General features: G+C 38.6%; 1 protein-coding gene across 1 annotated transcript; it reads left to right on the forward strand.

Annotated features, from left to right (window-relative positions):
- Positions 1-46,981: 46,981 nt before the first annotated feature.
- Positions 46,982-48,164, forward strand: LOC307053277 (protein BTG3-like; the record flags this gene model as incomplete). The annotated part of the gene is given in 2 exon segments (XM_079704649.1): positions 46,982-47,435; positions 47,438-48,164. Coding segments are annotated over 2 exon segments (753 nt in total). The 3' UTR covers positions 47,737-48,164.
- Between the last annotated feature and the right edge of the window lie 96,015 nt (positions 48,165-144,179).

Consider the following 144,179-nt stretch of genomic DNA (forward strand, 5'->3'; position numbering starts at 1 on the left):
ATTCAAGACATAATTGATTGCCTACTGTATTAGGCCTGAGGTGTCTGTGTTCTCTAGATATTCAGTCACTGCACACTCATTTGATTTGCTACATCTATGTCTTCAGATGGCTAAGTAGGAAAATACAAGGGGGGAAGTGACATAAGGAGGCAGCAGAGGGTCTTAGGAAGTCTTATAGGTACTTTTAGTGGTGGGTACCGTTGAAAGTACGAGATTAATCTGCATTTTAAATGCAACACAGGATCATGGAACCAGAGCTAGATGACCTTTGGTTGAAAGGAGTAGCTGTCTTCGGTCCAGGTGCTCTGAGTCAGCAACATGAAAATGACACTGGCCTGTTGATTTTATGTACAGATGTATGTGCCTTTCTCTCTGAGACATCAGGTAAACCCCTCACAGACTCAGTTTCCTCATCTATAAAAGGAAATGTTTAGATTAGTTTCTTCCAGGTCTGTACTGACATGAGGCTACCTGATTTTTAAATGCAAGCATGTTTATATTTTGCTTTCGTTCAATGCATGGTCTCTTTTTTCCTTCCCTGTCTCATTTCCTTCTCAGCCACTATAAGGCACACCGTTTAGTAACATATGTTATAAACTTACTTTTCTTAGATGTACCTAATTAATAGGAGACTATATAAACAAATATAATGTACCAAAAAGAAGCAGTATATCTGTGTTGCAGGAATAATATAATTATACACAGCAAAACAACAACGACAACAAAAAAAGCCAAATCAGAGTACAAAGAAGAGCATATTAGCATTTGTAAACATTGAGGAATGGGAATAAATGTCACTGATAGAGATCTGTTTATATACATCAGAATATAACCTGGCACTATGTATTTTAATTTTGCTTTTTGCCTTTCATACAGAAGTTTCCCAGAATGTTGTGGAAATTGGAAATAAATGAATGCCTATAAAAATAATATCTCCAGGCAATTGCAGTATCTGATGTAAAGAGTATCTACAGGTTGTGAATTTTAACCACAGTTGGCTTCTTCTGAAAATGCTTATAACAAAACCCAGAGGCACTTAAATTTGATATATGCAATGGTTTGGGGACCAAGTGGATAGATGCTCTCTACTTATATTTAATTAATACATAATAGATTAGTTGTAGTCAATTTTATTTTGGATAAGATGGAGCAAATCCAATTTTGCTATGTCTTCTTAACAGTTTGGAAAACAAGCTTCAGGGAAGGAGTCAAAGAAGCCAAAGAAGAGAATACTGAATGGAAATAGAAGAATTCCTATGATCTTAGTTTTCCCAGTATCAGACAGTATCAATGTGTTTCCTAGCTCTTCAAACTTATGTTCTTTAAAACATGTTTAAATGCCCAAAAATATGGATATCTGTATGTTGAAAACAAAATTGGGACGTGACTCTAAGAAACGACACAGGTAAACAAATAAAAAGGGACCCATAAAACAATATCATTAGTTTTTACAAAAGAATTGTGTTACATTTTGCTTTCACAGTCCTGGATATTGAATTCAGCCAAACTAATGGAACATGCAGACATGAGGAAATCTCTTAAATATTTATTTACTAAAAACATAACTTTTCAGAGGGCAGTCAGGGAAGACAAAGAAAGCTATGTGTTAAATATGAGCTCCCTGTCCAAAAGAGAATATACATTAGCTCTGTTTAGCAGGGCTCCCCCCGGGCTGCAGACAAGGAGCTGGGACCTCGCTCACATGCAGTTATTAACACTCCCAATAAATCCTCAGGATCCGGGTCCAGTTGATATATGTCATGGCAGAAATAGCTTAGTACACGAAGCGACAAGAAATGCTGTTCTTGTCAGTGGCAGAGATACTGCCATCCACATTAAATCAGGGGCAGATGGAGACACCGAGAGCTCTGAGTTCATAATGCCGGGACTTCACATCTACCACCATTTCAGCTCTGTCTTAGACACATGTTCCCCACCAAGGCTTTGACAGAGGGCGCTGCATCTGAGATCAGGGTTGCCAAGTGATCCCACGCCAGACTGGGCCTCTGGAAACTATCCGTTTTGTTTCGTTTATGTAAACTTTCAGCACACTTCCATGACCTTGAGCAAGCCAGGTCAACTTCCTTTTCTGCAGTTTTATCATTGGAAAGACAAAGAATACAGTATTTACTCTATTCTAGGGGAGCGCTAGGAAAATTATACAACCTCATTCCTGCCCAGTCACTAGAGACTGTAAGTTCATTTGTCAGAGTAAAAATCTTCACCTTCAATATTGCTATTCTTGTACCAGGCTTATTTTTAACCTAAACATGGACTCATTGAGCTCTTGAGAGAGGACTTTGGCCAAGACACTTCAGGATCTATTCTCCACTGGCTGTGTGGGATACCTCGTGTGTAGAAAGAAAATTTTAGGGGCTTGTGAACATGGAAAGGGGGCAAGGTGATCATCTCCAGCCACCAGTCGTGCTGACTTACCTACTTTTTCGCCAGCGACAAGGAGTGGTGCATTCAATTAGTAAGCAGTTAATTTTCTTTCTCTCATCCCTTTAAATGAGCAGTCAAGGTGAAAGCCACGACTCAGCTGGTAAGAACTCTCCCCAGGACAGAGTGCTGTGGCTGGACGGAAGAGGACGAGGGGAAGCTGTGGGAAAGCAGAGCACGATGCAGTTCAGTTAGCTTTCCCCAGCCAGAGATGCGGAAACCACGACTGGGAGATTATCAACCACGTGCTGAGTACTGAGCTGAACATATGATTTGCAATCAGAATCAGACCTATCAGGCAACATGCTGTTCTCAAATGTCCAAGGCAGGGTTTTAGTTATTTTATTGGAGTTAAATCTGGAAATGTCAGGGAAAAAGACAGGCTCCCTCTATGAAAACTGTGGGACTCTCCACTTGAGACTGTGCAGAAAACAGTATGAGAATGACCTTTCCATGCTAGCCTGACCCTGGCCCTTCTGGTCTTTTCCGGGGCTATGAACAGGCACAGACTTTTGCAGATAGAAAAAAATAAGGAAGTGGAGATTAGGATGAGTGTTTTCAAAAGCAAGTGACAGTGTATATGCGAAGGTGGACCTGATACAAAGGGATAAGACAGACAAAAGGGGAGACATAAAAGGCCATGGACTTGGAGGCACAACCAAGGGAGGTGCAGCATGGATACTGATGTGGGATGTGTTTGGGTGGCTTATGTAAGCAGACACTGAACACGATGGAGACCATGCTCCAGTCGTTTTTACAGCTCCGTTAGGGAGTATGCCTTTTTCTATTCCTCGTCACTACCCTTTTTATTTTTTATTTCAATATTTTGCCAGTCAAGTATGAAAGCCCAAGGTGCTTTGGAACTAACTTAAGTGCTTTTGATTTATTGTCTGAAGCCAGGTTTTCAAGTTCCAGAGGCACTTGGTCTCTCCCAGCCATTTACTATTTGGAATAGTAAGCTTGCTGTTTGGTGGAGGTTTTGTTTTTTGGTTTTTTTTCCCTCCTAGTTCCAGATGGATGACTTTGACCTCTTCTCTGCATTGCCAGAGCATTGGAAAATATAACCCAAAATGAAATGGAAAAAAAAGCACAGCATCTTTGGAATAAAAGCTGATGAGAGGGAAAGTACAGCCTGGCATTTTGCAGAGGGAAATCTGTACAAGGACAGGACACTACAACAGACTTGGGGGTGACCTGAAAGCAGCTGATATAAAGGGATGAGACAGTTTGTGGGCAGGGACACAGGATGGTGAGGCAGTCCAGTTTCAAGCCAGAGGGAAACCCATCCATTCAAACCATTCAAACCCATCCATTTATTTTTTTAAATTATTTTTTAAAATATTATTTTAGATTCTTGAAATGTAATTTTGTGATTTTAAAGCTACTGAGGTTTATTATTATAAGCATTGTAGGGTTTAGTTGGTCATGATGTGGCTTCCTTACAAAGTACCACCTGTATGAGGACCCTTGTGGATACATTCTCTCGGTCCTCAGAACTATGGAAAAAGAGGTTTATTTTTATCTTATGGGCACTGTGAACCTTCAACTAACTACATTACCCCATTGGCTTGGGCTTCTGAGGAGCTCAGAGCCAAATGAGCTGTGCAGTTCAAACAAAGTTAGAGAAATATATGCATATCACCCTTAGTTGTGTTTCACTACTCTTTTTTTTTTGTATTTGATCTATTTATGTGTATTTATCTATGTGTATTTTTGAAACCTGATTCAGATTTTTAGAATGAGGCTTAGATATAAACAAAATTATATCATGAAATACCAGAAGTGTTTGTCTAGAGTGAGAAGGATACAAAAAATTAGACCCAAGCACTGATCTGCGTGTGTAGTATTACTTTTAATATGTTAAATATTTTGGACACTCTGTTACATTAACAGATAACTTTTCTTGAGCTTACTCTGTGCAAGATACATCACACAAAGCACTTTGCATTGCTAAGTACTTCATTTTTATAATTCCATCCTAACACAACCCTATGTGTTAGGCATTTAGAGACAAAACTGATTTGGGGGATTAGTGTTTTATCCAAGGTCAAAAATGTTATTAAGTGGTGGAGCCAAGTTTCCGGCCAGGGCAAGTCTGACTCCAGAGCACATCATTTTAACTTTGGGAGTAATAGGTCTGAGTTCAAATCACTGGTCCATTATTAACTACTGATATGACCCAGAGCAAATGACTTAATCATTCTTACTTTCTGTTTCTCCAGTCCCTGAAATGGGAATAAATATAGTACTTAAATCATATTTAAAATGCTTAGAATAGTGTTTGTCACTTAGTGCTCAAGAAATCAATAAATATTAGCTATTATCATATTTAAAGAGTATGTCCATAGTATACATCATTAAAATTCTTTTCCCGCCAGTAGAGACATTTCTTCAATATTCAATTAATCACATCTTACAACTCCCTGAACATAATGCCCCAGCGGTGACTGTTCCCAGGAGAGCCCGTGTTGGAATGCATATGTTGACATTTCAGATGTCAGGTACTGCAAGGTCAGTGTGTCCCAGGAGGAGGCCAGCTGCCAGGAGACCTTGCAGGGTAGCATTTCAGGGTGAATTCATCACAGCTGGAGCCCAGACCTCAGCAATGCAGGTCTCTGCATTTGATCTGGTTAATGCCCAGAGCTGATTATTCAGAGGGTATGACTTGTACTGACTCACAAAAGACTGAAGCATATAAATGGGAAAGCCACTGTATTAATTTACAGTGAAAAATATTACGGTTAACTGGACCAGACATTTGCATCAGTCTGACCAGTGAATTCCTGCCCTGTAGGCAAGCTACAAAGGGAGCCACATTAATAGAAGGTTGCCTGGTGAGCAGGATGCTTGTTTCAAATGCTTAGTCTCATCAGGCTCCAATGGCAGCATGCATCCATCTCCATCTACCTGCCAGAAAGAACAGACAGTCCGAGCAGCTTGACAATGCCAGGATGTCCCTTTCCTGGACAGGAGCAGAATGTGCCTCTGAGACTTCCCTGTGTCTCTGGTTCCATAGCTGACCTGTCCTCTGCTTCAGATTGTCATTTTCTTTCTTTAGATATGTTAATTCTCACAGGAAGGTTGCTGTGATCCAGAAGCCATTTTGCCTCTTAATGGTAACCTTTGCTCATGTAATAGTTTAATTTTTAGAGGGCATCTTCATTGCTGGTCATCCCAAAGTTTCATGGGCACTTCAGGTACCAGGTACACAGTGCATACTCTGGCTAGTGTCACCACAGCCACTTCTGCCTGAAGCTATCTGTGCTTTTCTCATCATCCGTGTAAATTTCTACTGCATGAACCTCTTACTCTCTTTTAAAACCCACTCAGAGCCTGCATTTTAGCTGTTCTAACTGCCAGTGTTGCTAAAATGAAGCCCACAAAGTTGTTGCTAGCCTCCTTGAATATATTTAAAACAAAAGGATTGTAATTAATTAATATGTACTGTAAGGACTTGATATTTTAACGATAATGTAAAAAACTTTATGCAAGTATTCAAATTAATTCTGGTACCTCACTAATCCTCTCAAGGTTTATAAGATCCTACCACCGTTTTGACCTTCCTCCTGCTTTCTGCTATTTCTAGAATAGAACCAAATGTCCTAGAAGGGCCAAGAAGAACCTCCAAGCTCTTGGCCCTGGCTGACTTCCTGAATTAATCTTCTCCCACTCATCTCCCTGTCACACAGTTCTCCAGACTCCTTGATGGTTTTAGAATAAGCCAAGTGTACAGCCACATCAGATCCTTTGCCCTTGCTGTTCCTCTCTGGAATGATGTCCCGCTAAACATTTGCATCTGGTTCATTCTTACTTTTACTCACTTCTGTTCAAGATGAACTCTTCAGAGAAGTCTTCTGACTATCCTATCCAGGGTAGCACCCTCTTACATTCTTTTCCCTTATCCTGCTTCATTTTTTTCTTTGCAGTCATCACTTCCTCATATATTATTTGTATTATTTATCTTTCTGAACAGGGTGTATTGCATGAGGGAGAGATGTCTTTGTCTTGTTTACTACTGTATCATTAGAGCCTAAGTTAATAACTGGCACATGATAGGTGCTTAGATAATATTTTGTGAATAAACAAATGAACTTGGTACTAATATTTTGGTGATCATTAGATTTTGTTACCCTCCATGTGTGCCCACCATCCAAGCTTGCCTAGAATGAGGTATAGGTGCTAACTTTGCAGTTTCTAAGATGTTTTATTATGGCTGTATTGAATGAAGCCAGGATACTAGTCAGACTTGACCGGAAGCTCACCCAAGTGTGGGCATCCAGATCCTTCTCACTGTCCAGAGGCTTCAATGAGATCTTATTTAATTCCACTTATCCCATTTCTTTTGCAGCCTTGCTTATCTTTATACTTCTTCACCATTACACCGTCCTTCAGTTGTTTGTCAGTTGTCTGCATTTGTTCACGTGAATGGTAAGATGGTGAAGAGGCACTTCAAATAGTCAACAGGCAATGACTGGACTCATGTCTCTCCATCCTCCAGCAGCTGAAGCCCTACTCTTCCCTTCAGGTTGCCCTGCTACCACCTCTCTTATCAGCCCTTTTACCAACTTACACTGTGAGTGAGAAATGTGACATTTGCAATTATCTGGCTTTGGGAGGACTTGTTGTAACGTCCCATTAAGTGTCATCATGTACATGGGTAGGACCCTAAGATCATAGTGTCTTTTTAAAACCAATTCTTATTTTTGTACTATTTTCTGCTTTTCCCCCATCTTTCTCTCAGTAATATTGATGTGGAGATAGTTAATTAGAAAGCCAGAAGTTAATTAGAAAGCCAGAAACTTCCATTTTTCATTTTCCTTTCATTCCCAGGGCAAGTTAGGGATTTTGAAAATATCGACATATACAAGACATAGTTGTTAGTACGTTGGGAGAATCTAGTTCAGTGTGGTTCTTATGGGGAGAATTAATTCTGAGTCCCTCTGGGGAATTTGTTGGCCTGTTAAAACTCCAACAGATCAGTTCACAGGTCCTTAACTCAGGACAAATTCATTGTTCCGATCTGTCTGTGCTGAGTGGCGTGACATTTTGCTAGACAGCAGGCACTAAAAGATACACTTATCTTTCAGATTCATTCATCCCTGGAATACCCAAGGTATGCCCCTGGGATGTTTTTGAGCAGGTTCATGGATGTTGCTTAGGGTAGCTCACAGCATTATATGCAAAAAGGAGATGTTCAAAAGTCTTAAAAAGGCCATGAACTGAGAAAGAAATGTGAACTCTGTTTTTAAAGGATCATGTTTGTAAAGGTACTGGGACCTAAGAGGCAGAAACGTTTATTCTATAATTCTGTAGCCCTGTGTATTTAAAAATGTGCCTGTTATGCAAAAAAGAAAAAAAAAAGAATATTAGCCAACTAGAAATCCATGGGACCTTTCTCGGCTGGGACCTCGGAGACCTTTCTGCCCCACACCCCCCAGTGCTGTTCATCTTACAGGTGGGAACACTGAGGCACAAGGCAGAGTGGAGACAGCCCGGAGTTGCCCCAACTCTGCTGTTCAGGCAGAGAATGGGGGAGCTCCCTGGGGAGCTGGTCCACGTAATGACCCCTGCTGTCCCCTGAACATCCTTTCCTAAGAATTGTCAAGGACCAAAGTTGTTTTCACTGACACGTGTTGCTCTTCCCTTTGCCTTTTATTTTTTTTTAAGAGACAAATCAAGTTGATGGTGTCAAGTAAGACCCCCTCCACCTTCCCCCTGCCCCCCACCCAGCCATAGTGGCTCTCTCCAGGCACAGGTCACAGGCAGAGGGTCCGTATGCATCCCTGGCCACACAACCAGGGGGATTCAGACCCCATCCCTGGTCCTGGCCCCCTAAGACCTCACCCAAACCTGACCACACAGTCCAGGGAGATTCTTCCTCCACATAAATTCTCTTAGCATGTGATTGCAAATGTGAACTCAAGACGCTGTTTGTTTGTCTGTTTTAATTCCATCCCATTGGTCTGGCATCTGCACAGACGCCCCCATTTCTCTGTAAATATATGACTTGGAACAAATGTTTAAAATCAACGAGAAGTGGTCATGAATGCATGGTGTTAAGTTGTTTTGCACTATTCTGAATTTTTGGTCTCTGTAAAAATATTAACAGCAGACATTAAAAAAAGAGCAAAAGCAAAAAAAAAAAAGTGCCTGTTGGACATTCTGTGTGTGTGTGTGTGTGTGTGTGTGTGTTTGTTTGTGCTTCTTAGTATTTATAACTGAACAACCAAAAAACATGGGCCCGTGGCTTTATTATTATATAATACCTGAGTAAGCTACTTGACTCTCTTTGCTTTGTAACTGTAGCTCCTATCTGGACAGTCTTTACTGTTACTGTTTGGCCTCTTTGCTTGGGTTTCAGGCTCTACTTACAGGAAAAGACACATTCTCTCTGGGATTGATTTAAACCAACCCATTCTGTATGTTGCTGTTACAGCTTCCAACACTTCATGGAGGTGTGACATTATTGAAGTTGTGTTTTAATATGTCACTATACTGCTTCTTTCCCCTGACCCCTGTCTATACTCAGTCTGCCATAGAGCTGCCATCCATCCTCTGGGCTTATCCAGATGAATGGAGCTGTGCTGTAACGGGAATCACTTCCGTGCCGGTAGGCTTTCTAAGACTTCATTGCTGATGATCTTGTCTTGCCTTTCTACATGATGTCTGGGATGATCTAAGTTGGTCTTTCAGATGGTAGAAGGTGACTACATATATGGTATGATTTGAGATATGAAGGAAAAGCTTTTCTCTCCCTAAATCATTTCTATCTAAGGATCAACATGCCTGAGATTCTGTTTCTAGAGGCATTCCTTTTCATGTCCGCCTTGTCCACTCTCCCTCAGAAAGGGTTGAACACTAATGCACTAATATGTTAGAGTGAGTGATACAATTAGCATCCTTTGGAAGGATCTGCATCTCAGTTCTGGGATCTAGGGAGGACATTTAATTATGGGGAACAATTTTCCTTTTATAGATATTATGTGGCATAAATTTTTCTCATTGTGCTATAATTAGTAAATCAAGTAGGAATCCTTTGAAGGTGGCAGCAACACTTTCATAAGCTTCACCATATTTTTTTTCCATTTAAGCAAAAGAGTTCATATGAAGGACAGAACACTAGCTGTCATGAGACAATAACGTATGAATTTTGCACATATTGAGGAGGTCATGACTACTGTTCCAAGTTCTATCTGTTGATGTTTTCAGACAGGGTGGGGAAAGATAGAACAGGTTAAGTCTTTGTATGTGTCCTCAATATCTAGAATCCTGAGGAAATGACAGAATTTAGAACATGGTCCTATTTTCATCATCATCAAGAAGTAAAGCGTTGAAAATGTCTTGGCCAGAGTCTACTCTAGGTCCCCAGATAATCCAAATAAGAACTAATATTTATTGAGCAATCACTTTATGCCAACTAGTTCATTACATATAAGATTTCGTGATGTTCCCAATAGCCTTACAAGATCAATAATATTATTACCCAAATGTTATTCTGTTTAGTGAAATTAAGTAATTTGCCCAGAGTTTTACACTTAATGGTTGACAGACCAAGGACTTGAATTCAAGTCTGTCTAATTCCAAAACATGTGTTTTCAAAGATCACATGAAATTGCATCCTTCAGCCTATTTGGACTGAGAGCTAAAGACATATTGGTCATTAAAAGCAAACAAATAATGTGTATTCCCCCACAACTAGGTGTAGCCAAAAGGTTTAAAACAAAAGCAACAACAAAACATATGGGAATCCAAAAGCATTTATAGGCAAAATAAACACCCAGAATATTGATAAACAAACAAATAAATAAAATACATAAATAGCTGATACCAAATTTTCCTATTAGGGTAAGGTAGCTTCCAATAAAGAACTAAGAAGTAAAAATTTAAGTAGAGCATGGCACTCTGAACTGAATATGGATTATGGAATCAAGTAGATTAAAAAGATGACTGCAGAATTTTTGAAGCAAAAGCATTTCACCTCATTCATTATACTTATACTTGATGCTCTGGGCTTAACACATCTTTTTTTTTTTTTTTTTTGTGGTACGCATGCCTCTCACTGTTGTGGCCTCTCCCGTTGTGGAGCACAGGCTCCAGACGCGCAGGCTCAGCGGCCATGGCTCACGGGCTCAGCCACTCCGCGGCATGTGGGATCTTCCTGGACGGGGGCATGAACCCGTGTCCCCTGCATCGGCAGGCGGACTCTCAACCACTGCACCACCAGGGAAGCCCCAACACACCTCCTTTGATTTAAGTTATTATAGGGGCCAACGAAAGGTCATTTAACTCTTTTCAGTGTAACCTCTACCCAGCACGTAAAAATCTCATTCTCTCTTAGAGCCACATGTTATTATCAAGTTCAATAATGTCATTCAGAATACTTCCCCTCACCATACATACACACCACATGGTGTCTTATTTGTACCTTTCTTTTAAAATATTCTCTCTGAAATGGAATTAACACATGCTTATGGCAGGCAAATTGGAACTATAGAACTGTATGATAAGGAAAATGAAAGCCTTGTACAAAGTTAATCACTGCTAACATGTCAGTATATGACTTTCTAGTATTTAAATACCTAACAGAAATCATAGTGAAATACAATTCTGCTTTCTGCCTTTCTTCCTTGTTAACATGATAACGAAAGCATTTCCCATCTTTTTAAATCCCTTTACAAACAGCATTTTGATGGCTACATTGCAGTGTGTCTAGGAGTATTACAATCATTTTGTTAACACTTTCTTTATTGTTAATGTTGATGAAGAGACATCAGATATAAGTATTGTGTTCAGCTACCAACCATATTGGTTGTGTGTGTGTGTGTGTGTGTATGTGTGGTGCGAGTTGTTGGTAGGGGATTTGGGCTGAAGGCAAATATGCCTTATCTCCCCCTACCTCAATTTAGATAGGATTTAAATTAATCCTTGAATAATTCAAAGACTCTAACACTGATGCCAGGCTTGGGGGGGCGGGTTGGGTGGGGTGGGTATGGAACTGAGAAGGAGAGATTGAGGGCAAAAATGAGCCAGAAGTGGAGAAGGGAAGAGGGAGGCACTAGAGAAAGGGTGAAATAGAAGAGAGTAAAGAAAGGAAAGAGGGTATAGAGTCGGATGAAATAATCTGACAATTACATTCTTATGCCTACCCAACATGGCCAGGTTGGAATTAACCTTTCAGAATACCATGTGTTAACTAGCCATCTCATTTCCTTCTCATAAGTCCAACTCAACTTTTTTGTACCAGCATGTGCATTCACGTGACATGTTCCATCTCCTGATACAGGCAATTGTAGCACTTTAGAAGCCAGCCTTGTTTCCAGGAATCTGTATTACGTTACAGAACTCTGGAATTAGATTTCCTGCTGCCCTTTTACCTCCTAAACTGCTTGGTATTACCACAGTTGTCTTTGTGATGGAGGCCCTGAGTCCTTGGCCTCAAACCAGCCGTGGTCCCCTGGGGCTGCATACAGCAGTACTCTGAAATTCCTACTTACTGGCTCCTTCAACAAGACTGATGCCGAAAAGGCTTTGCTTCTGCTTTCAGCATTCATCAGCATTCCTTATGAATGAAACATGAATGTAATTCATATTTCTTCCAGGGAGAGAGGTTTTAGAGGCTTCATTTATTCATTCATTCAACAAATATTTATCGGATCCCTTCTGCACTTAAAATACCACGGCAGGCACTGTGAGGGATACAGAGGAACATAAGCACAGTTCCTAACCTTAGGAGTCTAGTCTACGAAGTTATGTTAATTTCACCTCTTCAATATCTCCTGCATCCATCCACTTCTGTCCATCTTAACTACAGTAGCCTTAATTCAAGCAATCATTATCCGCTTCCTGGATTACCATGATTTAAGAATTTGATCAGATTATTTCTGTGCTTCAAAACATTCAGGGGCTTCCCTGGTGGTGCAGTGGTTGAGAGTCTGCCTGCTGATGCAGGGGACACGGGTTCGTGCCCTGGTCTGGGAAGATCCCACATGCAGTGGAGCGGCTGAGCCCGTGAGCCGTGGCCACTGAGCCTGCACGTCCAGAGCCTGTGCTCTGCAACGGGAGAGGTCACAACAGTGAGAGGCCCGCGTGCTGCAAAAAAAACCCCCCAAAAACAAAAAACATTCATTGTCAGGCCAAATCTCTAAATGTTTACTATGACCTATAAGGCCCCAGAGGATCTGGACCCTGTTAACCCTCAGGTAATATCTCTTGATTCCCCCAAACTTTAACCATCTTGAATTCCTTTTAGTTCTTTAGGTGTGCAATGCTCTATTTACTATAGTGCTTTTGTGTATGCTGTTTCTTTGGTTTCCAAAATTCTTCTCACCTTACTTTACAAATCTCGCCTCCGATTTATCTACCAATTGATATTCATTATTTAGGTCTTAAACCAGATATAACTTCAACCAAGCGATTTGTCTGTCTGCTCACGTACCTGTCCCATCTCTAGACCAAATATTGTTCCCCTTCTTTATAGCCCATGACGCTTTTTTGTACTACCCTCTTCAAACCTCTTTATTGCTTACTTGCATGTGCCTCTACTAGGCTATAAATTCCATGAGTCGGGTACCATTGTTTTCTGTTGTGTTCCCAACATAATACAGTGCCTGGTACATCGTATTGTTAATTGAGAATATCTTAAATTGACTTGTGTTAAGAAACCTGAATTATCATTCAGGAGCTCTTACCTACACCAATAATGCTTCATACATTGCACATTCATATGTTACATATAGGGCAAGACTACACATGCTTGAGTGGTAGGTTCATAGGGAGCATTATTGGTTGGTGTCAGAGATACAAGTTACAACTATTAAGAAATTGGATCCTTAGAACTTGAATTTCTTTTCTTTACCATATATGATATGGAAAGGATGAGGTACAGTGGAGGCCATGTGATTGCAGGGTCTGAAACCTTAAGAACTCCACTGAATAAGAGGTAAAGGAGGTGAGAGAGGGGCAGGAGTGAAGGTAAAGGAAAATGTGAACTGGCAGGTATAAGAATCAGGAGAGAGTAAGCTAGGAAGATTTAGACAATGTAGGTGAGAGAGAACTGCATATGGTCATCAAGTCTCATATTCTCAAAACATGATCCCCACTTGCCAGATGCCATGAAAGTCAGCAGAGTTCACTCCTTGGAAACATTGCCTGGCAAATGGGCAGGAGGATTTTTCCAAGTTGGGAACCAGAAACCCACTGCTGACATGTGTCAGGTGTTCACAGGGGGCTTTTTAGGATGCCTCCAGGGACCAAGCAGCTGCTTACCTTCCCCTAATATAGGGGGAAGCAAAAATATGTAGAAAAAAAATGATACCTGTAAATCTGTGTAGTCATGTGTAAAAGGATATTACAGCAGAAATATTATCAGCAGCCTTTGCTGCAACCAGAGTGAGAGTACCTTAAAAGCACAGTTTATAATTTCTACAGCCTAAGTGTTTCCTTTAATCCACTGATGAAACTACGTACAAGTTCCTGCCACTGAGAAAACTAAGGAGGGATAGGAGAGCAACCTTCTTGGCCCCTGGTGACCTAATAACATGAAAAGTGAATCCAACTCATGGTCAGTAAATCTCCCTGGCTAAAAGGATGAGCACCAAATGAATTTCTTGCTTGACAGCAGTGCACAACAGAAACCTTTAATATGTGTGGAGCCAGTTCTGAGTAACCCTCACTGTCTTTGACATGCCACTACTGGATGCTGGTGATCCATGTTGCCATCACACTGCATAAAGCCTGGCCCAGACTGTTTTTTAATTAAATCCCCCTAAAGGATGGTCAGATCGACCTGTCTTCACTGAAAGAGTAGTTGTGATCCAGTGTCCTGAGAATACATACTACCCCCATGGCCTCCCTCTATCCCCAGAGGCTGTTGCATTGCCTCACCGATCAATGTCTCTTTCTCCCTGGCTTTTGAGCAGAAGCATGACGAAGTCAGAGAATGAAAACCCAGTGCAGTTTCCATAGCAACATTCTTAGAAAGAAAAGGAATGAAAGAGGAAAAAAAGTGGAACTCTACTATGATTTGGGTTCTGAGCACCAGTGAATGAGCTGCCTGTTCTAAACAGTCAGTGCTGGATGGTTATTTATTTATGTAAAAGCAATAGAGATAGAATCAGAATTCCTTCAATTCCAGATTCTTCCAGTAGGGGGTGGAAACACAAATATCATAAGGCCTAGGTGAAAGAAAACAATCACACATATACCTTCTTGCTCTAATATTACTCATATTAAAGAGTACAGTCTATGAAATATTCATTCTGGTATCCTGGTGCTTTCACTGTATTTGGAGTAGATAGCATATGAACTGTTTGTTATCTCACTTCAAAGAGTTTATTAAAACCTGAAGGACAAACAAATATTGAATAAATTTTCTGAAGCAAAGCTCTGAGCAACATGTGAATAAAATGAGAAGTGAAAGCAAATACTTTGAGTGCATATAGATTGAAGAACTCAGCACTGAGTGGCATTAATTCAGAAACCTTCAACTGAAATGGCATGTGGTCTTATAAAAATTGAGAAATATGAATTGTTAGTAACACAACAAAATTTTTTCCTGTGTGGGATAAAGCAGAATGAAAAGTTAATAAGCTTCCAGGTGAAATAGGTAAGGGTATACCTGGGGTAGTGGGTTTAGCTTGGCCCTCCTACAATAGTTTTTCTATGAAAGATAAGAAAAGTGTTTGGTAGGGTAGGCAGGATAAATGTGTTTGTGAAGAGCGGAGACATTTATATTGAATTTGAAAGGCCACAGGTAGTTCTGAGATGTTCTTCAGTCACTCAGGGGTCTTAAGTAGTAAGTGCTTGAGAAAAATGATATGTAGCAATATACAGAAGAAATCCCTTGGCCAGAGGATAAACCAGACTAGAGACAGAAGAACCTAAAGTGAATTGTATATGCATAAGCGTTTTGTTTGGAAGGTGAGTCTAGTTTTTCTAATAATGGCGAGATAAGAATTAATTGAATGTCTACCCTTTTCCCTTAGAGAAGACAGAAGACCCTTGAACATTTCTTTTAGGGTAGGTTTAATCTTGATGAACACTTTCAGTTTTTGTTTATCTGAGAAGTTCTTTATCTTTCTTTCAGATAATCTTCCTGGGAAAGTATCCTAGGTTGCAGGTTTTTCCCTTTCAGCACTTTAAGTATATTGTGCCACTCCCTTCTGGCCTGCAGAGTTGCTGCAGAAAGATCCGCTGATGGCCTTATGGGAGTTCCCTTGAATGTGACTCTTTGTTTTTCTCTTACCGGCTTTAGAATTCTCTATCTTTAACTTTTGCCATTTTAATTATGATAAGTCTTGGTGTGGGTCTGTTTGGCTTCAACTTGTTTGAGACCGTCTGTGCTTCCTGTATTTGGATATCTGTTTCCCTCTTGAATTTGGGGAAGTTCTTGGCCATAATTTCGCAAAATACATTTTCAACACCTTTCTCTCTCTTCTCCTTCTGGGACCCCTGTAATGTGAATGTTAGTACACTTGATGTTGTTCCAGATGTCCTTTGAACTGTTCTCATTTTTTGCTTGTTTGTTTTTCTTTTTGCTGTCCTCATTGGGTGATTTCCATTTTCTTTCTTCCAGATCGCTTATGCATTCTTCTGTATCACCTAGTCTGCTGTTCATTCCTTCTAGTGTGGTTTTCATTTCAGTTATTTTATTCTCCAGTTCTAACTGGTTCTTTCTTATATTTTCTAGTTCTTTGTTAAAACTCTCACTGTGTTCATCTATTCTTTTCCCTAATTCAGTTAGCATTCTTATTACTGAGGCTTTGAACTCTTTATCTGTTAAATTACTTATTTGTTTTATTAGCTGTTTTTTCGGAGGTTTTCTCTTATTCTTTGAATTGAAACAAATTCCTCTGTCTTCTCATTTTGCTTATTTCTTTTTTTCTTCTCATTTCTCTCTCTCTATGAAATTAGGTGAAATAGTTACCTATTGCGGTCTTAAAGGGATGTCCTTGTATAGGAGAGTTCCTGTATAGTCTGCGTGTGCCCAGTGCTTTTGGTGGGAGAGCTGGATTTGACGTGAGCATGAGTGTTGTCTTTCCCCAGGGTGTGCTTGAATCTCTATGATGGGCTTCATGTGATAATCTTGCCACCATTTGTTAAGAGCTGATGATATACCAGGCAATGCACTCAATAAATTTCATGTATTATCACATTTATAATTTTCAAAATCACCCAAAGAGGTTTATTACGATATCCATTTTATAACTGGGAAACTGAAAATGGGGAGGTTAAATACACACAGCTGATGAGCATGAGACTGGCATTTGAACCAGACTCCAAAGCTCCCGACCCTTCCATTGGAGCATACTGTGTGTGATTCGTATGTGCAGTAGGTTGTAAGAGAGGGATTGCCATGGCTTGACATTAAATGGAAGAGGGTGAAGGAGAAAGCTCCAAAGAAAGGGCAAGGGCAGTGTCTTCAGGAGTGATGGAGATATTTGGAGGACAGGACTTCACGTCATTTTCAGTCTGGGGAGAAACTGTCCCTGTAGTTTACATTGATTGCATTTTAATTGATAGCAGCAGGGGTAGCCCTGTGTACCTTTTGATAAGCTTTCTATAGTTTGGAAAATTTCAGGTATTGCAGGGGATGGGTGCACCCAAGTGAATGCACTTTCTGGACATGCTAATGTATGCCCTAGGATGCAGAAGAAGGTCAGCCTGAAAAGAGAACCACCAGCAGCTGAAGTTAGAATTGTTCTTTCTACCAGCCTTCAGCAAAATGTCCTGTTAACTTTCTCTAGCCCTTGTCTTACAAAGTTAAAGCTTTTGGTTTAAGTTTTAATAGAACTTGAGCTAAGTGTTCAATCCTAAAATCTTAATATACGTGTCTAAAAATTCATCCAAGTCCCTCCATAAAGGCATGTGAAGAAAGAAAACGTATCATCTTCTGTTGCATATTTTCCTCAATTCTTTTCCTGAATGATAACCCTAGGGTCTAATAGCATGCCTTCTGCTTCTTTACCTGATTTGCATGGCAAATACTTTATAGTACAAAATATCCATTGACGGACAAGGAAAGAAAAAAAGATAGTGACTATTTCATGTCAACAACAGGGGAATGTAGGTTTGGGTTTAGCTTAATTCTGAACATGATAAGGGAGATTAATAATAAGATGAAGCAATGCTGACGTTAGCAGCTTCTCTGCCCCTTGAGACAGGGCAGAAGTTCACTAGCACAGGGTTGAGAGTGTGGATTCTGCAGGCAGAGACTAAATTCAAGTCCTGGCTTCATTACTTCCTAGTTCTGGGACTTGGCTAGTTACTTAATATACTTCAGCCTTTGTTTTCTCATCTGAAAAATGGAAATAATAGTAGCACCAATTTATTTGGTAATTATGATAAGTAACATTACAGGTGAAGTGTATAAAATAGAGCCTGGATCATTATGTGGTTGGAGACTGCTGTTATTAAGAGCAAAGATGGCTGGATGGGCAGTGAGCTTAATGTAGCCAGAGAGGAAGAGGGCTCTGCACCGTTTCAGAGCCACAGTGATGACTTCAAAAGGAAGAGATAGGAGATGAGGCTAAAATAGCCTGGAGAATGGATTTTCTTGGATATACAGTACCACGCAGCATGCACATGCATATGTCTTGGGAGCTGTGAGGAGCACAGAGCCTAGCAGGCAGAGAATCACGTGTATAATACACCCATGTGTACAAATGTGAGTGTGTGTGTGGTGGTGCACACTCACATGCATGCACATCCTTCCACCCACCACTAGCTAATTTGCAGAGATAAGTTTATTCCCTTTCCTCCTTGCTCAGTCTCGAATACAAGTAAAAAACCAAATTATCACAGTTGGGCATAGAAAGCTTTAACACCTTCACATGCACATACACAGAACAAGATTTCCTGATCAAAACCAAAACTGACAAGAGCAACTGTTGTTAGAATAACACCTCATTTAGTTGTAAGGGATAATTGTCATCCTGACATAGATCCATTTCATCATTTTGTATGCCAATTACTCTGGCAGTTTTACAGAATACATCTCTGACAAATAATTTCTCTAATTACTCTGGTTGTTCCTGGGAAACCACAACCCAGGTTACACTTGTTTAAATACTACAATGTCTATATATAATGGAATTGCTCTTTTGTCCAGCAACAGAGATCTTGAAGGTCTGTTATTTTAGAGATAAACAGTGGGCCACCCTAGACTCTTCAGTTGTCTCAAAACCCAGTTGTCAATGACTGCAGGCTGTCCAGGTACCTAAAATTTTGTCCAAGTTACAATCTATAACCATTTCTCTCATGTACTTTTATCCCTATGTCTTTAAATTTGTAATTTGAGTGTCCCTATGGTATAGCATGCTTTAGATTTTCAAGCTAGTAATTTTCTATCGAGTTTCAGTTCATCCTTCATGTGGGCTATAGGGTTGATACTCTATACAATATGTTCCCTTCAATAGCTTCTAAGTAATTAATTAAATGGTAATATTGCCTTTTTTCTTAACAATTGTTCTTAAGTGTTAAATCGATCACAGATTAATTGAAACTTCCTCACTATTTTTCCTTTTCTCTCCATAAATTAGCTTTACTTTCATTTTCTTTCATGGACCTTTTTTCCCTTCTCTTCAGGCATCCTCAGGGGCATCTAAGATTCTTTGGCTCTGTAGTTTTGAAGTGTACATTTGGAAGAAATGTGGGTCTGGAGGGAATTAAATTAACTAGAAGCACTCGGATTTTTTATTAAATTGCTTTTTTCAAAGATATTAGAGAACATTCCAGGTATTCATTTTAAAATTTTTCTTCAAAAAAGGGAAAACGCATTACAGTTCAGACAATTTTGGTTCCTTTTTTGCTTTACTTTTAAGGTTTGAACTCAAAATACCTTTATAACGTTTTTAGTACCAAGTCCCAAACATTAAGAAAATACATTTATTGCATTTAATTTGGTGAAAATGAGAGACAGGAAATGGAGAGTGTGGCACAATCAGAAAATGAAGAGAAAGTAAGAAGCCAGAACAGTAAGGCACGGAGGAGCTATATCCTAAAGCAAAAGGGTGAAAATTCCCAAAGATGGAGAATTTAAACAGTGGTCAGAAACTATGAGAATGATGTGCAGAAAGAACAAAGAGCATAATTCTGCAGAGGAAATTCTGAGTATAAGACTGTAAGACAGAGAAAGACAGGTTTGTGCAGTGTGGGTAGAAAAATCTGTAGGGGGCCATCATGGATATCAATGAGGCCCTCAGTCAGCATATTCCGCCCTTTTGGATGGGTGAAAAGTAATTGTGTGATTGTGAGAAGTGAATGGGAACAGCCCTTTTGAAATAGTCAACAGGATTCAGGCCTTAGCTGGACCACTGTATCTAGTCCTGGGATTTTTTTACTGGAGGCTATGCCTCAGAAAACACCTCAAGAGAGGTGGAAAAACAGAATCAGCCCAAGAGTGGCCATTGAACATATGCACATTGGACTGTGTAAAAGCTTATGTGGATGACTAGTTTAGGTTTTCATTTATTCTCACCACTTAGTTTGCCTGCTTCATGTAGGCATTCAAGAATGTATGGCACATTCGGAGAACTAAAATGATGGTTACAATTTAGGAGATGCCAGATTGCTCCTGCTGGAATGAAATCCAACCTACCATTCTTTCCTGAAATATCAATACTTTAGTGGATTCCAGTTGCCTTAGTAGTAAACCTAAGTTTCTTAAGATGACTTAAAAAGTTTCTCTTTTTGGGCTAATTATTTTCATTGTTTCTTCACACCTTTTTCCTCTCATCATTACTGAGCAACTTGAACACAATGTGTCCTACCGTGATTGGAGGCCGTTTAGTTTAGCATGCTGCTCCCTCTGCTAGGTAGCTCCATTCCAACCATGGTCTCTGGCCCTTCCTATTTTTAGCTCAAGATTTGGCTCAAATAATAGGGCATCAGGAAAAACCTTGCCACATCTAACTGAAAAGCTCTTCCCTAGTCTTGGTACTTACCACACCCTAGCAGGAATGCTTCTTCTCCATCTCTCCCATTATACTGAAGTAGCTTTTTGGGAGATGCCATGTGGTCTGATCAGTTTTGCTCCCCATTGCCTGGCCAAGTGTCTGTCATCTAAATCTGTTCATGTTGGTTGAGTGAAATGTCAAATGAATTGGGGTAATTTTATTAGAAGAGAAGGCTGAAGAGATAATTAACAGTATTTAATAGAATGAGGGACATAGAGAGTGTTCATGAGAAGTTCCACATCTGATTAATTTGGTGGTGTTAAAAAATGAATAAAGGACACAATTTAGATGATACAAACTTTAGTTAACAGTTTATGAAGCAGAGAGTCTCCATTTGGAGAACTGAAAAATGGGGTGGAAGGTGGGAAGCTTTTATAGGATAAAGAACAAGGAAGAGAAAAAACAAAATATCTGATGGGAGGGATGACATAGTCAACCTTGTTTGGGGTGAGAAGGAACAAAGAAATAAGTGTAGAGCCCAGAGTTGGCTTGGCTTTTGGGGATTGGCTGACTCGACATACTGAGTTTCTGGTCAAGAATAGCATTTACAGTGACAGGAAAATTAATTAAGTTTTGGTTTGTTGATGTGTCATCCCAGGCAGTGGCAGCTCCATCTTGGGCCTAGAAATTTATTTCAACAGTGGAGAGGACCTCTATTTGATAAAATAAAAAACTCAGAACTTTTCTAAAACGATAAGTTACCTGCAACAGTTTTATCATGCCCCTGTTTTATGATTCCCGAAACTTCTTATGTAGTTAAAATTTTATCTTTCTCCTTATTATGTGCTGTGATGCTTCCATGAGTGTGTGTGTGTGTGTGTGAAATTTTTCTCAAAGTGAGAAACTTACATCTTCTTTTTTTTTTTTTCTTTTTAATCTCCCAAGGGACCTGACAAAGTACCATGCACACAGTTGGCATTTTACAGGTTTATGTTTAAGGAAGTATTTTTTGAATGAAATACCCTTGGAAAATAGGCTTTGCAAAACTTAAAATTAAAAACCAAATAATGTCAAATCTATAATCCATTCTTTTTACACACTGATCATAATATTTCCTTAACATATAAAGAAACTGACATTGTAAAGGATGAGGCTATACCCCCAATTTTCTTTTATCTGTCAGTGGAATTAAATGCTCTTCAACAAAAATCCGTAGCTGTAGAGTAGACCATATCCTGTTGTGGATATCATTACCAATGTATTTAAATAGTTTTATCCATGTGAATATTTAATATCAAGCAGAGAAAGTTAACTCATTAAATGTTTAATTTTCAATCCAAGATTGTGATGGTGTTTTTTTAATGTACAGATGGGATTTAATTATTATAGAACCCCTGACAAGATCATCTTGGAAATTTGCACATAATTTAATAGAACAGTGATTTGCAAAATGTAGTTCTTGAACCAGAAGCATGGATGTTACCTAGGAACTCCTTAGAAATGAAAATTCTCAGGCTCTCTAGACCTACCAGGTCAGAAAGTCTTGGGTGGGCCCCGGCAATCTGTACTTTAAAAAGCCCTCCAAGTAATTCTGATGCACAATATATTTTTAAACCTACTGGAATAAACTTTTCAGAGTACCAACTAGGAAGATCAGCGGTGACCTTGGCAGCACTTGAGGACCTCAGGATTTTCTAGCCTTGAACATCCCCTGGGAACTGCCAGTGTATTTCCATGCTACCTCTCAAGTGCTGACCTTTGATTTAGTCTACATCTTCACGACAGTAGAAAACACCAAGAACTGTTGATCATGTATGGCAGAAGGCCAAAATCTACCTGACCCTGTTGACTTAGCAAATATTAGACTAATTAAGAATAGAAAACTTGTGCAGTAAGTTTTTCATCAAGTCTAAAATGATGAAAAATGCATCTGCTCTTCTTCCATTGTATATGACTGCACATAAAATAATAAAACAACTGGATGGTTAGCAAAATTACATGTTTAAGCACAATATCAACCAGGCAATGAGACGAATTCTTCAATGCCTTTGGGACAATGGATACCTGTCTCTTTTTAAATGTAAGTATCAATTCAGTTGTGTTCCTTTTCTGTTTTGTCTTCATCCTGATAGTGTTGTTTTTGTTCTACTGTTTTCTTCCTGTCCTTATCTCTCCTAATAGTCTCCTGTATAGTAAGGGGAGTTTAGTAGTTTATTAAAGGTGTTTTGGGGAATCATATCAATGTGATATGTCCACTTGAATCTTTTGAATGCTCTCAGCAAGTTGATTGCCCATACTTAGGCTGATTTCAGTATTAGTTCTACAGTCTTGTAACATTGCTTGCTGTTACTTTTAGACTCCCCTATTTGGAATGGTCAGTGACAAAAGTCATTTAAGAAACAACACATTATTTGTGGATGGTTTTATTTTGGTGGATGATTTTTGTGGCTAATTTATTTCCTTTTTATTTTAATGTCTCTGGAAGGGATAATGGCTTTTTTGAATAAAATCAAATGGAAAATAATTTCAATTCTTCAGATCAAAGAGCTGAAGGAAAAGAAAGTTTTTATTGATACATATGAATATTCTTATACATGCCACATGTGATAGAGAGAAAATGAAAAGTTATAACTTCATTTTCTTGTATCTCTAGGAAGCTATAAAAGTGCATATGTCACTCAGGTCATCTCATAAAGAAAAAATAATATGCAACACATAAAATACAGAGATGTTTAATAGGATTATAAAATCTAGACTACCTACTTATTTTCTAGTAGGAAATTTATTCATTATTGTCACTATTAATAATAGTAATATCATCATGAATCTGTGCATATATTACAAAAAACACTATTTGCATTATCCGCAAAAGATAATTTTCCCTCTGGGATTTAATTGTGGCTTTTGAAGGAGAGAAGTGAAATCGTTATGAAATGCTGACAGATTGATACCTTTCTGCTCCTGGGCCTAATACTCATTAATATTTATGTGAGGATTTTACTTTCTGCGAGAGAGGAGTGGGTTAAATAGAAGACTGTGTGATGGGTTGAAGGTGTGAAAAGGTGGTATGCAGCCCAGTACTCTAACACTTGGATCAGTAGCCAGTTTGGGAAGAGGTAACAGTTTTCCTCTGAGTAAGAAAATATAGTACCTCCACGTTTTATTTTGTTTTTGTTTTGTGTTGTTTTCCCCCACAAGTGCAGTGGAGGGCTAGTGGAGGGCTGTCTCTTCATGCATCTCAGGAGGTCCCTGGTATACTAACTGGAGAGAGATCTAGAGACTCAGGATAACTGTGTCAGAACAGCAGGTTTATTCTCTCTCCATTATTTGTGACTCTGTTTATTTATTGGCACAGAGCTCATCTTGCCTTTATCTTGTGGCGTTCTCTTCTGCTTGGTTTCTCTCAGCTCAGCACAGCTGTTGTGGATATAGCAACAGACAGTCCCTTTTGAGGTGGGCCTCTTTAAGCTTTTTGATCTCTTTTGCTGGTGCACACATCCATAGGACATTGTAAGAATTTCATGCTATTAAGAAGTGATTTTGTCCACAGTTGTGAACTTCTTATTAACAGAGGTGGGTGAATTAAGGAGGCACAGACCTTAATTTCTACAGAGAACACAATCTGGATCAAGTTTTAAATCGTGTGTGTGTGTGTGTGTGTGTGTGTGTGTGTGTAATAATGAAAGAATTGCCATTAGGTCATTTAAGAGATCTCATGAACTAACTGGATGAAAAATCCACCAGGATTGGGACGAGCAGTGATAAGAAAGAATTCAGGTTAGAGCTGTGTCTTTTGTATGAGTCATAAACTGAGGGCCTGACGTAGAACCTTAGATACGTTTCTGAGTCAGTTCTGAACCACTGCCCCTTTCCAGTAATAACACGGGGATAAAGTAAAACATCCTCCAAGGAGGCATTTAGTGGTGAGCTAAGGCTGAGAGCCTTCAAGGACATTTATCTCCATAGTAGCAATGTTTGACTCTTTGTGGTTTCCACAAATCTCTGTAAAAGGCATTGATCGCCACTGTCAGTATGATTAGGGGAAGCACTGATGCATAGCGTGTTTATGATTTAAAAAACAAAAAAACAATTCATGCACTTGCATGTCACGAGGAGGATTTCACTCTCCTGGGAAAAGATAAATTTTACTTTTTAAAGAGGTGCTTTCTATTTTTGATGTTTTTCTTATATAGTTTTGGCTATTATCTAAAATATGTCCCAGTCTGAGGACCAAGCAAGTGGTACTTGCTGTGTGATCTTAACCAATTCACTTGACTTCTCTGGCCCTCATCATCCATGTCTTTAAAATGAGGTTGTTGTTTTTTTAATATGTTCTCCACTTCCAAAATTTATGGAATTCTATGATATAACCATTATTCTGCATAGCTCTTCCAATATGCATTTCAGGATTTACCCTGAAAAGTCAAGTATTAGTGGAATGATTATCAAACACTTAGCCCACTCCCAACATTTGTTGAACACCTAGTATGTACTTGAAACTGTTAATCACTCTTGAGCAAAGAGATGTAGAAAACAAAATTGTATAGCACATATTCTTTGACCTCTGGGAATATTCAAAATATTATGTAATGCAAGGAAGAAAATGTTAAACTCCATTAGGAAATTACAAAGAGTATTATCATATACAACAGGGTTTCTCAGCACCCACTATTGACATTCTGAGACAGATGAATGAGTCTCTGTTGTGAGAGATTTCCTGTGCATTGTACTATGTTTGGCACCACCCATAGTCCAGTTAGATGCCAGTAGCATCCCTCCAGTTGTGATAACAAAAAATGTCTCTAAAGGTTGCAAAATGTTCCCTGAGGATCAAAATTGCCCTGGTTGGTAACCATTGCACTAGAGGAGAGCAATAATATCTGTGGAATTTTCAGAGAAGACTCATTAGAGAGGATTCATTTGACCTGGGTCTTAAATTATGAGGGCTTAAGAAGGCTACAGATACAGGTTGTAGTCATAGTGATACTCTTGTCATTGGGGAACATGCAAAGTTTTGAGGTGATTATAAGAAGGGAGTTATTATAAGTAAAGACTGTGGTTGAGCATGATCTTTGGAGTAGGACACAACTGGATTCAAACCGTGGATCCAAAACTTTACTAGTCATGTGACCTTGGTCACATAATATAATAGTTTTTGCCTGTGATGATGATAAATGTAATATATAAAGTCCTTAAAATTACACACACACACACAGACACACACACACACACACAGAGTGAGAGTGTCAGTCCTTAGCACTGTGTCTGTCATAGAAGGCATGCGATAGGATTATCATGGTGACTCATACATCAGCCACCAGGGTGTTGACACCCTAAAGTTGGCCCATGAGTTGTGAATTTTGTTGCAAGTGTCTTGTTACTCATAGTGAAATACTAACATATGAGTGATTTAATTTTATATTCATTAGATTCAACACTATTTCTAATAAGGACACTAACTCATTGATATGCTTTCTGGAGTATTAGAGAAAAAGTGAAGTTAAAGCTAGCATATGAAAATTGTGTTTAACCCTGCATGTGTTCATGGAAGGGTATCAGGAACAAATGTCAATCTTAATGTGCAACAGGATTGGGGACCACTGCTTAAGCAGTTGCTCAGGCTGGGATTAACAGGCTTCACTTGCCTAGCTGACCAAGTCTAAGAGTTGTCTATTCTGTAATGAGCTTGAGAAATGGAAGTCAGCCCTCAGCAGTGTGGTCTTCATAATGCCGGACAGAGACACTTGGAATATTCAAGTGTCTGGCTCTAGGCCTTTACTTGGGAACCAGTCAGAGGAAGGGAATAGGACAAGGAATTGGAATCTTGGATATGGCATCTAAATATTAACTGATTATAGAGATCTAGCTTTTAATATTTTTCAATAAACTGTAGTTACCTGTTCTAATTATTTTGTTAGCACTGCCTTGACTCAGGTAATTGTAGAGATTAAAACCCAGTTTCCAGTTTTGAAACTTCTACTCCTGAAATTTCAGTGTATTCAATCTTGGGATAAATGGTCATAGTAGAGCTAAACTAAGGCAAATTCATATACTGCTTAAAACTAACAGCAGTCAATTTCCCAAGGCCAGCATCTCTTCCGAGCATTGAATGTTTTATTCCAGTAGGGAACGATTTTGCTGCATGACCTGTTAAGTTTGAGCCTTATTTCAAGACTCACTACTTTATGGTGCTGCTGCTTCAAGTAGGGTGTTGCACTGGTGCCAAACCCTGCAACACACACATGTGACTGTTGCTAATAAGTGGCAGCTCCAGCCGTGGCTACTTAACCATCCTTGGGAGAAGGTTGCCTGAGGAGAAAGGTGATAAATGTCACAATAGGAGATTAATTGCATATGTTCTGTGTGACATGACATCTCATGGGACTTAAGAATATGTTTGTGGTTTTATAAAGCATACTGTAAATATCAGGCTCGGCTTTGGCTGTGACCCTGCCAAACATGGGGCTAGTGTCATTTGTCATATTCAGACATTGCCTTTTAAAACATTCTCATTCAGGCTGCTACCAAGTTGTGATGTGTTTGATTGCTCTGATGAAATTTTTGTTTTTATAATAGGGTGATAGACAGAAAGACAACAAAATGGGCATGAGGAAGTGGGCTTGGGCATGGGATGGAGGAAAAACATGTCACTCAAGGGAATGAGGAAATGGTGGTCTCACTGTTTGATTAATGAAAGTTACTAGACAGATGTTCTTATGTCTTCCAAGACTCTCATTGGTTGACCTATGCTTAATGGAATATCTGTGAGAGAAGAGAATCCTTCTGAGAGAAGACAACCTCAGAACCTGCCAGGGAGGGGTTAGGTATCTCCAGTGTTTATCATATTTTGGAATTTTCATTGGGAGGGAAAATAGTGAATTGTAGTGACTGGGGGTATATAGTGAGAAGAGTAACTGTACCATTTCACTGTTGTCCAATTATTAGCATACTAGACAGTTTCACAACTTTCTACCATTTGGCTTCAGATTGGATCTAAGAGTCAGTATTTGAATTAAATCTGTATCTTATGTCTATTTCCTGGGTGAACTGTTTTTTCTAATCCTCTACACTCCTTGCTGCAAAACCTAAATGATTGGTTTGTCGTACTGAATTTCTAGCTCTGGTTAGAGCTGTGTATATCTCAGACTGAATAGAATCAGAACATATTCTAGCTTATAACAGATGTTCAAAACATGAAATCCCACCCAAAAGAGGGGACAGGATACATTTCCATCCATCTGGCCACTGCAGAGACCAACAGTGGCTATAGTCCATTAAATAATTAACTTTATTTTGGATAATACTCCTTCCACCTGAGACCCTGGAGGCTTAATTTAGTTAACGCCTTTGCCTATTTCTCTTTCTGTGCTTTAATACAACGTGCAGCTTCTCATGGCTGGTAGTTTAAATCCCTGTGGCAATAGGGAAGGTGTGATGTGATATGAAAGTACTTCCAAGGGGAAATGAGGTTTACTTTTCCATTGCTTGAGTTATTGTGATCATGTGTATCCTCAGCAAAAGCAGAGTATGAGGTTCCTATGTATGGGACTAAATTATGTTTTCTGTATAAGAAGCTGACTCCTTGGCTGTAGAAGGTGAAAACTGATGAGGGTGCAACTTGCAGTCTTCTCTCTGCCTCTCTATCTCTCTCTTCTCTGTTTGACTTGCCTTTGCACCAACTCCTCTATGTTTCCCCCTGTACTTCATTTCTAGCCTCGGTTTCTTCTTTTCTATCTTTTGTTTCCAAGTTTACTTTCAAGTTTTGAAGGTGGGAGTTGTGCTGTCACTAGAAAGGGCAAAAATGCTTCTAAGTCTAAGTCTCAGCCACATTGTGAGTGAAATTGTTTCTTTCTCTGTGACTGTCTTTGTCTTCATTAAAAACTAGTTATTCTTATCATTAATTTACTCATTCATTTATTTATTCATTCTCAACAATTCTTTATTGAACATTTACTGAGTATCAGATAGTGAGCTAAGATGAGAAAGAACAGCCCTTCAGGCACTTACAAATAATTACAAGGAAATGTGATGAGTATTTATGAAGGGAATATTTGCCAAGTGCTAAGAGAATCCAGTAGAAGGAATTGCTAACAAGTGCGGAGGGGAGGTATTGGAGAAAGTACCATAGAGCAGTGATGTTTGAGACAAAACTTGATGGAATAATAGGTGTGTAGACCCATGTAGTCAGTGGCACATACAAGAGCGTAGTAACATACAAGAGCCTTGCAGTATGGCATCAAATGAGGAAGGTAATTTAATTTGATCTGACTTGAACAGAAAATCAGAATGGAGTGATTAGAGATGGGGTTAGATAGCCACGTTGGCTGGGGCTTTCTATTAACTTTCCTTTAGAAGATGAACATTGGGAGAAATATGTCATTTGGATTCAAAAGAGGAAGAAATTCTAAGCCAAACCCACGTGTTTTATGAATTTCTCCAGTCCTGAGTCTTTGCATAAAGTTTCTGTAGCCAATCAAGCAGTCAGAGGTCATCTGACCAAGTCCAACCCTTAAACCTAACTAGTCATTGTTAAATCTAACTAGTCATGGTTACAAAGAGTCAAATCTTGTGACTCTGCCAAGAGAGACTAGGATAACAAGCTGTTCAAATCCAGAAATCGAATCTCTAAGCGTGATGCACTTGATAGCAGTGTTCTGAGTAGAACGAGTCTGTCCTTTAGGGAAGTGGATTTAGAGTCTGGAATTCCACCTAACTTTTTTTTTTTTTTTTTGCGGTGTGCGGGCCTCTCACTGTTGTGGCCTCTCCCGTTGCGGAGCACAGGCTCCGGACGCGCAGGCTCAGCGGCCATGGCTCATGGGCCCAGCCACTCCGCGGCATGTGGGATCCTCCCGGACCGGGGCACGAACCCGTGTCCCCTGCATCGGCAGGCGGACCCTCAACCACTGTGCCACCAGGGAAGCCCCCACCTAACTTTTAAAGAGACTTCTGTCCGCTTTCCTGGCAGAAAAGTCTTTCTATTCTGGCATTTCAGCAACTTCCTTGTTTAACGTTGGGAGATAGTGTACGTGTCGCTCTGCTCAGTGCTTGTCATTCCAACAAACCAGTCTGTGACCTTTTCTAAAACAGTAAATAGAGTCCATTGATGGGTTAATGGATGAACTAAATGTGGTCTATCCACATCGTTGAATATTATTCAGCCTTATAAAGGAAAGAAATCCTGACACATGCTATGGCATGGATAAACCATGAGGACGTTATACAAAGTGAAATAAGCCAGACACAAAAAGACAAATACTGGATGATTTCACTTATATGAGGTATAGAGAGAGTCAGATTCATAGACAGAAAGTAGAATGATGGTTTCCAGGGTTTGGGGGGAATGAGTAGTTGTTTAATGGGTACAGAGTTCTAGTTGTGCAAGATGAAAAGTTCTGGAGATTGGCTGCACAACAGCCAATCTGTGGATGTACTTAATGCTACTGAATTGTACTCTTTAAAAATGGTTAAGATGGTGTATTTTATGGTGTGTATATTGTATCACAATTAAAACCATAATTGCAAGCATAGTAAAAAAAAAAAAGAAATGCAAAGCATGGAGATCTATAAAGAGGCATTTGCAATAATCCTGGCATAAATAGCAAATTATAATCTGTCAAAGAAGTATATGTAGACAGTAATATGAGAACTGTAGACAGTAATATGAACCTTGTGCTGGAAGGTTAGAAAATATTTTTTTGGATGAGGATATGTTGAGCTGAGATGTAAAGGGTGGTAGTCTTCACATAGGTTAAGGAGGGGAAAAGAAGCTTTCTAAAAAGGGTAGGACAGAGGTGAGATCTAGTTATCTATATACATACATTAGGAGATGGGTGAGAGTACATTTCAACTGGTGTTACTGGAATGTAACATGAGAGGTAGGAAAAATGAGGCTAACAACTAGTGGAACCAAGTCATGATGGATCTTACATTCCATGCTCAGAAACTTGAGCTTTGCCTTGTCGATGATGGGAGAATCTGAAAGATTTCAGCTAAGGAGTTGACACAGGTAGATCTGCTTTTTAAAGACCTTACTCTTTGATCAGTGTAGAGGATGGATTTAAGGTAGGTGGGATTTAGAAACAAAGACATGAAGAAGGGGCCTTTGGAAAGGTCTAGGTAAGAGATGCAGAAAGTGTAAGCCAGGTTGGAAATAACGTGGATAGAGTCTAGACATAGTTACCAACTCAAATCAAGTCTTTGACTATGTGATCAAATAAGTGTTAGTGTCTTGGTTTGGGTATTTTTTTTAGAAGTGGACCACAAGATGAGAATGGAAGCAAAAGTAGTGTAGTTTGGAGATGGAGAAAATGCCAGCAGGGAAATGGGGAGGTAAAATAGGGAAGGAAATTTGGCCAATAAAGGTCACATTTTCAAGGAAATTACCACTATGGGTAACTGGTACTTAATCCTGCTGTGGAACTTTAGAAGGCAGTATAGAACATATGCTTTAACATTATCCCACCCCAGGGAGACTCTAGACCCAGATGATCACATAGAAGGCTCCTGAATTTCCCTCCTTCCATGGACACACTGAATATACAGCTTCAAATGGAGCATTTCCCTCTAAGAGAAAAACAGGTACTAATTGAGTTACTCCTATGTATTAGGCAATGGAGAATATCCACATCAGAATGGGTAGCTACATGCTCACCATAAACCCCATCTTTGGCATAACACCATATAATCAGGAGGAAACCACTGACTCCCAGCTACTACCTGAGGAGTGAAGAGTTTAGATCACATGTCTAGCACCCCAGCTTTTAAAGCTACCACCTGAGGGATGGGCCCCCAAATCATCTAGTTCTGAAAGTCAGAGAGGCTTACATTCACAAGTCTAACAGTATTATAGCAAACAAAGCAGGTTTTAAATGGTGCAGGAGCACTCCCCATGGCTATACACCCAGGCTCAGCCCAGAGGGAGTAGACAAAACACTGTCTCCATCTCCCAGTTTCTGCCTGGAAGGGGTCTGACTGCATAACTTCCCAGCTACTGCCTGAGGGTCCAGCTTCTAAGCAGCTTTCATCTAGATGCTGACTGCAGTCCTCCCAAGATCCTGAAAGAGCTGGTAGGAACTTTGCCCTCTTTCTCCCCCTGGCTCACTCCAACAATGAGACCAAGTTGCCAGCTTCCCCCTGGAAGGAGCTTGTTATCATATGTAGCACTCCAACTGTTACAGCTACTGCCCAAGGAATTGGCTCCCATATCACCTAGCTCTGGGGGCTGATGAGGCTTGGCATTCAATCCACAGGACCACACAAAACAAAGTCGTTGTTCTGTTTGGGCACACAAGCTCTCTCAGTGACTGTTCCCTTTGGCTTAGCACAGAGTGACTAAGCCAAAACTCCAGCTCATGGTTTTTCCCTGATAGGGGCTAGACTACCTGTCTAACATCCTGACTTTCTCAGCTGCTGCCAGAAAGTTGAGCTTCCAATTAGCCAGTATTGGGAAGCTGAAGGGGCAGGCAATTAGCAATCCTCATAAAGACTGGACAGGTATATGGACATTTTCCATTCTTTGGGACACTGATGGGTCTTGGCACATCCCCAACTACTGGAAGCCACTAATAACAAAGACAGTGGATTAGCCAATCAAAGGTTTGAGAGGCAACCAGGAGCTTGGGCTTGGCTGATTGAACAGGTTCATCTCCTACATGCCATCAGTCTTTCAAGACTGGGAGAGGTGACTGTTTTATCTAATGCACAGAAACCAACATATGGAATCAAGGAAAATGAAGAAATGGGAGAATATGTTCTAATGAAATAGCAAGATAAATCTCCAGAAACCAATCTTAGTGAATCAGAAATAAGTGATTTGCCCACTGGGGAGTTCAAAATAATGGTCATAAAGTTCACTGAGTTCAGGAGATCAATCAGAAACGAAGTGAGAATTTCAACAAAGTAATAGAAAATATTTTAAAAGTATCAAACAGAAATCATAGAGCTAAAGAATGCAATATCTGAATTGAAAATTTCAATAGAAGGATTCAACAACAGACTAGGTCATGTGGAAGAAAAGGTCAGTGAACTTCAAGACAGGGCAGTAGAACTCATCTAATCAGAGGAGTAAGAAAAAAAAATTAAAGAGTGAAGATAACCTAAGTGACTAATGGGGCATCATTAGATGGACCAATATACACATTATAGAGGGCTCAGAAGGAGAAGAGAGAGAGAAAAGAAGGCAGAAAACATATTCAAGAAACAATGGCTGAAAACTTCCCTAACATGGCTTCCAGATCTAGGAAGCCCAAAATGTACCAAAAAAGAGGAATCAAAAGAGAACCATATCTGGACAATTAAATTGTCAAAAGTTAGAGAGTAGATCTTAAAGCAGCAAGAGAAAAGCAACTTGTTACATACAAGGGGACCCCATAAGACTATCAGCAGATTTTTCAGCAGAAACTTTGCAGATCAGAAGGGAATGGGATGGATATAGTCAAAGTGCTGAAAGGAAAAAAACTGCCAACCAAGAACGTTCTACTCAGCAAAGTTATCCATCAGAACTGAAGGAGAGATTTGCAGTAGCAGATCAGGCTAACATGCACTGAAATGGTAAGGCCCTAAGAAGAAAATGCAGGGTAACATATATCCTGGCAAACTTGGTAAAAACTGGAATCTCTCTTGGATTTTTTTCTTGGGTCAATGGCTAGATGGTAATTCCATTAATTTAGAAAATAAGAGAAGAGGAATGGGTTTAGGAAGAAAACCTTATTTCAGGTTCAGACATACTATCTTTGAGGTCTCTACAGAATATTAGGTGGTTACGGATTTCAATCTCAAGGAAGAGATCCGGAACAAGAGATTTAGGTTTAGAAGTTATCAGCATACTGGAAATGTTGAAATCATGTGGACAAATGAAATCATTGGGGGTGACTGTGCAGAGTAAGAACAGTGGGCCAAGGAGGGAACTCTAGAGGTCATCAACATGTCAAGCTTGTCTGGAGGAAGAGCTATCTATGACAGAAAAGGAGAGTGAATGGACAGTGGTGCATGGAGAACAAGGATAATGAAGAGTCAGACACCAAGAGGCCAGAGAATTTCAATAAGAAAGAAGTCAGCAGTTTTAACTACAACCAAGAATAAGAGAGAGGTTTAATTATGTACATCTAATTGGCAGTCATTTGGTCTTTAGTGATTCTAGTGAGAATAGTTTGCAGTAGAATGGTAGATGTACAATTATAGTGGGTTTAGGAGTGAGCCTACTTCTTTTCTGTGAATGAGACGGAGATTAGATGAAAGCTAGAGGAAGATTTAATTTCAAGCCAGGGTTTATGACACACTCATAGACCAAAGTGGGAAGGAATCAGTTAAGAGTAACAAACTGAAAGTGATGGGAAGAGAAGGTCTATATAGTGGGGTAAAGTACCAGAAGAGGCAGTACTAAATGGTTTAGGTAAAGGGAGTGCTTAATCAGTAATAAGGAGACCTCATTCTAGAAGACTGAAAAAAGAGGATAAGGATGAGTATGGGTGAATTTAAGTTAGTAGAAGGGGGCAAGTGGAAAAATACAGAAGAATATATCTTACAGCCTTAGTGCTTGTGTTGATTCAGGAGACCAGATGCTCTGCTGAGACTGCATGGGATCTAGAGGAGAATGATTAAGGTTTGGAAAAGTTGTTGTGGAAATGGGAGAAGGAACTGTCTGAGTTCAGATAAAAGAATTGTTGAGACCCCACCGATTTTGCTGATTGAGGATTTGTAGCAGTGTGAGTACTGATTCTTCCTAGTAGTGCTCAGCCATCTGAATGTAGAAACAGAAAAGATTGTAGAATTGATCTCTGTTTGAGGTTTTATAGGGCAGGTGAGGTCCAAAAGACAGGGGTATAAGAATGCTTAGTTTTGGGGGCTTCCATGGTGGCGCAGTGGTTGAGAGTCCGCCTGCCGATGCGGGGGACGCAGGTTCGTGCCCCGGTCCGGGAGGATCCCACGTCCCGCGGAACGGCTGGGCCCGTGAACCATGGCCGCTGAGCCTGCGACTCGGGAGCCTGTGCTCCGCGACGGGAGAGGCCACAACAGTGAGAGGCCCGTGTATCACACACACAAAAAAAGAATGCTTAGTTTTCGTTGCACTCATGCTGCATGTCCAATATGAGCTAGAGATTGGAGCACTCTGCATATTATAATCAATCCAGAGCCCAGGCTGATGGAGGATCCATATCATGATCTTCATAATCTCCACTGTCACTATAGCAGGAGGAAAGGATTTTGGTAAGCCCTTACCGCTTATTAAAGCTTCTATCCATAAGTGACACACATTAAAGCCGTTCACATTTTACTGAACAAGTCAAATCACCTGGTCACTCCTAACTTCAAAGTGGGCAGGAAACGATGCTACCTTACGCTCAAAAGGAGAGACAGGATGTTTATGTACAGTTCTAATGACTGCTTTTACTCAGGCTTCTATGGTTACGTACTTTACCATTCATATCCTCTTACTGTCTTTCGGCCTCCTCCAGTCCTAGCCTTCTTTACCTACTACGTGTCTACATATTTCAAGTTTGGTTCTTAGCAGTTTTCAGTTGTTTCCTTGAGTATCTTTTCTCTCTTATCTTTTCTTCAGGTGATTTCCAGATTCAAGATCCATATCTTGACATCACTACTTTCTCTAGTCCCATTCTGTTAAATGTATCCCAAATGTTTCTACTGCATCTGTTGCTTGCACCTCAGTTGGCCAGTGTTCAATACAGTAGTCACAAATTAATGTCCACTTGTATTTCTCTATTTCTGTTAATCTTTTTTTCTTTGGTAGATTCTGTCTCAGCCTCAAAAGCCTGTCTAGATCCTCTCTTTCCCTTGAGATCAAGTGTCTGTTTTATACTTTATTATTCATGGATGTACACATAGTAGGTGTTCACAAAAAATACTGGCTTGTGATTCTAATATCTTTTCTTCCTCTTTTTCTTTAGGCTTCAAAGAATAATACTAGAACCACTTTCTAATGAAACATCGTTCCTCCTGTACATTTATTTTCACTAAGGCCAGAGTGAAATATGTATTTTATTATTATTTTTTTTAGTTTAAGTAACTTTTATTAATGTAAAATAGATACAAAGAAGTTCATAAATTACAACTGTAGACTTGTAGTCCTATCGTCCAGGTCAAAAAATAGAGCACTGTCATTCCCCAGAAGCTATGCCATGCCCTTGCCCACATGTTGCAGTGTCCTACCCCCAAGGATAAGCTCTAGGTAGCACCATAGATTTTTTTTTGCCTGCTTCTGAAATTTATATACATGGGATCATATGATATGCACACTTTTGTCTTTGAATTCTGTTGCTCAATGTTTTGTAAGACTCATCCATGTAGCTGTATATATTACTGCTCTATATTTTAGTATATAAATATATCATGTTATATTTGTTCTACTGCAGACATACATTTAGGTTGTTTCCACTTATGAATTATTATGAATAGAGTTGCTATGAACTTTCTTGTACATGTATTTTGTTATATATATGTATGCATTCCCACTGGAAAATGAGTAGCATTTCTGAGTCAGAGGGTATATATATGTTGAAATTTACTGCCAGTTTTTCAAAGAGAGTATACTATTATCCATTCCCATCAACATGTATAATAAGGTCAACTGCTCCATGTCCTTGTCAACATTTGAAGTATCTGTCTTTTATTTTAGACATTTTGGTGGATGTTTTATGGTCACCTTGTGACCATTTTACTTTCTCTGATAACTAGAGAATTTGAGCACTTTTTCGTGGGTTATCAATAGTTGGATATTCTCTTTTTAAAGTGTAAAAATTACATGCCCATCTTTCTATTGAATTATCTGCCATTTTTTACTAGTTTGTAGGAATCATATCATGTTTGGATATGAATTTTTTGCCAAATATATTTTCCATCATAATCAAAAATCTGTTCCAGATGGAGTGTAGATCTAAGTGAGAATGGCAAAACAATGGAATATCTTTAAGGCAAAGAATCCTTAAGTAGGATTCAAAAGGTGTTAATCATAAAAAAGAAATGTGAATAATTGAACTATATTAGAATAGAGGGCTTTGGTTCAATAATCTACATTTATTTTCATCTAGGAGGTTTGACCCAAGTGTTCCTCTTCCTAAGATACTTCAGTTGTCTGCTTATATCCATAGAGAGATGCCTCACTGTATCCAGAAAAAAAAAAAATCAATAATATGTCTTTTATTTTGTTTTTAGTTTTATTTAGGTTCATGCTTAGAAAGGTTCCAATCTTAAGAAAAGTAGTTGATGAGGTAAAAAAATAAATTAACATCCAGAGCATCACTAACTTATAACTAAACCATAATCAAAATGAAGTATGAAAATGATAATTTTGGAATGATTTCTTTTTCCCATGTGTATTTTTGTTTAAATATGGTTTCAGTAGTGGAGTTATAGAGACTCTGGAAGACAGGAATATGTTAGGTCTGCAGTAGGCTGTTCTTGGGCATGGTTTGATTCATAGACCAGTGGCCACTTTTTTTTTTTTTTTAGCATGTACATTGGTAGAAAGAACTAAAACCCTCTTTCTTCTAAATTTCCTAAATGGGACTCCATTTGATAATTCGGAAAGGAGAAAGCTTAAGGGCTGACATGAGGCTTAGGGTCAGTTTAACCTATCCAGGTAGTGGACTTCTAGAATGTAATTTAAAAGCCTTTGAAGTAGGATTCAAGAGAATGTGATTGAAGTCTTCACTATATCATTTCACTATTAGGTGACTTTAGACTGAGCTCATCACTTTTTTTGTCTCAGCTACTGTTTCTTATGAGATGACTGTACTCAGAGTCAATCTCTGAAATTTAGGGATAGTGACTTTTTAACTCAACAATAAAGAGACAGAGTAAAAAAGTGATATTTGAGTAGCTTTTTCTATCAGCTATAAGAGTTCTGAGAGCACCTGGGAAAAAAATGGGAGAGCAGGACCTGACTGTAATTCCTGTCCAGACTATTCTTGATGGTTGTGTGTTCAGGAGAGGTATTCTGTCTTCAGAGGCTGAGGCAGAGGCTAGCTGGAGGAGCCCTAGCCTGATGTAGGGGACAGCTAAACCAGCACCCTCAATTCATGGCTAGTCTAGCCGGAAGAAGGAGTTAAGATGAAGAGTGCCTTACAGACAGAATTAAAAGATGGGAAAGGTATTTTATTTTGTTGAAAGGGAGAACATTACCAAAAACAAGAAAACAAACAAACAAAAAAACCATGAAATGCAGGAAAACTTTTGCAAAGAACTGAGAAAGAAGAATTACAAATCTTCAAAGATTTTCACCTAGAAAGAATGAAAAATATTATCTATATAGGTGAACTAAAAGGAAGGGAAAAACAGAAAAATTACAAATATGTGAGCACGAGGAAATGGCAAAGAAAAGAAAAGAGCCCAAAGGTGAATAAAAACATAAGGGGGATAGTGATGGAACTGTGAATTAGAGATAGAAATTATAGTAGGGTGGGATGGAGAAAATGGGAACGGAGAAAAGAGACAGTGGATTTATGAGTCACTCACTACGAGCAGAGCAAGTTCCTATCTTTAGGTGATGGGTAATGGGGAACTGGCATTGCTTATATGTTAATTCACCTTAAAACTGTCAGGAGGAGCTCTTCTGGTTGTTGGGATCATTTCAAAAGCCCCAAGGCCACTGTAGGAAGGAAAAGGAGAAGGAGGCTTTATACAGTAGGAGTGAGGATTCGGGTGGAGAACAGCTAGGGGGAGGGGTGCTCTAAATAGAGTCTTATTAGCACAGTCAAGCTTGGTGCCTGATTAATTATGGAGCACTTGATAAATAACGCCCTGAAGTGATGGAAATCAGGAGAAAAGGTACAGATAATTGAATGGAATTGAAGAACTGGCAGTATTGAGAGCATCATTAACATATTTTTGCTGTTGTTGTTCTTGGCGTCTGCCCTTGTCACTATTGACTCTGGGCCTCAGCAGCTGCACATTTTGGTGGAAAAGAGGAAGCAGAGCTAGGGAAGGATGATGGCAAGTAGAAACTGTTGTCTCTTCTAGAAGCCCAGGGGTCCGGTGGGGTTTGCAACCAGTCTTGTCATCTGGAGCAGTAGGTGCCTTTATCTCTGTGCATTATGCAGAATTAACTTTTCCTCATTTCCTGTGGAAGTCAGCCTTGGGTGTGTGACAGCGGTTCTCAGCATGGGTTATTTTGGATTGTTTATTAGAAAGCTAATGCACATCACACATCTCCTCTGAAGATATCTCTGTTGGTGGTCATTTGGCTTCTACCCTGAATCAGACAAGTCAAGTTTCTGTTTTAGACAATGTAGTAAAACATCCACACACAAGGTCTGAATAAATATCTCTTTGCTTGGCACTGTGCACATGCCTCTGAAACTGGGAATTTTTTTAGTTGTTAAACTTTTCTGTTCTCCCTATGCATATCTGAGCTTATTAGGAATCTCTGTGGTTTTTTTTTTAATGAATATACTGGCAATAAAACTGAGAGAAGATCTGCACTACAGGCACTTTCAGATTAGTCTGGGGCAAATTTGATGAAACAAATTGAGAAGCAGTAGTAATTTCTCATCTCTCCCTGGAAGAGGAAAGTGGGTCTTCAACCAGGGACCGTGTTGCATTTGTGCATGGAGATGGAGCTGCCTTCTGAGACCTGGAGTATGTTCCAGGTCACCAGGATATTGCTTGACACGCCCAGTTCTGCCTATGGCCTGCAGCAGGATGGTGTGGAGATGGGAGCCAGATAGAAAATGCTAGGGTCTTAGGAGCAGCAGCTGCCTTTGCTGGCTTTTTAGTGCAGATAATAAAATAGGTTGGGGAGTGTCACATGAGATAGAACTGTACTATAGAAAATATTGCCACTTGGGATACTGCCAAGCTTTATCTATCCCAAGTGTTTTTCTCCTCAGTTAAAATTTTTCTCTCTCCTCTCATTTTTTATTTTTGTTAAGGAAATAGAAGAACCAGTCCAGAAAGAATAAAAATTGACCTGAATGCTCATTAGAACACATGCTTACTCAGTCTCTCTTATTTTATTTACATGGAAACCACAATAAAACCTTCCTTCTACAGTAGCCGCAGGACATGAATAAACTTAGGGGCTGGACTCTGGAGAGTGTTCCTAGGCAAATGGATAGAGGAACATGAGTAGCCATTAGGGGCAGTGTTTCTCTGTAGTTTTGAGGTCTTTTCTTAAAAAATCTTCATGCTACATCTGCTTTGCTTCAGCTCAAGAATTTTTGTTTGTATTTGCTTTCCCACCTTAGTAGAATGTCTATTCAAAGGTTACTTTCTAAAAGGCACTTTCATATTTCCCTTGGTGTTAGAAAGTGTTGTTTCATGAAGAAGTTTTCCCAGATGTATCACACATTTCTTCCTTAATATAATTAGACCAGCCAGAGGCTCTAGAATGGTTTGTGTATTAAAACTAGTTCGTCAGCTCATGTCAAACATCTACTAGGAACAGGGCAACATGTCTATCCCAAGATCTAATGTGATTAGATCTTGACAAGATGAGTGAGTAAAATTTCACAAGTATCCAATAACCTGGAAGACTGTAGACTAGCCATCTAATTAATCTGGGACATCCAGGCAGAAGTCTTGTGATTCATTCTAAATTCTTTAGCTAATAAGGCAACTTCCCTGTTTTGTTTTTTATCTGGATCTGAAATTCAGGCTTAGACAGCAGGAATAACTACTCCCCTTTTTATTGGGAGTTGTTCTTGTTTTGGTTTTTGTTGTTTCTGTTCTTGTTCTTCTATTTTATTCAGTTCTGGCATTTCATGGTTTATCAGCAGGAACAGCTCAATAAGAGGCTATGAAAAGAAACTTCTAGGTTAGTCAAATTCTTTCTTTGTTGAGCATTGTGCTTGCTCTACTGATTTGTTCTAGGGTCCCCATGGAAATTCCTAGGGCAATGCAAACTCAGCTCACGACCACCTTGAACCACTGGGGGAAAAAATACATGAAAAATGTACCTCAAGACCTGAGCAAAAGAGGTTATTTTTTCATAGATTCACTTTTCAGAAATTAGAAATGACACCAAAATTAGTAAATTGGAATTGCAATAGATGACGTGCTGAAGGGATGAGATTGAGGAGAAAAATTTCTTATTTTTTTCCTAGATTTTGTCAGGAATTTTGATGAAAAACACCATTACAATCTGGACAATGACTTTTTGAAAGTATGTATATTTTTCTCTTAGTGATCTTTTTCTTTGTTGAAATTCTTACATATTTAAATAAGTATTCTTTCAGGAAAACAGCTATCTACCAGTGATTTGTCTGATCATTATTGTTAGTGTTAAACCTACATCTCAGCATGCTCCTCTTAAAACCTGATCTCAACTCGTAGATTGACTTGGTTTCTTATAACTTGATGTGGGGAAGACCACAATGAGACACTGTTATAATTGAAATGTAACAGATACTGAAGGGAGTCAAATGATTTCTTCTTATTTTCCACTTATTGCCCATCACAGTATCATTTCATTTATAAACAATATCCTATTCTGTACATTAGGTCAAGTTGTGGTTACTTGTACATTTTTGAACTTCTCTTTGACTTTAACAAACTCATTTAGTACAATTTCCTTTTAAACTCTTGTGTTTAATTCTCTCCTATTCCAGGGAAGAAAGCAGTTTAGTAGTGTATAGATTTAATGAGCGTACTTTGTCATTTATGAATGTAGATGAAATTGTTGCTAGAATTGACATCTCTGAGCCACAACTCATGGCTATATTTTATTAAAGTAAACATCCAGAAGAGAAGAGGAACAATCGGACATTCAGATATTTTGTCAACATGCTGTGAAGTGTCCAGATGTTTTAGAAACATCTGGTGTTTGACAATTTTGTTTATTCCCACGGCTGTTTTGTGTTGCATAGGCACAGAGATGTCCCCTTAATTTGAAGACCCTAATAATCTCTTAGAGCAATGCATTTCATAACGCATACCAGAACCCATGTTTTATATCACAGCCCACTATATTTGTGCATATTCACACCTACATCCACACCCCCCCCATAAATGTTTAATTGAAACAACTGCTTCACAGAGTAATACATAGCCTTACTACATGTGATGGATTTTTCTGTTTTCTATTCCATTCCATTATTTTGAAAAATAAGTAGCTCTGCATTAATTCCATTGCTTATGGAATTAAAGGGTTGTAATTATCATTTCAAAAACTTCTATTAGAGTGTGCTTTCAAACTGGGGTGTCCCCCTTGAAGGATAGTGTGGACATAACATAATGGTATGTAACCTTGCAATAACATTCAGAAAACTAGTGCAGTTCAAGCTTTACTCTTCACAAGTACACTCTATGTGTTCATAGTGGACTTCTTGAGTAAGGTAAGTATCTTTTAACCCCTACAGGGGTCCCACCAAGGAAAGAAAGGAAGATGGGAATTAGGAGACAGGGTTTCCCATGTTTGATTGCTTTTCAACAATTTTAATTGCCAGCCTTAGTGAAGATTCCCTAGAGAAAAAATTAGCTGTCAGTAGCAGCAGGCAAGATGCCAGTTCACTCAGGAGCTGTCAGCTCCATGTAGCTAACATTTCCCGGTGCCATCCTTTATTTAATTAAGGTAGAGGAGCCTCAGTGTACCATATTTGGCTCTGCAGGTGGGGGATGACTTGGCACCCCATTGTCAGAAGGCTCTTGGATCTTGCCTGTTATAACCACTTAACACCTACAAATCACCTGCTTGCATTAAGCACATCACCTGATTTGTGTCTTGGTGGCCTAAAGGTAAAAATGTCACCGGACATCTTGTTTACCTGGTAGCCTCCTGTCTAAAGTATTTAGGCTTTTCATTCAGCTCTTGACCATTCCTCTGACCATATTACTTTTCTAGACCTAAAGCAAATCTCTCCATGGTCCTCATTATCTCCACAGATTCAGGAACACTGAAATCTTTAAACAAGGTTACTCTTATTCATCCCAGAGAAATGAAAATCTCTCCTACCTTTAATGGTATCTATGGGAAAAGAATAAACCTCAGGCTTTCATAATGTACACTGCTTTTTTTTCTGGAAAATATTATTTACAATGATCTTAAATCATTTCTGCTTAAATTTGGACATATTTTCTCATGTTCTCTCTTTATGATAGTGGAAAACAACTGCTCATCACCACTCTTGTAAAAACAAAAACAATTTTAAACTCCATATATTTATATATTTAATTGGAGGATGAATAATCCCAATCTCACGTTTTTCCTAAAATATTTTCAATAAATATTATCCTCATATCTCTGTTTTCCTAAATTATTTTAATGTCTTTGCCTTTATCCTTTATTGTGGAGGACAAATCTGGCCAGTATGCTAGTCTGGCTATGGCATGACTATGAGGGTCAGGTTTCTTAAACTTTAACCTACCGATCATGTATCCCAGCTTTTTCTGTATCAGTGATTTATATTGAGTAGATGTCAGGTATATATTTCTTTAATGGATACATTTAACTGCATTGCTATTTGGCTAATAAATTTTGACTTCTGCATTTGCACTTTTTGTGTTCCCATTATTTCTTTAGTTTATTTTCCATTATAAACAGTATTACTCATTTTTATTCCTAGAACTTGCTATTCATGCTTGGCTACTTCTCCAATTTCTCAAGGTAACTTTGAATTCTAGTCTATTTTTTAATGACTGCTAAGGTTTATGTAACCTAAAGAATTAATAATAAACTTTCTAATCCCTTTATCCAGAGAACCAGTGAAATTATCTTGTTTCCAGGACTGACTCATCTTGAACACTAATTATTAAGCATATCCAAGACAAAATTATCAAATGATGAATCCTTGATTTATTCCTACAGTCAGCTGTGTCTGTATAATACAGGAAACTAGTGGTTCTGTGATCCTGATGTTTATCAGAGTATGGACTTCTCATGGTAGCTGTACATCTACCAAAATTCATTGAAATATGTTAGGAATTACAAAAAAAGTAGGGCCATATGGAAAATGCATAGACTGCCAGTTTGTTTTCAGATGGTCTACTGTACTCAAAATTGAATTTAAGTTGTTTCTTGTTCCTTTTATAGAGTATCACATTTGGTCAGATTTAGCTCATTTAAATGTTATTGTGAAATGATCTAACACACTCTAGGTACTAACTGTACCTACTAACTGAACTCTTGGATAGAAATGTTGGTTGGGAGGAATACTTGATAGTGTTCCATGATTTTGTTGGAGTCCAGGTGATAGAGACATCTGGTGATGAAGACAGGGAAGAAAATATTCTCCAGGTTTGAGAATGTTATTTTAGACTTACACCTGCTTTCAAGATGAAAAGTACAAGATACAAATGAAAAGATGACTAGGAAATCAAATATAGTGCTCAACTGGAGAGGACTAATAGAGATCATTAATGGTGCCTGGGCTGGGGCTGGGGTTAACAATGGGGAGAGACATATTGGGAGAAAACAGTGCTTTTTGAGTGTGAAATATTGGAGGAATAGTGAACTCAGTAATGACACCGTGTACATAATTTCCACTTGTATTATGGAGAATTGCATTAATTACAGGTCAACCATTTCTCCACGTTTCTCAAGAATATTTTGGCTGTTATAGTTTTATTGATATATATTATGTTTCAATGTACATCCTGCACATAGGTAATTTTTTTTCCTTCTCTAAGAGTGATTCATTGTCAAATATGTTATTAGCAGGAATGCACAGATTCACTGACAAGAGAGAAATAACGTAGGGATTCATCTAAATGGAAACAAATGGAGCCATATTTAGAGTTTTGTTCATCCTGTTAATCCAATTCATTCTATCACTCACTAGATATCTGTTGACTTCATACTGTGTATAGCTGGGAATGGAGAGGAATAAAAAAGTAATGTAAAATACAGAGCCTTCTTTCCAGAAGTTCATAGATTATATAAGAATACAAGTCATATTCATATGAAACAGTGCATAATGATAAGAGGTGTTATGTACTTAAGGCCAAAATTAGCATTAAAGAGAGCCATATGGACTCTTGTGGGCTGGAAGGGATTAGATAATAAAGAAGTCCTCAGAATTACCCACCTCAAACTGTCAGCTTACTCTAAGCCAGATTTGGGGACAGTTCTCTTTCCAGGGAGGAGAAATTTATGAAACTTCAGTTCATTCATCTAGATGGCTCAGAATCACATCAGAATGGCTGCTGGTCCAGCTTTATCCTGTGCCCCAGTTCTAGGGCTTGGGCCCCTGTGTTGTATGTGGGACAAAGTCACGGCCATATACTGTGCTGCCAATTACTTAATCCTGTACTCCTATGCTTTTGTGCCTTTAATATTCAAACAAGGGATGTATAATAGAATTGCCAAGCCAAGAAATGAATTGTAGTATATATTAAGTCAGCATGTTTTTGCAGACTTTGCCAACAATACTTGGGATAGTACAGTTCTATGAGAACAACTCAGGGTGGTGTATTAGAAGATGAGTATGTTGGAAGGCCCAGGGCCTTTGTTTTTGGGTATTGTTTATTTCTGAAATGTTTGATCATATATAGAATTCAGTCAACTAAGGCAGAATGATGCCAATGGACTGGTAGAATAATGAGGGTGAATGGACTAGAGGATAAGGTGAGGATGAAGTATGCAGTCTATGGGAGTGGGAAAGAAGGTTAGAAGGAAGGATGGGACTGGAGCCCTGTAAGGCAGAGAGCATGATATATTTTTCATTGTGTCCTCAATGCTTAACATAGTATCTGGAACATAGTAGATATAAAACAAAATCTGCTGGGTGACTGATGGAGAGAGAATACCAGATTTGAGATTCTGATTTTAAATGATGATAAAAGATAAGGGATGGTGCCCCTAGTGTAGGCCAAGGTTGAAGAAATACGACGCCAGAGCATCTCTTGGACATTGAGGAACAGTGAGTCAGAGTATTGCCTGGAGGCAAGTGATTTTATTACAAACAAGAGGAGAAAGGAAATCTCAAAGAGAATGAAAGTAGAAAGTGGGTATGAAGCTCATTGGGAAGTGAAGAATAAGCAGATCTTTCATCCCAGCCCCTTGAGGTGGTAGAGGTGATGGGACCCAGGGAAAGGACAGGTGACAGTCTTAGAAGAGAATGTCACATGGTAAGTTTGGTTAAGCCATACTTATCAAGAGGAAGAAATGGTCTTAATTAAAAATGTAAAGGAATTTGTTCAAAACAGAAGAGAGGTTCTAAATCTCTGGCACACGTGAGCAGTTTTGGAAGAAGAGGACCTAAGAAGAATGAGCTGATGAATAGGGTTGAGAATACAGCGATGAAAAGTGAAAATAATCATAGGAATTAAGGTATGAATGGTGTAAGAGGGATTGGAAACATGAATTTTAAAATCTTAAACATATTTATTTTGCTGCAGTTACTGGGTCTCCAAGTGGAAATACCCAGTGAGCAGATGAAATGTTTGAATGCAGTTATTTATGTCTTTTGTTTTGATTATTTTCAATATTTAATATTTTGTAAAGGAAATAGGCACTATTACAAAGCATGGATAATCAATGCTGGAGAACAGTTTAAGATTGTTTAAGGTCATGAAGTTAACATGTAGTGAGCCCTTAACTATGTGTCAGGCCGTTTGGAGAGCTTTAAAGACATAAATTCATGTAATCTCCAAAAAGGCCCTGTAGAGTAAGTACCAGTATTATCCCAAAGCCATGGGGTAGAAAAAAAGGTAAATGAATTATAAACAAAAAACAGAAAATTATAATCAGAAAAAGGTAAATAAATAAACAGAAATTTAGTAATGGAGCTAGGATGGGACTCTAACCAAATTTTTCAAACAGAACCTTCTTTTACTTCCCAGTATTAACATGGTTTTTAACATTAAATCTCTCTGACAACCATCAACCTTTCTCCATTATTGTGGTACCTTCCTCTTGGCAGAGACCATTCATTTTTCTGCATTTAGCAAAAACAGGTAGAATGGGTTAAACAATTGAGGGAGTAAACACTGACAGAATAACGTGAGCCAACGTGCAAGCATTACAAAGAGATGAAGGATGACACATCATAATTCAATGGGATGATAAATGTGATGGATTTCCTAACCACCCAATCTTTCATTGGCAGGCTTGTCCTGTTTTTTCTGATGCAGCTTGATTATTCTGGCCTGCAAGATACTGAATGACCCTAGTGTTAGAAGCTACTGTGATACACTGTTGATCACTCACTCACAGGTGAGATGAGTTAGTTTACAGATAATCCCTAAACTTTTCCTAAAATTATCTGAGTTTATTTTCTATGCTATCCAAAATTCACTGAATATCTACAAAGTCGCCTTGATTATAAGCCCAGGAAATGAGAGGTATATCCAATGAGGATGGGAGATGTGAACTACATAAATTGTAAGTGACGTGAGAGCTGCTGGGAACAGTGATTAAATCATTTCTTCTAGTGCCATGCCTAACAGACTCTCCATAAGTGTTTATTGAATTGAATTAAATTTAATTAACATAGAGCCAATAAAATATTTTATATGATGTGTATAAAATTACAGACTATTGGCCGCTTCAGAGCCGCGTTCGCTCACTCACTCGCGCGCGCCCACCAGCCCGCCCTCTCAGCGCGCGCTCTACCGCCCGACGACGCGGGAGCCGCACGCGCCAGACTAGGCTCGCCGCGCTCGTTGCCGCCGAGCGCCGGCCCGCTGAGGCGGCGCCCTCGGTTCCCGGCCAGGAGGGAATCTGTGGCCCCAGAGCGGAGGCGGCGGCGGGAAAGATGAAGAACGAAATTGCTGCCGTAGTCTTCTTTTTCACAAGGCTAGTTCGAAAACATGATAAGTTGAAAAAAGAAGCAGTCGAGAGGTTTGCTGAGAAATTGACTCTAATACTTAAAGAAAAATATAAAAATCACTGGTATCCGGAAAAACCATCAAAAGGACAGGCCTACAGATGCATTCGTGTCAATAAGTTTCAGAGAGTTGATCCTGATGTCCTGAAAGCCTGTGAGAACAGCTGCATTTTGTACAGTGACCTGGGCTTGCCAAAGGAACTCACTCTATGGGTGGACCCATGTGAGGTGTGCTGTCGGTATGGAGAGAAAAACAACGCATTCATTGTTGCCAGCTTTGAAAATGAGGATGAGAACAAGGATGAGATTTCCAAGAAAGTGACCAGGGCCCTTGATAAGGTTACCTCTGATTATCATTCAGGGTCCTCTTCTTCAGATGAAGAAACAAGGAAGTAGAAGTGAAACCCAATTCAGTGGCTGTGACCCCCAGCCCCGTATACCAGATTTCAGAGCTGATATTCCCGCCTCTTCCAATGTGGCACCCTTTACCCAGAAAAAAACCAGGAATGTACCGAGGGAATGGTCATCAAAGTCACTACCCTCCTCCTGTTCCATTTGGTTATCCAAATCAGGGAAGGAAGAATAAACCATATCGCCCAATTCCAGTAACATGGGTACCTCCTCCTGGAATGCATTGTGACCGGAATCACTGGATTAATCCTCACATGTTAGCACCTCACTAGCTGCTTTGATTCTGTTGGTGTCATGTTGAGAGAAGGTAGAATAAGCCTGACTGCATATTAAAAGTTCATACTCAAAGTAGTAAAGTTAGATGGGCTAAACCATCAAACTTATTTTTATAGAGAAGTTATTGAGAATAATCTTTCTTAAAAAATATATATGCACTTTAGATATATTGATATAGTTTGAGAAACTTTATTAAAGTTAGTCAAGTGCCTGAGTTTTTAATATTGGACTTGAGTATTTATATATTGTGCATCAACTCTGTTGGATATGAGAACACTGTAGGAGTGGACGATCTGTTCTAGCACCTTTGAGCATTTACTTTATGGAGAGTATGTAAGTTATTTATACACAAGGAAATCTATTTTATGTCATTGTTTAGAAGAATTGCGTGAAATCATGTAGTTGCAAATAAAAAGTAGTTTGAGGCATGAAAAAAAAAATTACAGACTATTTCTAGCATAAATTTAAAATGTTGATTTAGATCTCTATTTATTGACCTGGAGAGAAGTTCACAATGTACTGTTGGGTAAAAGAAGTAAGGTTCCAAAATACAATGTATGCTAAGTTATGTTATCTAAGTAGAATATTACGTATGGATAGCTCTTTTTAATTGATATATCTGAGGCTATATAGCCTAATTGTTGAGTATGTGGTCTTTTAAAAATTATTTATTTATTTATTTAAATAAAATTTTTGGCCGTGCCACATGACATTTGGGATCTTAGCTCCCTGACCAGGGATCACACCCGCACCCCCTGCATTGGAAGGTGAAGTCTTTTTTTTAAAATTAATTAATTAATTTTTTATACAGCAGGTTCTTATTAGTTATCTGTTTTATACATATTAGTGTATATATGTCAGTCAAAGGCAAAGTCTTAACCACTGGACCATCAGGGAAGTCCCTGTGGTCTTTTATTTTTTTTAATTTTTATTGGAGTGTAGACGATTTACAATGTTGTATTAGTTTCAGGTGTACAGCAAAGTGACTCAGTAATATATATAATCCCCACTCTTTTTTAGATTCTTTTCCCATACCGGTCATTACAGGGTATTGAGTAGAGTCCCCTGTGCTATACAGTAGGTCCTTATTAGTAGAAAACAAACTTATGGTTACCAGGAAGGAAAAGGGGAGGGGATAAATTAGGAGATTGGGATTGAGCATGTGGTCTTTGGAGTCAGACGGCCAAAATTTTAACCCTGGATACCCCTCTTACCAGTCGTGTAATTGTGAGTAAATAGTTTTTCCAGGCTTCAATTTTCTGATTTATAACATGGGGAAATCATGAACATTAAAAGAGAGATCATAGGTATAAAAATTTTTTAATATAATGCCTGGTTTATAGTAAGCATTGCAAATAATGTAACTATTACCCTTCTTATGAGAGAAATATGGAATAAGGTTTACCAAAATGTTAACAAGTTTCTTTGTCCATTTTTAATATTACTACTTTAAGCAGGAATAATTTTAAAATTATTTTACAATTTTTTTTTAATTTTAAGGAATAAAATAACTTAGAATCTTTGTGTTAGAAGAGAATTTAGATGGTATTTGTCCCAATTTCCCAATAAGTGTCTTAGTACCTAACTAAATTATACCATCTCTGAGCACAGGCTCTATATCTTCTAGTCTTTTTGAGACTACCTTAATGTGGTATGCTTAGAGAAATCAAGAGTCTTTGTCATTTCCCTTCCAAGGTATAGCCACCCCATCATGGGATGTATGTACTTAGATTCTTAATACACTTCTCATTCTCCCTTTGCATCTGAGAGGGCTTTAGTAACATGGCCTCCTGGGGACCAAAGGAAAACATCATTCTTTATCACTCTTCTGGATCTTTTTCATAAGAAGAGCTTATACACAGAAGAGTTTAACTTTCCCTGGCATCATTAGCCTTAACAGCTGTCTCCCAAACAGCATCCTGAGTCTTTCTTTACAAAGCAGATTAGGAAGATTGCAGCACAAGTAGTACACCACTAAGGGTATCCATGAGGGAATATCTACTGGAGTCCCTACTCTCAGACCTCTTACAGGTTGCCCCTACACACATATTTCATGCAGTAGTTCCGAGAATCATCCAGGGATCTGGGGGGAAAATGAAAAGAAAACAAATCTGTTCCTGAGAATGCATATTCGAGGTTACTTTTTGGACCTGGGATTTTAACCTGGGATTGATAGTCTGTTGAACTGCAACTCCCCAGTTTTGTCTGCACTCCAATTACCTGTTGCCCTGGCCATGCCCAAGGCTCTTCTAGGGGTGAGCCTTTAGCCAAGAAGGCACTCTAATCCCTGGGAAGAACTGTCTGGTGGGAGCGTTGAGAAAGGGAGACCTAAAATATATGTGGAAAGAATAGAATTAAATTAGAGGCTACATACCATACAGCTGTCAAAGGAGCCACGTACAGGACTTAAAATACAGATACAGTATAAAAGATTAGATGCACACCACTTCCACCCTGACAGGCATTAAAGAGATTGCGCTTGCTTTTGCTCCCTCATAGGTTTTATCCCCTTTGCCCTTGTGAAATAAGCCCTGATTTTAATCAACGCACATTTATACAAAGCTGCCCACATAGAGGAAGAGATTAAGAGCAAACCATCTCGCCTCAGGCAGCTACTCAGTTCACTAAGAACATACTCATTAACTTTCCCTGATCCTTCCTTCCTTTTGGTGACCTCCAGAATTCTTGGCTCGGATTGCACTTAAGACAAACCTAAGCTCCTTCTTTAAGTTGACCTCTCTCAGCTTGCCTGGTAAAAAGGCACCACTGTATTGCTCTGCTGGGACGACAGTAAGTTAAAAACAAAATAACAATGTTGAAGGATGTGTCAAAAGCCCGGGATGATGGTATTAAAATATATTTCCAACATTCTGGAAAACTCTTCCTGTCAGAGAGATGAGAGATTTGTTTTTTGTTTTGCTTTTTGGACTCTGAGAAGTATTAATTTGCTATGTTTATTTTGAGGTTCTCAGAAGACATAAGCTTTATTGTGGCTTTCTTGGCATAGCCAATTTTAGGTATATACCTGCTTGTGGCATTAATCCTTATGTATAACCAGAGACTGCCATTAGCAATGGAAAACTGCTGAAATCCATGGATACATGCTTGGTCCTTTTCCAGCTACTTGCTGGATCTATACCTCAGTTTCTTCACCTAAAAAAAATGAGGATCATAATTGGTCTCTTCTGTTAGTGAGGATTAAATGAGTGAATCCTTAAGCAGGTTCATCTACTTTTGTTCTTTTCCTTCCTCTACCACCTAGCTTTTTGTGTTCCTCAGCCACATCCTTCCCTCCCACCCCTAATAAACTAATTCCATTTTTCTAGCTTTCATTTTTTATAAAGCCTTATGGTTTCACACCCCCCACCCCTTTACCAATTGTTCAGAAGTCAGTTGACCCCCTTCCTTCATTTCATATTATTCACTCATTATCAAAATATCTAAATCAGGAAAAAAATATATTTTCAATTAAGAAATAAACAGATCTCCTTTTCTCATTGGCAGGTATAGCACTCTTTGAACACTTTTGTTCTCTTTAGAAAAATACTTGCAGAGTGCCATCTCTAGTTCCATTATGGAAAAGATACATTTTAGTAACAATTGTAACATTTTTACTCTTAACACATGAGTAGCTATGACCCATATTAACTTAAATGCATTTTCACAAATGATAGTACAAGCCTTTCCACTGTTGTTGATTAATTTGATTAGCACTATTCTTAAAATCTTACAATGGACAGTTTTAGCATTAAGTTTATATGAGACCTCAGAAGCTGTTGCTAGAGATATTGCTAAAACATGACTGAACTCCTAGGGGTCAATGATTTAATATTGCTCTAGCTATCAGTAATTGTGTTTCTTGAAAGAACATGAATGATTATTTAAGGTTAGATTGTTTATTTGAAATTTTTCATGTTTCTTGAGGTAGGCTTGTATTGCTATAAACTTCCCTCTTAGAACTGCTTTTGCTGCATCCCATAGGTTTTGGATCATCGTGTTTTCATTGTCATTTGTCTCTAGGTATTTTTTGATTTCCTCATTGATTTCTTTAGTGCTCTCTTGGTTATTTAGTAACATATTGTTTAGCCTCCATATGTTTGTATTTTTTATGTTTTTTTCCCTGTAATTGATTTCTAATTGCATAGAGTTATGGTCAGAAAACATGCTTGGTATGATTTCAATTTTCTTAAATTACTGAGGCTTGATTGGTGTCCCAAGATGTGCTCTATCCTGGAGAATGTTCCGTGCGCGCTTGAGAAGAAAGTGTAATCTGCTGTTTTTGGGTGGAATGTCCTATAAATATCAATTAAATCTATCTGGTCTGTTGTGTCATTTAAAGCTTGTGTTTCCTGATTAATTTTCTATTTGGGTGATCTGTCCATTGGTGTAAGTGAGGTGTTAAAGTCCCCCCTATTACTGTGTTACTGTCTATTTCCCCTTTTATAGCTGTTAGCAGTTGCCTTATGTATTGAGGTGCTCCTATGTTGGGTGCATATATATTTATAATTGTTATTTCTTCTTCTTGGATTGATTCCTTGATCATTATGTAGAGTCTTTCCTTGTCTCTTGTAACATTCTTTATTTTAAAGTCTATTTTATCTGATATAAGCATTACTACTTCAGCTTTCTTTTGGTTTCCATTTGCATGGAATATCTTTTTCCATACCCTCACTTTCAGTCTGTATGTGTCCCTAGGTCTGAAGTGGGTCTCTTGTAGACAGCATATATATGGGTCTTGTATTTGTATCCATTTAGCGAGCCTGTGTCTTTTGGTTGGAGCATTTAATCCTTTCATGTTTAAGGTAATTATCGATATGCATGTTCCTATGACCATTTTCTTAATTGTTTTGCGTTTCTTTTTGTAGGTCCTTTTCTTCTCTTGTGTTTCCCACTTAGAGAAGTTCCTTTAGCATCTGTTGTAAAGCTGGTTTGGTGGTGATGAATTCTCTTAGCTTTTGCTTGTCTGTAAAGCTTTTGATTTCTCCATCGAATCTGAATGAGATCCTTGCAGGGTAGAGTAATCTTGGTTGTAGGTTCTTCCCTTTCATCACTTTAAATATGTCATGCCACTCCCTTCTGGCTTGTAGAGTTTCTGCTGAGAAATCATCTGTTAACCTTATGGGAGTTCGCTTGTATGTTATTTGTCATTTTTCCCTTGCTGCTTTCAGTAATTTTTCTTTGTCTTTAATTTTTGCCAATTTGATTACTGTGTGTCTCAGTGTGTTTCTCCTTGGGTTTATTCTGTATGGGATTCTCTGTGCTTCCTGGACTTGGGTGACTATTTCCTTTCCCATGTTAGGGAAGTTTTTGACTATAATCTCTTCAAATATTTTCTCAGGTCCTTTCTCTCTCTGTTCTCCTTCTGGGACCCCTATAATGCGAATGTTGTTGCATTTAATGTTGTCCCAGAGGTCTCTTAGGCTGTCTTCATTACTTTTCATTCTTTTGTCTTTATTCTGTTCCACAGCAGTGAATTCCACCATTCTGTCTTCCAGGTCACTTCTCCGTCCTTCTGCCTCAGTTATTCTGCTATTGATTCCTTCTAGTGTATTTTTCATTTCAGTTATTGTATTGTTCATCTCTGTTTGTTTGTTTTTTAATTATTCTAGGTCTTTGTTAAACATTTCTTGCATTTTCTCTAGCTTTGCTTCCATTCTTTTTCTGTGGTCCTGGATCATTTTCACTATCATTACTCTGAATTCTTTTTCTGGAAGGTGGCCTATCTCCACTTCATTTAGTTGTTTTTCTGAGGTTTTATCTTGTTCCTTCATCTGTTACATAGCTCTCTGCCTTTTCATCTTGTGTATCTTTCTGTGAATATGGTTTTTGTTCCACAGGTTGCAGGACTGTAGTTCTTCTTTCTCCTGCTGTCTGCCCTCTGGTGGATGAGGCTCTCTAAGAGGCTTGTGTAAGTTTCCTGATGGGAGGGACTCAGCAGTATTATTTAAAGGAGTGATTCTTCAATTTAGTTGTCAAAGTCAAGATGGCCTGAACAGCCAGGGGGACAGAGGAAAGGAGAAGGAAGTCATTTTAGCAGAAAAAAATTTTTAAAGCATGAAATAATATGGGACCTGGAAATCAGGTTTAGTAGATCATGGCAAGAGATAAGGTTACAAACAAGTGGGCTTAGACCATATGGGGCACCATTCAAGGGCCTGATTTTGGAGAATATTATCTCGTGGTTGTATTTGAAGAAGACAAAGGTTAAATTAGCGATGTTGTGGGAATAATTGGTCTCTTGATGTAATCCAGGAGGAAAATGTAGAAGGCAGGACTAGGCCAGAGTTATTGATAGAGGGATGGATTCAAGAAATTTATAACATATATATATATATATAAATTTATAATTTATAATGAGGAATAATGGAAGGGGTAGGGGATGGATTGGTGGCATCCTTGGCTATGTGGTTTGGATAATGTAATGGATAGTTTTTTCAGTAGCTGAAAAAACGAACACATAATGGGGGGGAATGTTAAGGAAGAGTTCTGTTTGCTGCATAACAAATTATACTCAATTTTAGCAGCTTAAAATAACAAGCTTATATTCCCTCACCTTTTCTTTGTGTCAGGAATTTGGAAGCAGCTTAGATGAGTGGTTATAACTCAGGATCTTCCATGATTGCTTCAAGATGTTGGATAGAGTTGCAGCCACCTGAGGCTTGACTGAGGCTAGAGGATCTTTTTCTAAGATGATTCACTCACATGACTTGGCAGGTGGCTAGTGTCAGACAGGCTTCTCCAAAGGTCTGCTCGAGTATCCTTGTGACATGTTAGTTGGCTCCTCTCAGAGCAGGTAATCCAAGGGACATCACAGAAGAAGACACGGTGTCTTTTATGATTCAGCCTCATAAGCCACACATGCTATTTCTGCAAAATCCCAGTGATTACACAGGTCAGCACAATTTAAGGTGGGAAAGAATGTTAAAACAGTGTGAATAGTAGGAGGAGTAGGAGGCATGGATCATTAGGACTGTCCTTGAGGCTGGCTACCAGAAGCCATATTGAGTTTAAGTGTCAGGAAGTAATAAACTCCATAAGTAGTAATCAGTCAGATATATGGGTCAGGAACGCAGGAGAGAGTTCAGTCTAATAAAAAGAATGTTTAGAGGGATGATAGGACAAAACCATAACATTCTGGAGAGTCTACATTCAAAAGTTTGTCACAGGGAAGCAGTGCATTAACAAGGCTGAGAAGGAGGGATCAGGGAGTGAGGAACATAGCCAGAAGATAATAGTTGCCCTGAAATTAATAGTGGTGAGTTTCACATGGTGGAAATAAAGATTAGGAAGAATGTATTGGATTTGGTAATTATGACATAATTCATGACCTTTACCAGTGAATTAGGAGAGAAGTAGAAAACTAATGACACAGAATATGAAAAAAAAGTGAAGAAGTGGAGATAGTAAGTAGCAATTATATTTTCAAGGACTTGGCTAAGAAAGGAAGTGAAAAAGGAGCTATGGCAGAAAGAGGAACTGCAGAGAGATCATGTATGTGATGGGAGGAAACTGAGGATGTTGGGAGAGGAAGACTGAACATTTAGGAAATAGAAAAGGTAACTAAAAGAACAGGGTTCCAGAAGAGAAAGGAGATTTTCACAGCAAGAATCCAGGTAGAAGGCTTACTTCAAATTTGCATTAAAGTTTCCTTTTCTGCAGAGGTGAATGTCTGCAGGAATATGAAATAGTTGAGATTGTTCATGTTGGAGATAGCAATTTTCTCTGAAAAGTATGAGTTCTTGTCAAAGTGGGGTTTAGGGCAGAAGTGGAGTGGAGGACCTAAGAAAATCGGTAGTTTAGAATAGCCTTGTGGAGAGAGAAAATGGGTGACCACACCAGGATGGTAAAGTGCTCAGGATCTCCACTGAGTTTGAAGATCATAAATTTATGGTGGCACCAATGGGTACTCTTGAACTTTAAAATATGGAGTTTAGAAAACTAGGTAAAAGAGAGGCCTTATTGTTTTGTGGTTAAAACAGACTGTGGAACTGGGTAACCTGAGTTTAAATGCAGTTCTGCTACTTAAATCTTTATAATCAAAGGCAAATTTACCTCTATGAGGCTGTAGTATTTAACTTACAGAGTTGTTGTAAGGATTAAATTAATCAGTATATGTAAAGTATTAAGAAAATCAAACAGTACATGCCAACACTCAATAAAAAGTAGTTATTTTTATGAAGGTTATTGAATTTTATTTTTCTCGCTTAAAAAATTTCCTTCCACATATTTGTTTCTCTTATTTTAATGAACAGTATAGTTTAGTTTCAAGCATTTTTAGAAACAAATTTGAACTACAACAAATGAATTCTCTTGGAAGCTTAGTAACCTGATTGTATAGATCAAGATGTTTTGTGTAAGGACTGAAGGGAAATTCAGTGACTAATCAGTAAGTCAAAAAACCAAAACCAGAATCACCCTTTCCACCACTCCTCATGCAAACTTCTCTTTGCTGCAAACTTCAGCATCTTAGCAACCAGGCGTGCTGTGCCTTGGACAACCATACCTGCTTGGTGACACTAGAAGTCCTTTCTTCCCTCTCATGGGGATTTGCAGCTTGGAAGAGTTGGTGTGAAACTTTCCAGGCCAAGCAGAGGTGGGATGGTATGACCCTGGGCCTTCTGCTAGACCTGTCTACACCTCCGGCCCCACTTGAAACCCCAAAGGATAAAGGAATTGCAGTCGAGAACATCCAGTCATGTGTCTCGAGCACAGTTATTACACAGAAGAACAAGGTCTCCTGAACAGAAGAAAAGGCTGGGCTTTTTCAGCACTTTACCCTATCTCTACCTTGTGGCCGACAGGATCTTGGTGCTCTGGCTGGGTGTCAGCCCTGAGCCTCAGAGGTGGGAGAGCCAAGTTCAGGACATTGGACCACCAGAGATGGCCTCACATAACATCAATCGGCGACAGCTCTCCCAGAGTTCTCCATCTCAATGCTAAGACCCAGCTCCACTGAATGACCAGCAACCTCCAGTGCTGGACACCCCATGCCAAACAACTAGCAAGATAGGAACACAAATGCAACTATGAGCAGAGACGCTGCCTAAAATCATAATAAGTTCACAGACACCCCAAAACACACCACCAGACGAGGGCCTGCCCACCAGAAAGACAAGATTCACCCTCGTCCACCAGAACACAGGCACCAGTCCCCTCCACCAGGAAGCCTACACAACCCACTGAACCAACCTTCCCCACTGGGGGCAGACACCAAAAACAACGGGAATTATGAACCTGCAGCCTGCGAAGAGGAGACCCCAAACACAGTAAGTTAAGCAAAATGAGAAGACAGAGAAATATGCAGCAGATGAAGGAGCAAGGTAAAAACCCACTAGAGCAAACAAATGAAGAGGAAATAGGCAGTCTACTTGAAAACAAAATCAGAGTAATGGTAGTAAAGATGATCCAAAGTCTTGGAAATAGAATGGAGAAAATATAAGAAACGTTTAACAAGGACCTAGAAGAACTAAAGAGAAAACAAACAGTGATGATCCACACAGTAAATGAAATTAAAAATTCTCTAGAAGGATTTAATAGCAGAATAACTGAGGCAGAAGAATGGATAAGTGACGTGGAAGATAAAATAGGGGAAATAACTACCGCAGAGCAGAACAAAGAAGAAAGAATGAAAAGAATTGAGGAAAGTCTGAGAGACCTCTGGGACAACATGAAATGCACCAACATTTGAATTATAGGGGTCCCAGAAGAGGAAGAGAAAAAGAAAGGGACTGAGAAAATATTTGAAGAGATAATAGTTGAAAAGTCCCCTAATATGGGAAAGGAAATAGTCAATCAAGTCCAGGAATCACAGAGAATCCCATACAGGATAAATCCAAGGAGAAACATGCCAAGACACATACTAATCAAACTATCAAAAATTAAATGTAGAGAAAAAAATTAAAAGCAGCAAAGAAGGGCTTCCCTGGTGGCGCAGTGGTTGAGAGTCCGCCTGCCAATGCAGGGGACACAGGTTCATGCCCCAGTCTGGGAAGATCCCAGATGACGTGGAGCGGCTGGGCCCGTGAGCCATGGCTGCTGAGCCTGCGCGTCCGGAGCCTGTGCTCCACAATGGGAGAGGCCACAACAGTGAGAGGCCCGCGTACCGCAAAAAAAAAAAAAAAAAAAAAAAAAAAAGCAGCAAAGGAAAAGCAAGAAATAACATACAAGGGAATCCCCATAAGGTTAACAGCTGATCTTTCAGCAGAAACTCTACAAGCCAGAAGGGAGTGGCAGGAGATATGAAAGGGAAAAACCTAAAACCAAGATTACTCTACCCAGCAAGGATCTCTTTCAGATTCGATGGAGAAATTAAAACCTTTACAGACAAGCAAAAGCTAAGAGAATTTAGCACCACCAAACCAGCTTTACAACAAATGCTAAAGGAACTTGTCTAGGCAGAAAACACAAGAGAAGGAAAAGACTTACAATAACAAACCCAAAACAATTAAGAAAATGGTAATAGGAACATACATATCGATAATTACCTTAAATGTGAATGGATTAAATGCTCCAACCTAAAGACATAGACTGGCTGAATGGATACAAAAACAAGACCCATGTATATGTTGTCTACAAAAGACCCACTTCAGACCTAGGGACACATACAGACTGAAAGTGAAAGGATGGAAAAAGATATACCATGCAAATGGAAATCAAGAGAAAGCTGGAGTGGCAATTCTCATATCAGACAAAATAGACTTTAAAATAAAGACTATTACATGAGACAAAGAAGAACACTACACAATGATCAAGGAATCAATCCAAGAAGAAGAAATAATAATTGTAAATATTTATGCACCCAACATAGGAGCACCTCAATACATGAGGCAAATTGTAACAACCATAAGAGGGGAAATCGACAGTAACAAAATGAGAGTAGGGTACTTTAGATTGGTTCAAGATGCTGGAGTAGAAGGGTGTGCTCTCATTCCCTCCGGTGAGAACACCGGAATCACAACTAACTGCTGAGCAATCATCGAGAGGAAGACACTGGAAACCACCGAAAAAGATACCCCACATCCAAAGACAAAGGAGAAGCCACAGTGAGATGGTAGGAGGGGCACAATCACCATAAAATCAAATCCCATAACTGCTGGGTGTGTGACTCACAAACTGGAGAACACTTATACCACAGAAGTCCACCCACTGGAGTGAAGGGTCTGAGCCCCATGTCAGGCTTCCCAACCTGGAGTTGCAGCAACGGGAGGAGGAATTCCAAGAGAATCAGACTTTGAATGCTAGTGGGATTTGATTGGAGGACTTCAACAGGACTGGGGGAAACAGAGACTCCACTCTTGGAGTGCACGCACAAAGTAGTGTGTGCATCGGGACCCAGGGGAAGGAGCAGTGACCTCATAGGAGACTGAACCAGACATACCTGCTGTTGTTGAAGAGTCTCCTGCAGAGGCGTGGGGTGGCTCTGTCTCACTCTGAGGACAGGGACGCTGGCAGCAGAGGTTCTGGGAAGTGCTCTTTAGTGTAAGCCCTACCAGAGTCAGCCATTGGCCCCATGAAAGAGCCTGGGTAAGCTCCAGTGTTGGGTCACCTCAGGCCAAACAACCAACAGGGAGGGAACACAACCCCAGCCATCAGCAGTCAAGTGGATTCAAGTTTTACTGAGCTCTGCCCACCAGAGCAGCAGCCAGCTCTACCCACCACCAGTCCCTCCCATCAGGAAACGTGCACAAGCCTCTTAGATAGCCTCATCCACCAGAGGGCAGACAGCAGAAGCAAGAAGAACTACAATCCTGCAGCCAGTGGGGAAAAAAAAAACACATTCACAGAAAGATACACAAGATGAAAAGGCAGAGGGCTATGCACCATATTAAGGAACAAGATAAAACCCCAGAAAAACAACTAAATGGAGTGGAGATAGGCAAACTTCCAGAAAAAGAATTCAGAATAATGATAGTGAATATGATCCAGGACCTCAGAAAAAGAATGGAGGCAAAGCTAGAGAAGATGCAAAAAATGTTTAACAAAGACCTAGAAGAATGAAAGAACAAACAGAGATGAACAGTAGAATCAATGAAATGAAGAATACACTAGAAAACCTACCTAAGGAGGCAAGAGACCTGTATGCACAAAATTATAAGACACTGATGAAAGAAATTAAAGATGGTACAAATAGATGGAGAGATATACAATGTTCTTGGATTGGAAGAATCAATATGAAAATGACTCTACTACCCAAAGCAATCTACAGATTCAATGCAATCCCTATCAAACTACCACTGGCATTTTTCACAGAACTAGAACAAAAAATTTCACAATTTGTTTGGAAACACAAAAGACCTCGAATAGCCAAAGCAATCTTGAGAAAGAAAAACGGAGATGGAGGAAGCAGGCTCTCTGACTTCAGACTACACTACAAAGCTACAGGAATCAAGACAGTATGATACTGGCACAAAAACAGAAATATAGATCAATGGAACAGAATAGAAAGCCCAGAGATAAACCCATGAACATATGGTCACCTTGTGTTTGATAAAGGAGGCAAGAATATATGATGGAGAAAAGACAGTCTCTTCAATAAGTGGTGCTGGGAAAACTGGACAGCTACATGTAAAAGAATGAAATTAGAACACTCCATAACACCATACAGAAAAATAAACTCCAAATGGATTAAAGACCTAAATGTAAGGCCAGACGCTCTAAAACTCTTAGAGGAAAACATAGGCAGAACACTCTATGACATAAATCACAGCAAGATCCTTTTTGACCCACCTCCTAGAGAAATGGAAATAAAAACAAAAATAGACAAACAGGACCTACTGAAACTTAAAAGCTTTTGCACAGCAAAGGAAACCATAAATAAGACCAAAAGACAACCCTCAGAATTGGAGAAAATATTTGCAAATGAAGCAACTGACAAAGGATTAATCTCCAAAATATACAAGCAGCTCATGCAGCTCAATATCAAAAAACAAACAACCCAATCCAAAAATGGGTAGAACACGTAAATAGACACTTCTACAAAGAAGATATACAGATTGCCAACAAACACATGAAAGAATGCTCAACATCACTAATCATTAGAGAAATGCAAATCAAAACTTCAATGAGGTATCATCTCACACCAGACAGAATGGCCATCATCAAAAAACCTACAAAAAATAAATGCTAGAGAGGGTGTGGAGAAAAGGGAACCCTCTTGCACTGTTGGTGGGAATATAAATTGATACAGCCACTATGGAGAACAGTATGGAGGTTCCTTAAAAAACTAAAAATAGAAGTACCATATGGCCCAGCAACCCCACTACTGGGCATATACCCTGAGAAAACCATAATTCAAAGTCATGTACCAAATTGTTCATTGCAGCTCTATTTACAATAGCCAGGACATGGAAGCAACCTAAGTGTCCATCAACAGATGAATGGATAAAGAAGATGTGGCACATATATACAATGGAATTGTACTCAGCCATAAAAAGAAACTAAGTTAAGTTATTTGTAGTGAGGTGTGTGGACCTAGAGTCTGTTATACAGAGTGAAATAAGTCAGAAAGAGAAAAACAAATACTGTATGCTAACACATATATATGGAATCTAAAAAAGAAAATGGTCATGAAGAACCTAGCAATAAGACGGGAATAAAGACGCAGACCTACTAGGGAGTGGGATTGATGATATGGGAGGGGGAAGGGTAAGCTGGGACAAAGTGAGAGAGTGGCATGGACATATATACACTACCAAACATAAAGTTGATAGCTAGCGGGAAGCAGTCGCATAGCACAGGGAGATCAGCTCAGTGCTTTGTGACCACCGAGAGGGGTGGGATAGGGAGTGTGTGGGAGGGAGGGAGACGCAAGAGGGAAGAGATATGGAGACATATATATATATATATGTATAATGGATTCACCTTGTTATAAAGCAGAAAGTAACACACGATTGTAATGCAATTATACTCTAATAAAGATGTTAAAATAAATAAATAAAAATAAATATATTGAAAAAAATACACTAGAAGGAATCAGTAGCAGAATAACTGAGGCAGAAGAATGGATAAGTGACCTGGGAGACAGATTGGTGGAATTCACTGCTACAGAACAGAATAAAGAAAAAAGAATGAAAAGAAGACAGCCTAAGAGACCACTGGGACAACTTTGAACACATCAACATTCAAATTATAGGGGTCCCAGAAGGAGAAGATAGAGAGAAGGGACCCAAGAAAATATTTGAAGAGATTATAGTCAGAAGCTTCCCTAACATGGGAAAGGAAATAGCCACCCAAGTCCAGGAAGTGCAGAGAGTCTCATACAGGATAAACCCAAGGGGAAACACGCCAAGACACGTAGCAATCAAATTGGCAAAAATTAAAGACAAAGAAAAATTATTGAAAGCAGCAAGGGAAAAATGACAAATAACATACAAGGGAACTCCCATAAAGTTAACAGCTGATTTCTCAGCAGAAACTCTACAAGCCAGAAGGGAGTGGCATGATATACTTAAAGTGATGAAAGGGAAGAACCTACAACCAAGATTACTCTACCCGGCAAGGATCTCATTCAGATTCGATGGAGAAATGAAAAGCTTTTCAGACAAGCAAAAGCTAAGAGAATTCATCACCACAAAACCAGCTTTACAACTAATTCTAAAAGAGCTTCTCTAAGTGCGGAATACAAGAAAAGAAAAGGACCTAAAAAAAAAACCCAAAACAATTAAGAAAATGGTCATAGGAACATGCATATCGATAATTACCTTAAACATGAATGGATTAAATCCTGCAAACAAAAGACACAGGCTTGCTGAATGGATAAAAAAACAAGACCTGTATATATGCTTTCTACAAGAGACCCACTTCAGACCTAGGGACACATACAGACTGAAAGTGAGGGGATAGAAAAAGATATTCTATGCAAATGGAAATCAAAAGAAAGCCTGAGTAGCAATACTCATATCAGATAAAATAGAGTTTAAAATAAAGAATGTTACAAGTGACAAGAAAGGACACTACATAATGATCAAGGGATCAATCCAAGAAGAAGAAATAACAATTATAAATATATATGCACCCAACATAGGAGCACCTCAATACATAAGGCAACTGCTAACAGCTATAAAGGAGGAAATAGACAGTAACACAATAATAGTGGGGGACTTCAACACCTCACTTACACCAATGGACAGATCATCCAAACAGAAAATTAATACGGAAGCACAAGCTTTAAACGACACAATAGACCAGGTAGATTTAATTGATATTTATAGGATATTCCATCCAAGAAAAGCAGATTACACTTTCTTCTCAAGTGTGCATGGAACATTCTCCAGGATAGATCACCTCTTAGGGCACAAACCAAGGCTCAGTAAATTTAAGAAAATTGAAATCATATCAAGCATCTTTTCTAACCAAAAATCTATGAGATTAGGAATGAATTAAAGGGAAAAACCCATAGATATGGAGGCTAAACAATACGTTACTAAATAACCAAGAGATCACTGAAGAAATCAAAGAGGAAATCAGAAAATACCTAGAGACAAATGGCAATGAAAGCACGACAATCCAAAACCTATGGGATGCAGCAAAAGCAGTTCTCAGAGGGAAGTTTATAGCTATACAAGCCTACCTCAAAAAACAAGAAAAATCTCAAATAAACAATCTAACCTTACACCTAAAGGAACTAGAGAAAGAAGAACAAACAAAACCCAAAGTTAGCAGAAGGAAGGAAATCATAAAGATCATAGCAGAAATAAATGAAATAGAAACAAAGAAAACAGTAGCAAAAATCAATAAAACTACAAGCTGGTTCTTTGAGAAGGAAAACAAAATTGATAAACTATTAGCCAGACTCAGCAAGAAAAAGAGGGAGAGGACTTAAATCAATAAAATTAGAAATGAAAAAGGAGAGGTTACAACAGACACCGCAGAAATACAAAGCATCCTAGGAGACTACTACAAGCAACTCTATACCAATAAAACGGACAACCTGGAAGAAATGGAGAAATTCTCAGAAAGGTATAACCTTCCAAAACTCAACCAGGAAGAAATAGGAAATTTGAACAGACCAATCACAAGTAATGAAATTGAAACTGTGATTAAAAATCTTCCAACAAACAAAAGTCCAGGACCAGATGGCTTCACAGGTGAACTCTATCATACATTCAGAGAAGAGCTAACACCCATCCTTCTCAAACTCTTTCAAAAATTTGCAGAGGAAGGAACAATCCCAAACTCATTCTCTGAGGCCACCATCACCCTGACACCAAAACCAGACAAAGATACTACAAAGAAAAGAAATTTACAGGCCAATAGCACTGATGGATATAGATGCAAAAATCCACAACAAAATACTAGCAAACAGAATCCATCAACATATTAAAAGGATCATACCCCATGATCAAGTGGGATTTATCCCAGGGATGCAAAGATTCTTCAATATATGCAAATCAGTCAGTGTGATACACCAGATTAACAAATTGAGGAATAAAAACCATATGATCATCTCAATAGATGCAAAAAAACCTTTTGAAAAAAATTCAACACCCATTTATTATAAAAACTCTCCAGAGAGTGGGCATAGAGGCAACCTACCTCAACATAATAAAGGCCATATACCACAGACCTACAGCACACATCATTCTCAATGGTGAAAAACTGAAAGCATTTCCTCTAAGATCAGGAACAAGGCAAGGATGTCCACTCTCATCACTATTATTCAACATAGTTTTGGAATTTTTAACCACAGCCATCAGAGAAGAAAAAGAAATAAAAGGAATCCAAATCGGAAAAGAAGAAGTAAAGCTGTCACTGTTTGCAAGTGACATGATACTATACATAGAGAATCCTAAAGATGCTACCAGAAAACTACTAGAGCTAATCAGTGAATTTGGTAATGTAGCAGGATACAAAAATAACACACAGATTTTCTTGCATTCCTATACACTAATGATGAAAAATCTGATAGAGAAATTAAGGAAACACTCCCATTTATCATTGCAACAAAAAGAATAAAATACTTGGAATAAACCTACCTAAGGAGACAAAAGACTGTATGCAGAAAACTATAAGACACTGATGAAAGAAATTAAAGATGATACAAACAGATGGAGAGATATACCATGTTCTTGGATTGGAAGAATCAACATTGTGAAAATGACTCTACTACCCAAAGCAATCTACAGATTCAGTGCAATCCCTATCAAACTACCACTGGCATTTTTCACAGAACTAAAACAAAAAGTTTCACAATTTGTATGGAAACACAAAAGACCCCGAATAGCCAAATCAACCTTGAGAAAGAAAAATGGAGCCTGAGTAATCAGGCTCCCTGACTTTAGACTATACTACAAAGCTACAGAAATCAAGACATTATGGTAATGATACAAAAACAGAAATATACATCAATCGAACGGGATAGAAAGCCCAGAGATAAACCCATGCACATATGGTCACCTTGTGTTTGATAAAGGAGGCAAGAATATATGATGGAGAAAAGACAGCCTCTTCAATAAGTGGTGCTGGGAAAACTGGACAGCTACATGTAAAAGAATGAAATTAGAACACTCCCTAACACCATACACAAAAATAAAGTCTAACTGGATTAAAGACCTAAATGTAAGGTCACATGCTAGAAAACTCTTAGAGGAAAACATTAGCAGAACACTCCATGACATAAATCACAGCAAGATCCTTTATGACCCACCTCCTAGAGAAATGGAAATAAAAACAAAAATAAACAAATGGGACCTAATGAAACTTAAAAGCTTTTGCACAGGAAAAGAAACCATAAACAAGGTGAAAAAACAACCCTCAGAATTGGAGAAAATATTTGTAAATGAAGCAAGTGACAAAGGATTAATCTCCAAAATATACAAGCAGCTCATGCAGCTCAGTATGAAAAACAGACAACCCAATACGAAAATGGCCGAAGACCTAAATAGACATTTCTCCAAAGAAGATATCCAGATTGCCAACAAACACATGAAAGGATGCTCAACATCATTAATCATTAGAGAAATGCAAATCAAAAGTACAATGAGGTATCACCTCACACCATTCAGACTGACCATCATCAAAAAATCTACAAGCAGTAAATGCTGTTGAGGGTGTGTAGAAAAGGGAACCCTCTTGCACTGGTGGTGGGAATGTAAATTGATAGAGCCACTATGGAGAACAGTATGGAGGTTCCTTAAAAAACTAAAAATAGAACTACCGTATGACCCAGCAATCCCCCTACTTGGTATATACCCTGAGAAAACCATAGTTCAGAAATAGTCTGTAGCGCAATGTTGATTGCAGCACTATTTACAATAGCCAGGACATGGAAGCACCCTAAGTGTTTGTCAACAGATGAATGGATAAAGAAGATGTGTCACCTATATACAATGGAATATTACTCAGCCATAAAAAGAAATGAAATTGAGTTATTTGCAGTGAGGTGGATGGACCTAGAGTCTGTCATACAGAGTGAAGTAAGCCAGAAAGAGAAGAACAAATAACATATGCTAACAAATATATATGGAATCTAAAAAAACAAAAATGGTTTTGAAGAACCTAGGCGTAGGACTGGAATAAAGATGCAGATGTAGAGAATGGACTTGAGGACATGGGGAGGGGGAAGTGTAAGCTGGGACGAAGTGAGAGAGTGTCATTGATATATATACACTACCAAATGTAAAATAAATAGCTAGTGGGAAGCAGCCGCATAGCACAGGGAGATCAGCTTGGTGCTTTGCGACCACCTGGAGCTGTGGGATAAGGAGGGTGGGAGGGAGATGTAAGAGGGAGGGGAATTGGGGATATATGTATACGTATAGCTGATTCACTTTGTTATACAGCAGAAACTAACCCAACAGTGTAAAGCAATTATACTCCAATTAAGATGTTAAAAAAAAAACCCACCACGTGACATAAGATAGTATAGGTAATCAATAAAAAACACCCCTCTCTGCCTCTTTACTTGCCCCTGCTTTTTGCAATGATTTGTCCAGGCAAACGGTCAGAATCCAAATCATTATGACTTTTATATTGTACCTCCTCATTTTTCCCCAAATCTGTTAAAATTATTTTTTAAAATATGTTTTCTTTATGGAGATCCTTCTATTAATTTCAAGGGGTTCTGCATCCTTAAATTAAACATCAATATATAAATCAATTTTATACTCAGAAAAAATTTCTTTTTGCCATTGTCTTTCAATCCACTATAAAGTTCTGGTAAAGCCAGATGACACATCGATGTATGTGTATTAAAGCTAAGCTTTAGCATTTCATGCCAGTGTTTTTTTTCATGGTTGTGGCCAGAAGGGAATTTGTTTACATTTATTTATTCTGACGGAAATGAGAGATTTTCTGAATTGATGTACTTTCAATTATGCTGCTGTGAAATGCAGCAGTTGGTACAAATTCAGTTTAGAACATTCTAGAACGATTAGTACATTCCAGAGTGAACCATGAGTGGTGTAGGAGATGGTGCAGCCCAGTATTTGCAAGAACGTGATGATACCTTCTGTGTGAAATAGATTATAGCACTATACTTCATTTACGACTTATCTGGACATTAGATTTTGCCTTGATGATGAATTTTCTTATCAACTTCTCAAGCAAAGAAAATGAGGAAATTAACAACTGATTTCAGGGAGTGATTTTGAAGGTCCACTAATCAAACCTACTTTTGCAAAATAAATCGGAAATATTGAAAAGAATCACTAGCATGTGAATGTACTTTTTATATGTGAAACTACTGGATTGTGTAGTTAATTTTACATGTATATCAGTTGAAACTAGAGAACTTTAGAGATCAGCTAAACCTTAAAAATGAAAGGGTAACTTCAGGGTGGGAAAGTACTTATAAAAGGTCTCAGGTAATTGTTTACTTAATCCAGGTTTATTATCATAGGATGTACATTTGTGTCAAATGACATGCAGGCAATAAAGTGTTGTAGTCAGTCTTTAAAAAATAAAATCTTAGTGTCATGGGCCCCTGCTCTTGAAGTTAACTGCTCAGCTTGTCACAGTGTCATCCTCAGGCTGGATGAGTGTACTGGTGCACATCTGCATTTTTGGGTGAACAGTGTGGATTTACCTGCTTTCCCACAATGTGCTGTACTTGGTGCAGCACTGCGCTTCTAATGACTTACATTGATCTCTTGATTCTGTGGTTAATTAAGATGTATTTTGCAGCACATCCCACAAGTTCCAAGGCTCAGAGGATTAGTCGATAGTTTTCTGCAGCTCTGCCATTAGCAGGGCTAACTGTCTTAAAGACATAGTCCGTTTTTTCTAGTGTGTGTGTTTTCTTACATTTCAGGAGATATGATGCACGGCCATAGCAGTCAGAGATGGAGAGAGATAGGCAGCTATGAGAAGGTAGAAATATAAGGGGACTAGGGTTCTAATTCCAGATCAGAGTGTTACAGACTGGGAAAACTTGGGCAGAATTAATCTGTCTGAACCTGTGTCTTCATCTTTATTTATATAAAGAAGACAACATCTGTTGTTGCAACGTCATAGTATTGTGTAAAGCATCAGCTTCATTAAAGTGAGAGAAAGTACTCTGAAGTCTATAGAGCATTACATATGAGCTTCGGAACAGGCATGAATTTAAAAAAATCAAAATACTACTTTAAAATACTTATAGGAAGAGAATAAGGCACAAGTTGATAAGGGAAAGGAAGAAGTGAGAGGTTAGCAATTAAAGTCAAAGGCTTGAGAGGGAGATGATACACAGGAGTGAGAGAAAAGCTGTGGTTTTCCAGGAAAATAAAAGAGGGCTGCATGTAGGGAAATGGAAATAAAGAGGCAGGATAGTGAAAGCATGAGGTGAAATAAGAGGGAGTGTTTACCTTTAACGAGTCCAATCCATTTGGACTATTGTGTTTCCTAAATTCTAGCTGTTTCTGTGCCAAGTAACTACTAATGTCTGTACTTGATAATGCAGGTTCACAAGGATCACACTGATGGCTTGGCAAAAGGAATACACCCTCACTTTTCCAAAAGCTCTTGTTGGCTTGAATACAAGGGACTCAAGGCTGTTATCTCAGTGGGCTATACAGGTCTCATGGCCATAACTCTCTTGCAGCAACGGAAGCTCAGCCAATAGTGTTATCACCATAAACCTCCAAAGAATCTGACAAACGGTGCTTACCATTACCACATTGTTCTACTACCGTATTTATATGTCCCTGGAAAGAGGCACCTCTGTGGTTGCCAATAGCTGAACTATTGCACATAGCTTGAAGAAAAAGGGCAATGTAGTTTGAATAATCGGCCAAGGAAATAGTTGGTTATTCAAGAGATGGCCTATGCAAGGAAAGAGAAGTATTGTTTGTTTTCACAATGTAGGTATGACAGAAAGGAAAGAATGACTGACTGCTGCCCTCATTCGAGAGAATATATTTCAGAGAGGTAAGAGAATTTCACACATAACTAACTGTGTAGGTGAGACCCAAGATGTATAGGAGGATGGATTTTCTATACTCTTTGACTAATATATCTATAACATTCCCTACTATCAAAGCTAAAGCACTTAGTGAAAGTGGGGTGAAGCTGGGGTCTAGGTTCAGATAACTATTGGGTAAGTTTGTCCAGAGTTTCTTAAAATTGCATAATGATTGAATGTCAGGTTAATTTTTTTTAATGAATATGGTCCATATTTGGGAAGCGTTTGTTTTTTCTTTTTCTGCCTTTAGCCCTCAAGTAAATGATCAAATCAGGTGACTTTATAAAGACTAATTTCTTCAGTATGATTTCACACCCATGGTAGATTCTGAGGGAATGTACGTTAATGAGAACATTATGATTCACTTATGGGTAAAACACATCTTGCTATGGGGTTTACCATATTTGCTGATATAATCTAAATTAACTCTTCAGAATCACATGTGCAAAATCCCAAATGTCTGTCAGCAAAATGACTGTTGAGTGGTTCACCCCTCTCTTAAGGACTTGTTTATCCCTTCCCCCAAATTATTTTTCGAAAGGGCATTATGTCTTTGTCACCTAAATCCCAACAAAATGCAATTCAGGGATGTATTCTAAATAGAGAGAGGAAACTAATTTATATTACTGAATATATCTTCTGAAGTACAGTAGGTACTTAGAATTTCAGGATTTAACAGTCCAAGTTTTAAAGATTTGTGAACAACCCAAAGGGCAAATTCAAGGAATAATTTATAACTTTACCAAGGATAGGATTTGAAGCACATGCTGAGAGCTAGGTTTATGGAAGTCAGTCACCAGCCCATTACCCAGGACCACACTTCCACATGAATTCATGGTCTCCCATTACTTCCATGGACTCTGGAATTCTCATTAAGGGTCTGAAAGAGTCACTTTACATTTTATGGGAGAAATAATATAATATTCGAGAGTCTGGAAATTAGAGAAGGTCTCAGAGGTAACTAGTGAGAATATCAATGGTGAATTTTTTTTTAAACACAATGATTCATTATCCTTATCTCAACTCTTCTACATCTCTTAGGAATTTCTGCATAAGACGTAAGCTAGAGTATCAAATGGATGTCGAATAATAGCTCCTTTAGTATATAAGTCGACAAGCTGTGATTTGAATCCCTGTCTGACTTCCAAACCCAATGATACTATTACACTGTGTGAATCAATTTTGCCACACCCTGTTTTGCAGACCACATTCATGAGTTTGGTTCTCTCCCAAGCTCAAGTTCTAAGACTCTGCTTCCCCTTCTAGAGCCAGAGCTCCACAGGCCTTAGTAAAAGAGTACTTAGCTATTCCAAGAATCAACTCTTCTTCCTCCCTGAAAACATGGTGCCCTCTTGGAATGAGACTTCCTGGTAAAAGATGAAAATCTGGGACTCTGGGGTGCTAGTGTACTTTTATTTCTCAAAGATTAAACAGTTTTCTAAACCTAAGACTTTGGTTCTTGGAGAGTCCACGTGGGCTTTCTGGAGTATTCTGAATCTTGCTTTTGTGGAAGCAGAGCCCTGGGCCACTATTAAAAACATACTTCCTAGAGAGCAGCCGGGTATCTCCCAAATCCCATAGGCTTCTCTACACTTAGGCTGAGAAAGAAGCTGCTAATGGAGTTTAAAAGGTTACCTTCATTAACTAAAAATAAATTTCAAGTGAATGGCCTTCCTTCAAAGCAGGAACATTCAGAATGGGCATATGTTAAAATGAAAGGCAGATGAGTCTTTGCAGTGTTTTCCTAGTGCGTTTTTCCCCTTTTCTATTCAAAAATGTCTGCTACCTCAGAATCCTCTCTGGAATCTGATTAGACTTCAGAGCCTTCATAATGTTTGAAGGTGAGCTCAGATCAATTTCCTGTAACTTTCCTGCTATGGTAAATCATTTATTGGGATGAATGTTTTACAAAGCCAGGCAAGAGAGAACTCATGAAAAATAAATATGGTAAAATACTTGATGCTGTCCTGCAGCAATCTTCAAGGCTTCATCACATTTAAACTCTCCATGGCATTGAAGCAGTTAGAACATTTCCCCTCATTTGGTCTCACTGTGGCCAGTTGAACTCAATATGTGGTGGCACTGAAGCCAAAAAGCATGCATTTTATTTCCTTACATATCCTTTAATTCACTCTTTCGTGGCCACAGATTTCTTGGTCTGACCAAGGGAACAACATGGAAAGTTAGTCATAACAATAGGGAGTGAGACAGACAAGGTGGATAGATCCATTTTTACTTATTTCTTCTGAAAATAAAACAAGCAAAGAAAGGAAAGCAAGGAAAGTACCTTACTTTGTAGGTCATTAAACCTTATTTCTAAGAAGTATGGACAGTATAAAATGCATGTACAGACTCAAAAGTTCTTTACAAATCATTTATTTTTCACAGGTAGGCAAAGTTACAAGAACCGTCTTTTGAATAATGAAAATTTGCACCTGAGTATTCTAGTGATCTCCCCTGGACTGATAAAGTGGCATAGTAACCATTACAAACAAAAACAAACAATAAACAATACTAATAGCCACAGGGACAACTCTGGTCCCCCATTGTATCAACTCTACCTGTATCTCCTCTCGCCTTTGTTAGGAACTCCCACATTCTGGTAGCAGAGGATGAAATGAGGGGTGAAGGAAATAATAAAAATAAATGCATCTAGTATGTTTCAGATACATCCCATAATCTCATTTAGTTTAGTACTCATAGCTACCCGTCAAAATTGGTAACATTATTTTCATTTTACTTATAAAGAAACTGAGACTAAATAATGTACTTGAGGTCGTTTAATTAGTGAAGAGTGAACCGAGCTTCAAATCACGTATGTCTGAAATCTGCAAACTAATTGAGATGAGGTCTTAGAGACATTCCAGTTCTAGAGAGCTGGAAGTAAAAAAACGGAAATACGTCTCAAGTAAGAGAGAAGCAAGTTCATCATATTGGGAGACAAACAGTCAGGATCAGGGACAATGGGAGTAAGATTCAGAATGGCGAAGAACTCTGATTCTCAGATATTACACCAAAAGAAGGTAAATTAGAGGAAAATCCTAAATCTTTCTTGTGGATGACACCCTTTCAACACCATCTTGATGTTCTTGAATAATCTCTCCAGAGCTCTCCTTTGGGAATTTGTGCAGATTCTCTGATGCTGCCTTTTGTCAAGAGGAGGAATACAGAATGTTTCTTAATTGTCATTTCATTCACAGAGGCATTTAGTAGTGAATTAATAACTCTTTCCTATATCTCCACTCCCTCACTCCACCTAGTCCACGTGCTGCATTGCTGTCTATGAATCCAAGCGGAACTTTGCATTCAGCAAATCACTATTTGATTCAAGAATGTCAGTGGTTAAAGCGAGAGAGAGGCATGGACATATATACAGTACCAAACGTAAGGTAGATAGATAGTGGGAAGCAGCCGCAGAGCACAGGGAGATCAGCTCGGTGCTTTGGGACCGCCTGGAGGGGTGGGATAGGGAGGGTGGGAGGGAGGGAGACACAAGAGGGAAGGGATGTGGGAACAGATGTATATGTATGACTGATTCACTTTGTTATAAAGCAGAAACTAAAAAAAAAAAAAAAAAAAAAAAAGTCAGTGGTTCATCTGGATTTTCTAGGCTTTCTGATATATGTGCACACTTTAGCTGTCTGGTTACATGTCTAACTCCCTGCAGCCTGTATACCCTTTGCCCCAGCCATGCTCTCATCACTTACATCGGGTACAACCCCACCTATCCACCTTTGCCTAAGCTCTTCTGTGGTTTTGAAATTTCTCCCCAGCTCTGACTGCATATTTGAGTCAAGTTATTTAAAAAATATATTAATATTTAGAAAACATAGGGAGGTAGGAAGAATTGTTAATAATGATCCCCATAATCTCAAAAAAACAGATAACTGCAAACCTTTTTATAAGCCTCTTTGTATATTTTCATCAATTATGCACATATATTCTTAAAAATATGGGCCATATTATATAAACAGTTGTCTTTTTATTGATGTGGCAGGCATTTTTTCCATGTCATTATTTAAAAAAACTCGACTCTTTGAATAATATTCCATTAGATGTAATTTATACAGATATTAACTTGTTATTTGATAGTTTTAACCCTAATACAATTTGCCTATGTTAATAATATTGTAATAAATATACTTTTGTATAAATATTACTCTGTATCTTCGATGATATACTTAAGATAAAATCTTAGGGGCTTCCCTGGTGGCGCAGTGGTTGAGGGTCCGCCTGCCGATGCAGGGGACACGGGTTCGTGCCCCAGTCCAGGAAGATCCCACATGCCGCGGAGCGGCTGGGCCCGTGAGCCATGGCCGCTGAGCCTGCACGTCCGGAGCCTGTGCTCCGCCACGGGAGAGGCCACAACAGTGAGAGGCCCGCGTACAGCAAAAAAAAAAAAAAAAAAAAAAAAAAACTTAGGTGTGAAAATACTACTGTTTCTAATAATATGAAAAATTTCAGGGCCCTTACTATAATATTATTGACAAACTTCTTTCCAGAAAATTGATTTCAATCTATATTTACATCAAGTGAATATAACAGTGTTATCTAAACTTATCCTAAAACTAGCTATCAGTTTTTAAATGTTCATCAATTTGATAAACTTATCTCATTATTTTAATTTTCATTTATTTGATATTTAGTAGAGTTACACTTTAAAAAACATTTATCAGTTATATTAACATTTCTTCTCTGATTTAATTTTATGGCCTCTGCCTATGCTCTTGTTTTTAAAAATATATATTTTAAAAGAGTAAAGAGAAAATAAAAATTACCAAATTTTTGTTTTTCCTAAATTTTCTAAAAGCTTTTTTTGAAATTTAAAAAAGAAAAAAGCATTAAATCTAATTAAAAAACACAATTTTAGTCAGCCAGTACTCTGTTTTAAAGAAAGAAAGAAAAGGAATTTGTGCCATACATAAGGGGATGGTTGCCTAGTTTTCTATTTGTCAAAGAGCTTGGATCTCCAAGCCAGGAAGTAGGAAATAAAGGAGTAATAAAGTAATTTTTTTTCCTCTTCTTTTCCTTTCAGTTAGGAAGATGGGTTTAATGCAGAACATGGGTAGGCTTCCATCTCTCTCTCTTAATATTGTTCCAGATCCTGGAAGAAAAAAAAAAAAAAGGTTTTCTTCCAATCTTAGGTGGCACTAAGGGTTTATTATTTTTCATTGGTAGTTCAGCCAGGTGCTAGTTTCTCATTTAAGTCACTCCTGACAGAACTGGGATTGTTTGTTCTTCATTTTAATGTTCAGTTACATCCAACTCAACAATAGCTATTTCTGTGGGTTTAAAAAAAACTTTTTTTTCTTTCACAAGAAATGAAATTACAAGTTCCCTAAGGGCTTATAACCTAAAAGATTCTTGGATGTTGGTGGGTGACATGCTCATGTCTGAGAACATGGAGTCTAAATGCCAACTCAACCAGTCCTTGGCTCTTGGAATTGGAGAGGATTATGTTTCAACCTTTCAGAGACTGTTTTCTCAACTGGAATCCTTGGTTATAGGATGATATCATGGTATTCAACTCCAAACTCAAGTTTACTTCAAATCTCTCTTTAGTAGGAAGCCTTATTCTTGAATTCTCATGTCTCTCCCTTCTGGCCTGCAAAGTTTCTGCAGAAAAATCGGCTGATAACCTTATGGGGATTCCCTTGTATTATACGATTCTTTGTTTCTCTCTAGCTGCCTTTAGAATTGTCTCTTTTTATTTTTTGCCATTTTAGGTATATGTCTTGGTGTGGGTCTGTTTGAGTTCACCTTGTTTGGAACTCTCTGTGCTTCCTGTATCTGGATATCTGTTTCCTTCTTCAGGTTTGCTAAGTTTTCAGCTATAATTTCATCAAATACATTTTTGGCTCCCTTCTCTGTCTCTTCTTTTTCTGGGACCCCTATAATGAGAATGTTGGTATACTTGATATTATTTCAGGGATCTCTTAGACTATTTTCATATTTTTAATTTGCTTTTCTTTTTGCTGTTCTGATTGTGTGATTACCATTACCATTATTCTGTCTTCCAGAGTAGTTATGTGTTTTTCTGTATCATTTATTCTGTTATTCATTTCTCCTAGTGTGTTTTTTATTTCAGCTATTGAATTCTTCATTTATGGATAGGTATTTTTTATATTTTCTAGTTTCTTATTAAAACTATCACTGTGTAATTTATTCTTTTCCCTAATTCAGTTAACATTTTTATAACCAATGCTTTGAATTCTTTATGTGGTAAATCATTTATTTCTGTTTCATTATCTTTTCAGGAGCAGTTCCTCTGCTTTTTGATTTTGCTTAACTTTCTCTGCCTTTGTGAATTTAGGTCGGTTACTTATTGCAGTCTGGCAGGGTTGTTCTTATGTGGGAGTGTCCCTGTGCAGACTGTATGTGCCCGATACCTTTGGTGGAACAGCTGGATTTGATATGGTTGCAAGTCATGTCCTTCCTGAGGGTATGCTGGCAGCTATCACCTGGTAGGGGTGAGGCTGGAGATAGAGGGGCTAGAGCTGGAGCTGGGTGTGAGGCCAGACTTTCCCTCTGATCAGTGACCAAACACTACCCTAATGGGAATGGGGGTCTGATACCAAGTTGCTGAAGCAGAAGCCCTGATGGTCAGTACTGACTCTGTTGTATTTAAGTGTTTGTTTTCCACTCTCTTGGAACCGGGACGCTTGCCCGCGAAGCAGGGAGTGCTGAAGCAAGTGGGGCTCATGCAGGCTCTTGGCTCATGTCAGCTGAAGACAGAAATCTGAACTATCTCCGACGTGCTGCTGCCTGAGCAAGTGCCCACAGTTGTTTTCCTCGCTCTACTCAGATGCAGCCTTGCGTGCAAGTCCCCTTTGTCCCTCACAGCCGATCAGTGCCCCTTGCCTCCGCGGCCTCAGCCCTGTCGTGGAGCCACACCACAAGGCAGGGGTGCCCACGCAGACTCTCAGCATGTGTTGAGAGGTGAGCTGTGGTGGAGCAGCCACCATCAGAGAGAGATCTGGGCTGCTTTTGATGTGCTGCTTGATTAAGTGCCAACAATGGCTGCCTCTGCCAACCCAGTCTCCACACAGGCTGGCTAACCTCTGTGTCCCACAGTCAGGTCTTCTGTCTGGTTGTGGCCACCCGAGATCCAGTGCTGCACTCTGATGTGGAGTGAATGGGGCCAGAGCATTTACTTGGCTCAGGCTAGGGCCCATGCTGAGGTGGTCATGGGAAAGCTGGCAAGCCAGCACGTGCAGTCTTCGTGAGTAGAATCCAGGCTTCCCACTTCTCTCTTGTTAGTCCCACCAGCACTCCAGCCAGCCCAGGGGTCTCGTCTCCCCTGCATAGGACCCCAGAACTGGGGGCACCCAATTTGTGGCTCTCACCACTCCCTCCCTCGTGTGAGTCTCCACCCATGTAATCTCCCAGTTCCACTGAGTCCCCTTCCAGTGGCACAGATCCCAACCTGATTGCTTTCTTCCCTTCCTCCCTGATTAAGTGTGTATCTTTCTTACAGCCTTAGTTGTACCAGAGTCCTTCTGCCATTTTCCAGTTAGTTCTCAGTGTGAATTATTCCACATGTAGATGTATCTTTGATGTATTCTTGGGGGAAGGTGAGTTCAGCATCCTCCTACTCTGCCATCTTGACCTATGTCCTATGATTTAATTTCTCTCCACTAACTGAGGTCTCTTGTGTGCAGCCAAGGCATATGACTTGTGTGAGATTTTTGCTCTACCCCTGCACTCTCATCTCTGTTGCTTTTAATCTTTGGAATCCTAGCTTGTTGTACAGGTGTATAACGCTAGTAGGCCAGTACCTGTAAGTGTCAAATTAAAAACAAACCATTTAGTGATCATTCACATAATGAATTAGCTGCTCTGTACTGTATCAATTTCATATTAGATATAAACCTTACTCACTTCCAAAATGGTTTCTTATGTTGTGTCAATGTTTTCATAGGATCATAATTAGAAATTCTGAAGAGATGGTATCTTTCCAGTCAATTACCATAGGATTTGCACAAAATTTACTGATGCCCGTGGCAGGTTCTCAGAGATGGTTTGTTCCAAGTAAGTTAATTTACAACTGATACTTGTACAGCTTCACAAACACTGAGTTCCTTTTACTTTCCTGTACTTTAAATACTGAAAGAGTGTTGAGAGCATTGACTGGGGTATAGAAGTTGAAAACTTGATTGGTGATACAAACTAATTATCCTCCCCTGCTGTATTCCTATTAATGAGATGTTTACAGCAAATTTCTAAGAGTTTGTCTCAGAACGGGAAACAAAAATCTATTAATGAGAGGTTTAATCAAATGTTTCCCTTATCAATTGTTAGTAAATCATAGCAACTAAAAGCACAGGCTTGCTCATCAGATTTTGAACATGTCAATGTGCACAGTGATGCCTGAAGGACTCTGAGAATCACTTTTGATTGAATCACTACATGGTAGTGTCATTAAAAAATCTTATTTCTTGGCTTACATTTGTCACATTATGTGTGAACAACATACACTGATATATATGATCCCAAATAAGAGGTTCCTATAAATTGTTCGGTGACTACTGAATAGGCAATGCTGTTATTAACCTTTAATAATGACACCTTAGAAAAAGCAAATATATTCTCATATAAAGATATTTCTTTCTTTACTGATGTTACCCCCAAGAATTTCATACACAGGTTCAAGAAAAAGCCAAAGTTTTGAACTGTTGATGAATTTATAGAAAACTCCATGATCGTATTAAAAGTAATTTTCTATCAAATATATGAAAGGAATAAAACTAAAATACTTAAATAACAAATTAACATTTCAAAGTATGTTTTCTCCTCAGGATGCTTTTTAAATCTTCACAATGATTAAAGTTGGATAGATGTTGGTTTCCCATCATAAAGATGAGAAAACCAAGGCAAAGATGGATTAATTTGCATAATAATATTCTTAACATTTTCTGGGTGATAGACTCTTTTTTTAAACTAAAAAAAATTCAGTTTATATTGGAGTATAGTTGACTAACAATGTTGTGTTAGTTTCAGCTGTACAGCAAAGTATAAGTATTTGATTATATCTATAACGCCTCTCCTGTAGAAATGTATATAAAAATATATAAATATTTTTGCATAGAATTTCAGGTTATGAACTTATAGCCTAGGTAGCATAGGGTATTAATATAGTCAGGACTAAAACCCAGTTAACCTGGATTTCAAATCTATGATTTTTTTGTTGTCGTCGTTTTGTGTTCTATCAACTATAGCAGAGATATGCCTTTTTTCTTTTCTCTCTCTTAATGCTGTGTTAAGATTAAGTAGCTTTCTTCAAAACAAAACAAAACAAAACTATTGCATATTTCCCTCTTATACAATATGCTACTGAGCTATATAAAACTTCTGTGAATTCTGCACAATTTCTACTGAGGTTTCTTTTTTTCATGTTGCTTTCCTAGTCCCCATGGGATGTGGAGATAGTATATGCTGATATTATGGTTTCAGACTGTACAACTTGTGCTTCACACATCAGAGAACAAGAACTTAGTAAGCTGTGCCTTATTATTCGGTTCTGCCACCAAAAAGCAACATATTAATTAGGTTTCTAAATATTGTTCTTATAATGGTGATGTTAATTTGTGGAATAGAGTCTATATGAATTATGGGATTTCATGTTGTGTTTCCCTCAAATGGTTTTGGATTTTGGATAAAGAGCAGAAAGTGGTAGGGATAAAATAAATGTGTTAAATAACACTTTCTAAAACAAGAACCTTACACAGAAACATATCTGTCCTTTGTTACATGTATGCTTTCTTTCTTGTTTTTGTATATCTTTTATTTTCTATTTGCAGTAGTAATCTCAAACATAGAATAGCATCTTTTACTACGTTTTTTTTCTCTAAAATAAAACTTCATTAAAAATTAATTCAACACTTTTATTTTTCATAGTTTACTCTTTATCATTTTTATCACTAGATTTAAATGAAGGTGATTCTATGAATTAGAAAAACTGCAAACCCTTTTATATTGAGTACATAAACAGAATCGTTATAATTAATTTTAATACGGAGATTGAGTTTTCTACCTTTCCTTTTAGCAGTTTTGGTTGAGAGGTGCATAATGCTATAGATTTGAGGGCATATTTGCTTTATTGGATGGATAGTTTTCTGTTCTACTTTTCTTTTGAGGTAGGAAGGCTAAGGAATATAGAAGCTCTCTGCTCCTACAGCTTGTACTTAAGACCCTGTTTCCTCACAGCTTAAGCCAAGGGAGCAGTTTCACATACTGCCTATCCAATATCAGGATTTGAAATGTGCTAAATCCCATGGTCCTTGTTTCATCCTCTCGGTGAGAAAGACATGGCTTGCCTCTTTTGATGCAGTTGACTTTTTCTTGTCACACTTAACTGTAACACTGCTTCTTCCTTTTGGCATCCTGAGGGAGTATCAGTCAATACAAGCAATCAGGAGTTGTGACTGGGTGTGGGGAGGAGGAAACTGGAAGGGAAGTGAGGAGTGAGGGCACATGGTGGGAGCTGCCCATCAGAAATGGTGAGGAGAAAAGATTAGCATAGTAATGGAGTCAAGGACAGTCCCCTTAACTAGTCTTTTTTACAGTACCTCCAGGTTGGAGTTTAAGAATTCAGTTTTCGAGTTCTGCTTTCCATTTATCTTTCTCATTAGCTTTTCATTTTGGCTCTTCTGTTTGTCTTGCTGTCTGTCTGACTGTCTCTCTTTTCCTTAACCCATTTCCCATTTGTCTTAGAATTTCCTTTCTTTTTTTTCCTACTTCCTGTCTACTGATACTTACATTTAAACAGATCACCCCTAATTAGTAATTTCATATAGTCTGTGGAACTCTTTCCTTATCAATAGTTCTTATGGCCTTCAAGAGAAGGCCCAGCAAAAGATAGCAAATGATCTTGTGTAGCAATGACCGGTCTAATATGCAAGAATTAACTCTTTTAGTGAAAATGTATTAAACACAGGAAACAAGGAAGAAGTCACTCAGAGTTATTGTGTATGAGTAGTAATGTACTTGCAATAGTAACCTAAAATCTGAGTTAAATGTCTTAAATAAAAGTTTATTTTTCTTACATAATGAGATTAGTAGCTGATACCTGTTGTTGGTTAGTAGCTCAATAATGTCATAGTGAGTAAATATTTCTGCCATTCTTTTGGACTTTCCATAATGATTATTGCCTCATAGTCCCAAGATGGCTGCCTCAGCTCTAGGCATGATCTTCACATTCAAGATAGAAAGGAGTAGGGAAGAGCAAAAGGAATCATGTCACCCTTCTGCCCCTTTCATTAGGAAAACCAAAAGCCTTCACAAAAGCCTTCAGGTGACTTCTGCTTGTATCTCACTGGCCATGTCATTCGTCAGTTCTATATCTCATGCATATCCTCCTGGCTACAAAAGATGATAAAAAATGACTGCTTTGCTCTCCCACCCTCTAGTGTAGAGGTGACATGGGAGAAGGAGCTTGAGAACATGAGAAAGTTAACTGATGAACAGTGTTTGCCACATTCTTTTACTGGAAAATAAGGACAAAACATTTGAACATGCATACACCCACATAGATAAGGTAGGAATATAAAATAAACAAATAAACAAATCAGAGGAAGAAACTATAATGGTACCTTACTCATGCTCAGTTTTGTGTTCATGGTAGCAATTGCCCTATACATTCTCTCTCCTCTAAAGTGTGCTTGGGAATTCTTTACTTCCCAGCGTCTGACTTTGGCTATAAGTAAAAGCTTAAAGGTAGAGAAGACCTAATAATGAATTTGAGGAGATCAACAAGATTCCCAACCTACCATAAATTATTCTTGAAATCTTGGCTCTTCTCTGATTTCTGTAGACAACCTCCCTAAAGATCACTCTTAAACGAGTCTGATTGTCTTGTTAGACTTTTTCTTTCTACCAATGAGGGCCACTTTTTGGCTTTCGTATCAGGGGAGAGAGTGAAGAATGGGTTCTTAGCCACATGCTGCCTTTCCCATTTTCTTACTCTAAGACCTTACATTCTGACATACTCAAGAACTGTGGTGAGGCAGTGACTCATACGATCGGTATGAAAGACCCACTCATGTGATGCCTTAAACACTTAACAGGAAATCTGGGTAAGTGTGAGGCAATTCCATGGACCCCCCAATCTATTTATTATTATTGAGCTAGAGAAGACAGGGAAGGTGTAGAAGACAGACACTGAGAGTAACTGCTAGATGTTGGGGAAGCATCTAAGGAGAGTTTACTGTGTGCTTATGCCCTCAGTTGCTTTAGTTTGTGTCTTGCTGATTCTGTAAGGAAAAAATTGATGAATTATAGGTCTGCGGTGAAGGGTAATCATTTGTTAGCTTAAGTGAGGTGTCTTGCCTTGATTGCAGCGTTCAGTACTGAATACATTCACTGCACTGCAGATCCAGTTGTTGAAATGTAGATTATGTGAAATGTTTGCGAATATATAAAAGTCAAACACACTATTGAAAGCCATGGATGGGTTGTCAAGTGGAGGCAGCGGATTTTAGCTTTAAATGAATAATTTATTAGACTTGACGGTAGAGAAGTGAACATGGCATTTTTGTGTGCCTACTATGTGCCAAGCAAAATAATCTTGTAAGGTAGTTATTTTCCATCTTCATTTTAAAAGATGAGGCCATTAAAGTTCAGAGGGACCAAAAAAATGATACAAATGAACTTATATACAAAACAGAAATAGACCCACAGACATAGAAAACAAAGTTATGGTTACCGAAGGGGAAAAGGTGAGGGGAGGGATAAAGTAGGAGTTTGGGGTTAACATATACACACGACTGTATAAGATAGACAACAAACAAGGACCTGTTGTATAGCACAGGGGACTATACTCAATAGTTTGTAATAACCTCTAAGGGAAAAGAATCTGAAAAAAAGTATATATATGTATGTGTAACTGAATTACTTTGCTGTACACCTGAAACTCACACAACATTGTAAGTCAACTGTACTTAAATTAAAAAAAAAGAAGTTCAGAGGGACCAAGTAATTTGCCTAAGTTTACACAAGTGAAAATATTCAATGTTTTATATTTGTTTTTTGTTATATTCCACAATTTAAATGTATTTAGAATTGTTCTCTTAGACATATCTGGATTATATAATTTAACAAAAGGAAATATCATGGAAATTTTATGTGTCTATAACAGAAATCCCCAAATATACACCAGAGTAGTTTCTTCCTTCCTTCCTTCCTCCCTCCCTCCCTTCCTTCCTGCTGAGATACTCATTTTTCCTCCTAGACAATTGTATACCTAACACTACTTCCCCTGAAGCCATCCCCCAGCCCATGATGACACTTAAGTGAAAAGCTGTACAAGATTCCTCTTGACCTCCTAACATGCAATCTGTAAACACACTTACCCTTCACTGATTATGAATTAACTGATGCTGCAGCTTTGCTGTCACAGCTGATGAAAACCTAAAATTAGTGCTCCCAGGTGTGTTGTGGTAGGCGCAGAGGGTAGGTACATTTTGGGAGCCCTTTGCATTTCCTGGTGGCACCTTCTTGAGATGAGAAGATTGGCAACCAGTGGATGATGCAGACATGCCAGGCAAGTCCCATGCAGGCTAGATAGACAGGAGGCCAATTAGCAACCTGTGCATGTGCTGTCCTTGGTTTAGAGGATTTGGGTCTAGTGTTTCATCAGGCCGGTCTTTCTGGGAATCCATTGCCCTGCCTCTAGGGCTGGCATTAGACTCATTCTGGATGGTGTGCACTGGACCACCTGTGAGATCTTGTACATGGAGGAAACACTCTCTGGCTTTGGAAGTTTCTCAGATGTGTGAAATATGAGATCCATTTTTACATGGTGCATCATCTTTATAAGCTCAGTGTAGGAGTCATGGGGTAACAAGCCTTTTTTTTATTCAGAGTTACTCTCATGTCTCAGTGAAATGAAGGCATTTGTCTTGTTCACCTCATTTGTCTCAGCCTTTACATAGATGATGAAGTAGATATCCCAAGATCTGGAAAACAAGCAGAAGGAAATGCTATTAAAAACAGATTGGATATGGTGCTTGACTTTACTGACAAAGATGTTCTTGCTTTGTTGGAGGAATAGGATTATTTTGGAATGCCTCCATGTCTATTTTTCTGTTCCTTGCAATGCCCAGGAAGACAAGTGAATATGTATTTACCCAAATTATATAAATTGTTATTATTTCATCAACACAGTTTTTCCTCTTGACATTTGTAGAGTGCCTGTTAATAGTTGTTATTAGATGCAATGCTTATAACCCCATAGTAAATAAGAGGAGAATTGTATACCCTCTTCACAGGTAAGATCTTTGAAGTATAGCGTGATTAAATATGCATAGGTGGAATAATGAGGTACCTGGCTAATATCATCTATGTGAAGCAGTTTAAAAGATTGAATTATTCTTTCCTTGAACATACATTTATTAAGCATCCAAGATATGCCAGATAGTGTTCAGGTGTTCTGGATAAAAAGATAAATAAGATAATAAGATACCCTGCCCTCATGGACCTCAAATATTAATAGTAAGAATCCTGTAAACAATTAAGAAAAGTACAGTGGTCCAAGTATTGTAACAAATGACTGTATAAGCTGGGTGATGACTTACTGTAATGAATGTGCTTAGGAGTTAAACTGTGAACTCCATTCTATGCAAAAGTTTGTGTGTAAGTGTATGTGCATGTGTAAGTGTATGTGTGTGTGTGTGTGTGTGTGTGTGTACTTTTTTCCTTAAGAAAAAGTCCATTATTTTAATTTAAATTGTATTTTAAAGAAATATGACACACATCAAGTTAAGAACCATTGACATAAGGCATTATTAGGAATTGGGTTGAGGTAAGAAGATCTTACAGGTAAAGGCCCAGAAATTTATAAATGTTGCCTTGTCCCAGTTGCTTCTCTCACATGAAGTTGCCAAGAGAGCTCTACATGAAAAGGACAAAATTAAACTATGGGCCCTAATATCTAATGCAAAACTTTCTGTTAAAGCTGCCTGGACACTTGACTTAGAACCAGATCCAAGCCAGGACTCTTTCCTTCTTAAGGCCCAATCTTACTACCATCCATCCCATGAATAAATTTGGCCAAACAATGACCTATTTTTTAAAATCAAATTAGCCAGTCCTATTCCCTTTTTGCTGGAGAGATTTACTGGGGTGGTGTTGAGGGATAGCAGCCCCTTTAATTTTGGTGATAGAGTATAGGCATGGGGTAATGCTCAGGAAACTTTTGAACAAGCTGAGATTTAAACCATAAATGAGTTTTCACTGAAGAAACAGTGGCAAAGGATGGGTTTGGAAAAAGCCTGGTGGTAAACATTTCCCTGCCTCAGAAGTATCTCTTCTTCAAGTGATGTCTAAAATATTTACGTCTATTTAGCTTGGGATCTAGAATGCAGTTTTGATGCCAGAACAAGATGTGATTGGTGGATGACTTCTTTTTCAGGCTGTTGTTCCTTCACTTTGAATCTGGCTATTGGGTTAGGAAGCCAATCATGAAACTGGTTTCTGAGGTAACATGAGGTAGATAAGATAGGTTTAGGTGTGGGGAGGGGACCAGCATCAGTGCTGGTGAGTCAGTGGATGACACTGAAGAATGGTTTGGAGGTCATGGATGAATCAGTCAGCACTTCAGGTGCAAACAAAAGAAAACTCTGGCTAATTTAAGCAGAATTAGGAGATAACTAGCCCAGCTAGGAATGAAGGATGGGTGTGCAGCAGAGGGCCCAGCTGTCAGGCCACAACAAGTCTGCCTAGAATGCTACCCCTGATACCACCTCACTGGAAAGTAGGCCCATCTGCCCCTTCCCTGTGTTATGTCCACCACCAGCACCGTGAATTTTTGCTCTGTGAGAATCCCATGTCCTTGTGTCCCTATGTTCAGATTCACAGTCCTGGGCAGGGACCTCCAGTTGATAGAGTAACCTGTCTGCCAGAGGAAAAGAGAAGGGGATGCTTGAACCTTTTTAGCTTTTGTAGCATGAAGAAGAGTCCTGTCTTAGCCAAAATGTGTGCATCCAAGCACATCCTTGAAAAAGAAAGAGAATTCAGGTACCGATCAGTCAGAAAAACATCATAGATATCTAGTACAGTTGGGAAGCCTTTGGTTCTTCCTGAAATCTCAGCTGTGTTCCTCCCTTGTATGTTGACCAAACTCAGATTCCTCAGTGGAGGAATCTTTTCAACAGACCCATGGAATCCCAAGGCACTTTTGACAGGCTTGAAAGTAAGGAGATGAGTGGTAATGACAGCAACGGAAACTGTTTGATTTGATCAAAGAGTGAGTAGACCGAGTCTGCTATTGATGGTGCCATGACCTCAGAAAATTCACTTTATTTAAATCTACCTCAGTATCTTCATCAGTAAAATGAAGGCGGAATTTCTAACCACCTTTGAGATATCCTCATATAAAAATTCATTTATTCATTGAATATTTATTTTGTACCCTCTCCATGCTAGTTCGTATTCTAAGCTTTAGGTAACAGTAGTAAACAAGGGTGAAGGTCTCTGCTTTCTAGAGCTTGCATTGGACTGCCTAGGCACTCACTTTGGGGAGGAACCAGACAGAGAGAGTGAGAATCAGTAATTCGGTTTTGGATATACTGAATTTGAAATGATTATTAAGCAATCACATAGAAATGCATGGATTTCAGGGGGAAAGAAAGGACTGAAAATATAATTTGGGGCTTTATAAGCATATTGTGTGGTATTTAAAGCCATCAAATAGAATGACATCTTGCAAGTTGTGAGCACAAATTGAGAAGGGAAGAGAGCTGAGGGCTTAATTCCAAAGTACTCTAATATTTAGAGAGCTCTCATAAGAGAAACCTTGAAGTAAGCAGAGAATGAGACTCCAGTGATATAGGAGGAAATCTGGAAATGTACAAAGAAAGTGATTCAAGAATTAAGGAGCAGCCAACCTTGCCAAATCTTGTTGATCTATCAAGTGAACCATTGTCTTTAGCAAGATGTGGGCCACTGAGGGGTTCAATAAATGCTCTTTCAATCAAGTGATAATGATGAGAACCCAATTGAAGGGGATGGAGGAGAGAATGGGAGCTGAGAATGTGGACACACAAAGTATACACAACTCTTCCAGGAAATATTGTTAAACCACTGATGCTAGATGATGTTGCCACCGTCTCAGATCTCTTCTCATTACCTGTCTTTGAATTATACGGTCCAGATTTAAAGTGCTCAGAGAAAACAATGTATTAGTTGGACCTAAGTGCCATGTCTTTGCCCTGAACCAGGGACAGGAAGGATGAAGTTCTAAAACAGGAGGTGGAGTCCCAGTTCCCAACAATACTCAAACAATGGGAGAACCTCCAAATTAGAAGAGGTTATTCAGATGTGGATCACAAAAAGTTAATAAGTGTCCTCTGTTCTCTCCATTGTATCTCTTGAAACCATTATGATCTCCCACTGTAGCTACAACTACCATCATTTTTTTTTAATTCTTAAATTTTATTTTATTTATTTTTTTATACAGCAGTTTCTTGTTAGTCATCAGTTTTATACACATCAGTGTATACATGTCAATCCCAATCGCCCAATTCATCCCACCACCATCCCCCCCTGCCCCCACAGCTTTCCCCCCTTGGTGTCCATACGTTTGCCATTTTGACCATCATTCTTTCTCACCCACTCTTTTTTTCTCCTCCAGCCACTGTCTGTTAGGCACCATTACTGTTAGATTAATTTTTATTTACAACTCTGACCATATCACCACCTTCTATAGAAGTTGTAATTTCTCTTCGTTGTCTGTAGAATAAAATCCAAACTCCATAGTTTAGAATCTAAGGCAATGCATGATTAAGTCACAACCATTTCTTTCTAGTCTTTTCTGATATCTTTTTAAGCATTTCTTGGTCAAGCAAGACTGAATTACTGTTTAATGTGCATTTTTGTCTTGCATAGTACTATTCATTGTCCTTCTTGAGATCGTCTCTGTATCACTAGTATTCTACTTAGCCTTCTAGAATTCTACACCAGGTGGAAATAATCCATCATTTTTCATAATGTATGTAGTATGTTAACTAACAATTTGTTATATGAATACACATGTGTGTGGTGGGGAAGAGGCATTGCTTTCTAAGCTGCATTTCAGTTTTTGTATTGCACAATTAGATAACATATTACTTATATTAGTAAACAAATAAGGTCTCCTGACTTGAAGTTTCTGTGTCCAGTAGCCCTGTAGAAAACAAAAATGCTTCTCAGACTCCCTAAGATTTCTGTGAATGTCCAGGGGGCTTATGTTTCTTGTTCACTTCTGCCTCTGGAGTACTGGAAGCTGTCTTTTCTAAGCAACATTTATTCAAATATGAAACTTAGACCTTCTCATTTCTCGTAAGATCAATCAATCAATTCATCAAACGTTCAAAGTAGAAATGAGCTATACATAAACAACCACCCGCCGAACATGTATGTGATAAGTCACGGTGCGGGGGGGGTCCTGATTTTCCCAGCACACAGACTCAGTTTAAGATTGTTGATTAGACATTTCTATCCTTAAATATTCTTGTGGCTGTCCTACAACTAAAGATTCTCAGCTAATTTCACCCCCTACTTAGCAACTTCCTTTCTGGTGCTTTCTGAATGAGTCCCTTCCTTTCATTATTCTACTATTCAAAGACATTTTAACTCTATACTCCATTACCAAGTATTTTAAAGCACCTATGGTTTGGGGCTCATCCGCTATAGTATGTGGCTTATCCAGGCACATTTTCAAAAATAGTTCTCTTCCCACAAGTGCCTATTAAGTGTTAGCTGTTAAGATTTTCTTTTTCACCTTGTTATGTTTTTGTAACACCCTTATCTCTTTTACTAGGCAGCACCTTGTCAAGCACATGCAGACAGAGCCTTATTTATATGTTCCCTGGGGTCAAGCACAGTGCCTGACACAGCAGGCATCAAACATGTGTTGAGTGAGTGTTTCTTCCAGGTCTAAAGTTCTATTTTCCTATTTTTCCAAATAGTTTATTCTAAACTCATAAAAATGCTTATAACTTTGCCTATTAATTGTTAATAAGTACTGACATAGAATAACTGGTTGAATAAATATTTATTTAAAAGGAATGAACAAAGACTCCCAATCCTAGTGGATAGGACATCAGATTGTGTTGAAGTCAGAGTCAGGGACCTTGATGTTTGGCACCAATATGGTGGTTGATCTTTGCATTAGTTTATATTTGCCATTACTATTGCTTGTAAGTAAAAGACCATCAGAAATCTTCAGGCTTTGAAATAAATAGATTTATAGGCCATTGATACCCCATAGCATTTATGCAGAAGCTGCTTTGATCATCTCTTGTTTGTTTCCCCAGGGCATAACAAGTCTCCCCCATAGGAGGGTATTACCTCCTTTGGGCAGGCACTGTCTTTGTTCCATATATAGCTCCACAGCACTTAGATGTTCAATAGATTCGGTTTTATATTTATTTTTAAAATAAATTTATTTATTTATTTTTGGCTGTGTTGGGTCTTCATTGCTGTGCGTGGGCTTTCTCTAGTTGCAGTGAGCGGAGGCTACTCTTCATTGTGGTGCATGGGCTTCTCATTGTGGTGGCTTCTCTTTGTTGCAGAGCACAGGCTTTAGGTGTGCGGGCTTCAGTAGTTGTGGCACATGGGCTCGGTAGTTGTGGCTTGCATGCTCTAGAGTGCACGCTCAGTAGTTGGCGCACGGGCTTAGTTGCTCTGCAGCATGTGGGATCTTCCCAGACTAGGGATCTAGCCCCTGTCCCCTGCATTGGCAGGCGGATTCTTAACCACAGCACCACCAGAGAAGTCCAAGATGTTCAATAGATTCTTATTAAAGTGAATTGATTAGAATTGGGAAGCTTCTCTGAACCTCTTGGTATTGACTCCTGTCTTTATTCCACTCTAAAAGTGGCTAAATCTTTCATGTTCTCCAGAGACCAAGCATATACCCAGTGCTTCAAAACAAAGACTTGCTTTTCTACCTTCAACATCGAAAAAATAGAAACAAACCTAAATGAAAATGAGCCAAACCTATAAAGATAAAATAGTGAAATATCCCTTTTTAGATGAATCAACAAAAACAATACTCTAAAGACCAAGATATTTAATCAAATAAATAAATCAAACGCTAAGTTAAATTGAGAGCCATCAAAGGGAAGCAGTTTTTCAGATCTTTAACAAGAATGAAAAATTGAACCATATGTCAAAAATAGGAATGCTTTATCTTTGTATAACATAGCAATGTTTCTCAAAATGTGGTCTGCATAAGGAGGAGTTCAGGGAGGGAGAGCTATTAGGCATGAAACAAAGGAGCTATTTAGGCAGAGCAGTGCCTATGATGGAGAGGCAGATACTCAGAATTGAATACAAATGCATTGTTTTGAAACGTGTTAATAAGATCCATGAAAATAGAAGACTAGGCAGTTTCTAAAGTAGAATTTACTTTGCTTACTCTAATAGATAACAGAGATATTTTAGAAATGTTTTAATTCCCTAAAGGAATAAATGAGCTTAGTACCATTATGTTGCCTGGAATATGGAAGAAAGCTCATGGAATTTATTGTCAACCATGTGGATTTGAATCCAGTTTTACTACTTACTACCTGAGTAACACAGGGCAAATGGCTCATGCTAGCTTGAAGTTTAACTTCCTAATTTATGAAATAAGGAGAGCAATAAATTCTCCAAAGGTTTGTTGCAAGTATTATATGACATAACATGAAAGTGATCTAGGACAGGAGTCAGTGAACTTTTTCTGTAAAGGGCCAGATAATAAATATTTTAGGCTTTGAAAACCACATGGTCTCTTTTGCAGTTGCTCAACTCTGCCTTTGTAGTGCAAAAGCAGTCATAGGTGATATGTAGCAAAGGCTGTCTGTGTTTCAATAAAACTTTGTTTACAAAAACAGGCAGTTGGGCTTCCCTGGTGGTGCAGTGGTTAAGAATCTGCCTGCCAATGCAGGGGACATGGGTTCAAGCCCTGGTCTGGGAAGATCCCACATGCCGTGGAGCAACTAAACCCATGCACCACACCTACTGAGCCTGCATGCCACAACTACTGAAGCCCACATGCCTAGAGCCCGAGCTCCGCAACAAGAGAAGCCACCGCAGTGAGAAGCCTGCACACCACAGTGAAGAATAGCCCCCACTCAACACAACTAGAGAAAGCCACACACAGTAACGAAGACCAAATGCAGCCCCAAATAAATAATTTTTAAAAAACACAAAACAACAACAACAACAAAAAGAGGCAATGGCCCAGGTTTGCCTTGTGGGCCACAATTAACCAACCATGACATCAGGCAATGATGGCTGGTGTATTGGCAATCCTCATAAATAAACTAAATATAAAAAGTGACCCAGCACAGTTGCTGCCACATAGAATATCTTGAATAAATTCATTGTGTCAATCAGTCAATGAAGAAATCAGAGAATGAATATGGCCTGGTAAGTGTAATTACCATCCCCAACCTCACCACTTAATATTTTGTTACTTCACGTTGTTATTTTTTGTTGTTTTTATGAGATCATTTGACAGTTTCTACTAATGTTTCAAATATAAGAAGGCAACAGTATTTCAGTTAGAAATTTTCTTAAGATGTTTTTTTAAACATTCTTAAAACAAATGGCTTAAGATGCGGTGTTTGGAAAGCTCAGTGCTTAAAATAGGAGGAAGTCTCCTATAACATTCTTTTCTAAACAGTGTTCCAAGAATGACGATGTACTAGGAAAAATTGATAGTGTTCTATAGTAAAATATTTTTTAAGAAACGCTGTGTTAAACAAGATTAAACAGATTTCTGTATTACAGAAATTCCCATAGGTTTTCATGTTAAAGAGCATGGAGGAATACATTCTGTACAGTTTTCCAGATATTATTTAACTTTTTTCACATACCTATTACCATCTTCCAGAATATAGTCTTCAGAGAATAGTATTTTGTAAACACTACTTTACAACATAAATCACATCTTGATACATTTGAAATAAATGGTATGAATAGACACCTCAGACAAGAAACTTAGCAAACCAGAGGGGAAAAAATCCTAACAGTTAACTGTTAAAATTTCTTCATTGTTTCATTCTGTCAATTTTTTAGTATTCATTTAGTGTTTATTCAGTTTAAAGTAGAGCTTTATTCCTATTCCTATTCAAAAGTCGGGGGTAGCTTTATGAATAGAAAGTTTAGATACTCTGAAATAAATGGCTGAAATCTTAGGCTCTTTGTTTCACATCTGTAAAATCTTTCTGAGTTTCATGGGAGGATAAACTTTTATTTCCAAAAGGAACTTCAAAGTTATATGAAGATAAAAGAAGAGCTCCGGTGAGTGAACTGGAGTAATATTTGGTAATAACCTGCAGGAGAGCTCATCTGAATTAGAAAGAACTGTGATAATAGATCTCTTATAGTTTAGGTCCATAGAGGTTTGAAATAGGGTTGAAGCAGCCTAGTTGAAACTAATACTCTTGCATTAGAATCATTTACAAAATTTGATAATGGATTTTATTTAACGAATGAAGAAGATGAATCATTTTCAGGCAACCCTCTGTGTATCTAAGGACACTATGCTTTTTTGACTGGTCTCAGAAGCACTAGAAAACACGAAAGAAGTATTTCAACTAAATGATTGCTATAAATTCAGCATCACCAATCACCAACATTTCTAGTGTAGGGTTTTCCTGTGGTGTTGGTAGCAGAAAGGAAAAGAAATTATTTTGTAAGTATTGTGAGGCAAAAAATAACTACATTCTACTTCCTTCTCACCCCCCAACATAGACACACACATATACACACACACAGTTATCAGAATTTCTTATAAGGGTTTTCTCTACAATAGTTTTGTTTCTTCTTGTTCAAGATCATCCTGAAACAACATTTTCTATAGAAAAGTGGGACAAGAATTTGGATCGTAATATCTTCTGATAAATTATATGTATTTAGTGATCACATTAAATTATTACATAAAATATATATTTAGTAATCTGTACTTCTAAAGTGCTTGGTACTAAGTACATACAAGGCATTCAATTAATATTTACTTTTTAATATAACAGATATTGACTGATATGACTCAACCCAAATTTAACAATGTTGAACCATTCTTTGAAAATGTGAATTACAGAAAAGCAATATGGAATAAAAAGTACATGCTCCAAAATACTTATGGGTGATCTGAGTTAATTAGATGGTTATAAGCCAGGCATGGTTAATATATATAATTGCCTAATGTTGCCTAGTGTATTGGGTTGGCCAAAAGGTTCATTCATTTTTTTCCATCAGATGGCTCTAGTAGGACTTACTTGTCTTTAACTTCATTCAAAACAATTTTGTTAGATTGTATGTGACAGCTGTCATATCAACATGCATTTAAAAAAAGACATCAAAATTGGTGAATTACTGTGTAGCCATTTTAATATTGAAGATGGAAGAAAAAAAGCAACATTTTCGGCATATTATGCTTTATTATTTCAAGAAAGGTAAAAATGCAACTGAAACACAAAAAAAGATTTGTGCAGTGTATGGAGAAGGTGCTGTGACTGACTGAATGTGTCAAAAGTGGTTTGTGAAGTTTCGTGCTGGACATTTCTTGCTGGACACTGCTCCACAGTCGGGTAGACCAGTTGAAGTTGATAGCAATCAAATCGAGACATTAATTGAGAACAATCAACGTCATACCACTCGGGAGATAGCCGACGTACTCAAAGTATCCAAATCAAGCGTTGAAAATCATTTGCACCAGTTTGGTTATGTTAATCACTTTGATGTTTGGGTTCCACATAAGTTAAGTGAACAAAACCTTCTTGACCGTATTTCTGCATGCAATTCTCTACTTAAACGTAATGAAAACGTTCCGTTTTTAAAACACTTTGTGACAGAAGATGAAAAGTGGATGCTGTACAATAATGTGGAATGCAAGAGATCACGGGGCAAGCGAAATGAACCACCACCAACCATACCAAAGGCTGGTCTTCATCCAAAGAAGGTGATGTTGTGTATATGGTGGGAATGGAAGGGAGTCCTCTGTTATGAGCTCCTTCTGGAAAACCAAACTATTAATTCCAACAAGTACTGCTCCCAATTAGACCAGCTGAAAGCAGCACTCGACAAAAAGCGTCCAGAATTAGTCAACAGAAAACGCATAATATTCCATTGGGATAGTGCAAGACCATGTTTCTTTGATGACCAGGCAAAAACTGTTACAGTTTGTCTGGGAAGTTCTGACTCATCCGCCGTATTCACCAGACATTGCACCTTCGGATTTCCATATCTTTAGGTCTTTACAAAATTCTCTTAATAGAAAAAGTTCCATTCCCTGGAAGACTGTAAAAGGCACCTGGAACAGTTCTTTGCTCAAAAAGATAAAAAGTTTTGGGAAGATGGAATTATGAAGTTGCCTGAAAAATGGCATAAGGTAGTGGAACAAAAGGGTGAACACGTTGTTCAATAAAGTTCTTGGCGAAAATGAAAAATGTGTTTTTTATTTTTACTTAAAAACCGAAGGTACTTTTTGGCAAACTCAATAATTTCTCAGAGATTTGGGGAAATATCTAGACCTCTCTTCATTTCATATCTTAGAGAAAAACCTCAAAATCCCCTTAGGAATATAATTGAATAGGGCTGGGTGGAGAGTGAGACTTGACATCCACATTTAGATTGTGAGTTCTGTGACCTGGCCTTTGTAGGGTGTGGAAAAGACCTTCCTATCTAACTCAGTGGGTATCACAAAGTGATTTAAATGCAGGCAAGAGAAGGGTTATGCGAGAGAGAATAACTGGCCTAATCCACACAGAGGCTATTTTGCTCTTTGTGAATTTGGTAAATAATTAGTGCTATTGTAGCATTTATCATTATCAATATTAATAGTAGATGTTAAATGCAAATGGTCCAAATCAGATCACATATTTCTCATTATTTTTTCAGTCCATAACCCTTGAAAACTGGATAGCTGTTGTGGTCACGTGCTTTCTTTATGCGGTATGGAGAAAAGGAGAGGGCAAAACACTGAGAAAGATCTATGAAAGAACCTGAAATGAATTGGTGGAATTAATGACAGAAATATGAAATGAATGGTGAAAAGAAGAGTAACTTAATCTTAAAATACCCAGCAGAGCCAGTATAATTAAATAGCAACTATGGTATCATTTAATTATTTTCCCAAACAGCACCATCATTATATATGACCAAGACATCATTTTTCTGTATTTATTTGGCAAAGCAGCAAAAAATGAATTGAAACTTACATTATCAATTGCAAAAATGGCATTACAGTGGATTGAAAGTAATTTGAAATTGCACCTGTAAGAACAAAGCACACTCCAAATTAATGTACAGTGCTACTGGGAAATAAAAGAATTCTTTACTCTTAAGTCTTTTGTTTTAAAGAGAACCTTTAGCAATGAAAGCCAAATAATTGTCCTTAAGACCATGAAATGAATCAAAGCAGCCATAAATGGCATTTGTGATTACAAGAAAAATATTTTCTTCTTTTTGAGTCTCTCTCCTTTTATGCAGTGCGTGCAGGGTCCAGTTGTATGACATAGAGCCCCTTAGGTGGTTTTCTTGCCATAGTTTCTTTGACATAACTATTCTCCTTTGTCTGGTTTGATCTTTTACACTACACTCCTTTCTCTTTACACCCACTTCCTAAGGCTGCTCCTTGCATGCCTGCTTCCCACTGTTTATAAGTGTGTGTATGTTACAAGTTATAAACAAGGAACTGCTATTAAGCCAATTCATTAATTAGGGTTCTGTCTGGAGTTCTCCTGTGAGAGATAATAATTTGTTAGCTTCACTAAGATCTTCTTCCTTCCTGAGAAATGTCGTTCTGAGAAAATATTGAGAGTGGACCCCTGCTAGGTAATGTATGTACAGTTTATACATACTTGATGATATTCAAGAGCATTATCTCTTTTTTGATAGCTAGTAATGACTGTAATAAACTAAAACCACCTCATTTTAAATAAACAGATGTTTTTAGTTGACAATGGAGGCATAGTTCATAAATATGCTAGTGATTATTTGAGAGGGTGTCAGGGTGTAAGGGCAAGAGAGGGTGTCAGGGAGTCATGTAGTTTAGCTGGGCTCCAGCCACATCTTCAATTCCCTAGAAAGCCCAAGCAGAAGTCCAGTTGTATGGATTAGGCCAACATGAGAGGCATGCTCTAACATTTCGATCAAATAAGCTTGCTTGCTTCATCTGCATTTCTAGGCTAGAGCCTCTGGATCTGAATCGAATATTAGCTCCCAGTGAAACTATTAAGTGACTTCTGAGTAAGTTGGTTTTTCCTCTGTGCTCTCTTAACACCATGTTAAAATATCTAAAATGGAGTTTAACATAATAGTATTTCCATTTTTTAATAAGTCTATTTTCCCTTTAAATCATGGGCTCCTTAAGGTCAGGCATAAAGTTGCCTTCAGCTTTATATCTTAATGCTTAGGACAGTGCCTGGCATATGTACACAAGAAATGCTCATTGAATAAATGATTGGAGGAATGAACTAACTAAGCTCTATTCCAGGGCCATGAGATATACCTCTGAATGCTGTTTAACCATCCTGAAAATGCGTGTCTTTGTCACATAATTAACCAGGTTCAACGTAGGAATGATTCGATATCTGTGGCAGATGTTGGGGTAAGGTTGAGGGAGAAGTTGAGGATATTTCTCTACCTTCCTAAGCTTTCTTCTAAATTATCTGGACCAAAGTCTCCATCCCAACTAAGGGCACAGTGCCCCACAGTGGAATGCCTCTGGTTCCTTCTACTGCACTACAAGGAAAGCAATTCCAAGTATACATCCTACCAACGAAGGGCTCATGTTGCCCTTGGAAGTTGAACCATAATTGATTACTTATGTGAATATCCCATTGTAATACTCAATAAAATGGGCCAGGAAGAAAAGAAAGGACTTTAAAATTCTTTTTCTTAGCATCATGTTTTGCCATTCAGGACCTTGATGAGGAAGTTCTCTAAAATTACTTTGGCTTACAGTGATTCAGTTTTCTAAATACTTAGAAAGCACTTTGCTGAGGGAAGTGTTATGTCTGCATTAGTTTGGAGGCATTTTGGATTAATTAGGCAGTTGATGATCCGAACTGTTCAGCAGGCCCAGATTTCACTGCCAATAAACAGAGAAGTACTTTTCCCCAAACTTAACTTTTAACAAAGAATAAGTTTTTCAGTATTTTTTCTAAAATCCAAAGTTAGGGACTTTGCTCAAGTAGGACTTTTTTTGCTTAATCTTCACACCCTCCTATTTCAGAGTGCTGAATTACCAAGTAAGCCAAGAGAAGATTATACTAAAAATGGTACTCTCAGAATTGTGAACTTATTCAGCAGAGATTTTACAGGAACCTCAGGGGATTTTACTCAAAATTGAACTTGAATAATTTTCAATAATACTTTCTGGTTTTGGAAAACTGCCTCTGAAAGTTTCTTTTTTCTTCTTTAATGTGTATAAAGAAGAGTAACTTATATATTAGAAAAAAATGTAGCGTTAAAAGAGAATCTTGGAGCTCTAAATCCTTAAGCTGTTAGTTTGAGTTTATGACAAGATTTATGATAATAGTTGTTTGGGGAAAAGTATGGTCAGGCATAGGGTTCTGCAAATTCATTCATTCGACAAAAATGTCTTGAGTGCATACTCCGTACCGGACTTTGTCAGAGTTTCCAGACACCTTGGTAATAATTTGCAGTAGGACCAATCAGTTCATCTTTGTGATTTTTCTCAGGCATAACTCAGAAGCCCAGATGTAGAGAAAGACAACTGTGGCCTTACGCAAGACGTGTAGGACAACGAGAAAGTAATGGATTCAGAATGGAGAGTGTGCATGATGGAAGTGGTTAGTCTCATTTTAGGATACCTCCACCCAGCAAATATTTAGTGGGTCCTATTACCTGCCAGTCAGTGATCCAAGCACAAGAAATATAAAGATGAACCATCTACTCAAAAGGCTGCCCTCAAGAAGCTTTACTTACATTTTGGTGGTGAAAGATAAATGAAAACATAAATTTATTGCCAAGTAGTGATTAAGAAAATCACTGTTCTGGGATGCTCTTCCTCCAGACATCTGCGTGGTGCTTCCATCATCCACTTCTCCTCCCAAAGAGGCTTTCTCAGCAACCCCATCTAAAACAGTGCCATTCCCATACTCTGTCCCCCTGTGCAACTTCTTAATCACTACTTAACAATATATTTATAGTTATGTTTTCCTTTATCTTTTACCACTAAAATATAAGTAAAGCTTCTTGAGGGCAGGGTCTTGATCAGTTTTGTTCATCTTTATATTTCTTGTGCTTGGATCGCTGAGGGGCAGGTAATAGGAGCCACTAAATATTTGCTGAATGGAAGTATTTATTGCAGATGAGAGATAAATAGTCCTAGGACGCCTGCCTGTAATGCTTTGGAAGAGTTGAATTCTGACTAGAGGTAACAGTGAGAAAAGGGCAAATAACAGGGAGGGTATGGGGAGGTAAAAGGGCAGACATACATTTAGAATGAAAGAGGTGAGGATTATGGATTTAGATCTTTTGAGAGCTAAGGGAGAGATCATGGGGGCTAAAGTAAGGGTGGCTGAAGTAGCAGGTCATTGGAATTGATGAAGTTCAGGAGGTGTGAGACCAAGATGAAAGGGGATAAATCAACACGTAGCTTTTAAATAAGGATTATTGTGGTGGATGGCTGAGAGGAAAACCATTGAAGGAGGAAGGAATGACTCCCAAAAAGAGTGGAATCAACATTTGCTGGGACCCTCCCTATGATGTACTTATTATTGTTCAGTTTTTCAGAGGAGAAGTCTGATCCTCAGAGGTCCAAATGCCTAGAGTTCCATAACTAATAAACAGCACAGCCAGGGTTAAAACACACCTCTACATTGCTCCAAGTGTCATACTTACTCTATAAGATCCCGTCCCCTTCTCACTCCTTTCCTCTCGGTGCCACTTCCTCTACTTTTTCTTATTTTCTTTCTTCTCTTTAACTTATTCCCATTGTCCTAAACATGAGATAGTTTAAAAGTTCAAAAAAGCCATTCCAAGCATTTTTCTCCCTTTTCCGCTCATTTGAAGGGAAGAGTTAGAAAAGCTAAAAGGAACATAAGGTAACCTCCTTTCCAAGATTAGCAGGATATTTAGCTAGTATTTTCTGTGCATAAAGGAGAAGAAAGCCTCTGAGAACAAATCACAATAATAAAGAGAAAATGGTGTCAACATTTGTTTGGAAAAATAAATGTACTAAACTTAAATTTCTAGAATTTAGCCTAGGAAAATTACATCTCCATTAACTTAAAATACCCTGGTTCCTAAAGATTTAGCTACCACCTGCAAAATGCCCCATTTGACCTATTTAGGAGTTATGGGGATAAAAGTTGTTAAGAGAATCTCTAGGAGGTTCCAAAAGGATTAAAATGATTTAGGCGTAAAACAAAATTTTAGCCAAGTATGTGGCAACAGTGTAATATGTATTTTTAAATGTTTTTGTTTTTGGACTGGCTAAAGGACAAAATGAAAGAATTTCAAAGAACATGGAGCCCATTTGTTACAAAGGAAAAATGAAGCAGAATATTCTATTATGCTGATGATCATAGGTTTGAAATAATGGTGACATATCAGCTGACATCTGGGCATTGATCAATGCCCAGAAGTGAGAAGGGGATGGGATCTTATAGAGTAAGTATGACACTTAGAGCAACGTAGAGGTGTGTTTTAACCCTGGCTGTGCTGCTTATTAGTTATGGAACTCTAGGCATTTGGACCTCTGAGGATCAGACTTCCATGGATTACTTCTGTTACTATAATGTGGATTTTACATAGGTATGCTTATAGATGTCTAGCTATTTGTGAGGTCTGCAGTTAAGATTATGTATAATGGAGACATAGTTATGACTTTAATTACCTTTATAATGCCTGTTGGCTTCATTTACTTTTATAAAATTGTGTTTCCATTGTTCATTTCTGGGCTTCATTCTGTAATAACACAATGGCAGCTTTCTGTTAAACTCAACTTATTCAGTTGGGTCTCCACAGAAAAGGGAAGTGGACTATGAACAAATAGCTGAGAAGAAAATCTGCCCACTCAGAAACATTGACGGATGAACTTCTCTGTATGTGGCTATCTTCTAGGCTCTGAGGTCCAGAAATGAAAAATGGCAGAAAAATCCTTACCCTCATGGAACTTACATCTGGTTGGTGGGGGGCAGTGCAGACCATAAGCACACATGTACACATGTATACTATGCCATTGAGATTAGGGCTATGAAGAAACTAAAATGGGCTAAGGGTTGAGAGGGTAACAGGGGAATGAAGATTCAGAGGGATGCTAATTTAGGTAGTTTAGTCAGAACTGTTTCCCTAAAGGTGATTTTTGAGTAGGATTAATTTAGTCAGTTAATTGGAGGTGAGAAGAAAGAAATGTTATTAGGTACTTATTAGACACCAAGCATTTTGAAAAGCATTATTCTTCACTGAGTATTTCAGGAAGGACGTATAACAACGTATAACAACAATATAAAGATTACTACACTCATTTTAAAGCCGAGGAATCTGATATTCAGAAAGATTGACTAATTTCCCCAAGATCGTACAATTTCTAATTGAGTCAGGATTAAAATCCAGATCTGTCTGATTTTATGAAACCATGTTCATAAAAAGATTATACTAATCTTTTTATGTGGGAACAGTTAGGAACTGCAACCTTGAAGGTCTAAAGAAGAAAAGGGCGGAGAGTAGTACTAGTAGAGGTGATAATTGTGTGGGTCTTGGAAGAGTTAGCCAGTCAGAAAGTTCTGGGGAGTAATGGGTTACCGATGGCTGCTGAAACAATTTAGCCACACACTGGCTGTCTTAAAAACAAACAGAACTTTACTCTTTCACAGTTCTGGAGGCTAGAAGTCTGAAATAAGTGTCACTGGAAATCAAGGTGTCTGCAGGCTTGCATTCCCTCTGAGCCTCTAGGGGAAAATCTGTTTCCTTGCCTCTTCCAGCCTCTGGTGGCTTCTGACATTCCTTGCCTTGTGGCTACTTTGCTTCGATCTCTACCTCCCTCTTCACACCTATGTGTGAAATTTTCCTCTGCCTCTCCAGGGACATGTGCAATTGCATTTAGGGCCTACCTGGATAAACCAGAATAATCTCCTCATCTCAAGACCCATAATGTATATCTGCAAAGACCTTTTTTTTTTCTTTCCTCATATAAAGTAATACTTATACGTTCTAGGGATTAGGATGTGTATATTCGTCAGAGGGTCATTTTTCAGCCTACAGAAAGGGTTAAAAAAAAATACCATGCAGAAGACAGGACAAAGCAGATGTTTGGAGGCCTTAAATCACCAAGTATTGGATTCACATTGAGAAAGTGAAAGAGTCTGAGGGAAGTCATTGAATAGTATTGGCTTTGCACTGCTTTTTGAAAATATCACTCACCATTCATTCATTCCATTGTTCATTATGTATTTGGTTAATCTCTGTGCTAGAAATTGGGAGAACGTAATGGTGGGATGATAGCTATGATTTCTGAAACTTGCAATCTAGTGGTGGAGACCTGCTATTAAAAAAAAAAAAATCACACAGATGAACAATGTGATTTGACACTGTGATAAATGCTATGACGATAAATACAGGGTGCCCTTAGAACTGACATAAAGTACCAAAAAAGTTCTAACAGTGTTGCATATTGGTACATAATCCGTACAATAGCTAATCCATCCTTTCTGTAACACCTCCACTAAGGTGGTGGTGGTGGTGATTTTAATTTTCATTGGCACAAAGATCAGTTTTCTATACCTTGAGTTCCTTAAGATTTCTTGGCATGCTATCTTTGAGAATGTGATATTTGAACTGAAATCTAATGGATGTATAGTACTTAACTTGCCAAAAGGTGGAAGGAACCAGAGAAGAACATTGTGCACAGACACAACGGTTCTAGGATGAGAAGAACAGTGCTTCGAGGGGATGGAACAAAGACCAATGCAGCTAGTGTGGAGAGAGCTAGGGGGAGACAGGTGGGAGATGGACCTAGAGAAGTGGGCAGAGACCAGATGCTGAGGGGCTCTCTAGGCCACACTCAGATGTTTCTTTGTATTACAAAGGCATTGGGAAGTAAGGGAAGAGAATTTGTGGGGTGGTTTGTGTGCGTTTTGTTGTTTTCTACTTTTTAAACTTTACCTAAAGTAAAATTCATTCTTTCTGTTTTACAGATTGAAAAATGCATAGTTATGGTAATTACACCCACGATCAAGATACAGATCAGTTCCAACAGTCCCCCACCCCAGTTCCTCTTGCTGTGCCTTTGTAGTCAACTCCTACCCTGTCCCCTGGTCCCTGACAAATACTGGTTAAACAGAGAAGTATTATTCAAGTGAGAAATGTGATAGCCTAACACTGTGGTAGCATAAAAATTGGAGAGGACATATATTCAAGAGATATTTAGGAGCCAGAATCAATAGAACGTGGTAACATTAAATATTTTAATTTGGAGAGGGAGGAGGAAGTGTTCAGAAGGTCCTCAGGTCTCTGGCTTGGGTAACTAGAAGACTACTGGGGCCCTTTAAGAGTGGGAAGAACAACTATTGTAATTAAGAGTAGACAGAGATTAAGTTCAGTTTATGGTGCCAATAAGTTCATTATGGTGCCATTGAGACATCCAAGACCAATGGGTAGTTGGGAGGATTTTGGATCTCGAGCTCATTAGAGAGGTTTGAACTAAAGATTTATATTTGAGAGATGGAAGATTTTGAAAGGAATCTTTGCCCTTCTTTTTCACGGCATAATAACATTTTTGTGAAAATAAAATTCACTGGGTGCAAACTGTGTATTAGGTATTGTTCCAAGTATACACGTATTTAATCCTGGAAACAACCTGTAAGTGAAAAACACTTTTATTTTACAGATGAGAAACTAAGACATAGAGCAATTAAGATACATGACCAAGGTTTCACAACTCATCAGACTCAAAGTTGGTAATGCAGGAGCTGTATCTTAAACTCAATTACCTAAGACTTATTCAGATGCATTTTATTTGATGGTTAAGGCAGTGGTACTTCCTGTAGGAAATTAATCATAATTGTCTCTGGAGATTTTAACAATGTATTGATAAATATAATTTTATTCATGACCCCTTCCACCTTACCTGTCTATCAAAGCAGGGGAGCAGGGCCTAAGGATATTTTTAGATGTTTCTAGCTGGCTTTGATATGTCTCTCCTTTCCTCCTTCACCATCACACAACACCACTCTCAAACACAAAAGTTGACATCCACCGGGTTGGTGGTTGACCCTGAGATTATTGATTTATTGTAGGTATTAATGGATCATAGAAGTAAGCTGCCAACAGAAGCTGAACAAATAGCTATTCAGGCCTAGAGTATGTACCTGGGCACTGATGACCATGAGAAGATGGCATTCTTTCATAAGCCTGCATGGTATGGACCAAGTGTTGGCCAGTAATGTTATAACATTGAATTTTTAGGCATAATCTTGAATGAAGAGGTAAAATTAAGGTTGTTTACAGTATAGGAACTGCATCACATGGACAGATTTCTAGAAATCTATACTGGCAATAACAGATTACATAGACTACAGGTGTATCCTGCTTTTTTTATAGACATATTCTTGAAATTCATACTGTCCATTTTCATATATTTACATTTTTCAATGGAGAATGGTATTTAAAGAAGTATTCTCTCTTTTTTTTAAAAAAGATCTTCACAGAATGAGTAACATTTCTAAGCCATCTACTTTGTGAATCTCCATGTTCATATAATGCATTTGCCTATAGTGATATGCTTTTCTCCATTCATGTTAATGGGGATGAACTTTCAAATCTTAATTCACAGAAAACTCTGGTAATTTCTTCTCTCATCTCTTTGTGTAATTTGAACAGTTAAGGGTCTCTCTCATATATCCTCAAGAGGCAATAGTGAAACCTAAATACTTTATTTGTATTGTTTTTTTTTCCTGTCATCACCAAAAAGCAAAAACAAAAATAAAACCGAAAACAAACAGTGACAACAAAGCATGTTAACAATGTTGGTTTCTGTTGCAAGACCAATAGTAAATCTGAGATAAATCTATTATTTTAACCTATGAAATTTGCCTCTTTTTCAGTGTTAAAAATCACCCTTTTCAGTGTCAGAGGCAACAGAATTCTTCTTACTGTATTGTGCCTATGTGTTTATTCAGTATTCGCCTGTGGTGAGAATCACAGAATGAATTAGTAAATAGATCATTGGAAGTGACTTTTGCAATACAGCACTAATATAAAAATGGATTTATAATCCACTCCTATTGCAAAGATTGAATAGTGATTGAGCCATAACATTTGGAACATCCCCTGTTCACATTCCAGGGGATCATGGCCCAGATATCCCAAGTGATTTGAGTAGAATGGATAATGTACCCCCTCCCTAGAAGGAGCTAAATGTAGTAGGTCAGCAGCATGACCTCAGAAAGTTTCATTTTATGTTATTCTTCCTTTTGGTTCATTACCTTTTTAGTCTTTAGAAGAGGAAGGTAACGGCAAATGGGCAGTCAGTCCAAGGTGACCTCTTGCACAAGAGAGCCATGGTTTGTGAGATTGTGGTCCAGCTCCTAGGTCCCTTGTGATGATGGTTCCACCCCCTTCCAATAATTTACAATGTTTTTTTTTTTGTTTGTTTGTTTGTTTTTTGCGGTACGCGGGCCTCTCACTGTTGTGGCCTCTCCCGTTGTGGAGCACAGGCTCCGGATGCGCAGGCTCAGTGGCCATGGGTCACGGGCCCAGCCACTCTGTGGCATGTGGGATCTTCCCGGACCGGGGCATGAACCTGTGTCCCCTGCATAGGCAGGCGGGCTCTCAACCACTGCGCCACCAGGGAAGCCCATTTACGATGTTTTAACTGCTGCTTTGGCAGGGCTGGGGTGGGGGAGAGGGCAACAGAGAATGAGTAAAAGAGAGAGAAGCAACTTATGTCGGGGAGGGGGAAACAACTTGGCTGTGATCTCAGACTGTGAAATCCTATGGAGAAGTAACGTGGGAGATGCTTATAATGTAACATAAAACAAGATTCAAATGTGTGTAAGTTTTATCATCTTAACTGTTTTTTAAAAGTCCCAAATTATAGGCATAGGGAGAAAAAAAAAAGCTGGAAGGGAATAGATAAAAATGTTAACAGTTGTCATATTTTGGCAGATAATTTTTTTCATGTTTTTTAAATGCTGCATTTTCTAAAATTTTAAATGAGTTTGGCCAACTTTTACATTATAAAAAGATAAAATTTAGGGACAATCTCTGTGATCTGATTGGTGATCCATGAGTCTCATCAGGGTTCAGGGTAGAAAATAAAGAAGTGAGCAACAATTTAAGCATGATCTTCAGAGTACGTTGTGTTCTTACCATCAACTTCCTGAATTTCCATCCCCATCACTACCACTTGTCCCCTCACCCAGTAGTCTATCCTAAAACCTCCAAGACCTCCTTCTGCAAAAATCTTCCTAATCTTCCCATCCTTATGAACACTGAGGTCATTCCGAAATTTCCACTCAGGATCAACACTTACCTTCTTCACATAGCTGCTCCCAGCAGGGTATCCACGGCTGGTGAAGTAAGCTAATAGTAGATGATATTGTAGTGTCCTTTCATCATGGTGGGAATTTAAGGCACTGTATGATACCTCTGGGGAAATAGTTTTTGAGAAATGGAGAACTTTCGACCTAAATTTGAATTCATAGAGATCTGGATTTAAATCCTATTGATACTTCTATCACTTCGTGCTTCTATAACCTTGAGCAAGTTGCTTAACCTGTCTTTTCTAAAATTCAGTTTTCTCATAATCACAATGGAAAAAATAATACTTATTTGTTTATTGTGATAATTAGTAGGCATAATTCATATGAACTAAATGAACTATGTTGACTATGCTTGTTATTTCTCACAACAAACTAATGAGTCAGGTACTATGATAATGATGGTCGAGAATATTGCATCATTACAACCAAGCCCTAGCTCCTTTATCTCATGAATTAGCAGAGACCCATTGGCCTACTCCCTTCTCCAATTCAGGTTAAATTTAAGTGAATTTAATTTAACACTTATAGAACAGTTACTGTATACTAGGTCATATTCATGTATGTTTACTTTTTATAGACTATATGTTGCCTGGTGACCAGCCAATATCTGGTAGTCAGTGTTTGTTCTAAAATTCAATCTGCAATAGTACTGATTGATGACAAGGCCATGGCATCCTTCAAAAATTTTTTTTAGATTATTCAAATCACCACTTTGTGACTTCTTGTCCCCTCTCAAAGGGTGCATCTTTGGCTACGTGGCAAAGATGTTGTGAAACCAGAATTTCATTCCATATTAGCAATCATTGAAAAGGTTAAGGTTTAGGAACAACGAGAGAAATAAAAAGAAGAAATTATTGTGAATCTTCACTGGCCCCTATATGTACTCCCAGAGCTCTCTACAACTTGGAGATTACAAAGAGATGAGAGGGGAGAGCAGATAAGTGTTGGTTTTCGTTTTTAAATGTGTTTCTCTGAGGATCAGAGGATTTCTTATTATATCTATTTCACCTTGGAAATGGCATCGCTGAGTTCCCCGTAAAGGTTACTCATGAATCTGAGGATTTGCGTTCCTGACTCAGAGTTTACTGGCATTTGCTAAATGTTTGGCTTTGTATTCATGTTTGTCTTTGACTATGATGAAAGTAAGGCATTGTCTCATTTATTAGATGGCTCTTGGCTGTGCTGGATTAAGGTTGAATCATTTGACATTGGCCCCTACAGCAGCTTGAGTCTTCTGAGATGTATTGCAGCCACAGCCTGTCTCCATTGGATTTTATTTCTGCCTGTCCTCTCTCTAGCCTCGTAGAGTTGGCTAAGGCCATATGTTAGGTTAGCTGTTGGTGAGTAACCTTCCTTTGCTTCTCTCCAAACTGACCCTTCGCAGGTAGCCCGAGGCATTCTCTCAACAAGAGGGTTCCTGAAACATTGATTGCCCCTGCGTCCCTACTTCTTGGCTCTGTTTCTCTAATTACCACATTTGGGAAACACAGGGTATAAGTGGAGCTGCTCCCCCAGTTACGAATGCTAAAATATTCCCTTCTGCGTCCTCGTGGAAAAGGTCAAGAAATTAATTTTAGATGAATATCTTCACCTTCTTAGCCAGTTGCTGTATTAATGATCTGATGACAGATTGCTCCTTAAACTGGCCCTAGCACAGGTCACAGTGAAGTGAGAATATGCTGTATTTAATGAGTCAAGAATCAAAGCCCCTAATATTTTATCACTAGCATATAGATGGAAGAAATCATCAAGGAGCCGAGAATGCAAAAGAAGCCTAGTGCCATATGTGGGGCTCTGTGTTCTGCTGAGAAGATAAAAGGCCTCTGTGAGTCTAACCATTTTTCTTCGTGCTTCAGGCTTTTTATCCACTTTAGGAAGCTAACATTATATTGATTTTTTTTTTTTTTTTACTTTTTAGTTTTCCCCAAATACAGAATAGTTGAGAGAATGGAATAATGATCACCTGTGTACTCACCACCAAAATTTAGAAGTTGCTAACATTTGGACACAATGACCACTAATGTTGCTTTCCCAAATAGATAGATACCACTAAATACTTACTAGACATCTCTCAATAATGGCAGATTCATATATATCTACAATACTATTATCACACCTAAGAAAAGAAATAGTTATTCTTTATAACATCTATATTGTATATTTATTCATTCTCCCAATTTTCAATAGTTTTTATAAATTTTTTCAACTAATAGCCAAGCAACTTTCTGATCTTTGATTTGTTTTGTTTCTTTTAATCTATGAGAGAGCTCCAAATTTGTTTTTATTTTCTTTCCTGACATTATTTTTTTAGGAAACTAGATCAATTTTGTTGTGACATGTACCACATTCTTCATTTGTCTGTTTTCTGGTGGTGATTTTTAACTTGTCCCTTTATCCTCTGCACTTCCTATAAATCAAAGCTTGTATCAAACTTAATATCAAAGCTTAATCAAACTCATATAAAACATATTTGGCAAGACTACTTTATAAATAATGCTGAGTACTTCATATTACATATACATATAAGAAATAGATGATGTCAGATTGTCCTAATTTTAGTGACACTAAATTTGTTCAATTGGTTGAGATGATGTCTAGGAGATCTCTTATTATATATTCCCCCTTCAATATTAGCAAGCAAACTTCGGGGTGATGCTTTAGCATTATCAAATTTTGACCTAGTGGTTTTTGTTTGTTTGTTTGTTTTCTTTCCGGTACACGGGCCTCTCATTGTTGTGGCCTCTCCCGTTGTGGAGCACAGGCTCCGGACACGCAGGCTCAGTGGCCATGGCTCACGGGCCCAGCCGCTCCACGGCATGTGGGATCTTCCCAGACCGGGGCATGAACCCGCGTCCCCTGCATTGGCAGGTGGACTCCCAACCACTGCGCCACCAGGGAAGCCCTGACCTAGTGGTTTTTATACTCATTGATCATTCTGGCTTTCTGAATCAGTTATTTCATTCATGGTTGCTGAGTGGTGGTTTTCTCATTTTATCATTTCTTCTACATTGATCTCTGGCATTTTTCTAATTATGTTTTTCCCTCAACATGATAGGGATGAACTCTGCTCCTTACTATAAAAGCAGGATAACTGTTTGATTCTTTCCATTCAAATATAAATTTTCAGAGCATGAAATTGGTGTAAAAGTCACCTCTAAGTATAGCATATATTTTATGTGTGTTAATTTTATGTTCTCTCTTTATCTGTAGTAGCAAAATGGACACAAACTTTCTAATTAGTGTCACGTAATCCATTATGGCCATTATTCTTTTTGATGACCAAATTGTTTGAACAGCTGAGAGCCTCTTAAAACTGGCTCCTATGTCTTTTCCATGCGTCTCTGTTGATCTCTGAGAACTTTCTCTCTTTCCAGCACAAGATTCTGGGTTTATGTTGCACTTTCCCTAATCCTGATCTGGAATCAGTCATTTATCCAAGGAGCCATGTTTCCTTCTATTGATGAATGGTATTTAGAAATGAAGATATAGATGCTAGATGTGTTCACTGCTGCCTGGAAACCATTGCTTCCAGAAATTTTCAATGAACAGAACTTAGTGTGTGTGTGTATAAATATACTTTTAAATTGTGAATTCATATTTAATACTTCAGATACCTGCCAAAAGTTTTTTCATATTTGTTTTCCCCTGTTATATGAATTTTAAATAAGCTGAATTAAAGATCCATATTGTTTCACTAAGATCTTTACTTAGTTTTCGAGTGAATAGAATGATCTGAGAAATGTGTCTGCTCTGTTTCTGACTTCTGTTGTCTAAGCAAGATCTACCCCCACTCAGATATTTGCCAAGTCTCTACAACGTCAATACTGCTAAATGAAAAAGAAATTAGTATTAAAGTCTATTTTTCATATTCATAATTCCAAATAAGTTTTTGATCAATTTTCTTGTTTTATTTGTTTAAATAAAACTGGTTATCTTGGTGTTGAGGAGACTCAGTGGGAATCCAGTGCAATTCCCTTGTTCACCGGTACTACTACTAGTACCTATTTCCTCTGCACTGGGACTTGGCCTCTGAATTCTTCTCAACTCATCTCTCTAGGCAATCACCACCTATTGGCATGCTAACTCAAACTTATTTACCATCCCTAACCTAGTTCGATGGACTCTTGCTTAGGATAAGAAATTATAGTTCATCTAAGTGGTTAGTGAGGCACATTAGCCCTGTAGTTTGCAATTATGGTCATGTGGAGTAGGCCAAACAAGAGGAGTTAGTAGCAAAGGTAGTTGGATATAGTTAGGGAATATTTTAGCTCTGCAGAAAATGAGGAAGCTGACATGCAATTTGAGAATGCTTAGCTCCCAGAACAGAAATGGACATGAATCATCTCAAAGTCTCACTCCTCTGTTTTGCTTTAGTAAACTGAGAAATTTTTAAGAGAGTCAGGAAGACTTGAAAAGAATTTATGATGAGTCAATATTGCACTTGACAAACTTAGAGAGAAAAGAATGCCCTTAAATAATGTATAAGAAAAGACTGCTCAATCACCAAGCTTCAAGTAAAAATAGTAGCTGAGGTTGTTTCTATCTGTGTCATGGGCCTCCTTTCCTTCGGTGCTATTTTCAGTGTCTTCATTGTTTTGATTATTGGCTAAGAAGGCAGAGGTTCTTCTCTTTGAAAATAAGAGTAAGTTATCTTTTTAAGGTAGAGACTCTTTTCTATATGCCCAGACTGCTTTCCAGATTCCCATCAGGTGCTTCTTAATGTGCCTGACAACAAGGCTGTTGGTGTCCTTGCAGTGGTGCTGTTGACTCACTGTCACACATTATCACTGTTGACAGAATGATCCACAGGACACATTATCATGGAAAACAGGTCAGTGTTTGGTTTGAAGAGGAAAACTAACATCAAAATTCAAGACAAACCCTGAACTTGACCTGTCCTTCTGAGTGAAGAGCACCTGCTGCACTGCCCCATTCCCCGGCTCCAGGGGGCACCATTCAACAGGAACCTTTCAGAACAGAGAAGGGAAGAGAGCATAAAATCACTCCCTTTTGTGCTTGGAAACATAGAGGAGAACACCTGGGGATTGGACACAATAGGTCTGTCCCTGCTCCCCAAGAAGTACCATTGGCCAGCTGCTTCCCTGTCCTCACAATGCCTTGAGAAGGACTCTTCTTTTTCCAAAGCATCCTCAGCTTTGCTTGAAACTGTTCTCTCTGCACTTCCGCCAACTCATCCTAAGTGGTTAAATTTAGCTAGGTCTATCTAGCCACGTGGGGAAATAATACCTAGGGATGCAGAGAGTGTTTCTTTCAGTCACCTGGGGCATTTTCTAGTCCCGGTAGTGCAATTGTATGGGCAGCCATGGAGAATCAGACAGAGTGAAATTAGCCAAGCTTGTAAAGACATGAGTTGACTGTAAAAGGTATTTTGAGCTTGGCATATTTAACCACTTGCTAACATCAGGTTAGTGTGATTTCAGTGGAGTTCTGTTAAGAATGGACAATGATTTTGTTAGCATTTAATTCTGTACAACATTGTATTATCTTCTCATTATGTTAAATATGTGTATACTGTTTTCTCAAGTTGTATTTTTTCAGGAGAGGAGCTAATCAGCTTGTGTTCTTTACTCTCCACAGACACTTGTACAGAACACAGAGTAGGTACACACTGAACCCTTGTTATGTGTAAAGTATTTTCTACCTTCTCTTAATAGGAGGAAAAACTAAGACACATTCTGTCCTTGTAAGCTTCTAATTTGCAGATCCATTTCACAGCACAAATTAATTTGGAAGGCAGTTTGGAACTTGGAATACATTTTCCCATCAGAATAATATTCCACATTCAGTTTCCACAAAGTCATGTTTATACAAATATGAATCTGAAGCATGGTACCAGTAATGTCTTACTATTTCAACAGTTTGACTCTAATGAACCACCATGTATAAGATTATGTCTGATAAACTTGGTAGGGTAAGGAGCTTCTAGAGCCCAATTTGTTGCCATATACATTGAAGAGAGCACTGTTCTCCAATTTAATGAGTGGGGACACTTCAGTTTTCTACTTTTCCTTCTATTTTGTTTATAGGAATTACTGATTTTTATGGCATTTGGAGGTAATACACCTTGGACAATGAAAGGCTGAGCATTTATTCATCCCTGGGTCTTCAAATGAGTTGAGGAGAAGGCCATCCTCATGTATAAGCAGTCACATATGTCAGGACCAAAATGTGGGTTCTTTTCATCTGTGCTGGGCAATAAATGTCAGTAGCAAACAATTGGAAGTGTATTTCTTCTTTTGGAGAAGTATAACTCGAAAGTAATGGATGAATTAAATCTTTTGGTAGCCTGTAGTCGGCTGCATTTGAATATACCCATTCAGTAAAAGAACACATATAAAAATGAGAAAATAAGATAATATTATATGAAGAAAGAATACATAATAAATTCTACACAGGTAAAATTCAGATTTCACAAATGCCATTTTAGCATCTGGGTTTGTATAGCAAGACTATTTCCAAATCCTCCTGACAGCCCTTATATAGTCTATTTCGCTGATATGGATAAAAACAATCTTTTGGAAAGAAAACAACTGTAAAACAGATGTATTCAAAAGTTCCTGAATATGTAAATAGTAAACCTTTATGACAAACAAGCTTGGTGGGGCAGGAGTAGGCCTGGAGAAAAGAGAAATGTTAGAGCAGCCTGCTAGAGAATGAAAGAGTGAGAAAAGTCCTGGGAGGAGAAAGTGGTCAGAAAGGAGGGAGGTCATCCAGGGGATGGGGTCTAGCTAGAGCTCTTTCTCCTGAAGAGCAGTCAAAACACTGCTTCCTGCTGCTACCTAAGGATTTAACATTTGCTCCAGTTAGTGATAGCCTCAAAATCAGTCCATATTCTTACCTGTCCAGATCTCTTTGAATTAAGTCTTCAAGTCAGTCTTTTTAAAGGCAATCAGAATAATTTAACTTCTTGTTTTGTTTTGCTTTTGTTTTTCTTGGACTTGGCAATGTAAAGTTTAGGCAACTAGTTTTGTTCATCTTAGTATACTGAACCTAATGAAGGCCCTTGATCTAGCTGGGTCTGTCTAGATGCCGAGAATGGTCAACGTCTACTAAGGATTCCTGTGCTTGGACCCCTATGTACCCTGCATCCTCTTTCTTTTCTGCAGTTTGTTTCTCTGCCCTAAATATTTACCTGGATCTTCTTTCTTTTCTTTTTTTTTTTCTATAAACTTGTTTATTTAATTTTGGCTGCGTTGGGTCTTTGTTGCTGCGTGCGGGCTTTCTCTAGTTGCAACGAGCGGGGGCTACTCTTTGTTGCGGTGCACAGGCTCCTCATTGCAGTGGCTTCTTTTGTTGTGGAGCGCAACCTCTAGGCCCACGGGCTTCAGTAGTTGTGGCACGTGGGCTCAGTAGTTGTGGCTCGTGGGCTCTGGAGCACAGGCTTAGTAGTTGTGGCACATGGACTTAGTTGCTCCGTAGCATGTGGGATCTTCCCAGACCAGGGCTCAAACCCATGTCCCCTGCATTGGCAGGTAGATTGTTAACCACTGTGCCACCAGGGAAGTCTGTACCTGGAACTTCTTATGACTGATTCTTTTTTTGTCATTTTGGTTTCAACTCAAATACCACCTTCTGAGAGGCCTTTTTTAACCAACTAATCAAAATGACTCCAGCACTTCTTATCCTATCATTCTTGTTTAGTGTCTTCATAGTATTTATTGCCACCTGAAGTTATTTTTGTTGTCTGACTCTTCCCGTGGATCTGTGCCAATCTTATTCACTGGTGAATCCCCATCATCTAGAAAAATGCTGAGCACAGAATACTCAATAACTAATAGATAAATGAAAGAATGCCCACTCTCTGCATCCTTTCTGCCAAATCTATGTATTATAGTTGTCCTCTCAGGTTCTGATGTCCTCATCTGATTTCCTCTAAATGTTTACCCCTTCCTATCCTGGAACCTGCACTATTCTGTAAAGCCAAAAGCACTCCATCTTTTCTTGGGGGGGGGTGGAAACTTGAGGTCTCTCTTTTCCAATTGTTGACAATTAGTAATTTTACATATGGTTCATAACATCAGAAAGGTCATTCACTCAGGGTAAATAAAATTTAGAGGATTTCTACTCTCAGTAGAGGGTTTACAAATAAGGTGATAGTTGGTCCCCGTTGGGGACCAACCAAGAGGATGTAGAAATAGACTCAGATACAATTTGTAAGGTACAATGGAAATGGCAGGTGTCTTATGCCTGGTATTATTATGGTCAGCATGTATAGCTTCTTGGGATGAAACAGTGATTTGGCTGGGAATTCCCCTTTCTACCTTTAGAAGTATTTCAGGACAAGGTAAGCTTGCCTGAATATTAAGGAATAGAACTGTACCTTGGTTTACTTTATCTTTTCTCCCCAGTTGTGACTATTAATAGTAAGGAATAGAAAATGCTTCTCCCCAGCTTTTGACATCAGCCTTAAAGTACTTCCTTACTTTCTCTAACTTTTCCTGTATTAAATCAAAGCAGTAGAAAATAGAATAAGCTGAAAATTAAAGGTCTTTCTTTCTCTTTGAATGTTATTTTAATTGGCACAGAAGTAACCAAATATGGGTATACTTGGAGAGTAATAACTGATAACCTTTACCAAGAACGTTATTTAAATATGTGTTTATATATACATATATACCTTTTGAAGCCCTTATTACATGCCACACAGCTATGAACTCCACCCTCATTTACTTATAGACAGTGTCTGGTACTTAACTGGACAGTGATAAGAAAAATTATTTGTATTGGATACTTTTTTTGAAAGCAGATTTGTTTGGGAGTAGAATACTGGGTACCAAAAAGGACAGGGTAGTAACAAAATGCCTGTTAAGTTTTGAGTTACTTTAGAGTTTCTTAGTGCCACGTCTTCTCTGTGAACCTCTTTGCCTTCCTTTTATTTCCCCTTGGTTGTTTGGGACTAAGAAGAGGAAATGAGAGGTGAGAATATCTAGCATGAGATGAAAGAGTGTAGTAACCAGGAAAGAAAATGGGAAGGGGTTCTATGGTTATAAGAAGTGATATGAAAGGTGTGAGACACTTCCTCAAAAAAACTCCCATTTTTATGCAAGAGAGAGCAAGAGGGTAGGGGAAAGGCATCTGATGACTACGTATAACAACTAAATTTTTCTCTTATTCATAGGTTGACATTTAATTTATTGTCCAATATGGGGTACTCTTTAGAGTGAAACAAGATATTATTAATAAAGTATTAGAAATTACAGATGTCAATAAGGATGTGTGATTACTTATTTAGAGATTAAGTCATCATAATCTCTTTTATAAAGGTATAGCATAAAGACTTTTACATTGCTCAAAACAACCTCTGAGCAAAAACCTGGATCTAAGATGGAAAAGATAAGTGATATTATCTTAAGCACCTGAAAAATTCCTATCTACCTTTCACCCTATACTAACATTTTTAAAACCAGATTTGGAGATGCCTAAGAGTTTACCCTAGTAAAGTGAGTTAAATATTATCAGCCATTTAGCCTCAGTGTAAGTGGATTTATCAAAACGTTTTCCTAAACTTTGTTTTTATTTTTCATTATGAAATCACCTTATTTTTTAGCATTATTTATATTTTACTTTTTATTTTTTTAGAACAGTGCTTTTTTATTGGAGTATAGTTGATTTGCAATGTTGTATTAGTTTCAGTTGTACAACAAAGTGATTCAGTTTATTTATATATATATGTATATATATATACATATATATATAAAGTGATTCAGTTTATCTATCTATCTACCTATCTGTCTATCTATCCATCCATCCATCCATAGTAGGTCCTTGCTGTTTATCTATTTTATATATAGTAGTGTGTATATGTTAATCCCAAATTCCTAATTTATCCCTTTGTTTTGATTGGGACGCAGAAATTCAGAGAGCCTAAGGCATAAGTACTAGAGGGGGGTGTGTGTGTTCCTGTGTGTATAAGCATGTGTGTGTGTTAGGGGATAGGGGTTTAAGAGAAATCACCAAGTAAAATGCCGCCTAGAAGACAGAGGCATACTAATATTTAGGTCACCAGTGTACCCAGCAGGACTGGCTCTGATTATACAACGAACTTCTACTAATGTCTTCTATATTTTTACTACTATGGAATTTTACTACTTTAAGTCTAGTGTCACAATCAATTTAATGAAAAGTTAATTTTACAGTTTTTAAAAGTTTGAGTGACAATTGAGAGAAGTAAAATAAAAAGAACATACTTGACATGATTAAACAGTGTGTTTTAAACCTTTTGAGTTCTATAAAGAAAGAAAACAATAGATACAAGCAAATCATTATCATAGGTTTCCTCTTCTCATGCAAAGTGAAATGGAAAATCCATATGCATTTTAGTCCTACCCAAAAGTAACATTTTACAAACTCTGGCCTCAGTCCTCAAGATGGTTCAGACATATGTTTTTGCCTTAATATGTCTAGATGCTGTCTCATTCCTTCCCTTCATTTTACATGTGTAGACTCAGCCAACATGCATGTCGAGTGAACTCACCTCTCCCTTAAACATGCACTGAGCAGTTGACTCAGAATTAAACTTTTAGTATTTTGTAGGTCAACCTTAAATCAGTGATGGAACAGAAAAGAGAACAGAGGGTCTGTTGTACATTTCTCTGTGGGGGAACATGAAAAAAAAAATAATGGCTTGAGAAGCTATGGTAACTAAAGCTGCTAGCAGAGAAATCTGACAGTCACAGAGTGTTCTTCAAGCATTGGGCCAGAAGAACAGATTTCTGATTTATGCTTCAGAGTCCGGAGGTTTGTGAAAATCCATTGGAGAAAGTTTAATGTGAGGAGGCCATACTCTGAAAAATAAAGTTTACAGGAATCACACTTCATATAAAATAGTCATTTACTCATGATTGTGTTTAATTACCTAATCGATTAGAAAATATAGATTTATGTCTGTTTATGTAGTCTATAAACAAACAGCTAGTTTATTAAAATGTCACATAAATGATGCAATCCCATTACTTTTGTGCCATGGACTAGGTAAACTCCTCTGCTGTCTATGGAACTCTTACATCTGTGTGTAAAAGAGAAAAAAAACACCAATTGTATAGCTCTGTGGATGGGCCATAATGTTGCCTGCCCTGGTCATGCCCACCCCACCCTCACTTCCTGCTAAAGAAAAGGAAGAAACATCCCCTAAAGATCTCAGCAATACTGATTGCTGAGAGGAAAATGCCCTTTTGCCTTTTTCTCCTTCCCAGTCTTACAATAACAGTTATAGAAAGAAAATGCTGCTTTCTGAGAATTTTTCCAAAAGAGAAAGAGACTAAACAACATACTCAGGGGACAAATTTAGAGAACAAGATCTGGAAGCAGAGTAGGGAAAGAAGAGGAAACAGTTGTTGCCAAAATAATTAAAAAGAGAATCAAGGTAATGGTGAAGAAGATAGTTTTTAATCTAGAAAAATTTTGAAAATATATTATAAATTGTAAGTAGGAAATTGACCACTAGCTTATGGAAAAAAAAGAAAACCTCAAAAGTAAATGTACAAATAGAAGTATTTACTTAAGTATATGATACTGATGTTTAAATTTTAGTTTAATACATGATTGTTTCCTCTAAATATCGTGAAATAGCTGGATATTTCTGAATATTAAGATATTTCAGAATATCTACATGCTTAGGGTTGAATAGGTAATACACTCACATATTTAAATTATCAGTTTAATCTTCATTCAAATGTCTGAGTATTGTACAGACACAGTGTAAAAGAAAACCTAAAAAGAATATTAGGAAATGTGTAAAAAAAAAACAGGATAAAAAATAAAATATGTGAATAGAAGCTTTTTATTTTTCAGACTTAAATTTATGTATTACCAGTATTTTTCTTAAAGTGTTTGAATGCGACATAACTACTTTGTAATCCCAGCTCCACCCTCATTTCATACTGGGCTTACTGACAGGTGTGCTCATTTACTTACCTTTCCTAGTAGAGCAAGCTGTGATACATCACTGGGTAAATTACATGTGCTTTTACCCTATTTTTTTCAAACATTCATATAGTTGGACCATGGGAGAGAGCCAGAGAATTACAGTAAGTGCAGTTCTTAATAGTTGACAAGTCTACTAATAATATTTCTTTTGTATTGTTTCTGTTTCTATTCTAAACTTGATTTAAAGATAAATGAGAGTATGTTAAATATTTTTAAACACCTTTATGCTATTTTGGAAAATTCTTCTGCCAGTGTAATTTTCTATCTTTCTTCCTAAGAGGTTCTATTCTGGATTTTTCTGAAATAAGAACTTGCTCTGACCTTGTGTACCTGGGTGGGGTGGGGAGACTTAGCAAGCTTTGTGAGATTGAATGAGAGTCTTGAAAAACCACTTTGTTGATTAAAGATATTTACTGGACAGGAGGATTTGTTTCCCCTTTCTGACTTAAATTCAATTTTCCCCTTCATTTGCTAAAAGGTTGGGTGTCTTAAAGCATGGAATGGATCTTTGCCCTTTACCATGCTTGGACAAAACAGACATTGTAGGTCCATGCTTGACTCAGTGCTGTCCATATAGGCACCATATAAACCTTAAGACATAGCTAAATTGAACTTGAGCCTTTTACCATAATAGCAAATGCTTCTCTATACAAAAAATGTAAATATACCTTATTAAGTTTGGGATTGCTGTGATCTTCTGTTCAAAGGTCCAGAAGACTTCAGGGAAATAGAAAGTTGCTTTCCATGGGGAAAGTTAGAAGAAAAGGCAAAGGCAACAATTTATGCAATAAATACTATGCTAAATATTTTACATATATATGACTCTATTTATACCAAAAAACCATCTTCCAGCAAGCATATATGTACATGAAGAGGTTCAAAGTTGGGGTGGTAAAATAACTCTTCAAAATTACCCAGATAGTAAGTAAAATAATTGTGATTCAAACTAGTACAAGGAGTAGTTAGAAGAGAAGGAAAAGCAGACACATGACACCGATGTCACTCAGAATAATCCTGAGTTCTAAAATGCTGCCCCGTTGTCAGAATACATATTCAATTATATTTTTAAAATATGTTCTGTATAAAAATTTGCAGATGTAGTCTGGATATAATATCTCTTGAACCTTTTACCCAGCTTTGTTAAGGTATAATTGACAATTAAAAAGAAATGTATGTGTTTAATGAGTGCAAGTTGATGTTTTGATATACATATAATAGCGAAATAATCACCATAATTAAGCTAATTTACATATGCATCACCTCACATACTTACCTTTTTCTTTTTTTCCCATGGTGAGAACATTTAGGATTGACCCTTTTAGCAAACTTCAAGTATACAATACAGTTTTAACTAGTCACATTGTTGTGCATTAGATATCCAGAACATCTCCATCTGGGGAGATGTTGGTCGAGGGGAAATGGAGACATGTTGGACCTTTTTAATTGTGATAGGGAGAATCTGATTAACCAACCACTATAAACATTAGGACAAAATATTGCTGCTTGGAATTACATTCTGATTGTAATATGGTCACAGAATCTGACTTGAGCATACAGGCAATGTGATTATAGCATCTGTTACCACACTCATCACCCAGGTGGATTTAGCCATTCTGGCTGCTGGCACCATCTGACAATAGTCTGTGACACTTAACCTTCAGGCAAAGATCCCAAGTGTATGGTGACATTTTCATGTATTAACTGAACATTTTACCCTTTATCTCAATGCTTTTATACTCTCTGACAGAGCCTTGGTTGCTCTGCCTTTACTGGATTTTTACTGTTTCTTCTACAGTTGGAGTTTGACAGGTAGCACATCAATCCAATGTTACCTTGAAGGCAAGCCATATCTGAATGATAGTAAGTGACCTGCAGATGAAATTGCATAACTATTAAGTCAAATGATCATCTAAGGGGCTTCCCTGGTGGCACAGGGGTTGAGAGTCCACCTGCCGATGCAGGGGGACACGGGCTCATGCCCTGGTCCGGGAAGATCCCACGTGCCGTGGAGCAGCTGGGTCCGTGAGCCATGGCCACTGAGCCTGCACGTCCAGAGCCTGTGCTCCTCAATGGGAGAGGCCACGACAGTGAGAGGCCCGCATACCGCAAAAAAAAAAAAAAAAATGATCATCTAAGATCTAGTCAGCATTGATCTTTGCTCTTTGTTCGATTTAAATGCTACTAATACAGAATCAACAAATTCTCACCAAAATGGGAAATCATAGCTTTGACAACAGTGTGGTGATATGAAACATTAGGTCACAAGACATGGGTTCAAGTTCCAGCTCTACAGTTAGCTGGTCACATGACTTTGAGCCAGTTATATAACCATTTTAGAGGCTGGAGGTTTTACTTGCAAGATGATGGAGGAGAGGGGTTAGACCAGATCACTTCTAAGATGCATCCCTTCCACCTTGAAGTTCTGTGAAATGTTTAAGAGAATTCAAGATTTCTCAACCCTGCTTAATATCTATTCAAAAGTCTTAGGCAGTGTTTTCTTTATGTAAGAAGAATGTTTTTCATGTTGCCTATCATTTTGCCTTCATTATACTAGCTATCTATTGCTGTGTAATGAATCACCACAGATGTAGCAGCTTAGAACAGCACATTTATTATCTCACAGTTTCTGTGGGTAAGAAGACTGGGCCTGGCTTAGTTGGTTCCCCTATTTTGGATCTTAAGAGACTACAATCACTTTGCCGCATGGATTGTGCTCTCTCTGGAGGCTCAACTGGGAAAGAATCCAGCACATTCAAGCTTTTTTAGGTTGTTGGCAGAATTCATTTCTTTTTGTTTGTTTGTTTGTTTGTTTAAGACTTTTTTTATCGGAGTATAATTGCTTCACAATGTTGTGTTAGTTTCTGTGGTACAATGAAGTGAATCAGCTGTATGTATACCTATATCCCCTCCCTTTTAGACCTCCCTCCCCCACCCCATCCCACCCATCTAGGTCATCACAGAGTACCGAGGGCCCCAACTTTTTGCTGACTATTGACTGGAGGCTGCCCTCATTTGCTAGTGGCTCTCTGCAGTTCCTTGCCATGTGGGCTTTCCCAGCATGACTGCTTGCTTCATCACGCCCCCAAGGAGTCTCTAGCATCAGTGTCCTAAAATGGGGTCTTAGATAATGTGACATAATCATGGAAGTGACATTTCTCATCACCTTTGTTATGTAATATAACCTAATCACAGGAATGACATCCCATCATTTTTGCCATGTTCTATCTGTTAGAACCAAGTCGCAGGTCCTGCCTAAACTCAAGGAAAGAGGATTACGCAAATGTGTGAACACCAGTAGGCAGGATTATTGGGTCACCTTTGGGTCTATTCACCACAATAGTATTAATAATGGATAATATTTATGAACCTTCACTTTGTGACAGCACTTTTTAATACTGATAAATGTATATAATACTATTAATATCTTTATTTTGTCAATGAGAAGTGAGTCAAAAAGAGGACTGGTAAATTGTCCAAGATTACACAGAATAAGAATATTTTTTAATCTTTCTATGTTTGGGTTTCTAAAACTTGCCTTGTGGAAACTGTTTCTATTTTTCTATTTCATATACAGGTAGGGAAGCCTTGACTAAGCAGCTGAGTGTACTTTATTATTTCATTGTCCAAATAGCTAAGCTCTCCTAGAAATATTGAATAGGCTGGAAAGTAGCATATATCTTTTTTAAATAAGCAAACTATTTTTATACATACAGGCATGAGTGGCAAGATAACATTGGGGACCACAGGGGGCATGTGCGCTCAAGTGCACGTGTAGATGTTTCAGTGGCAAATTCCAGTGTAGCTACAGCAGAGTATAAGGAGAAAAGGTACAGACTTAGGATATTGTGTCCAGGCTGTTTCCCACGGCTGCAGCGTGAGCAGTTAGACGCTTTGCTTTTGACAACCCTGGGTAGCATTTGAGATACTGCTTCGAATGCTTGAGGATTCATTTTCCATTTGTTCCCATGGAACTCCTCTAGTGAGACCCAGTATAGGGGATATTCTTAAGGGTGAAACCACTGACAGACTACACTTGCTTTTCCTCTGGGATTTTTGAGGCGCGGTCTTTTCAGCTCCCTGCATTCATGGAGAAAAGTGCCTCCAACACAGAAATGATTTTAAGATAGCATTGCCTTTCACTCAGGAGCTAGAGGGGAGGACACAGGAGAATTGAAGGAAGGAAATAACCAGATTTCTTCTGCTCTCCCTATCAAGGCAATACGGGAAGCTGGATTCAGCTTCATTAATACCAATGAGAAATATTGGGTTTAGTCTATCTTTCAATTCACTTAGCTTTCTTTTAAAAAAATTGAGAGGTTTGTCTTAGTCACATGGTGTGTCATGATTAGTCAAGTATATTGGATGGGCAAATGGTTTAATAGTTATTGTAATTTGTCACATCAGACATGGCTTATTATGCATTATTAATACCTAAATGTAAAATTAGTTAAACGAGGTCTGGCTTCTGTTCAAGATGGTTGTATGTTAGCAGCAGCAAGCTTGAAAGACCCCCCCCCCACACACACACAGGGATGCCTTAACCAATATCACCTTATCCTTTTTGTTTCAGTATCAGGGCTTCCTCATAGGATAATTATGTTGAGGAAATCTTTATTCAGCAGGAAGGCAAATAGCCATCCCAGTGAGAGGAGGAGTCTCCAGGCTTCATTAACACAGAGACCCAGGAGGTCACATAATCTAAGAAGGTGCTTTTTTTTTTTTTTCTCCAAAGCAAGGTGGAAGTTCAGAAACGTAATTTTAAAACATTTTTATTTGCAAACCCTAAAATGTGTTTATTTTGGTACTTGTGTTCTTTTGCTAAATTTGGTGAATGTACAGTTGTATGTTTTAAACCTGAGTAATAAACCTTGAAACCTTTATCAGAACTGGATATAATTACAAAAGGAATAGGAGTCATGTTAGTGTCTACACAGGAGTAACGGTTCATTTTGAGGGATGTGAGGGGTTCAGATCTTTTCACTTTCTACTTCAGTCAAGAAAGGACCTTGGTCTTGTGTATCTATTATTAATATTCACTTTGTTAATTTCCCAGGTGTTTTACGATCAAAGAAAGGGGAGTGTCTCAATATAGTGTAAACTATATCTGGGACAGTGGTTGCTGCCTCATAGTTCTAAGTCTACTCTGATTTTAGTTGCTCATATCAATCCTTTCTAAGGAGGTGACCATCCCTAGTTAGGAAAGGTTCCAGGGGTCCGTCAGTCCAAAGATGGCTCAGCCTGCCAGCTCTCACGCTGCTGCCATTCCAAGCAAGCCAGCTGTATACTTTTAACATCTCTTGAAAGTTGAACAGCTCCATATCTTACCATAAACAGACATATTCTTTTCTAATTGTTTGGCAACATCGGTTTCCTAAAATATTCATCATTTCATGTTCAGTGACCATTTTTTTCATTCAGTTCATATTGAAAACCTGCTATATAATTAGAGTCCTACTAAACACAGTGAGACATTTCAAAGAATTATAAAATGTGAGCCCAGATGGCAAGGAGATCACAGTATACTTGGGGAGAAAAGATTAAAATATTCAAAGAGAGAGAATATACTTTATAGTTAGTTTGGGACATGTAAATTCTATGTCTTGTGGAAATGCTGGGGAGATCAGGTGAGGTCGGGGCTGTCAGCTCAGGCTTCATGGGAGAGTGAACTTGAGCTTGAGCTAGAGGATGGCTGGTATTTCATTGGGTGAAGGACAAGAAAGGGAATGATGAGCAAGAGGAACAGTGTGAGGAAAGGCTTTGGGCTCTAGTTAGCTGTGTGCCACAGAAGGTGAGAACCTGAACCTGATTTCTTTCGGTGGATAGGATAAGGTCAGGTGATAGAAGACTTATAAAAAGGTTGGGCAAAGCAGTTTGATTTCGTGCGCCAGTTGACCAGAATCTCCCGAATATTTACTTGTCATTAGAGAGCTGGCACGGAGAAAGTAGGGATTCACCCAGGAGCAGTATAAACTGTCAGTTTTGAGATGTGAACTCATGTTTGCACTTGCTTGACACATGAGTTTTAGGCTTAAGATCCCAAAGTGACCTCTCTTTTATGCAGAGGCCAAATCAACGTAGTATCTTCTGTTCTGTGAAGGGACATAGAGTCATGATAGGCCAGTACAGTAATCACTGAACGTTTTGTAAATCCACCAGGAGTCTTAGGGGCTTCTTGTTCATTCTAGGAGAAATACCAAAGGAAGGGGACAATAAAATATTTTTTTACCTAAGCCTTTTAAAAAAACTGTCTTTGAAATTCCAAAAGTGATGTAATTATGCCATTCCATCAATGAAACCTAGAAACACTTTGGCTATGATGCTTTGAAAATGATTACTATTGATTGGACTTGCCTCAATTTTAGGCCTGATGTATTGTCTATGTATTTGTCTGAGCAAATTCTCTGGAAGTTGTGTCATCAAAATACATTTGCTGCTTAATATGCTAGATTTGCTGTATAACATGGTCAGTTACAAAGTGGCTTCCACAGAATGGATTCTCAATGTACCTCACTTTGTTTATAGTATGATATAGAAAATATCAGTAGCATATATGCACATTTATATTTCCATACTCTTCCATACTTTCCATATGGAAGTACTCTTCCATATCTGCAGTCAACCCCTCTTTTATAACTTGCATTAAATATACATTCAGCCTCCTTCATATGAAGTCATCATGGCTAGAATATTTCTAATTAATGATGACACTTTTCCCAGTAACATTCTGTTTTCTACAGAAGAGGATTCTTTGCAGTAAGAAACATTTTTTTTAATCCAACCAGCAATTATCCAACAATTTTGGATTGAACTCTCAAGGAAAAAGAATCTAGTAAGCCTTGCCCGATATTAGTGGGTTATTTTAATTCCATTGAAACTTTTTAGGGCTGTCTAATATTTATATCACCTAGTCCCTGTTCACCAGTTATTTCTCAGTTCCAGAAGAAATAAGTTATAGTAGAATCATAGAATGTTAGAAGAAGCTTTAGGTTTCATTGCTTCCAAGGTTTCCTAACAGGTGGCCAGCAGCCTCAAGTTGTTTGCCATGAATTTTATATTATTCTGCTCAAGTATATAAATGTCTTTAGGTTAGATGTAAGGATACAGTCTGGTTTACTTCAGTCCTGAACACGCCCTGCCACCTTTCACCTAGCTGCTTCCTACCTGACGGTACCTACTATGAAAGAGTTTGTATTTGTGTCTCTGTAGAGATTCTCCTCTTTTTTTTAAGTGATTAATTATATTAGGCTGAGAGGGTGTGAAAGATCTCCTCCAAAGTAATTTCTGAAATCTAAAAATATGGAGTCTCTACTTGGCTCCGAATGTATCTAGGATGACGATCTAACATACTCTTCACCACGCTATGATTTACTTGATATTTTTCATGTGCATAATTCATTGCCATCCATTGCCAATTTATACATAAGGAAAACTTACGAAAGTTGCATTTTATTAACATTGCACCTGCCATCTAAATCGAAGCGAGATCCTCAAGGTGCTGCAAAATATTTAAATAAGTCATTTTCTTTTGTTATTTTTAAAAATTGTTACTATTTATAAGAAATTGATTCTACCTGGAATTAGAAGAAGAAAGTTAATGGTTCTCTTTACCTCTAATCACACCTGGATGCACTGGCTGGAATGCTTTGAGGGGCTCCTGAGATGTCTGACATTTGGTTGACTTGTGTGATTAGACCTAATTCCATTAGGATGTGAAGCTTCTGGTACTTGAGACTCCTTGAAAGGGCTACACCTTTCAGTGTGTGCCCAGGACTTTTTGTTCCCCTCTGAGTTGCCTTCTTCTTGAGAAACTCTAATGCCTTTTCAAGGAGAAACTTTGAAGGATTTTTTTGTGTGTGTATGTGGCTAGTTCACACGGCACAGGCTGGCAGAGAGAAGCGGAGCCTGTGTAAAGGTATAAAGGAGAACAGGTGGCTTATGAGCTGCATAAGCTGCAGGAGATAACCGGCTTTGATTCCTACTCATGAGACGTCTTCAGAAATGTGGTCACGGAACTCCCGGGTTCTGCCTTCCACTGCCCTACTTTCATGCCACCCTGCCCTCTCTTCCTTCCTGCAGTGGTAGATCATCTGAATGCAAAAGCAGAAAGATGCTCCTCAGTGCTAAGAAGAGTGAGATGGTGAGAAGACAGTGAGGCATTGGGAAAGACATCGGTTCCAGAAATTGGATTCTAGTCATGTAGTGCCAGGGTGGAGGACTTTTATTTAATTTTCTAGAAAAATGTTCGGGTTATTTTACACTGAGATGTGAAATCTCATTTGCAGCTAAGCCCCGGAGGGAGTGAAAGAAACTAGGAGAGCTCATAAAGACAAGCATAATAGGATTAATAAAAAAAAGGCCAAAAACATAAGCCTTTATTGTAGAAACTCAGCGCTAAATTTTAGCATTGATGAAGGGGGAAATGTCGATACTTAGCCAAACATTTGTGCCTTCAGGGTACAACAGCTGAGGGCTGGTGCCTTCACAGGTCGGTGCTGCTTGGGTAGGTTATCTGCTCTTCCCAGGAGAGAGGGCCACTCTGATAGAACAAGGAAAGAAAATCACTGCATGGCAGCAATTCATGAAACCTCATTCATAGAAATAATTCTCAGAATTTATTTTATGTAATTAAAGCAACATTTAGGGTTGAATATTAATCCATTGAATTAAGAATTGGAAACTCATTTGACAATCAAGGGCCTGAATGTTAAATTATCTGTTTATAAATTTATGGCTTGAATGAAAGAAAAAAGAAACACAGATAGAATTCTCAATCTAAAGAGTCAATTTATATGAGAGTTCCAGGTCACTCATGAACATGGATTATAGTCTAAGGTGGTAATCAAATTGTCAGCTTCATAGTTGGTTCTTTTTCCTCTTTTATAAAGGTCGATTGCTACAAAATAATTTGGGCTGAAAATGTGGCTGCTGAAGCAATTTAAATAACTGTACCGAAGGGAACATTATCTAGTTATTTCAACTGCATAGTCATACCTATTTTCAGGGTAATGTTTGCAGCACCTATTTGATAACTGGGTAAAGAAGATGATGTTGACTCTAGGCTAAGGGATAGTCAGGTGCTGATGATTTCAATTCCCAAAAGGCTTCATTCATTCTTCTAATTTATGGCACTGAATTGATTTTTTTTCTGGTATTACTTTCCTAATAAGATCAGTGTATTTTTTTAAAGTATTATTTTTAAAGCAATATTAATGCTGCCAAATTGACAGTTGAAGTGAACAGACGTATCATAGTTTTCAGGGGAACCAGTTTGAGTGTTTTATATACTACAGAGAACAATGTAATTTAAGTTTAGAAATAGTGCTAGGCATGAGCGGACATCATGTATCTATTCCTAGCATCTTTGTCTATTTAACCATCAGGATTCCTATTATAATAAAAGACATACATTATGCTTATACAAATATAATCTACATATAAACAGATGTATTATGTAATTTCCATATTCCAGAATTTATATTTTAATTTTGTCCAAGGCAAGAACATAAAAAATGGTTTTCTGGATTTTAGTTTTATTCAGATAAAAACATTTGCAAATTCGGTCTTCTTGATAATCTGATAATAATATCAACACATTCATATACAAGAGGGATGTCTCTGTATGGCTTTTATGAGATGATCTTAAGAATGTGGTGCCAATTAGGATGGCCAAATCATTTTTCCATGTTTCACTCAACAATGTTTATATATAAATGGAAGACCACCTGCTTTTAATGTGGGAAGACTACTGTCCAGTAGCGACACAGAGTCCTGAAGTGTTTATTGAAAAGATAGATTTGCAAAGAGGTCACAGATTTTAGTTTAGTTATGAGGAGGCACTGTTTTCTAAGGTTTGGAGGTATAAACTAGAGTCCTTTTTAGGAAAGGTGGCCACTAAATTCTTTAAATCCATTTAGAATAGTTCACTGAGGAAGAGGAGGCCCTGATATACCCTGTTTTCTGAGTCTGCCCCCATCGTTGTTGTCATAATTAACATGGTGATCTTTTTGTCATCACTGTTATTATTTTCAGCACCATTACCATCCTCAGACTTTAGATCTCATGATTAAAAATGATCACCATGTGCACAGCCAAGTCTATTAGGACCAAAATAACCAGTCTAGCTGTTTCTTGAGAGGCTGTTTTGGCCTCACATGCAGATGCTGGGTCCAATGTTTTGAGTATCCACCATGTGGCTTGGTTCTAAAGATGAATCTCAGCCAATGTGAGGCACTGAATGTTCTGGCCCCACCATATTTATACAGACTCAGCCATAGTCTTAATTTCAGCTGTACTCACTGGCTCATACTTGTTGAAGATGGTAAATAAAAATGAGATATGTCCGGCAATTTGTCCATTTCTATTTAAGTGGGTCGTCAGTACAGCCGTGCAAATGACAAGGTCCTGTAAACATCAGACACTCTTGTGACTGGGCTGCCTTAATGGGTCAATTGGAATGACTACATCCAATTCAAACAGGGACACAGGGCTGAGGTCTAGACTTTTGCCAAATCATGCTACTCCCGGCCCTCTAATTTTGCTGCATTTTTATTTGAACTTCCTTTTCAACATTCAACCCTAATTACTCAGTGCACTCCTCCTGGAAATGCTTTCTCTCTGTCCCTTTATGAGCCAAACAATGAAACCCTTTGATCCTGCCTTCCTTTCCTACCTTTTTTTTTCTCAACACACCAGGACTCTTGCATCAACAGTCAATTTTAGGAGAAGGCTCTGCTCCTTTCTTATTTGAATAAAGGACTCATTGAGAAATGGATGAGAGACCTTTGACAAAGGAGAGAAAATGCAATTGGGTGCCTGAAGGAAGGAGTGAATCCGTACCCTCATCTATCACTACTGATTAGCTGCAGTATGAGAGAGACAGAAAATAACAAATGGATTCGCAGGAGAGGCTGGGCTTCGCTGCCTGGTTTTTCTGGCTCATCCATCATGTCCATTGTGGCTGATGTGTGGCTCTGTCACTCCTACCTCCATCCCGCCCACCAGAGAATCAGGAACTGTGACAGGCAGTCCCTGGTCCACAGTCTTTTCAGAAGCAACGGTATGTTCAGCCCCTGCACGAAACGTCTGAGAGTCGGTGTCTTACTGTCTGATGTTTCTATTGCAGTTTACCTTAGGAAAAGTGTGCTTCCATGATGCCAGTCATTCTCTCTTGTCAGTCCCTCCTCGGGGCAAGTGCTGGCAGCGTGCCCATCATGTTCATCGTGCCCACACAACTGATAGGCTGATGTTACATAAAACGTTTACAGGAGGTGGGGTAGGGGGTGGGAGGGTTCCTAAAAATGTTGCAGCCGTCCAAGTGTGAAATGGAAAGATGAAGAAGGGTGCTTCCTGAAGCCTTTTCTATCTGTCATCTGTTCTGGGTCTCACTCTTAATGTGTCTCCTGTTTGGTCTCTTCCTCCCCCCTCGCTCCTTAAGCTGGATCCTTCTCTGGGAAGACACATCTGGAGAGACGTAGTGGAGAGAAGAGAGGCATCTTTGTATATAACGAAAACTTTTGTAGCAAAGTCTTCGGCTGACATCGTCCCTTCTCCAAGGGGCTCAGTAACATAGCTTTCAGGCACACACGCGGAGTGGTTACCAGATCACACGGTTTCACATTTGAAATGTGTGAGGGAGAGCATGTATGTTTCCATTTAATTGTGGTTATATCAGCTGTGAAGGAACATCACACCGCTTTGTACCACTTAGAACAAAATGATGAAGCCACTCTGTCAAGACACCATCCCTTTTCTTCACCCTAGTCCTTGGTTCCATTTTCACTTTTCCCTAAATTTGAGACCATAAATATACTAATCTCACAGATTGATAGGCATTCTCAATCTGGGCAGGGCGACTCTTCAGTGTAGATGAGCTATTTGTATATTTTGCATTTGTCTTTACTCTCAGAGAATTTTTCCTGCTGAACAAGACATGGGTGAGCTTCAGTGAGGTAGAAGGCGAGGCACTCACACTGAATGCATGCTATCAGTCAGACAATGACTAATCGTATTTTCTTTTGATCTTTATAATATCTGCGTGAATTGGAAGTTATTAGTTTTACCTTACACACATGGAAAGTGACCCCTGGTCATGGACCGAAAACACAGCCATGGCTTCTTCTGATGCGAGCTTGCCTACTGACTCAACTGTTAGGCAGTGATGCCTTTACTGTCTGCTACCCCTTTAGCTCTTCAAGCATGGTGTGCCTACTCTATTAGTACTGTAGTCATCCTTTTGGAAAACACTCAAGGGCTAATGTTTGTTGGATTCACCTTCAGGAATTACAGATTTTACTCTCAGCCTCTTCCCAGCCCAGGCAATTAGAAGTTAAGACTATAAAATAATGAGATTAAGGCTTGAATAAGTAAACTGAAACATATACATAGAAATGACTATTGTAGATTTCCAGGCCACTATTCTAGAAATGCTGTTATTGCTCATATTACGGAAATTGTTTTTGGAGGAGTATAATTATGTTAAGGATCACACAGGGAATCAATCTGATTATTTTAAGATCACCCTTTAGTTTTGGCCCATATAGTGTTACCCAGATTGAGCAACCACAGTTTATTTATGGCTTGATTCAAGATGATGATGATGATGATGATGATGATGATGATGATGATGATGATTATTTGCAGTATGTGGGCCTCTCACTGTTGTGGCCTCTCCAGTTGCGGAGCACAGGCTCCGGACGCGCAGGCTCAGCGGCCATGGCTCACGGGCCCAGCCGCTCCGCGGCATGTGGGATCTTCCTGGACCGGGGCACGAACCCGTGTCCCCTGCATCAGCAGGCAGACTCTCAACCACTGCGCTACCAGGGAAGCCCAAGATTATTTTTTTCTTATCATAACATTCTGGTTATGGAGGTCAGAGAGTTCTGACATTTATATCGTGGCTCAACCACTTCCCAGTTGTGTGTTCTTGGGTCAGTTGGTTAATCGGTTAATATCTCTGATTCCCAGTTTTTTCATCTGTGAAATGGCTATAGTGATATCTGTGTTTTAGGATGCTCAAGGATTAAATGATGTGACACAATATATCTTACAAACTTAGTATAGCACTTAATATATAGTAGGAGTTAAATAAATGCCAGATTCTACACCTTAACAAAATGACATTTTTAATCACTGAAAATTCCAAAGAATGTATAATAGATTTTTAAAATCCCTATCAAAAGAGAAATGTGAAATCATCAAGTGATTTTTAAAAAAGGATATAAAACATGCATAATATACAGGGTCCTGATTTGATTAGAGAAATATCTGCTTGGTTAAGAATTCAGTTCTTTCACTGAGAGCTAATTAGACTCATAAAGCATATGCTGGGTGGGCAGTAAAGAAGAGTGACTCACTAATTTTATGGTCTGTAGATAAATTTAGAGTAGGATTGGCTAGAAAATTTTTGAACATGTATGCACAGAACATGAATATGAAAAGAAAATCATTCATATTTACTATTATTTTGTATGTTTCAATGTTTTCATCATCAATGTGTCTGTTTTTAAATGGAAAACCCATAAAGGCAAGGACCACCTCTTTGTATGCATGACACCCAGTGTGAAACCCACTGTGGGTGTGTTTGAATAAACTTTCTATTCTGTCCATTTATCTGAAACTATGTCTTCCTGTGGTCAAGTTTAAGAATGACTGGATATTTCAATCCTTTCAACAACTTTCCTGGATTAATGGATAAGTAATTAATTACTCTATATTCTGCTTGCCTACAGCCAATTAAAGATACTGGGATAAATCCACCTTTTGCCTATGTACACCTTAGAGGATTGACCCCACTTTAAGAAAATCCAGTATGGGACACTTTACAAGTATATCAGGGGCCAATGTTTACATTCTAAAAAGACATATCACAGTGTGTATCCATATGGTATTTAAAATAAGCATATCTAGGAATACAGTTACAGTGTTGAGATGAGAAATGCTTGTTATTAAGCTGCATCATCGTAACAGCCATTGTTGCATATTTTTGTGGCACCAACTCTTAATCTTCACACTGTATTTTTAAATCAGTGTAGTTGGCATATGTATATATTTTTCACTCTCCATATCCTGGTTTCTCATAAGAATTTTATTTCTCCAATTGGAGGGTTTAAACTAAGGTATAATAAACTGGCAGGGAGATACCTTCACACGTTTAGGCTGGTAAAGAGGAAGTCTGTTCCTGTGGGTATAGTTGCTCTGCCTGAGACCGTGCCAGGTTTGGAGTTGTATGTGTAGCTATAGAAAGTGCAGTAGCAACTCCCCAAACTCACTCCCTACTCCACTACGTACTTGGGGCTCTCATAGCATTTTCCTCAGGTATTATGTCCAGAGACATAGGAAAATAAAATCCTCAAAACTGGGCCAACGCAGGAAGCAAGAGAAGGCAACAGTTGACTGAGGTTGTGATAGCTGTGTATACCAGGACTTGTTCATTTTTACTGTTTTAAAATATGGCCTCTAGAAAGTTTTAAATGACATATATAGCCTACATTGTATTTCCTTGGTGGAATGCTCCTCTCGGGTCAGACTGACTTAGATTTAAATACTACTTCTGCCCTTTCCTGCTGAATTTAGTCAAAACTTCTTAACCATTCAGAGCTTCAGTAGCCTACAAACACCAATAAAGAATGCTAAAATCATATCTTATAAGACATTGTGAGAATTGAGATAAAATATGAACTCAGCAGATGCCTTCAAAAGAGCCAGCATTTCATAAATGTTAGTTTATTCTCACATTTATCCCCTAAACACATGCACACATACAAAGAAATAAATGTGTGTGTGTGTTTGTATAAAATTAGTGTATGTGTGTGTATCTTGGCCTTCAGGGACAACAAAAATACTGTTTTTAAAAACTCCTTTTCAAGCCCTCCTTTCAAACACAGCTCTTTCACTCAAAAGTTGTGTAATTTGAAGCAGTTTACATATGTATATACTACTAAAGGGTTAATAACACACCTACCTCCCAGACATGTTGTATGAATTAGAAAAGATCTTTGTAAAATACCAAACACATAGCTGAACACAACATTCACTTTTAATAAGTGCATATACCGTCATCATCATAAACCATTGCTGTCACTCAACAGAGCAGCTGGAATCTGACTGTGGATATAGCCTACTGTTCTTTTTGCAGCCTCACTGACAGGGAAGCCAGTTTAATTTTGCCACGACCCTAATTTGTTTATGTGTAAACTGGGAGATACCTTTAAGAGATAAAAAGAAGTGTGTGGGGGCCGAGTAACAGTCACTTGGTGGGCATTTTAGTCCAAGTTGTTTCCTAGAACTTGGTTACTTTTTCCTCCATCATTTGTAGCAAAACTAGCGTGCAGTCCTTCTATGCTGGTGTGATTTTTCTCTGAACGATTCTTTTCCTTTTTTCCCTCTCTCTCCCCTCTTAGATTTCCTTTGCTGTATTCCCACATTTCCTATGTCCCAACCTGTCCCTTTTCTCTCTCTCTTTCAAGTTTTCTACTCTGCACATAGTCCTCTTGCCTATAGTCCTCTCGTTAGTCAATTAAGATATCATGTTGTAAGGCTGTGTGTGTGTGTGTGTGTGTGTGTGTGTGTGTTTTCCTTATGACTAGCTATTATTTTTTCCTGACTGTGACTTGGCAACTGTATATATTTGAAAAAAAAAAGTGGTGTAATTTGCCTTTCTAATTTTCAGAGAGAGCTCTCTGGGTTACCTGGGGGTCGAATTTTCAAATGGCTGTGTCAGGAAGCTGGAAGTGCACACAGAGCTCTGTGCTAGGCAAGGAAATACTTCATTAGACTTGTATTCCATGAAGACACTTTTGCTTTGTAACGCCTGTGATTTTAATTAAAACCTGAAAAGTAAAGAGTCCCCTGGTTGTATTAATGCTTCCATTTCCATTAGGACAGTGGAGTTTATAAACACTCTCCGGGTTTATAAATTAGTCCTCATGTGAATAATAAGTACCCGATGTCACATAGAAAGTAAAACTCTGCTGACCCACCTGTTCCTCTCCCACTTTTTTCTTCCATGGTTGTTTTCCTTTTTGGAAACTCTTACAGGAGTGATCCTTGATTTCTTTTATCTCTGTCTCTGTCACCCATATCTTTTAACTGTGTCTCATTGGAATGAGTATGCTAAAGCCAGATTTTATTCTGGATTGATAGAAGGGGACATTAGTGGTTCGTGTGGATGTAAATCTAAAATAAAAGTAAGTGAGAATTCAACCATTAAATTTACATAGGAGACAAGATCTTCTAAAAGTCTAAATTTCTTGGAATATTTGGATTTTCATAATAAAAAACAGTGTGTGTGTACACAGATATATATATATGTGTGTGTGTATATATATATATATATATATATATATATAAAATCACACATACACCCACACAAACAAACACATACATATCTGTCTTTCCAAAGAAGCAAGGTCACCAGACGCATGTACTTGTTAATACACAATGTTTGATTAATGTCTCATCATTTTCCTTCATGTGCATCAATAGATGTAACCAGATAAACAAGTACAGAATTATAGTTGAGATTGTGGCAAAAATACATAGCATTAGTATTATAAGAAATGGCTATGCATGCAAAATCAAATAATAGTATCAGTCTCAGTGAAAACTTTCAATTAGGAAAAATGACATGGGGATCAAAATGAATCAGGAACTGGACAGAAGTCAGTTCTGCAGTCATTTTGGTCTCTTGAATCCCTCTTGAATGTAGGGCAGTAGAAATTATAAATAAATGTCGACATATTTAAAGAAGCAAGTGTTCTCTGGGGAGGAATAACCCCGTAGAACGGCCTTATATTGATTAGAGACTTAGGTGACTTCCGTTCCATGAGCACCTCAGGAATACTGCTGCTTCTAGGGCTCAGAGGAGTTGATTATAAAGTTATAGATACTTTTTGCAGGTATTTGCTGAGAATTCAGCCTGGGGTGGGCTATGTGACTTTTTGGTTGAGAGAATTTTCCACTGCTGTGTGTATCTGCCTCCATTTGAAATAAGTGGGCAACACAAAGAAGTGACCTTTTTTTCACTGAAGTATAGTAGATTTACAATGTTGTGTTAATTTCTGCTGTACAGCAAAGTGATTCAGTTATACATATATATATATTCTTTTTTAATATTCTTTACCATTGTGGTTTATCACAGGATATTGAATATAGTTCCCTGCGCTAGACAGTAGGACCTTGTTGTTTATCCATTTTATATATAATAGTTTGCGTGTGTTATTCCCAAACTCCCACTCCATCCCTCCTCCACCGCCCCTCCGGCCCTTTTGCAGGTATCAGGAGGACATAGGAGTGTCCACATGGAGTAGCTGTGCCACATGTGGGTGTAGGACTCTCCCCTCTGAATAGGTTGTTGTACGTCCAGCTCTTTTCTCACAGGGAGTAAGGTCGAGGCTCGGTATGCCCATGCCTCACAAATGTAGGAGTGTCTTAGGGAGGAGGGCCCTTGGTCCTCTCTGAACATGCCTGGCTGCAACAGACAGAACATAATACCACTAATAGGCATGTCTGCCGTGAAATGTGCTGAAAATGAACATGTTTCCTCATAACAAAATATGCATAGCACAACAAACATATGTATGGCCACGTGATTTAAGAATACCGCACGTTACCATAATTACCAAGTACCAAATTATCATAGTATATACCTTTTATTATCAGAAAAACTATGGGCCTTTTATTCACTGAAGAAGGAGCATCTTAGAGGTACTTAAAAGAACCTTTATGATCTTGATTCAACTTTTTGCCATATTCTCCATTCATTTTCTCCCACTGATCTCTTAATCTCTTATGAATGTAGGCATTTGAGATAAAGTAATAATACCTTCCATACTGGTATTTTTCATAGCACTTTACTATTTTCAAAGAGTTTTATCACATATGTTACCTCTTTATTAACAGTATTTCTCAGCTAGTGAGTAAGTGAGCGTGTGTGTGTGTGTGTATGTATGTATGTATAACTACATGTGAGAGATGAGAGTTTGGTCACTGGTGCTAACACCAAGTTGATATAAAGTTCCTAAAAACATGAGTGTGTTGTGTGATTATATCTCTCATTATTCTGTTTGCTTATTTGAAAAGCGCTCCTGTGTGTTGCCTTATTTTCAGTGTGCGGAACACGTTGACCCAGGGACTGTTTTCCCACTCTACTCCCACGTAACTGCTTATTGCCATGTTTACAGGTTATCGTTTTCCTGCCAGTAGTATGGAATCTATCTCCAAAGGGTACAAAAGCCATTTTATTCACATGATAACCAGACTATTGGTACAGTAATTATTTATGTTTCCAAGGAGCTCTCAGTCAAATAGGATCTCTCTTCTCATCCTGGGTTCCGAGCAAGTTAAGAAAAAAATGAAGGGAAAACAGTTGCTACAATTTCACCTTAGCGCCGATAATGGCGAAGCAAGTGGTTGTGGCCATGGACCTGTTAGCCACGTGGTTTACTATTACTGAGTCCCTGACTTAGAGGATGTACCCCTGCCGAGCATGGCAGGACTGGCCCCCGGAGGTGGCCCCATGGGGGTGGGCTCTGGCCAGTGACTGACAGAGAGGACCAGGAAGCTTTGATCTTGGTGGGTAGGACCCTTCCCAAAGGGAGAGGAGTGAAACTGAGCCAACTGTGTGTTATTCTTCCAAAATTTAACCATCAGGAGAGCCACACCACCTATCCAGGGGCAAGAAGCAAATGGATGGGGAGAACCCAGGGGGTTTCCTAGGGAGAATCTCCCCACGTGCTGATGAGGAGCGGAGTAAAGGCATTCCTCGCTGCCAATGTATTTACCCAACTACTCATATATGTACAAAATCACCTGCAAGATTTGGGCTGAGGAAATATGGCACGGCCTCATTTAAAACAAACCTTGGGGGCTTCCCTGGTGGCGCAGTGGTTGAGAATCTGCCTGCCAGTGCAGGGGACACAGGTTCGAGCCCTGGTCTGGGAGGATCCCACATGCCGCGGAACAACTAGGCCCGCGAGCCACAACTACTGAGCCTGCGCATCTGGAGCCTGTGCTCCGCAACAAGAGAGGCCGCGACAGTGAGAGGCCTGTGCACCGCGATGAAGAGTGGCCCCCGCTTGCCACAACTAGAGAAAGCCCTCGCACAGAAACGAAGACCCAACACAGCAAAAATAAATAAATTAATAAAACAAATCTTGGTAAATATAAAGCAAGATCTGTTTTTACAAGGGGTATGTAGTATTTGGATTTTCAGAAGATTGGTTTTAATTGGAAGTGGAGATGGGCCATCTATTTACTTTTTGGAGCATGTGTATAATTTTTGGTCTATTACTGAGCCTTATTGTGATTAATGGATTTAAACTCATCGTTTAAAATGGGTGCTTACCAGTGTCACTCAGACAGTGCTCAGCAGCTGTCTGTCCTGCTTGTTAACCTGATAAGTACGTGAAGACAGGCTCTTCTGTCGAAGGTCCTCAGTCTCTGTAGCCTCTGTGAGATCGACCAGGATTGAAGGCTGGGTGCAGAGAAAAGGGCAGATGGATTCTCATCTTCTGTCTTGTGGCGCTCACCAAAGGATGTTATTGAGATATCCTTCCAAGTAGTTTAAATAGAAGTGTCTGGTGGCAAAATGAAAACAAGTGGAGAAGCCAGCGAGTCCCACACAGGGGGCTCAGTTTCCTGCCGCCTGCAACCCCTGTGGGAGAGGCAAGCTGGCACTTCCATCCAGAGGGATGCGTCTCAGGGCGGGAGCTGTCAGAATTAGCAGGGAGGAGGAGGAGGTGTTGTTCCCTGATCATTTTCTAAGCTCCCTGGGATTCTCTGACATTGCCTAATCTGTTAGAGGCTGATATTCAGGCAGCTTGAGGAGATGGGCTTTTTGACTCCCAAAGGAGTCCAAACGTATCCATCAGTCGGAACGGGCTATCTCCCTTAGAAGCACCGTCTCAACCCCACCCCCACCAAAGATGCAACAGTTCCTTCCTCGCTGCTTTCTTTGACCATTCGCATGTTAGGCGAAGCTGAGGAGAACACGCAGCTTGCTGGCTCCCTTCAGGGCACGTTGAGGAAGCACCTCCTCTCTCATTTCCATTGCAGCGCTCAGTGCGGCTCTCTGCTGAGACCTCTTTCTCCTCCTCCTTCTCTGCCCCTTCCTCCACCTCTCTCATAAAAAGCAACACTCGACTTGTCTGGGTAGTACCGTCTTAACATCTGAGGATTTTGAGAAGAATGCCCGACCCAGAACTTCACTTCTACACCAATCTTCTGCCTATTGACTGTTGGTGCCTAAACATGGGGCTAGTTTCTTGGTCCAGGCTGTTGTTTCAGCACGCTTATAACTATACCCCTGTAAGAGGTGGAGATCGAGGAAGCCTGGGTTGTTTCGAGAGTGCAAAACGGGAAGCCATGGAAGAAATTATTCTGGTGAGGACATGGGCACGTGAGAAAATGACTGAGAGCCTCTGTCTCGCCAAAGGAACAGAAAATGAGCCTTTTATCAGGTCAGGCGCAATGATCAGAGAGGGGAAAATGATTGTTTTGACCATGCACACTAAACAGTACACATTTGGATGCGGGATTTTTGTTAAAATGCCTGAGAGTTTAGGACGAACATTAATAAAAGCAGAAGGGCTCTTATTTCCTGTAGTTTTACCTTCCTCAGTTGCTAGTAAATTGCACGCTCTTAAACTGATTAGAAAGGTTAGGAGAATAGAACTCTGGTTCTGAAGAGCAGAGTGCCATGTCAAGCGTGTCATAGCGACCTGACTCACACATCCAAATTTCACTCTTACCTGTTCTCAAACACTAAAGGGTAGAGAGGGTTTGTGGGACAAAGAGTATGATAAAGACAAAGTGTTAACTTTTTCAGGGCTCTTTTGGAGGCTAATTGAAGTTTTCTACCATAAGCACGTGAAACTGGTAGAAAACCAAGAAAGAAAATAATAGTAACTTAAAACTATGCTGGATATTCTGTTGGCGATTGTTTTCCTCTGCCCTGAAAAAATCTACCAGCTATAAAACCCTTTCATATATACTATCTCACTAAATTTGCACAACAGACTTGTGAAATAAGGACCAGATTATTTTTAACTTAATTCCTCTGTGCCCTTGTTCCCATATTTGTAAAATGAGGAAAATTACACTCATTTCATAGGCTTATTATGAGAATGAAAGGAGCTCATTTCATTCACTTGCTTGGTATGTTTCAGTTTGGGTCATCAAGGAACGGACACCAAGACGGGATGAGAAGCACAGGTGAGAAATACAGAGGGAGGGAGCAGAACAGGGGACAGGAGGTGTTAGACTGCAATGCAGGTTTGAAACCTGTGAACAGAGGAATGAATAGGAAGGGATGGGTAGGAAGAGCTTCAGATTGCAGTGCAATTCTGAGAAAGTCTCAGTCCAAGCAGCAAGTTGCCTCCGAGGGTAGTCTGGCACTGGGTAGAAAAAGCCCTACTACACCAGTACCGTACTGAGTCATTGTCTGGGAACAGCCTGGGGGAAGCATGGCCTCAGTGCAAGTACCAATGGACCCCAAAGTGTGGCAGCCGGAGCCTCCCCGTGAACTTGACCTACCTGCAGCATATTCTCTTGAATGACCCCTGCAGGACCCTCTTAGCACAGGTGCCTGGAATATATCTTACTGCTTGAAATATCTTAGCTGTTCTCGCTCCCATTTTACAGGTAAAGAAACTGTGCTCCCAATGACAATGCGTGATTTGGTTAGCGTCACTTGTAACAGAGTCAGGACTTAAACTGGTAGTTGTTTCTGCCTCTAGATCTTATGCTCTGTCAAGCACATGATACAGCTGCTCTCCAACAGCCTGTACTTACCACACTTCCTTTTGTGATAAAGTAGATACTAATTCCATTGGGAGCAATAAAACTCTGCCCTGAGCCCTTTGGGTTGTGTAGGCTTGCTGCCTTTGAGAAAGCCTTGGTGTATTCCCATGGCTTCTCGGGCACGGCACTGTGCCCTTAGCTTCCAAAGAGCCCAGTTCCTGGGATGGGAGCCAAGGCAAACTCTAAGGCTGCATCCCAGCTCCCAGGAAGGCCATACCACTCTTGGCTTCAGTATTCAGAAGGACAACATGCAAAGCTTCTTTCTGCGTGCACGGAGAGGGGTGTGGGTCTCTTCTGGTGCCATACTGTGTTGGGATTTCATTGCATATAATTTTCACTTAACTCTCTGAATGATGTGCCAAGTCCTTTTAAGCAACTAAATAAAGTCACCTTCTCTGGCCTCTAATCTGTTTTTCCCTGAACAGATTTTAATTTTCCCATTTTATCTAAAAATATCTTTTAAGATATATGTGTTAACAAGTCCTTTTCAATGTCTGAAAAGAGTTTCACTAGATGCAGTTATTTAGTTCATTTCTGAGAGAGAAGAATGTAACGCAGCCAGTCTCCAGTCAACCTGTGCTTAGATTACAGCTAGCTTCTCACTGTCCTAGCAGGCATTCAGCTGCATGACTGGCTCTTGAGCCAAAAGCACAAAAAGAGTAAACTTCTGTGTTTTGTCATGTTTAAATAATTATAAGCTCTTTAAAAAATAGAATCGAATATCCCTGAATTGGGAGATGAGAAGTTAAATGTACCCATACATATACATGGAGACACATGCACATACCTGACATTTTTGGCTAGCGGGTAGAAACTGGGGACAAGTGTAAATTGGGGACAAGCTTGAGAGAAATCTGGTGCCAATATAATCAGGCTATCCGGTGGAGAATTGCAGTACCCCTCTGTGTTGGAATGGAACTTTGCAGGATTATATTAGTAAAGACTAAAGGGCATGCCCTCCTTCTTGTGGAGAGTCTGGTATAAAAGCTTTAGTCCTACTACTGCAGTGTTCTCACAGGCCCCCAAAGCTGTTCGGAAACTTTCAGTAATAATCCTCTCCAGGATCACCAGCTGGGAATTGGACGACTACCTGATGATCCAGTAAATGCGTATTTCTGAATCTTTTTCTCCAACGTACTCAAAGAAGGCCTTAGGACCTGAGACTGTTTGTAGGCATTCTTGACCAAATAAAGCATAGGCATGATTGGTAGAGCTCTAAATAATCAACCTACAAGGAACACTGGAAAAACAACCGAGGCATGCTTGTTGTTGGGAGTAGGGTTGCCTCAAAGGATCTGAGGATAGTGAACAAGACGGCTATGCCAGTGATTTTTCACCTGCACCAGCTGTGGCACATCTTTATTCAGTGTGCTGTGCCTTCTTTCACCTTAGCCCTGTGGCTCTAGCCTTCTCTAGGAAACTGACAGAATAAGCTGGGGGGTTTCTTTCCTTAACCTCTTGCTTTTTCCCTGGCATAGTTCCCTTACCACCCTCCACACAAGATGACATTTTAAACATTTGAACTGAGACCACAGGAGAATTCCAGTGGCAACCAGTCCCAGTCCCAGTACAGCAACAAAAAAATGTCTGTACTCCGTCCACATGGCCAACTTTACAGAGCAATATTTAGTGATAATTAAGCAGATAGGGTAGTTCCTTGGAGTTTGTTTATAAAGATTTAACCTACATAATTTATTTTTGTGATTTGTGCTTACTAAAGGATGTTTTTAATCACTGAATTCTAATTTCCTTGTCTCTTCTCCCTTACTGTGTCCCTGTATTTAGTCATCTGGTTTGAGAGTCAACAATACTTACTTACAGCAACATGGATGGACTTGGAGGGTTTTATGCTAAATGAAATAAGTCAGAGGAAGACAAATACTGTATGGTACCACTTACATGTAGAATATCAAAATTAAAACAAACTAGTGAATATAACAAAAAAGAAACAGACTCAGATATAGAGAACAAACTAGCGGTCACCAGTGGGGAGAGGGAAAGGGGGAGGGGCAAGATAGGGGTAGAGGATTAAGAGATACAAACTATTAGAGATACGATAAACTACAAGGACATGTTGTACAACACAAGGAATATAGCCAATATTTTATAGTAACTATAGATGGAGTATAACCTTTAAAAATTGTGACTCACCATGTTGTATACCTGTAACTTATATCAATATAATATTGTACATCAACTCTACTTCAATTTAAAGAAAAAAAAAAAAAAGTAAACCAGAGGAGGTCATTTCCCCACTCAGAAACCTTGGAAAGATTTCCCTCTGTAGAGTAAAATCCAAATCCTTGCCATGACCTCATTTAACTAAGCATGTGACCTCATCTCGTCCCGCCCTTCTCTGCCCTTAACAAACTCAAGCCACAGTGGCCTCCTCTCTATTCCTTGAGCACATCAAGTGTATCCTCACCTTTACAGCCTTTCCTACTTGCTGTTCCCTCTCCCTGAAACTGTCTGTTGTGAGGTTTTGGCATTGTTTGTTCCTTCTTGTTATTCAGGTCTCCGTTCAAATGTCATACAGCTTTAGAGGTACATTTGTCAAATCAAATTTCTTTATGGTACACATTATCAGAAATGATCTCTTTATTTTCTTTGCTTGCTTGCATGTCTATTTTATATCCCCTATCAAAAAACACACCCTCAAGTAATAAACTACACAAGAGCTGAGATTTTGTCTCTCTCATTCTTTGTGGAGTCCCTAACATCTAGGACACTGCCTGAAAATCTGGTATATAGTAGATGCTTCATTTCAAAAGCTAACTTAAAAACTGTCATTTCTCCAAATGTTCATAAAATCTTCAGACTTTCATGAAGAGGTAAATATTAACTTATACAATAAAGCTTTCATGATATAATGCTAAATGACTGTACACAAAATTATAGTACCATTGTAAATGTATGCAAAAACTGGCATGAAACAGACCCAGTACTAACAAAATAACACTATCTTCTTTTGTGTATTGTTATGTATTTTCTCAGTTTTTCTATAGTGATATAATCAGGAAAAAGATTACTTTTAAAGCACAAGAAATAAAATTTAAAGGAGTAAAGCTATTTCTCAGTACTGAAAGAACTGTTTCCTAAATTGACTCAGCTTTTCAGTGGGTGTTAATATTAATATTCACCTGTTTCCCAGGTCACATGGCCTCATTTTTCCACTGTGTCTTATGTGATGGTTCGGAGTTTCTCTCTTAAGAATGTATTTCAGTTTATTTATATCTCTGCAGGACTCAGCATTGTGTATAATTCTCTAGGAATGATGTAAATGTTTCAGAGTAAAGTGGAATTATCTTCTCCCACTTTCTAGATAATTCCTAGATGTTTATTGCTGCCTAAGTTTGCATCAGATATTTTTGGCAGCTCATGTTGTGGAATTAGAAACCTAGGCCATTTCCCCCATAGGCATAGCTATTATTCCTGCACTCCTTCCCCTCATACTTAATATGTTTAGTTTTGTTTGTATTCACAAACAAGACCTGACATTGTATTTAAAATATTTCATTGATTTAAATTTGTCTCATTCTTCTAGTTATTGAGTTATTTTAAATGCCCAATTTTATCACCCAGATGATTCCTTCTTCCTGCCCCCCATTCATCTTATTTACAAATGTGATCTTCACTTAACTGAATTATTTTTATTTATTTATTTATTTGTTTGTTTGTTTGTTTGTTTATTAGTTTCTGCTTTATAACAAAGTGAATCAGTCATACATATACATCTGTTCCCACATCCCTGCCCTCATGCATCACCCTCCCTCCCACCCTCCCCATCCCACCCCTCTAGGCGGTCACAAAGCACCGAGCTCATCTCCCTGTGCTATGCAGCTGCTTCCCACTAGCTATCTACCTTACGTTTGGTAGTGTATATATGTCCATGCCTCTCTTTCACTTTGTCACAGCTTACCCTTCCCCCTCCCCATATCCTCAAGTCCATTCTCAAGTAGGTCTGTGTCTTTATTCCCGTTTTACCCCTAGGTTCTTCATGACATTTTTTTTTTTAAATTCCATATATATGTGTTAGCATACAGTATTTGTCTTTCTCTTTCTGACTTACTTCACTCTGTATGACAGACTCTAGGTCTATCCACCTCATTACAAATAGCTCAGTTTCGTTTCTTTTTATGGCTGAGTAATATTCCATTGTATATATGTGCCACATCTTCTTTATCCATTCATCCGATGATGGACACTTAGGTTGTTTCCATCTCCAGGCTATTGTGAATAGAGCTGCAATGAACATTTTGGAACATGTCTCTTTTTGAATTATGGTTTTCTCAGGGTATATGCCTAGTAGTGGGATTGCTGGGTCATATGGTAGTTCTATTTGTAGTTTTTTAAGGAACCTCCATACTGTTCTCCATAGTGGCTGTACCAATTCACATTCCCACCAGCAGTGCAAGAGTATTCCCTTTTCTCCACACCCTCTCCAGCATTTATTGTTTCTAGATTTCTTGATGATGGCCATTCTGACTGGTGTGAGATGATATCTCATTGTAGTTTTGATTTGCATTTCTCTAATGATTAATGATGTTGAGCATTCTTTCATGTGTTTGTTGGCAGTCTGTATATCTTCTTTGGAGAAATGCCTATTTAAGTCTTCTGCCCATTTTTGGATTGGGTTGTTTGTTTTTTTGCTATTGAGCTGCATGAGCTGTTTATAAATTTTGGAGATTAATCCTTTGTCAGTTGCTTCATTTGCAAATATTTTCTCCTATTCTGAGGGTTGTCTTTTGGTCTTGTTTATGGTTTCCTTTGCTGTGCAAAAGCTTTGAAGTTTCATTAGGTCCCATTTGTTTATTTTTGTTTTTATTTCCATTTCTCTAGAAGGTGGGTCCAAAAGGATCTTGCTGTGATTTATGTCATAGAGTGTTCTGCCTATGTTTTCCTCTAAGAGTTTGATAGTTTCTGGCCTTACATTTAGGTCTTTAATCCATTTTGAGCTTATTTTTGTGTATGGTGTTAGGGAATGATCTAATCTCATACTTTTACATGTCCCTGTCCAGTTTTCCCAGCACCACTTATTGAAGAGGCTGTCCTTTCTCCACTGTACATTCCTGCCTCCTTTATCAAAGATAAGTTGACCATATGTGTGTGGGTTTATCTCTGGGCTTTCTATCCTGTTCCATTGATCTGTCTTTCTGTTTTTGTGCCAGTACCACACTGTCTTAATTACTGTAGCTTTGTAGTATAGTCTGAAGTCAAGGAGCCTGGTTCCTCCAACTCCGTTTTTCGTTCTCAAGATTGCTTTCGCTATTCGGGGTCTTTTGTTTTTCCAACAAATTTTGAAATTTTTTGTTCTAGTTCTTTGAAAAATGTCAGTGGTAGTTTGATAGGGATTGCATTGACTCTGTAGATTGCTTTGGGTAGTAGAGTCATTTCACAATATTGATTCTTCCAATCCAGGAGCATGGAATATCTCTCCAACTATTTGTATCATCTTTAATTTCTTTCATCAGTGTCTTATAATTTTCTGCATACAGGTCTTTTGTCTCCTTAGGTAGGTTTATTCCTAGATATTTTATTCTTTTTGTTGCAATGGTAAATGGGAGTGTTTTCTTGATTTCATTTTCAGATTTTTCATCATTAGTGTACAGGAATGCCAGAGATTTCTGTGCATTAATTTTGTATCCTGCTACTTTACCAAATTCATTGATTAGCTCTAGTAGTTTTCTGGTAGCATCTTTAGGATTCTCTATGTATAGTATCATGTCATCTGCAAACAGTGACAGCTTTACTTCTTCTTTTCCAATTTGGATTCCTTTTATTTCCTTTTCTTCTCTGATTGCTGTGGCTAGAACTTCCAAAACTATGTTGAATA

The sequence above is a fragment of the Hyperoodon ampullatus genome (assembly GCF_949752795.1).
Source record: "Hyperoodon ampullatus genome assembly, chromosome: 5".
In the NCBI taxonomy this organism is placed as follows: domain Eukaryota; kingdom Metazoa; phylum Chordata; class Mammalia; order Artiodactyla; family Ziphiidae; genus Hyperoodon; species Hyperoodon ampullatus.